This window comes from Pogona vitticeps, chromosome 1 (genome assembly GCF_051106095.1).
Source record: "Pogona vitticeps strain Pit_001003342236 chromosome 1, PviZW2.1, whole genome shotgun sequence".
In the NCBI taxonomy this organism is placed as follows: domain Eukaryota; kingdom Metazoa; phylum Chordata; class Lepidosauria; order Squamata; family Agamidae; genus Pogona; species Pogona vitticeps.
The window spans coordinates 1,462,727-1,602,453 of record NC_135783.1 but is presented as its reverse complement, the minus strand read 5'-3'; the positions used below and the strand labels follow the sequence as shown (position 1 = coordinate 1,602,453).

The 139,727-nt window shown below is 50.6% G+C and overlaps 4 protein-coding genes across 5 annotated transcripts; 2 read left to right on the top strand and 2 right to left on the bottom strand.

The window, feature by feature from the left end:
- Positions 1-1,030: 1,030 nt before the first annotated feature.
- ESCO2 (establishment of sister chromatid cohesion N-acetyltransferase 2) lies at positions 1,031-16,712 on the bottom strand. Its single transcript, XM_072985853.2, has 11 exons — positions 16,581-16,712; positions 15,822-15,881; positions 14,476-15,478; positions 12,019-12,097; positions 11,835-11,895; positions 10,192-10,324; positions 9,876-10,007; positions 9,452-9,541; positions 8,617-8,760; positions 2,622-2,806; positions 1,031-1,948 (listed from the first exon to the last, which is right to left on the bottom strand). The coding sequence occupies exons 2-11, from the start codon at positions 15,863-15,865 to the stop codon at positions 1,816-1,818; spliced, it is 2,004 nt and encodes a 667-aa protein (XP_072841954.2). The 5' UTR covers positions 15,866-15,881; positions 16,581-16,712; the 3' UTR covers positions 1,031-1,815.
- A 3,748-nt stretch (positions 16,713-20,460) lies between these two features.
- On the top strand, positions 20,461-65,141 carry SELENOI (selenoprotein I). 2 transcript variants are annotated; one of them, XM_020814195.3, is made up of 10 exons: positions 20,461-20,707; positions 52,753-52,821; positions 53,128-53,236; positions 54,451-54,525; positions 55,678-55,940; positions 58,058-58,166; positions 61,027-61,075; positions 61,453-61,633; positions 62,634-62,816; positions 64,104-65,141. In XM_020814195.3, the coding sequence occupies exons 1-10, from the start codon at positions 20,651-20,653 to the stop codon at positions 64,209-64,211; spliced, it is 1,203 nt and encodes a 400-aa protein (XP_020669854.3). In that variant the 5' UTR covers positions 20,461-20,650; the 3' UTR covers positions 64,212-65,141. The 2 variants fall into 2 exon arrangements, with proteins under 2 accessions (XP_020669854.3, XP_020669855.3); XM_020814196.3 differs by having other exon boundaries at positions 20,512-20,707; positions 64,104-64,169.
- A 6,497-nt stretch (positions 65,142-71,638) lies between these two features.
- On the bottom strand, positions 71,639-88,227 carry HADHB (hydroxyacyl-CoA dehydrogenase trifunctional multienzyme complex subunit beta). The gene is made up of 16 exons (XM_020814198.3): positions 88,078-88,227; positions 85,558-85,635; positions 84,734-84,775; positions 84,098-84,194; positions 83,430-83,474; positions 82,385-82,484; positions 80,007-80,094; positions 78,696-78,883; positions 77,881-78,061; positions 77,255-77,376; positions 74,700-74,779; positions 74,538-74,585; positions 73,445-73,532; positions 73,022-73,096; positions 72,410-72,574; positions 71,639-72,217 (listed from the first exon to the last, which is right to left on the bottom strand). The coding sequence occupies exons 2-16, from the start codon at positions 85,625-85,627 to the stop codon at positions 72,182-72,184; spliced, it is 1,425 nt and encodes a 474-aa protein (XP_020669857.3). The 5' UTR covers positions 85,628-85,635; positions 88,078-88,227; the 3' UTR covers positions 71,639-72,181.
- Positions 88,228-88,468: 241 nt separating this feature from the next.
- LOC110090547 (hydroxyacyl-CoA dehydrogenase trifunctional multienzyme complex subunit alpha) lies at positions 88,469-115,497 on the top strand. Its single transcript, XM_020814197.3, has 20 exons — positions 88,469-88,658; positions 92,979-93,020; positions 94,650-94,720; positions 95,260-95,393; positions 97,982-98,120; positions 98,490-98,609; positions 98,734-98,836; positions 99,229-99,351; positions 99,470-99,588; positions 101,589-101,645; positions 103,822-103,931; positions 105,634-105,768; positions 106,668-106,839; positions 107,477-107,563; positions 109,241-109,381; positions 111,392-111,460; positions 112,058-112,253; positions 113,705-113,819; positions 114,166-114,311; positions 114,986-115,497. Exons 1-20 carry the CDS (start codon positions 88,574-88,576, stop codon positions 115,129-115,131), a joined length of 2,310 nt encoding a protein of 769 aa, XP_020669856.3. The 5' UTR covers positions 88,469-88,573; the 3' UTR covers positions 115,132-115,497.
- The last annotated feature ends 24,230 nt before the right edge of the window (positions 115,498-139,727 follow it).

The window sequence follows — 139,727 nt, the reverse complement described above, 5'->3', positions numbered from 1 at the left end:
GCATCTTCCTCCAGAATAAGATCATAAATTAGCTGGGTTTTGTTAGATACAGACCTGGCGTTCAACAACACCAGGTGTAGAGTAGAGGGTTGGCTGGTCTGACTACTTCGGCACTGGAGGTTGGTCTCCATCTCAGAACAAGGAACAGCCTTTAAACATCTGTCCCTTGTTCTTCTAACACGAGTAGGGAAGGAGCCAACGCCATATCGCCCTCTACCCGTGATGACAGAGATGTTTTGTGGCCCCCCGCTGGGAAGGCGGGCCCTCCAATCCATGACGAGAAGGAAAAATAGAAAGAAGAATAAAAAAAAGAACTAATAACTTAATATAATTAAAGAGAAAAAAGAATTATACAATACAACAATAAACTCAATACATCAATGAAACATGTAAACAACAGTATCAAACTTAATAATAATTAAGATAAGTTATCAAAAATAATAAACAATAAAGACAAAAATAATAATAACAAAACAAAATAAAATAATAAAAATATTAATCACAAACTAAATAATTAACCCCCACAAATAATAATTGGGAAAAACATTAATAACAATGGAACAATTACAATAGGCATCAATTATAATTATATCCAAATTAGAGAAATTCAATAAAATTCAAATTATACAGTTTAAATAAATAATATTGAAATTTAAAATATGCATTTACTTCAAATGGATTAAACAAAAGATAGAATGGGGCAAGCTAATAACCATAAACGAAGTAAAACAAAATAAGACAAAAAGCAACAAAATTAATATAGTGAAAAAGCAGAGAAAATAATATAAGCCCTACCCCCAAAATAAGCCTCAGTTAAGTAAAACCCCACCCACCACCATTGTGCTGGAACCAGAAGATGACATGACTGTATTTGAATAAATGTGGATTGTTGTACATGAATAAAATAAAATATCCCCTGAAAATAAGCCCTAATGTGTTTTTGGAGCAAAAATTAATACAAGACCGTCTTATTTTCGGGGAAACACGGTACTCAATACATGGACTCATACATGAATGGACACAACACAGGTTAAAACACACAAATATTTATTTTAACAGACTCTTAACAGTGTTTAGTGCAAAAATTGTAATGGTTCATAGACACAGACTACCTAGCTTCTGGATTCACATCCAACACTTCAGAGTTCTAAAACTAGCCTCAGTGCTGTCCATCCCATTAACAAGTGCAAAAAAACTTAACTCGTCCATAGCAGCATTTTAAAAACCCATACTCTGCCCTCTCCCACTCTGCAAAGCAGGCTTCACCCAATTTCTCAGCACACAGCCAATGCACTTTAGCTAAGTAGTTAACCTTTGAGCCCAAATCCAACTGGCTTAACATCTCTCTGAGGAAACTTAACAGGCTGCAAGGTGCACAGATAGGAACACTCAAGACAATGTATATGAAAAGCTGAAGTAGGTATTAGCTGTAGCTAGAGGGACTAAACAGGTCCCCTTTTTTACAATCTAAAGCTTACAATCAATGCCAGAAGTTTTCACTTCCAAAATTAAACATTTTAGAATACCACAAATATAGTTTGGTGCCTTTCCTAATGTATAAAATGCAGAACGGAATACAAGAAGAATGGCAACACACTGACTGACATCCGATTGTAAACTGCAACTAGAGTAGACCCTTTTAATCAGTAGGAATTTGCTGTATCAGCTCCTCCCGAAGTTCCATTGATTCACAATGGGCCTGTTCTAGTTGAGACTCACTACTAGATTTCAGCCATAGTCTTTAAAAAACAACAACAAACAAAAAAAAAAAAACAGCAGGAGAAAAAGACTAGCTCTGGATGCACAGAAATGGCCTTAATTAATGAAATTATAAACAAGGAAGTTGGGTGTTTGGCAGTACTTAGCTGCAAATACTTTGCCATCTGGTGTGGGATCTGAAAAGGCGATTTCATCAGTGCTTAGGTAGGAACCAAATAAGAATGTCCGCCTGGAACAAAAAAATTACATTAATAGCATAACAAAAAGTCCACTCCTCTCTTCATGTTTATTTCAGTTTGTGACTAATTGTAAAATTCAAAATTCAGCAGAATTAAAAGACAGAAGAGCATGTGAAGAGTATGTGTTCTTTCATCACTGAGTATCAGCAATCACCAAACATGTTCCCAAGATTCTTAGGGGCCAAGAGTTTATTTTTAAACATATCTATACCATTAAGACTTCCGCCAAATTTGAATATGTTGTACATGATCTGTCCACCCTCTCTTGCAGGGGTAGCAGGCTTGGTTGGAGACTTCTGTGCAACAGTATACACACAGCATCCTAATTCATACCAAGCGTTGTATGCATGGTAGGACAGGGAGATGCATGATCTTCCTCTTGGACTGGCCACAGAGGAGAGCAAGAGGGAGAATTAGGCATTGTATGGAACGCAGATGTGACACCATTACTGACAAGAAGTCTGTTAAATGGGGTGTCAGGTTCACCATGTCAGGTTCACCAGGTCTGCATGTGAGAAGCATCTCCATGCACTTTTGTAAGCTCACCTCCCTCAAACCAAGACAGAAATAGAAATGAGCTGTTCCTCAAAACAGGTGTATCTGAAGACCAAAGTCTACTACTGTATCTGGAGGCTCATGAGCTTTTTAAACTGAAAAATGTACCTGACCACATCCACCAGACGACTGGCAATGTGCTTTCTCCGCATCAGACTGAAGACCCAGATCCGGCTTATCCCACAGAACACCTTCTCTGGCTTGGTTGAACAACGCCATGCACGCTGAGGATCCAGGCTGTTTTTAGTAGGCGATTCCAATGTTCTTGAGGGCTCTGAAAGCACTCGAAAAGCCTGAGAGACATAAAACAGTCTCATTCAAGACAAAGGGGAATGAGTAAACAGGAACAATACTAACACAAAGGCTGCCTGATAGGAACTCATGGGACACACTATGATACCTAAAATTTGCAGAACACAGGCAGCTCGAGATTCCTAAATACAGTGGTGCCTCGCTTAACGATTGCTTCGTACAATGAAAAATTCACTTAACGATGGCTTTTTCGGAGTGATCTTGTGCTTCACTTAACGATTTTCCCTATGGGCGATTTTCGCTTAACGATTTTGGGACCATGCTTCACTTAACGATGACAGTTTTAGGTCCCCTTGTTTCGCTTAACGTTTTTGTTACAGCCCCGTTTTTGCTATTTTTAAAATATTCTAAAATGTTTAAAAATGTTTAAAATGCTTGGAATCGTTAGTGCACCTAATAAAACCTTCGTTAACTTAATTTGGCTTTGTTCTGAGTCTTTTTGAATTTTTTGTGAATTTTTCCCCCCCATTGAAATAGACTTCTATGCATTTCAATGGGTTTCGCTTAATGTTTTTTCCTATGGGGATTTTCGCTTAAGGATGGTAATCCATTCCAATTGGAACGGATTATTTGGTTTTCAATGCATCTCTATGGGAAATGGTGTTTCGCTTAACGATGTTTTCACATAGCGATGTTTTTTTGGGAACCAATTAAAATCGTTAAGCGAGGCACCACTATATTCAAAGACTTTTGGGAAGTTATCTTCATAATGATTTATTGAAATATCAAATACCTTTGATGAAATAAGCATCTGTCAACAGACCTTTTAAACAAATCTGCGTTTTAAATAAACCTCACACTCTTACCATTTTAGTAGTTTCAAACTGAGTTACTACTTGCTTTGGTCTGTCTAAGGTAGAGGAAAAGTTTTATAGTGTGATTTTATTTTTAATATTTACATATGATTTGTTTTTGTTCTTTATTTGTTTATGGGTTGCAACATAAAATGAATTTCTAGAAGCTTTTCTATATATGCTTGTTAGTCTTTAAGAAGCATGCAATTGTCTGCCATTTTTGCAGCAGACTTTCAAAGCTCTTCTTTAAAAATGTTTTATTTATTGGAAAAGATACACAAATTGGAGCAACTAAACAAACAATGTCAGGCATAATTGGGAGGTTTTCCACAACAACCTTAGCCGACTACCTTCCCCGCTCCTTTCCCCCCTCCACTGTGGTTCTATACAATTAGTCTGTGCCATCTGTTCTTAGGGTTATTGTTGCTTTTAATGTTTTTATCTTTATTTCTGTACCCTATTATAAGCACTGTAATCACGCAAATTACTGCTTTGGTACTAATGGAAGTGGGATACAAACTGAATAAATAAAATAAATAAACAGTTGGGCAGTAATTATGTTAAGCAAAACCACCCGTTCTCACTGAAAATGTAGCCAGCTTGATGCCTGAAGAGCAAATCAAGTCTTTAGTTTTCAGAATGGGACCTCCCCAAAAAAGCTGGTTAGAGGGCTAAGACTTGTTCTGTCTGTACTCACACACTGAATAAATGAAAGGTAAACATCTTTGAATTTATCTTTTTGAATTGTAGCTGTTAATATTCTTATTTTATTTGTTAGTTTGTCAGTGAGGGCTAACTGCCAGATCCTTTTAATCCAAGAGGTGACATCAAAACCACTTAACAGTTTCTGTTTTAAAGCAATTTCTCACTTAGGCCTCACCTATAGTGAGCCTGCAGAAGCAGACTTATTGTCTGGTGTGTGTTGCCAGCACAGATAAAAGACTAAGAGGAAGGTGCCAGCGCACCAAGCAATCTCATTTAGAAGGCTTGTGTATTACAGTGAAGTACCATCTGAAAAAAACCCCAAAATACATTAATTCCAACAAGTGGGTCAGCCAAGAAAGACAGAATCTGAGTGTGTTTACTTTTCTTTCAACTGCCCCTGCTCTTTTTTCATTCATCTAAACAGAGAGGTCAATGCGCTGGAAAAGAGCCCTGTGTTAACAGAGCCCTGTAAACAAGCAGAATTTCACTCAATCTCTGAAAAGAACTAGCACAACAGAATTTGCAGAGTCCTATCTCCTTCATGCATTGCTGCATTGTTGTGGCGAAGGGGCTTAAGTAATTCAGAGAAGCTATGGGCTATGTCGTGCAGGGACACCCAAGACAGATAGGTCATAATGGAGAGTTCAGACTAAACACAAGCCACCTGGAGCAGGAACTGGCAAGCCACTCCAATATCTTTGTCAAAACAAAAAACAAAAACAACGCCATGGACAGAAACAAAAGGCTAAAAGATATGATGCTGGAAGATGGGACCCTAAGGTCAGAAGGCATCCAACATGTTACTGAGAAAGAGCGGAGGACAAGTACAAGTAGCCCCAGAGCTAATGAAGTGGTTGGGCCAAAGCCGAAAGGACACTCAGCTGTGGACGTGCCTGAAAGTGAAAAGAAAGTCCGATGCTGCAAAGAAGAATACTGCATAGGAACCTGGAATGTAAGATTTATGAACCTTGGGAAGCTGGATGTGATCAAACAGGAGAAGGCAAGAATAAACATTGACATCCTGGGCGTCAGTGAACTAAAATGAATGGGAAATGGGCCAACTCAATTCAGACGATTACCATATCCACTATTGTGGGCAAGAATCCCGTAGAAGAAATGGAGTAGCCCTCATAGTCACCAAAAGAGTGGGAAAAGCTGTACTGGGATACAATCTCAAAAATGATAGAATGATGTCAATACGAATCCAAGGCAGACCTTTCAACATCACAATAATCCAAGTTTATGCACCAACCAGCATTGCTGAGGAGACTGAAATTGAACAATTCTATGAAGATTTACAACACCTTCTAGAACTAACACCAAAGAAAGATGTTCTTCTCATTCTAGGGGATTGAAATGCTAAAGTGGGGAGTCAAGAGATAAAAGGAACAACAGGGAAGTTTGGCCTTGAAGTTCAAAACAAAGCAGGGCAAAGGCTAATAGAGTTTTGTCAAGAGAACAAGCTGGTCATCACAAATACTCTTTTCCAACAAAACAAGAGGCGACTCTATACATGGACATCACCAGATGGGCAATACCATAATCAGATTGATTATAATCTCTGCAGCCAAAGATGGAGAAGCTGGAGCTGATTGTGGCTATGATCATCAGCTTCTTATAGCAAAATTCAAGCTTAAACTGAAGAAAGTAGGAAAAACCACTGGGCTAATCAGGTATAATCCGAACCAGTGGAAGTGAAGAACAGATTTAATGAACTAGATGGTGGACAGAGTGCCTGAAGAACTATGGATAAAGGCTCGTAACATTGTACCACAGGCAGCAATAAAACCATCCTAAAGAAAAGGAAAAGTAAGAAGGCAAAGTGGCTGTCCAACGAGGCCTTACAAATAGCAGAGAAGAGAAGGGAAACAAAATGCAATGGAGCCAGGGAAAGTTACAGACAACTGAATGCTAACTTCCAAAGAATAGCAAGGAGAAACAAGAGGGCCTTTTTAAATGAACAGTGCAAAGAAATAGAGGAAACTAGAAAGGGAAAAACCAGAGATCAAGAAAATTGGAGCTATTAAAGGAACATTTTGTGCAAAGATGGACATGATAAAGAACAAAAATGAGAGGGACCTCACAGAAGCAGAAGACATCAAGAAGAGGTGGCAAGAATACACAGAGGAATTATACCAGGAAGATTTGGATATGCTGGACAACCCAGACAGTGTGGTTTGCTGACCTTGAGCCAGACATCCTGGAGAGCGAAGTCAAGTGGGCCTTAGAAAGCCTGGCTAACAACAAGGCCAGTGGAGGTGATGGCATTCCAGTTGAACTATTTAAAATCTTGAAAGATGATGCTGTTAAGGTGCTACATTCAATATGCCAGCAAGTTTGGAAAACTCAACAGTGGCCAGAGGATTGGAAAAGATCAGTCTACATCCCAATCCCAAAGAAAGGCAGTGCCAAAGAATGCTCCAACTACCGTACAATTGCACTCATTTCACACGCTAGCAATGTTATGCTCAAAATCCTACAAGGTAGGCTTCAGCAGTATGTGGACCGAGAACTCCCAGAAGTACAAGCTGGATTCCGAAGAGGCAGAGGAACCCGAGACCAAATTGCTAACATGCACTGGATTATGGAGAAAGCCAGAAAAACATCTACTTCTGCTTCATTAACTATGTAAAATCCTTTGATTGTGTGGACCACAACAAACTATGGCAAGTTCTTAAAAAAATGGGGAGGGCCTGACCACCTTATCTATCTCCTGAGAAATCTATATGTGGGACAGAAAGCAACAGTTAGAACTGGATATGGAACAAATGATTGGTTCAAAATTGGGAAAGGAGTATGACAAGGCTGTATATTGTCTCCCTGCTTATTTAACTTATATGCAGAATACATCATGCGAAAGGCAGGACTGGATGAATCCCAAACCGGAATTAAGATTGCAGGAAGAAATATCAATAACCTCAGTTATGCAGATGATACCACTCTGATGGCAGAAAGTGAGGAGGAATTAAAGAACCTCGTAATGAGGGTGAAAGAGGAGAGTGCCAAAATGGTCTGAAGCTCAACATAAAAAAACCCCTAAGACCATGGCCACTGGTCCCATCACCTCCTGGCAAATAGAAGGGGAAGATATGGAGGCAGTGACAGATTTTACTTTCTTGGGCTCCATGATCACTGCAGATGGTGACATCAGCCATGAAATTAGAAGACTCCTGCTTCTTGGGAGGAAAGTGATGACAAACCGCGACAGCATCTTAAAAAGCAGAGACATTACCTTGCTGACAAAGGTCCACATAGTCAAAGCTATGGTTTTTCCAGCAGCGATGTATGGAAGTGAGAGCTGGACCATAAAGAAAGCTGACCGCCGAAGAATTGATGCCTTTGAACTGTGGTGCTGGAGGAGGCTCTGGAGAGTCCCCTGGACTGCAAGGAGAACAAACCTATCCATTTGGAAGGAAATCAACCCTGAGTGCTCACTGGAAAGACAGATGCTGAAGCTAAGGCTCCAGTACTTTGGCCATCTCATGAGAAGAGAAGACTCCCTGGAAAAGACCCTGATGTTGGGAAAGTGTGAGGGCAAGAGGAGTAGGGGACGACAGAGGATGAGATGGTTGGACAGTGTCATGGAAGCTACCAACACGAATTTTTACCAAACTCCGGGAGGCAGTGAAAGACAGGAGGGCCTGGCATGCTCTGGTCCATGGGGTCACAAAGAGTCAGACACGACTTAATGACTAAACAAAAAATAAAAAAAAAATAAAAAATAAAAAAAAGTAAAAATCCAGCAAGGATCTAGAAGCATGGGCAGGAAAAGCTGCCAAACTGAGTGCAGAGCCAGAACTGCAGTCACAACCCTGGTGCACATCAATCAGATTTCAAGAATATCTGTCTGGTGGGCCTTCAAGAGAAAATTGGACCACCATCTGTCCGATCTGCTTTGATTTGTATTCCTGCCTCAAGCAGGGAGTTAGACTCGATGGCCTTGTAGGCCCCTTCCAACTCTATTATTCTGAGTGTCATAAGTTCACATTTCCTCACCCCTTGAACAACCCACAGCACACTCTCTCATCTCTTAATTGGTTTCTGTTTTGGGAAATAGACATGCCCGTAGTGTTAATATCCTGCTTTCCATGCTTACTTTGGATTGTGCTTTCAATATAAATGTGTCTTCGCAGCAGATCCAAAATATTTTATTCCAGTGATGACTCATAAGACTGAAAGATCTAATTGCTCACCCTCTTTTGCAGAGTTACAAGCATGAGTTCAAAGGTACAATCCTGAATCACAATTTCAGGACATATCTTTGGATTCAGTCCACGCTGTAAGTTACTCACCTGTCTAACAGGCTCAGCAATTAGGCACCCAATTATCTTCTTTTCATTATACACAAATAGATACGTCTGTGTCCGAGTTGGATAAGTCAGCACCACTTGTTTAAATCCAAGTTCTCTATCTACCAGTTCCCGTACATCTTCAGCCTATATAAAGATACAGCACAGAACACACAGCATTTCTGGATACTTGAATTTACTATGTTTTGAAAGAGCAGTAGAAGAAAAAGAGGTGTTTTTTTTGGTTTTGTTTTTTGCTTAAGCCTTAAGTATTGGACATGATCAGGGGCAAGCACTGCCTAAATTCTTGATAATGCTACAAAATGAATATATTGTAAATCTATAATAAGCATATAAATCTATATAAGCATGTTGCTTATATACCACCCAAAGCGTTTAAAGTACTCTCTGGGAAGTTTACAATTTAATTATACAAGCTACACGCTGCCCCTGACCCCAGCAAGCAGGGTACTCAGTTTACTGACCTGGGACGGCTGGAAGGCTGAGTTAACCACAAGCTAGCTATCTGGGAGTGAACCTGGGTCACGTGTAGAGTTTTGGCTGCACCACAGCAGATTAACCACTGCGCCATGAGGCTCCTAAATGCTATCAAATGTTATTTGATGTAATTTAACAATGATAAAATCAAACGATTAGACAGAAAAAGTAAAGGGACACTAAACTGGCAAGCCTGACAGACATTTAAACAATCTGAAGAAGGAAAATTATTCCCTCAAAATGCAAGAATATATTATTAGTCTTCAAAGTGACAGGCAGCTGCTTTGGGAAAAACAAGAGTGTTCAGAATAAGCAAAGCTAGGAGAAAATTGCACTACACCTTTTTGCTGGCGTATTTTGAATCACCCTGCTGGATCATGACGATTTTCCCATCCCAGAATTGTGCGACCACATGCTCATTCGACCAGCTCTACCAAGAAGAGAAAGAAAAAGCAGAGGAAAAGCTGTATAGATTGCCACACGTTAAAGTGTTGAGCTTGAAACGATCTGCTCAATACCCCCAGGATTTTCAATTTTACCCCATTAGGGGTAATTTACCCCTGTTCCCCGACCACTGCTCTAGAGACACTGTAGTAAGCGATTTTCAGAATGTTCAGCTCCATCTTAGACAGCATTTATGTTGTTTTTTTTAGCAATTCCCAAATTCTACAGCATTTAGTAAAACATGTTCTTGAGATTTACATTATCCAAGAAAAAAATCAAGTTAATTCACCAAAGGTACAATGGTCCATTTATCTTCTTACCACATATTTTATTCCATCAAGGAACCTCTGGTGATACTGGATATGGTGGGCTTCATCCTCTGGGTTTGCACAAGAATAGACCATGCCACATGATTTGCAAACAGTAGCACCAAAATGTTTTTGACCAGCATCCTGTTGAGGTAAAGAGTATCTGATCTTGATTTACAGCAGCAGGAAACAGGCCCAAGAACATTCATAAAGGAAAGAAAAGTATGGCCACTAAGAGATGTGCAAGAAGATGTGCTTTCCACTCTAAAGTGAAGTTCCATTACATTTGCTCTTAAAGGATTAACAGCACACACAGAGATTTACTTACTATGACCATCTGATCTCTTAAGCCTTTGCTTAGACTTTTTATATTCTTGCCAGTTTTCAGTTTGGTAGGAATGTTCGTCACTATTGGACTGACTTCCAGAAGTGAAGGCTGCTCACCTTGGAAAGACTGTGGCCTGAAATGTATTTAAGATATTTGTATTTCACCAACATGACTCCACAGTTTATAAGAATATTCCACAGTTGTCTTTCAGATGGCTATTCCATATAAAAAAAATCTGACGTAACATGAAGACCTAGCACCTCAAGACAGAAAATACTGTGCATCCTGTCCCAACAGAAAGTTACTACTGTCATACTTGAGCATTCTTATGGGAGCAAATATCAAGGTCTCCAGCAAGGCCCAAATATTCTAGAGATACTTCTAATCTTGTTTTTCTCCTTCACTGTGATTGATAAATTGGGTATGGGGGTTATTTAATACAGTAACTGTAGCATTCATCCTACCAAATGATGAATTTTTACTGGCCCTGAGCCATTTTTGCTGGGCAGTTCAAATCACTGCACATTGTATCAGTGAAAAAGTGCCCTCCCGAATTCAAAGGAAGGACAACAGAATTGGTATGTGAGAGAAATTGCCCCCTTTTAAACAATGCTTCACAATGCAAAACTCTTTTGTAGAGCATGAAAAGGTAGTGGGAATCATTCATAAGTATATTACTCCAGAATTACAAACAAGGGAGAAGCCCGAGCAAACAAGTGCATCTTCAGGAGGTGTCCAAAAGACATAACAGGATGAGGACTCCCCTATAACAACAGGGAGAGCAACCCAAAGCACCTGTGCTAGGATAGGAAACAGTTCTTCGACACTGCTAGATAATGGTCCATCAGCTACAGTACCACGAGTAAGATCTCAGATGACATCGGTGCCCTTGCAGGCCAATAAAGTGGAAGCCAGACTTTGAGCAAATCTGTTCTGCAGGCATTTAGGTCTTTATTTGCAAACAAGACCTTGAGAATAACTCAGTACCAAAGAGGCAGCCAGTGCTGTTCACACATTTTCCCTTTTCCTGGAATAAATAACCTGCCTGTTTTCTTTAAGTTACAAAGCCTCAAATGTTGACACCATTCATAATCAAATCACCTCCCACATGGAAACTGCCTTTTTCACAGAGGCTACCTACTGGACCAAAGTCTTAAATTAATTCTCTGAATTCACATACAAGTAGAACCTCGCCTTGTTTATACGGCACACACCTGGGGACTTGGATAACACTATGGGAAAAGAAACAACACTTGTTTGATATAAGAATCTCCAGCACAGAACCCCAGATACAATCTTCATAGTACCATTGCCTAAGGATTCTGATGTACTGGATGGGATGTGCATCTCTTTGTAAGCTTAGACAAGTTGTACTTATGCTAGGCTAATGAGGCAGGGAAGTTTCTGGGATCAGTAAGGAGACTAGAGAAGCAAGGACTTAATACAGCAACAGATGTAACATGAAGTCTTTGCACAACTCTGTACAATATTTAGGCTTTAATCCAGAAGAAAATGAGATTCACAAAGAAAAGTAAATGCAAACAGAGTGACTGTGTCCTACCCACTAAGGCAAAGTAAACCCCAGAAAATCTTTTTCCTGTGTTACATCACCACTTGTAAACATTAGAACAAAATCCACACACCTTTGTTTGTTGCCAGAAGAAGTGTTGAACAATGGATGGATGTTGTCTGCCAGACTGGACCCTAGGAGGAAAAGAATACGTACCTTGAGATTTCTAGTATCCATGCCAACTCATCAAACTTTTAATGGCAACATCACAGATACCACCAGAATTTCAGGACCACCTCAACATCATTTACTCTTACCCCTGATAATCTCACTTGAAGATGCATTATCCTTCTTGTCTATATTCCTGGAATATCTCTGTGTGATATTTTTGACGTCCTGTGAACAAAACAAACATTTTCTGTACAATGCACATTTTCAAATAACTCTACACATTCAATTAAGAAGCTTCCTGAAATAGATTAAAAACAGCTCGTTCCTTTTCATTTTTACCAACCCTTTCCTCCATGAAACATAAAACACTGTAGGTAAGGTTCCTACAAGATCATCCAACCAAGCACTAACCAGAAGTACTCTTAGACCTAACTTTTGTTTAGGAAAGCTACAGCACTACGTATCTCCCACCACTCAAATTCAGAGCATCAAATAAAATCATTTCAATTAGGATTGCTGGCCAGCATATTCAGTTTTACTGTTTCTGCCTGTACAGGTACTTCTGGCACTTGCATTAATTTCAGACGGAAGCCATTTGGACCCATTCAGTGCCTGAAATTCTGTTTGTGTAACTTGTGCTATGTAAGATGGATGTCAGCAGCAATTTTTAAGAAATTAACATTTCTGACTTCTGTCCCAAACATCCTGAGACTCCTGTGTAAATCCATTTCAGAATCAGAAAGCCCTGGGAACCACAGAATAGAGAGTGACATCTTTATGACCAAAACTGCCACTGCCAAGATGACTTCACATTTATGCTGGTAAAAGGTGAAGGAAAGGGGGGGAGGGGAGAGACAGAGTAAGTAAGAGACTGATTGACTCAATAAAGGAAGCCATGTCCTTGAGTTTGCAAGAGCGGGGCAGGGCTGCTAAGGACAGGCCATTTTTAGGTCAATCATTCACAGGCTCACCATAAATCCTGCTCTGTCATTCTACCTGCTATACCTGTAACTGGCTTCCACCTCATTTACAAGGGGGAAATGCTGTTTCCTTCTGGAGAGCTCTCAGAATCAGCCTCAAAGGTTTCTTTAATTCAATTAATTCTTTAATTCAATTTGATTTATACCCCACCCATCTGGACCGATGGACCACTCTAGGCAGCTTCCAATATAAAATTAAACAATAAAATACATAGCTAATACAAAACAACTAGAATAAACTAAAAAATGGGAAAATAAGAAGAGAATCAAGAATTGGCTGGAGGGAAGGCCTGAATAAATAACCATGTTTTTAATTGGGTTTTGAAGATGCCCAGTGTAGGGGCCGCGTGAATTCTCGGAGGGAGATTGTTCCAAAGGCAAGGAGCCACCGCCGAGAAGGCCCGGTTTCGTGTCTTCTCCTTCCGGGCCTCTCTCGGCGTCAGGCTCCTCAGCCTCACCTCCTGACTCATGCAGGTGATCCGGGTAGACCTTGGTGGAAGTAGGCACTCCGCCAAGTATCGAGGTTCTAAACCGTTTAGGGCCTTATAAGTAAGCATTAAAACTTTGAAGTTGACGCGGAAACAGATGGGCAGCCAATGCAATGCGGCCAGCATAGGAGAAATATGATGGTGTTTTCTCACTCCAGTAAGGAGTCTGGCTGCAGCATTCTGCACCACCTGAAGTTTCCGCATCAGCCTCAAAGGCAGCCCCACGTAGAGCGCGTTACAGTGGTCTAATCTTGAGATTACGAGCGCATGTACCAAGGTGGTGAGCGCCCCCGTGTCAAGGTAGGGTCGCAGCCGGGCAATCCGCCAGAGATGGAAGAAGGCAGTGCAGACTACCGACGCCACCTGGGATTCCATGGTGAGAATGGCCAGGAAAGGCCATTCCAATCTTAATTCCAGGACCCTGGAAGGCACTCTCTGACCCTTTGGAGGTTTCCCCCACCCTCACCCCTGCTGGCCCAGCAGGCCGAAATTCCCAGATTATTTTTTTCCTGTTTTCTTCTCCTAAAAATTTGGTGCGTCTTATGGAGAGTTGCATCTTATGGAGCGAAACATACGGTAAATAAGCTAGATATCTTTCTGGCCTAGGCCTTCAACATGTTTTCTGAAGTTTCAAAAGCTATGGCTTTATAAGGTTTCACACTTTTTATATCTTATTCTTTGTAGTTTTAAAACAGAGTTTTTATTTTATTACCTCCCGTTTGTAAGCTGGCTAAGGTTTTGTTCTTTTTCAAACTAAAGTACTTTTAAATAAGTTTGGGACCAAGCAGAGCTACAGTATTCTGTCAGGGTACCAGCAACAACTTGTGAATGCAACATATAAGAACCTCCATCAGATGCTAATTACGCAGCCAAGATATTAAGCTGATCATACAAGTGACATTCAGTGACCTTCAAAGGGCAACATATTCCCAAAAATAAATGTCACTGCTACAGAAAAAAAATAACCAAATTATCATTCAAATACACCTTCAAGATAATCCTGCCCTAACAGAGGGCCAATGCTTACATTTATTTATTTATTTTATATCCCGCCTATCTGGTCGTGTCAGTACCACTCTAGGCGGCGAAATGCAAAACTGTATAGTAAATATCAGCTTTCCCAGATTCTACACACCTGGCTCCCAGAACCAGTTTCCTTTTGAGCCAAGGTCTTCAAACTGGTAGACTGAGAGTTCTTGAGCCCCATATTCTGCAACTGTTTCAATTTGCAGAGAGTCTCCAAATTTTGGCTTGACATTGTCTCATCACCTCCCATTTCCTTATGTTCCTCCTCTTTTTTGGACCCAGCCATGCTGCTTCCTTTCTTGCCAGTTCCGGCTGTCTTGATTTCAGCGGACAAGACAAGCTCGGTACAGGTCAGATTTTTTTCTTGCTTCTCTTGTGCGGCTAGCCTGTTGACGGACTGGAGGGATGATGGGGATTGGATTCCCCTTTTAGAACCAGAGTGTCCTTTCTTTCCAGTGGCAAAGAACGCTGCCCCTGTCTGCAATTTCAGCGCTGGTTTGAACCTCCTGCTTAGCACTCTGAAAGGAGCCTCCATTTTCTTCTCCACAGAAAAATTAACATTTTCTTTCCTCTCCACAGGCTTTGGAGGGGTAATTTCCATTTTGGCCTTTTTTGTGTTTTTTGGCAAAAAACTGGCTTGCTTAAAACTGGCTGGGCGCTTTGATGTTTTGGAGCATCTGTTTCCAGCGGTCTTCATTTTCACCTGTAGTGTCTCCGTCTTGTTGGTAAGAGGGAGGCTTCCTTCATCCTTTCTTGTACTTAATCTTTCATTTGCCAGCCTCCTTTCCAGTATGTTTAGAAAGGGCTTCTTGTTGCTATAAAAAGAGGTGGTAGGCACAATGGAAGTGTAAGTGGCCCCTGCCTCTGGGGACATTCTTGCTGAGGAGATTCTCTGTATTCCCTTTGGCACGCTGGCTGTTTGTAGAGGAGACACATCAAGTTTCTGCAATTTGGTTAACCTTTGGGGTGAGTAGTGGTTTTCCTTATCTTCCTCCTGGAAACCAAACCTTTGCTTTACTGGAGATCCACAGCGGGGCTCTGCAGACACAGGCAGCTCTTCAGTGAAATCCATCATCAGTTTTTTCACTGGATTCCCATGGATAAACTGCAAGCTACAAAAAGCAAAGTCAGTATGTCACCCTTAAGGCATTTCCAAGCGAACTGAGCTGTATCAGTTCCACTTGGAGTGAAACCCTGAATAGGCAAGAGACAAGGCATCATTCCCTGACATATTTTCCCAACAGAGTGAAGACACACCGCAGCATCACCACATATTGCAAAATATCTCAGCGGTGCCCATCTAAACCAGTGTGACATCCAACGCTAGGCCTAAGGGAGCTGTTCCTGGGGCAGACAGGAATAGAAAGAGGAGGAGGAGGAAGGGCCCAAGGCAGTGCAACCTAGCCGGCTCTCGGGGCTGATAACATTCTAGCAGTTAATCCTTAAAAACCTCACCCGTCCAGGCTCCGCTTCCTTTTTCTTGGGGTGACTCCGGCCATCTCCTCCGCGAAGCACCTACGAATCAAAAGCATTTGGGCCCATCAGTGGTTGTTCCCCCTCCTGCCCACCCCCGGATCTGTAGATAGGCATCCCCCTTAGGGCTGGCCACGGACCTTCCCCTTCCTCGGCCAAGATTTATGGGGGGATGGGTCTTTTCGCCCTTGGAAGACCAGAAGCCCTTAGTTTGGGGGGGGGGGCTTGTCGTCGGTGGGGGGGTTCACCCTTCCTAGCACGTTCCTATATGCTGGGACGTGACGTGACGGGAGCGCCCCTGGGCGGAGAGAGGCAGCCCGCTTTCCAGGCGGAGGGCAGGGAAGGAGGGCCCCCTCCGGAGAGGCTGCCGGCCGAGGGACCCAAACACGAGCCCCCCCGAAAACAGGAGTGGCTCTGTCTAGGGGGAGGAGGAGAAACAGTCCCTATAGAACCCCCCCTCTGGAAGCTCTCCTGAGGAGGGGCGGCCCCCGAAACACGCCGCCAGAGGAGGACTCCCCGGACCCGCGGGTCAGCCCCAGCGCCGGCTGATGGGCGTTGTAGTCCCACGAAAGGCCTCGCCCCGCCCCTTCCCGGCTCCTTTCCCGCCTGAGGCGGCGAGGGCGCGGAAATCACCTCGCCCGCCTCAACCTCCCCAGCTTGGGAAGGCTTCCCTTCCGGCGGCCATCGGGGGTTGGTGGGGGTCCTCCGGAGGCGCGGCCATCGAGCCCAGCGACTTCTCACCGGTCGGTCGGTGGATCGAGGCGACTCGCCAAGGAACCCTCCTGGGCCCGATCCCCTCGGTGGAGAAAAAGCCCCTTTCCGTCCCGCGGTTCCCTCAGGAGGAGAAGAAGGTCGCCTTTCGCCTCCGCCTCGGCGCGCGCGTCTCCCTCAGCGGAGAACGGCTCTGTTCGAAACGCGCGCCTTCGCCCGCCCGGCTCCTACTGGTCAGCCGAGCTGCCCTTCCACGTCCCTCCACGTTCACTGGCTCGCTCGTCGCACGCTCCAGCCAATGCCTGGGCCGGCTCCCTCAGAGGCTAGGCAGGCACAAGCCCGCCTTCCCTCAGTTCCCATCCAATCGGAGGAGCGGGCCGGCCGGCCTGTCAGCACCGTCTCCCGCCCAAAGAGAGGCGGGGTTATGAAGAGGAGGGAAAAAGGAGCGCACGTCCGGATCCCAAGCTTAAATCCAGGGGCTCTGGGATGACGTGCTTTGTAGTACTTGGCTCGACCAAGGGGGAATGGCTAGTAGGGAGATGCTGGGAGCTGTAGCCCCACCACGTGACTTCCCCAACCTCTGGGCCTCTTCCACACAGGGGATAAACATGGATCCCATGTTCCACCTCACCTAGACTGTCTCCTGAGAGGCGGGCTGCCTGATGGGACTTCCTATCTAGGAATCATCAGCTGCCACTGCAGACTTAAGTGGTCACTCTGGAGAGAATCCTTTTGCAAGTTATCCCTGTCTCCAAGCCAGAGGGCTGGAGGTTGGTTGGATGGTTTTTAAAGAGCAATCAAGAGCCATTAGCTTTTCAAAATACCTGCTCCTCCCTTGTAGATAGAGAGGAATCCTGCAGCCTGCATTTTGGGGCTCTTATGGTGATGGGCAGGTGACAACCCCCAGTGGAGCACCCATATGCCCAAATTTACCACTACATCGCTCAATTCATTAAGACCACACTAGGGGCTCAAAGGGCAGATTTATTGTACATTCAGCTTACTTCCTTGTCGCTTTTTATTTTTGCAAGAATGACATGGCCTAGCATTTCTATACTCATTGCAGTCAGCTTTAAATATTGTCTTATAATGATGTAAGCTGCCGGCTTAAGGAGACAAGGGAGGTAGAAATATTTTAAATAAAAATAAATATCTCGAATGGGTCCCTCGACTGATCAAGGAGAAGACAAGGACGACAAGCAGGCGACTCTGTTTAGGACTAATGCTGAACTGCTCCCGGGCGTTTTTGGTCTCCCAGACGTCCAGGCAAGAAAAAGAAAAAAAAAAAACAACCAAATCTGAGTGGCCTCGCCCACAGGCAGACTTTCCTGTTTGGGGACTCCTTGGCTGGGGTATTCCAGTCTTTTATGGCCTTTTGATGGGTGGTTTGGAGCTACATTCCTGTCGTTTCCTCTCCAGGGCTTGACCCGGGGCCCTTTTTTAAACACCACTGCTTTTACTCTCTACTTGTCCTTGGCTTGGTAAGCTTTCCAGTTAAACCAGCCTGTGGTGTGCACATACAGTATACAGTATGTCCAGGCAAAAATGAGACTTTGCAGTGGTGTTGTGCAAACGTGGCCAGTTGAGTAACACAAAGTTGTGGCTATGTAGGTTTCTTGCCACGGAGACACAGGCATGTCCTGTGACACCTTAAAGATTTATGTTAACTTTGACCATATAAAAAGCACGGCTGGTTACCCAAACACCTGTGGGACTATTCATTGCCTCTGGTGAAAGATCGTCCTGTGTTAAGGAACTTAAACTTAACAGCCTCTGCCGGGGGGGGGGGGGGACACACCCCAATCCAATTTCACATGTAGGGTGTGGGAGGAGAGTGAGTGACTGACAGAAGAAAGGATCTTGCAGTTAGTTGTTTGGGGAATTACTAAAAGTGTTGAACTGGAACAAATTCAGAGGAGGGCAACCAGGAGGATCAGGGGGCTGGAGATCAAGCCCTGTGAAAAGAAAGACTGAAAGAATTGGGCTTGTTTAGCGTTGAGAAAATAAGCCTTGAGGGGAGAGAGGAGAGCCCTTTTCAAATCCTTGAAAGGCTGTCCTCCAGAGGAGGGGCAGGATTTGTTCTCCATCCTCCCGGAGTGCAAGACAGGTGACCATGGACTCAAGTTAAAGGAAGCCAAATTTAGGCTGAATATCAGGAAACACTTCTTAACTGTTAGAGCAGTATGACAAGGGAACCTCTAACCTTGGGAGGCGTTGAGCACTCAAGATGCTGGAGGCCTTCGAGAGGACACTGGACTACCCTCCGACTGATCTGCTTTGATTTGGATTCCTGAATTGTTTCGATGGCCTTAGAGGCCATCCTTCCAATTCCATCCGTCTGTGACTCTATGAGCTCCTGGAGAAAAACCAAATTCTATGTTAGGCAAAATCTGAAAACTGACTGAAAATAACAGTGCAAACATCACATTGTCCTTGACAGAGCCCGATACTGTTTGGCGTGGATTGATCCTGTCCATTCCTGAGCCTGCTGCCGTCCTGCCTTTTACTCCCCAGTCCTTGCCTTTCCCATACAATGTTTTGTTCTTATGAATGACGTTGGCTAAAAGCCCCTGGTAGGAACGGTCACTGCAGCGGCTCTGCATGGATCGAAGGGGGGGCCAAACCCAGCTGTTAAGCAGAAAATACCGGACATGGATTTGCAAGAGGCTCCAAGGGGCTGCGAGGGGAATCATGTGGCCTTCGGTCCTGGGGGCAGATCTGCCTGCCTTTGGGGTGGTTGCTGTTGTTCGGGGTTCCAACTACGGAGGGCCTAAAAGTGTTTTTTCAGGGCTTGCCAGATGTTCAGTCATGGAGTTTCTCCAGGGCCAAGAAGAGATGCAAATCCAGGTCTCTTCCCTTCTGCTCTGACATCTGAACTGCTGTACACGCACACGGTCTCTCCTTCCCGAATATGGGGAGGTTTTTTTTTCCTCAGCAAGGTTCAGTGTCTCTTCCCTTCTGATTTATTGCAGGGCAGGTACCATAAAATGTGCCGCACTGGCTCTGCGCTGTCTCTTCCTAGCAGAATCTATTCTGCCTGTTCTTTTCCAGTTCCCTCTTCTCCAAGGGTCTTCTCCCCCCCCCCCCCCGGCTGTCTTCGCAGGGTCAGAACCTCTTGAATATGGCATTTCCACAAGTTCGCTTGAATTTGATTATATGCCTTTTCAGGACTTTTTATCACCTTGTATTTTAGTGCATGAGTATATTTTATTCCACAAGGTTCCCTTGGCTGTCAAGGAAGGTGATTCTGGGGAGAAATCTATAGCCCGCCAAGAGCACAGCCTGGCACACACGACAGAACGTCGATTGGCCCTTCTCTGCTCCTGGAAACGTTGATCCTCCTGCCGAGAAAGCAGGAGAAAAAGGCTGAGCAGAAAGCAAGCTCGCTCCACGGCCGAAGCAAGGGAGAGCGAACGGTAGGGAGGCCTGGGGCCGTCCAGCTAGGCTGAGGAAGGCGAGACACGAAGGGGGAGGGGGTTCCCTTCCCCCTCCCGGGAGAAAGGGGGCTAACAGGTGGCACAACAAAAATAATTGATTGATTTTTTAAAAAGGAGAGGAGGGCAAGGTTGCACCTTTGGACTACAACTCCCAGCCAGCGCAGCCCACGGCCAGGGGATGCTAGAGGCTGGAGTCCCCCCAGGCGGGCCACCTGCCCACCCTGATGCCCCCACGTGGGCAGCGCCCCCTCCCCTCCCCTCCCCTCCCTTTCCTAGGGCTGGACTCCCTGCCGCTCCCAAGATGGCGGCGGAAGGAGGCGGGCGCAGAGGGCGGCGGGGGGGTGACGTCACGGGTGGGCTGATCTCTGCCGGCGAGCGGCGAAGAGGGAGAGGGGCGTGGCCAGGCGCGAGCTACGGGAGCCGGCGAGGGACAGTCGGGAGGGGGGCCCGTCTTCCTCCTCCGTCATTCAGGAAGGCGGGCGAGGAGCGGCGGGCGTGCTCGCTCCGTCCCTCACTCTCTCATTCCCTCTTTCTCCCGGCGGCGGCGGACGAGGAAGGAGGAGGACGAAGGAGGACGAGCGAGCTCCCTTCTCCAGGAAGGGAGGAAAGCAAGCAGACTGACCGACTGACCGGCTCGCCCGCCCGCCCACCTGCCCGCCCGCCATGGCCGGCTACGAGTACGTGAGCGCCGAGCAGCTGGCCGGCTTCGACAAGTACAAGGTAGGCAGGCGAGGGAGGCCCCCTGCGCCCGGCGGTGGGGTGGGGTGGGGTTGGGGGTCTTCCCTGGCGGGATGGGGGGGGCGCGCCGGCGGGCCCCGCAGCCCCTGCCTCGCTCGCCGCAGGGGGAGCCTCTTTGCACCACCGCTCCCATCATCCCCTGTCCGGGGGGGGTTCTGAGGCTGCCCCGCCCTGGGCCCCCTGGCGCTGCGCGTGCGATTGTGGGCGAGGTCGGTGCCGCCCGCCCTTCGCCCTCCTGCCCCCCCCGGGCCTCCCCCCCCGCGATCGTATTGTAATACAACTCCCATCATCCCGCCCCACCCCATCCCCGGGCGGGGGGGGCTCCTCCCACTGCTCCCATCCTCCCGCGCCCTCTTCCCCCCCTTCCACGTGTCTGTCTACTCCGAGCCCCATCGTCGTCATCTTCCCCCCCCCCCATTGCAGCCCTTTTTCCGCCCGAGGTGGGTGACCGCAGGGGGGGCGCGGGGGGGGAGTCGGCCCAGCTGGAGGGCTCTCCCGGTGCGGCCGGAGGAGGGAGGCGCCGGCCCTGATCCTGCTGCAGCAGAAGCAAGCGGGCCAGGGCCGCCGCTTCTCCCCTTCTGCCCCTTCCCCTCCGGGCGCCATACCTTTGGGCCTGGGGAGGGGAGGGGAGGGGGGCACCCAGGTTTTTACCTGCGAAGTCAGAAGGCGGCGAGGGCGGGGGGGGGGGGAGAGGCCATGCCAGCCTAATGGCCCAAGGCATTCCCAACCCCACCCGGGAGGTACCAGGGGAGTGCTTGTGCCCCCACCCTCACTACTACCACGAAGGAGGTGCGTGGGTGGGGGACTCTAGTGGGACACCGCTGGGGAGGATGGGGAATTTGCAGTGCAACACAGCTGGAGGGGGAGCCTTTCTTCCCAGGGGGTAAGGGGAGGTGGGGAGGGACACAAGCAGAGGCAGCCTGGTTGAAAAAAAAGGGAGCTGGGAGGGGAGGGGAGGGGGGCTAGCCCTGCAGGTCAGCAAGGGCACAGGGTGGGGGTAGTGGAATCCATTCAGAGGACAACAGGCTGTCGGAGGTCAAGGACACCAAGGGACCTCCTGGCGCGAGGTTTCAGTGGATGTAAAACAGTGTCGCTGCCTTTTCTCCTCTTTCGTTAACCACCGTGTAAAAGCATGTGTAAGGATTATGAATTGTGGCCTGAATAGCATGCACTTCACACGCGCACAGACACCCCACACGCTCAAGGAGGGATCTGGAGTCCTGTCCTGCAGCACCAAAGAACAGAGATGTTGTGGCTTGTGTACAGGGGCTTCTGTCGCAGCTTGCGCTGCAATAATACGCAGAGTTATCTGATTGAAGACACACACGCTCTTCTTCTGTAACAAGACACGTGTCAGACGTGTAAAAGGTTGCCCTCCGTTGGCAGTAGATCGACACACAGGTGCAAAGGGCAAAGGGGGGGAGTGAAGGGAGGGGTCCCGTGGCTAAAATGGTAAAAGTACAGCCTGTGACTTTTGCAGACTTTGAAATGTTTGCAAAATGTTCTTCACAAAAAACAGCATTCTGTGGGCACTTACTGTAGCATTGTTGAGCTAATAAGCCCTTGGAGTGGGAATAGAAAAGCCTACATCCCAGAGGCAGGGTTTGAGAGCAGTTGCAGGGCAGGGAGAGAGCCGGCTTTCTGTGCTTTGTGCCTACCTCCTCTTTGCACTACCGGGTGACTTCCCCAGCCTCCTGTTGCCCACCCGCTCAGCTGGGAAGCAGCAACAGCATCTGCACCAGTCAAAGGGGAAGCACTTGGGCAGAAGGAGGGAACAGGTGATGTGCCTGAGTAGGAAAGCGTCTTTTGCTTGGTGGGAACACTCTTCCAACCTTCTTTTCCTAGTGAGAGCCAAGGGGCGACAGGTTGGCCTCCTCCTTGAATGTATTTAAACCTTCTGTGCTCCAGAGGGGAAGGTTTCCATTCATGGCACGGGGGCCGCTGCTCGGATTTGTTTTCCCCCGTGAGACAAACAGAGCAGGATGGGGCTGTGGGCTCAGGTGCTTGGCCACGGCAGGCAGTGGGGAAGCAGTCTCTGCAACAGCTTCTTGAATTCGCCTTTCCTTGCACCCTGTCCCCAGTGAGATGCATGAGGAGCTCTGGCACGGATGGAAAAAACCCACTGTGTGGTCTGTCGGGGTTCTTAACAAGCTTGCATAAAGGTGCAGGTTCTGCTCTTCAGCCAGGTCAGATCTGGATGGGATGAGTTCCTTGGCAATGCATGGCAGAGGGATGAAACGGTGTGGTCCTCCCTTCTCCGCTTGGAGGCACGCCAGAGGTTGCATTTGCTGAGCAGAGGGACTCAGGGTAGCAGCTTTCTGCTGCCGGCTTCTCAGCACTGACGTGGTTTCCCTTTCGCATCACGAGCTGCTCCCCCTGATGTCTGTCAGACGTTGTACGCCTGTAGTCCAGGCTTAAGAGGGGAATGAGGGGCTTCCACATTTTTGCTTGCTATGGTGAACCATCCACCATCATCCAGAGAGTTAACTCCTGAAGTCACCTTGGGGGTTTACAGGTTCTGGATCCCCCCCCCCCCCGAATTGGCCCAGGAGCTGCAGGGAGACCCGTACACCTCCCTCAGTTCCCAGATTAGAAGGAAGGGGTGGAAGCGTTTCGGCTGCTGCCTTGCTAAGGCAGTGGGAGTCCTTCCTTCCACTAGGGAGCCCCCCCCCCAAGTGTCTGCAAGCAGTTTCACGAACTCACCCTTTGCCCAAGTGGATGCATGGGCAGCTCTCTGTTTGTGGATGGCGGCCCCCACCCCAGGTTTCATTTGAGTAGGCTGGGATGAGTAGGCCCCCTTACCTGCAAACTTGTGAGGCCTCCCTGCCCGGATTTGGCACTGGAGGGAGTGATTTAGGCAGCTTTGGTGTAGCCAGACTAGTCCTTCCTTCGGCATCTTTCCCTCCTATGAACTCTGAGGTTGCTCCTCCTTCTTGCTCAGTCCGGATAAGCTGAGTCCCGGCACCTCTGCTCGGGTGCAGAGGAACCCCTTTCTCCTCAGGGATCAATGGTGCATTTCAGAATAGCATTGCCTTTCCCCTGTTTTTTGCAACCTGACACACTCACGCAAAGGGAGGCTTAACAGCTCGTATTACCTAGGGTGCATTTTCTCTCCCTTTAAGTCTTGCTTCCCGGATGTAGTCGTCATTAGTTGCTATCAAGTCAGTTCTAATTTATGGCAACCCTTGTACAGGTAGAGAACAGACAGAAATTGCTCACTGTGCCCTTCTTCTGGCTGCGCCCTAGGATTGTGCAGCTTTCCCAAGGCCACAAAGCCTGACTGTACTTGCAGGAGGCACCAAGTTTTCACTTCCTCTCTGTCTGTAGACAACCTTTATCTGTAGGGTTTGCATGTTCTAAGGTCCTGAACGTCCAGCAAAAAAATTGTAAATCTAAAATTCTGTTGTACCTGCAGCCTTTGTGACTCTGGGCACCTGCAAATTCCTATTTGGATAACCACAATCATTTTTGGCTTGAATACAGTACTGTACTGTATTGTTTTTTTACTATTAATGTTGCAAGCTTCTAGAACTCCAAAAATCCGTTCTAAGCCTCTAGATTTACAAAGGCTTATTGTATCAAGATTCCAGGAGTCTAGACAATTGCAAGATTATACTATTATGATCACCAGCAACTTATACTGTTGGACGCACAAAGGTCATTTGCATATGAAAAACAGCTGTTTTTGTCATTTCAACTTAAGCAGCAGCCCATAGTGCTAAAACACACCCTGGGTGGTTTACAAGGTCATTATACAAACAACGCTTTGTTCCCCCAGTAGTCTGGCTACTCACTGACCACTCTCAGGATGGATGGCTGAATCACTTTTGAGCCAGCGACCTGGATCCGTTGTGATTAAGCTCAGGTTGTGAGCAGAGTATGACTGCAGTACTGCTGTTTAGCCACTGAAGAATTCCATTCAACTCATTGCATCATCACAACCTTTTGTTTACTTCCACGCTAAACTGGTAGCCATGAATGAAATTCTTCAAAGCAGCGTTATCATATCATTGGCTTGGCTCTCTGAGATTAGCTGGAAAACAGTGGATTAGTTTTGGCAAGCGGCTGATTGTTTAGTAATGTCATGTAAACTGTTTTTGCAAGCCATCGTTTTAAACGTCGTTTCATTTTCAAAGCAACTTTTTCTACACCCCCTTGAGTCTTTTTATTTTTTTTTTTTTGACACCTTATAAAGACAAAATTCCATAGGTTCACACGGACTTGATATATGCAACTTTGTGAAAATAGGTGGTTTTCCTTTTTCCTGGCCAGGTCTCCTCTTGCTTCCCAGAAGTAGTCCAGGCCATCTTGTCCTTTTCAGGCCCTTCTTGTGCTTGACAGTCTGGGATGTGAATGTAGGCGGAAGGATGCAGGAAGACAGGAGGCACCTGCGGAACAGGGGGTCTTTAAAGGCACGTTTTCCTCCGTCTAATCTCTTGGTTGGAGAATTCCAGGAGACAGAGGTTCCGCTCCTCTCTATTAAGATTAGCTAAAAGCAAAGCAAGAGTGGCCTCCTCTGGGAGTGAACTAGAGACCTCACCTGTCTGCGGAATGAGGAGTTTTCCCTGCCCCCTTGTGTGTGGGGCAGGAGAGGGGGGGCAGCATTACCAGGAACTGCTGTGTGGCTTCTTACAGTTCAGAGTCCAGCTCTGTGGACCTCCCGTCACCCTTCTTTCTTTCACAAGAAGGCAAAGTCCTCCTGTAGTTTCAATCTAATCCTTGCCTCTGAGTAGAGAGCTTAAGGAGCAACCGGGTAATCTCTGCTCACCAGATTTTTTTTTGGGGGGTGCGAAAACAGTCACTTGATTGACCATTGAGGGGAAGGAGGGTCCCACAAAACTGAACTTCCCTGCCCACGTCATTGACATGCTTCTAGTATTTTCTCATTTCTCAAAGGCTGGGAATTGTGCAGCCTCCATAAAGCCAGAGGTAATCTTTTTGTGGGAAGAAGCACCTAAGCTTAGAATCATAGAATAGTGAAGTTGGAAGGGGCCTCGAAGGCCATCTAGTCCAACCCGCCCTGCCCAAGGCAGGAATCCAAATCAAAGCAGATCTGAGCGAGGCTTGTCTGAGTTTCTCTTCCATGGCTCCAGTTTTGGAGTGCTCTACACCTCTCGAGGCCATAGGCTCCATTGCTGTACTACTCTAACAGTTAGAAAGTCTTTTTTCCCTGTTATTCAGCCGAAATGTGCCTTCTTGTAGCTTGATCCCATTATTGTGTGTCCTGCACTCTGGGATGAGGGAAAACGGATCCTGCCCCTCCTTTCTATGACAGCCTTTCAAATCCTTGAAAAGTAGTCTCCTATCTCTTTCCCCCCCCTTCTTTTCTCAAGGCCAAACATGGCCAGTTCTTTGAGTCTCTCCTCGTAAAGCTTGGCTTCCAGCCGCCGATCATCCTGGTTGTCCTCCTCTGAACTTGTTCCAATTTTGTTATTTGGAGATTTTGCACTGCATTTAACCTGTGCCAAAAAAATAAAAAAAACCCCACAAAAACACATGTTCAGATGACCTATTTCTGTGATGTATAAGCAAAGCAAAACTCCCAACTCTTGTGAGACAGGTTTATTGTCATGTGAACTTTTGTTCATTAGGGTTAATTAGAAAAATCACTGCAATGGGGCTCCTTCGCTATGAGAAGTTATTTTAGTCAAGCACTGGTTCCAGCTACCTCCAGCTGTTTTGATATGATAAGTTGTATCTAATAGTTATTTTAAAAAAACTGCTTTCCCATTTTCTTCAGGTAACAAAAATAGTTGCTACTTGTTGTTTAAAAGCCTGAATAATGTAAGCTGCAGTGTGTGGCCTGCATAATTAAATTGAGAGTACAGCAGTGCCTCGACTCAAGACCATTTCGAGTTACGACCAGCTCCGGCTGAAAAATGTTGCTTCGACTTGCGGCCGGAGCTTCCAGTTCCGAACAGAAAAAGGCAGGAAATTCAAATGTACTCACCGTTGGTCAGCGAAGAGGCTGCTTCTTTGTAGCTCTTTCACCCCAACGGTTAGAACGGGGTCAGGGAACTTTTTTTATTTTTTACAGTAACTCCCCGCCCCCAAATCTATGGAACTTTGGAAGGGGAGCCGCTACTCAGCCTTTCCCAAAGAACCCCCCCATCCAAGATCCCCTTTTCTCCTTCGTGTACCCTGGGGGGGAGGGGGGCTTTTGGGTCTGCCCTCCCCCTCTTGCCCGCAGACCCCCCTAAAAGAGAGGAGACCCCTCCTGCCAACCTCCCCTCCCCGAAGGCCAAGCCCTGGTTTCGACCGAGGGGGCCTCATCCAGCTAGAGGGTGGCCCGTGGGAGTGATCTGCTTACCTGGAAGGGTGGCCCCCGGGGGGGGGGTTGTCAGCAGCCCCGACCTGGTGACTTGTAAGTACAGTAAGGGCCGCTGTACTTTAAGGGCTATGGGACCAGTAGATAAGCAGTATGCTTTTTGTGGCATAAAACAAGCCTTCCACCTGCCCTCAGTACCTGCAGTGAAGCATGAACCGGCGCTGGAACCATGTGATATTCCTCCTCTAACATTTAATGAGTCTCTCCCATTTAATGGTTCTCTCCCCTGCCAGTAGCAGGAGTAACTAAAAGGGTACAGTTCACCTCCAACAGGAGGTGAGGTGTCCTTCACTAATCATCACCTAAATGAATTGTATTTGCCTTTTTAGAGGGAGCGATAGAATGCAGAAAAAAGGCATGCCATCTCTTCATGGGGTGGGTGAATGAGGGTGTGCGTCTCCACGTCTTTGAATGGGTGGGGTGCTCGTGGGCAAGAGAGAGGGGAAAAGAGAGCTTTGTGGGGAACTCAAAATTGAAAGAGGATCCCGATACAGAATGGAAGGTTCTTGTGGGATTGCCTCTGTGAGGGCTATGTCTGTGTGTGTGTGTGCGTGTGCGTGCGTGCGTGTGTGCTGGTTTTATTATTTATTTTTATTTTATTTATTTGATTTATACCCCGCCCATCTGGCCTAAAAGGCCACTCTAGGCGGCTATCCAAAGGAGTAATTTATTCTGCAAAAGGTACCGTTAGAGATAATATTCAGAAATACTTGGCCTGCGTTTCTGTGCAGTCGGACCTGTTGGATGAAAATGGTAGATTCAGAGATGGGGTTTCCTTTCTGTCCCTGGCTTTCAACCTTGCCGTCACGGACTTCTTGAGCAAGGGGTCACTTTGGCTCAGCAGCCTGCCCATCTAAAAAATGAGTGTCTGGAGGCCAGCCGCAGCCCTTTTGGGAACTGGCCGTTTCCGCTGGAGACAATATACAAATACAGTTTAATTGTCTAGTCAAAGAACATTTTTAAAAATGACAATATTAAGGGTGCTGTCCATTGGGTATGTTGTGAGAAGATAAGACTCAACAGGAAAGACCATAATGCTAGGAAAAGTGAAGGGCCGCAGGAAAAGAGGAAGGCCAGATGTGAGATGGATCGATTCTCTAAAGGAAGCCACAGGCGTGAGTTTGCAAGAGCCGAGGAGGGCTGTTGGGGACGGGGACCTTTTGGAGAACCCTCATTCATGGCCTCACCATACGTTGGAGGCAATGTGACAGCTCCGTAACAAGAACAACAACAAATCATTAAGGAACAAACACTATACACCTTAAAAGGGTGGGATGATTTGACAAGGAAGAGGAATAATGTTACCTTGCCTCCGTCTGCTCCTTTGTCCGTAATGATTAACGAAGAAGGAGGCAGAATTGTAATATTTTCCTTTTGAACTCCTTGAAAATGGCCGGGTGGGCCCTTGGCGTTGGCTGGCATGAAGTGAACGACGGCAATGTTTATGCTGTGCTCCACAACAGAGTGCATTCCAATAAAACCAGTAACGTACAAACGTGCAGTAGCATTTAGCCAGAACCTTCATATTACAGTATGTACGGATGAACCTGCCCATGGAGTATGTCTTCTGGGTTGATTTGGGATGCCAGCCTTGCACGGTCTGTCCAGCCACAGGAAATGCCAAAGGCTGCTCCGTTTCATGCTCCACTTTGATCTATGACACTCTTAAAATCCCCTTTGGATTTGCAGAGTAAAAATAGTGTCCCCCCTCCCATAGCATGCTGTGCAGCCTCGAAGGCTAGCAAACCAATTAGCAGGAGACATCACCCATAACCCATCCACCCCCGTAGTAGGATTTCATCCTCGTTTTGCAGTTCAGAGGCAGTCCTGGACGCCTGTTCGCTGAAGGAGCTGTAACGGCTTCCATGTGGATCAGTGCCCTTTGGGGGCCAAGTCAATTAACCCCCGCCGTCTTCGGTTGCATCCATTTGGTGGGAGGGGGATAGAGACGGCCATGCATGAAGGCCTTGAAGAAGCCATGGTGCCTCTTCTCCCCCCCCCCCAAAAAAGGCTAAATTTTTATGCCACTGTTTTCATATGTCCTGTGATTTCTAACAATAAAGAGAAATAGACAACATGTACCATTAAAAAAATAATCTGCTATTCCTTTTTTTGCGGGAGGTAGGGTGCAAATAATTAGGAAGAAGAGAGGCTTTTAATTGTTTGACCATCTCTTTGCTAACTCTTGGGCCACCGTGGAGCTGCTTGAAAATCCAGTCACATCTGCTGGAAAACAAAAGGGCTCAGGAGGCTGAATGGCTGTTGGTGATGGCGGTGGTGAGTTTTGTGGGTGTGAGCAGAGGAGGGAGGCCAAGAGCGACCAGGCGGGCTCTCCGTGGCAGAGACCCTTCGTGGAAGCCTGGTCTCTCCTTGGTGGAGGGAGCCGACGACCTCCCCACAGTGATCGGACACACATTCTAGTAACTTTATATGAGGAGGCAGAAACACAGAGACCGGCAGGGGAGAATCGAGGACAGGGAGAGGGCGGTAGAGAGAAGAGTGTTAACACGGCGCCAGGTCCAGTAACGCCTCTGTTCGGGGGCACTCGGTTTGCTCAAACCAACCAGACTTCCTCGTTTGCCAGAACTCTGCGGCAGACTGGATGGGACCTGGTTTATTTATTTACTATTTTATTTTAAATGTTTTTACCGTACCTTAAAAAGGACTCAAGGTGGCTTACATCACTAAAAGACCATATTTAACAGCTAAAAACAATATGTGTCCAAATATTTCGAAAGAATCAAATCCATGTGTTGACAAGTCAGAACTGACTTATCGCAACCCTAATTCGGCTTTCGAGGTAAGTGTGACGTTTCAGGAACGGCTTGAATGGTTCCGCTTCCCTAGTGAGTTTCCCTGGCTGGGCAGGGGATTCGAACCCTGCTCTCCAGAGTCCTGGTCTATCTGTCCACGACACCACCCTGAAAATCTCTTTCCCCCCTCCCCCCCCCCGGATGATGAACCGAGGCAGAATGAGAGATGCCCTCCCCTGCACGCACCCTGAGAGCTTCCCGACTGGGGAGCACAGCTGTCTTTATGAACAGCAATCTCGAACTTCAATTCAGGGGTAGGACTCGGTGAGAAAGCCAGCTGTAGCCAAACGGGTACCATCAGGGCAGGGTCCGAGTGGAGAGGGTGCCTTCATCTAACACCTTGCCAACTGTGGTAGAAAACCTCCTTCCTCTAAGCTGCGGTTCGTGTCCTGAGGCTGTGAAATTTAAGGAAGAAGATGCACCCGAAAGAGGGGGGCAGGAAGTGGACTGTCTCTTTGGCATGGCTTGGAGCCGTTGGTAGACCCTGGAATATTTGGATTTCTTGACTTGGGATTTCCGTCCTTATCACTTCCCTTGATCCCTTAGCTGCTGAGCAGACAGAAGCTCGGGTGTCTCTCGCTCAAGACGGGTTCTTAATTAAGAGACAACTCTTCTCAGTTCCGAGGTGTTTAATCTTGAACTCTGTGCCCCCCGGCAGGACAAGTTCCCAGAAACATTCCAGCCTGGCTTTGCATAGGAAAACTGTATAAAAGTGGCCAGTTTGAGAGATTCAAAACTAACAGAAGAAATGTAGCGGTTAGTCCTTCTCTGGGGCATTTTAAGAGGAAAAAATGGGTGGTGTAAACAGAAAAACATCTGCTCAAGAGGGGGGAATCTAAGAGGCCTGTGTCATGGATGTTCTCCTTCATATAATATGAGGGCTTGAATGTGTCAGAAGAGCTGAGAGCAATGCCATCAGGAGGCCGGGATACAGACAGGGTTCCTCAAAGGAGAATGGCTGAAGCTGAAACGCCAGACCAGGAGACAATTGCCCACTTCAGGAGTAATGGTCACATCAGCAGAAGAGAATGGTGATTGGAATGGAGAAACTCCTGAGGAGCAGAAGAAAGCAATGTTAAACCATTTCTGAATAGGTTATATGTTAAAAATCATTCAGAATAGAACAAAAGATAGTGCTGGAAGATGAGACTCCCAGGTCAGAAGAGATTCAGTTAGTGACTGGGAAAGAGCAAAGGGTAAGTATGTATAAGTGCTGTCTTTAATGAAGCAACTAAGGTTAAAGCAGGCCAAAAAGATGTCTCGTTGTTGATGATCGAGGAGACAAGTGAAAGTCTGAAGCTACATAATGTATGTGATTGGAACGTGGAATGTGAGCAGCATGAATCAGTGAGCTTGAAGTAGTCAAACAAGAGATTGAATTTTAAAAGATTGCCTTGCTTGACGTAAGCAAACTAAAGTGGATTAGAATAGGACCTTTTCAACTGGATAATTACAAAGTACGTTACTCTGAAAAGGGCAACTTCAGAAGAAAGTGCATGACTTAATAGTGAGGCAAGATGTAGCACAAGTAGTCAGGGGCTATTAAGTAAAGTCTAATGAAATAATATTAGTTTCTTGAAACATCTAACCATAATCCAAATCTGTACTCTTGCTACAGATACTGAGGAAGATGAAATGAAAACTTGCATAGCAGTGTTGAGGAGAATATGGATCACACATCAAAGAACTCTTAATTCTGTGTAGCTCTGGCCGTGTATCCCTTTAGTTTTGCTATCGCTGTTGCCCGCTCCTTGTGACTGGGAACCTGTTGTCTGACATCACCTTGAGAGTGCCAAATTTCAGTGGTGATGGAGCTAAGGTTTCTCCTGTCGGAAACCCAAAATTCTTGCACCTGCTTTAATTTTTTTTTTTTTTTTTGAGAGAGAGAGGATGCATAAAGTATTAAGATGCAAGCTGCGACCCACTACAGAATTACCTGAGCAGGGGTATAATCCCATCTGCTCCATAGGAACAGAGAGAGAGAGTTGTCTTGATATGTGCAAAAAGCAAGGCTCTTGTCACTCTCTCCTACGTCTGAGTTAGATGAGGAACGCCAGGCAGCTGCGGCAAAGTTTATGGACAGTTTCTTGCAGTTCCCGCATCCCACGGCTTCTCGGAAACGGCAGTGAGGAGGTCATTCCCTCGGCCCCTGCTTGCACCTGGTGTTAGGTGTAACCGGGCGGCTTCTTCGTGCACATAGGTGAGGCTTGGGGGGGGGGAATCTATTCCACATGTTGGAGATGGAAATATGACAGTCACGTAGGCGATGCTGTAACCGTCTTAAATCTGACTTTTGCATTTGGGGGGCTCTACTTGTGCATAAGCCCCCGAAAGAGACAAAGGCCGTTTGGGGCTCTTGGCAAGACTTCTTGTTAGTTGGTGGCCTTCCCCCGGAGGGTCAGACTTAGGAGACCGAGGCTAAGAATAACGTTGGGCATTTATGCAGCATGCTGCAGATGCTCCGTGCACTTTGTGGCATTTCTGCAATGCTTACGGCAGCCTAGGAAGCTAGGTCAGCATCATATTGAGGGGTTGCATGTGGAGTACGGGCACTTTCTCGGACTTGCAGACCTGAGGAATTTGGCAAGCCAAGGGCAGAGACCGCGGAAGCTCTGGTTCATGATGCCTCATAGAAGGTCTTGTTTCTTTCAGAGTCAGGGGCGCACGTTTTACGTGCTGGCCGCAGGGAGTTTGCATTGCTGATCAAGACAGCCTCTCCCCTGCCCTTGTTTTGACCATGCCCTCTGTTTGACTTGATCCTCGGTATGTGACGTCCAGGGAAAAGAAGCCGCTTGAATTGAGTTTGCCCTCCTACTGGAGTTGGGGGTGGGGGGGCGTGCTCTCCACCTTGGACCTGGTCTTAGCAGCGCACTCCTTTGCCATCACTTTCTTTTTTTTGAACCAATGGTGGGCTTTGGTTTATAGATGCGTCCCACAGACTCTTGAAAGAGCAACGTGCGAATGCTGAGGAGATAGCTGGTTGGTCTCTGGTGCTTAAAAAGGCATGTGGAGAAGCTACGGTGGTGCCTCGACTTACGACCATAATCTGTTCCAGAAGATGGACTTAACTTGAATGCATTGAAATGCAATTACTGTAATCCGTTCTGGCCGAAGAAAAAAAAATCACAAAAAAATAAATAAAATTAAACGCGATTAATCCCTTCGTCTGGGGGTGGGGGGAGAAGAAAAGCGATCAAGCATGCAAGACCCATTGGAAATGTACAGAAAACAAACGGAGCAGATCGGAAATGCACAGAGAACAAAGGGGGCAGGTCGGAAATGCAAAGAAAACAAAGGAAAAAGCAAGGGGAGCATGCAGGACCCATCAGAAATGGGGGAAAAAAAACAAAAAACAAACAAACCCCCAAGACCCATCACAGCACAGAAACAACTGCCCCAGCTCAAACCCGTGCTGCAAAAACAACCGGAACAGTTTTTTAAAAAGCAGAAAACAGCACCTTACCTTACCAGGCAGCCCGAAGCCTCCCTGCAAACACACACACACACTCGCTTGGAAGCAGAAGTGAGGCAGTCCCAAGCCTCCTCTGACACACACTAACTTCTGGGCGAAAGAACTACAAAGAAGCAGCCCCTTCACCACCTACACTTAGCAATTTGAATTACCCGCCCTTTTCCTCCTGCCTTTTTGTGTTCCTAAGTCAACGCTCCACTCGCAAGTCAAAGCAAGATTTCGCAGCCGCAGCTCGTCGTAACTCGAGACGTTCATAAGTTGAGGCACCACTGTACTTTTTAATAAGTAAGCTTAATTGGTGGGCAGTTATGACTCTTGAAAAGGCATGGAAAGGAGGGTCCTGGCCACCTCTCCCGTCGGGAACCCTGGGGGGGGGGAGAGCAGAAGCTCTTCCTTGCGTGGGTTTGAGCTACATCACAGGGGTTCCCCATCTTGGCACCTGGGAGGGAAGTCAAGGTGCAGGCGGCCTCCCGAAGCCTCCTGGTCTGTGCCACAATCTCCCACCCTTGAGCTGAACAGAGGTGCACCTCTGTAGGAATCTGCTCGGTAGCGTTGGCCATCTGGCGCTTGAGCCCGTGTTCTGCTCTGCTTCAACAAGGCTACCTTGTGGTTTCACCCGGGGTAGCCCACAGACAAACGGGGCGCTGGAGAGTAAGGGGGAGCATGGTCCCCCATCTTAAACAGGAGCCCATATTGAAGCCAAAGGCCACTGTTCCCATGTTCCCCTCTACCTTGCCCACTGCCTTTCTTTTAACCTGAGCTGATGCAAGAGACAAACGATCCCTCGGCCCGTATCGCGCGGCTTTGGTTCTCCGCTCGGGGTAGATCTTCAGGTGTGCCTTTGGCTTGGTGATGCCCTTCCGTGACGCATGTTTGGTCTTGCTCCTTCAAAAGAAAGAGGTGGTGCTTTCGGGAGCTGCCCCCTTTTGAGTTCTCACCGCCCTTCTTTGGGGAGGGGCTCAGTTGGGGAGGCATGCCAGTCTGAATTTGCCCACCATGCGCTGGATAGTTTGGTAGGGCTCCGAACAGGGAAGGAATGGCAGCCAACGCCATCGGGGCTGGCAAGGACCTGACTCTTAATTAAGGCCGTTTTTCACGAGTGTCTTGGAAGAAGCGGCTTTGGAACAGGGGAGGGCGGGGGCTGCGCTGGTCCAGAAACCATTTTTAGACTCCATATTGATTTCCCACATGCATCAGAATTGCTCGGGTTGCTCGTCCTCCTCAGAGTTCTCTGTAGGGATGATGAAAGCCTGGCTGGACGGAGTCCTTTTGCAAGAAATGCCAGCCAGCAGGCTGAGAAGCGAGCAGTGGCTGCCTCCCTCCGGAGCTTGGTAGAAGATGGTAGACGGTCAGCAGAAGGAAAGGACTGCGAAGTCGTTGGCATCCCTAAACCTTCCACGTGTTCAGATAGCTGAGCTGTCTGAGGAGCCCCTATATCCCAAGTGGGTTTAGGATTTGCTGCCTCGTGCGTGGTCGCTTCCTGCTTCGGTGGCCTGGAAGAGGCTTCGCTGGCTTTCCTTCTGTGCTTCAATTTATCAGAAGCTTTTAAACCAGCTGGAATCTCTGCAGACAAATTTGGTGGATCCTGTGGGAATGGTTTGGGTTGTCTCGGGAAGGGGGTGTGGGCTGGCTTGCGGCGGTTTGAGGTGAGCCTGGGTAGGGAGGCAATGGGGGAAAGCAAAGAGTCAAGGCGTAGAGTCATAGAGTTGGAAGGGACCCCTGAGGCCATTCAGTCCACCCTCCCTGCCATGCGGGAACATCCGTCCAAGCACTCCCGACCGATGGCCATCCAGCCTCTGCTGGGAAACCTCCAAAGGAGGAGGAGACCCCACCACCCGTTCGAGGCAGCCTCTTCCACGGCCGGACATCTCTGACCGTCGGGAGGTTCTTCCTCAGGTTCAGCTGGAATCTCTTTTCCTGTCTTTCTCAAGCTCGGCAGCAAACAGCTCTGTCTTCCTTCCGGTCCTTAGTCCAGGGGATTTGCTTTTTCTTCCCTGGAGAGATGCACCAAAGGAGGCTGAGATGGAGGTCCTGTCCAGAGGCCTGGCGGCCCGGCTGGCTGAGGGGACCTGGAGGCCACTGGAATATAGCAGTTAGTCCTTAAGGTGCCACAACGTAATGGTCTTTAAAAAAAAAAATTGTTAGTTTTTAATGTAATATGCCATCCTGGTTGGGCATTGAATACAAATGGGTTTTTGTTTAACTAGGGCATTCTGGAAACTAATTGAAGCTTGGACCCCAACCCGTAAATTTGACTTTCTAGGCCTGGAGACAGCTGGAGTCTGTTTATCTCCTTCCATTTTGCATCTGCTTCACACCCAGGTCCACAGGCTTGCTTCTGCTGGCATGATGGTCCTGGCTTTCTCGCATCAGGAATGGCTGAGGACCTGCTAAATGGCCTCAGGAGTCCCTTCAAACTCAACCATTTTTAAAAAATTATTATTGTTTCAAGGGTAAGGGGAAATAAATCGGGATAACAGGGAATATATCATGTCATACATTACCACATATTATCTGTACTTAAACATATCATTACATTAATGTGTAATCATTACATTTTGCGTCCGTTAGTTGCCTATATACTTCTAACGAGAGTTATTTGACTATTATAAGTTACCACATTTGGCTTTCAGGTTATAGGACGGATCCAGTTATATCCCGTTTTTCAGTTGCTTCTTGGATTGAATTGTCTTTCAAAGCTTCTATTACTATGACTATCTCCGCCACTTCCATGATCTTTTCCATAAATTCTTCACAGTTTGGTATTTCAGTTTTCTTCCATTTCTTCTTCTCATGCATATAGTATTCTGACTACAGTTATTGTATGTATTACCAAATGGCTCTCTCTCTCTCCTATTCAAAGTCTCTGGCAACATATTTAATAAGAATAACTCTAGTTTAAATGGTATATTACATAGGAGAATTTTCTGCAAACATTCATGTATTAGTATCCAATATTTTTTTGCTTCTCTACATGTCCACCACATATGATAGAAGTTTCCCTCTTGTAATTAACATTTCCGACATACATTTGATGTACCTTCATATATTTTTGACAACTTATCTGGTGTCATGTACCATCTGTATATATATATTATCTTTAAAGCTTACTGATTTTGTAAATTTTATATTAATTTTCCACATTTTTCCCAGTCACCAGTGTCAATGTTATGTGGTCATACATCAACTCAACCGTTTTCTACAGCAGTCGTCTGGCAAGAGGAGGACTTCCTTATTATTTATTTATGACTTTACTTTATATACCACCCCATTAGTGCCCAAACACTGTTCTGGGCAGTTGACAAAAGGATTATGTGAAGGTTCAGTTTCGGGCTCCTGTTTTTTCCAAACAAATCACCAGTCTTACGAGGCTTTGAAATGGGTGTAACATTTTTTGCAGTATTTAACAAGAAACCAGTGTCTGCAAAAGCATTCCAACATTTGTCTCCCAATGACTGGTCAGCAAGGGGCTTCCATTTGTCATCTTTGAAAGGGTTTCCTCCCCCCCCCCGTGTTCCAGGGCCCAGGCCGGTCCATTGACAGGTTGGGATTCAATATTGGTCCGGTCTCCCCCTCCAATAAGGGGATTGTGTCCTCGTCCCGGTGGTCCAACTAGGTGGGTTCCCGGGTGGGGGGTGTATGTCTGCCAGGGTCCTCCAGGTATCCCCTCATCTGGTATTCCTTCACCCTCCATTCTATTCTTTCTCCTCTCTCTCTCTCTCTCAGCCTTCTCCTTTTCTTCTCTTAACTTTCTCCTCCACTCCCTTGTCCCGTTTTCACCCCAATAAGATGGCTTGGGGGGTGAGCTCTCTCCTCCTTTGGCAATCTGCTTCTTCTTTGGGTATCCGGAGTCTTTCCCACTTCCCCGTCCATGGATCTTGCATCCCGATCCATCCCCAACCCTCCTGGTAACTCCCCTTCTCCCCTTTTTATCTCTGACAACAGCCCTGCCTCTGCTTCCACCTCCAGCGTCCGTCCCTTTCCCTCCAAGTCTTTTCAAATCTTCCTCTACTCTCAGCCGGGGTCCGATTGAAAAGATGTGTTTTCAAATGTCTCCTAAAATAACGCAGGGAGATGGGGCCAGGCGTTGCTCCTCCAGAAGCTGGTTCCGTCGTCTTGGTGCCAGCCCCAAGAAGGCCCGGCCTCTCATAGATGACCTTCAGGCCTCTCTCTGAGCAGCTCCCCAAAGGACCTGGCCTGAGATGATCTGGGGTGTCATCAGGCAGATGCCCTTGGGGGGAGACACCCCTTCACCGTGGCTTTGGCCATTTCTGAGGTGCTGCTCAGCAGTCTTCCCTAATGGGGTTGGGCGTAGCCTCTGAATGCCGCAAGGTAGAAGTTGAAGCTCCTTGAGAAAGCTTTGTCCTTGTGGTCTCTTGGCCCGGGGTGGCCAGCTGACCTTCACCCCCTCGGTCATCTGCTTCGGTTGATGCCTTTGTAGCTCTGAGATGAGAGTGGAGTTGGGTTCTTCTGGCCCAAGGGGAAAGCAATTTAAGAACACACTTGACTTTTTGCTGGAGTGATTCCACCCTCTTGCTTCATGGCACTGTAACACACACACACACCCTGACTGCCACCCCAGCAGTATCTCTGAATGGAATTCATTGTTCATCTTGTTTAGAAATAAACGGACAAAAATGGAACAGAGATATTATGGCTGCAGAATTTTTAAAAACATCTCCATAAACAAGATAAATTTATAGACAGAAGGCTAGAGCTCTGGTCCATGGGGTCACAAAGAGTCGGACACGACTAAACGACTACATAACAACGATAGAGGACAGGTGTCTGCTAAAAGAGGCAGACACCTTTATTTTATCTATTGCCCAGAGTAGATTTTGGTCTAGATGGGCTGGGTATAAACTTAATATATAAATAAGAAGCTGCAGTAATAAAGCTGAGGAGGATTCTTAGCCCTGAAAGAGGCTTGAGCAAATACATGTTCCCCAAATTATTTATGGCTGTGTTGCTGCTGCAGAGGGCAGCTGACGTTCTCTCCCTGGAGGTGTGCAGGTTGGTGTTTCCCAGCGAAATAGGTGTGGTTCTTCTCTACTGCTCGATTCCGGGGTTCTGCATCTTTCAGTCTTGGAATTTTGGGGATTTCCTAATTTGTCCTCGACTTCATTTCAATGGGGGCAGGAGGCTGACCTTTTTTTTGCTGCTTTATGGGATGATTCTAGTATAATATGTCTAACAAATTACACCCCATCTTTTCATTGTTTAGGTCCTTAACCATTCCATATGTAAAGCGAGCCACTTACTTCAAGTTTATTGTATTCGCGAAGGCTTTCACGGCGGGGATCTAATGGTTGTTGTGGGTTTTTTGGGCTCTTTGGCCGTGTTCTGAAGGTTGTTCTTCCTAACGTTTCGCCAGTCTCTGTGGCCGGCATCTTCAAAGGACAGCACTCTGTGCTCTGGTGTAGTTGGCTTGGGAGTGCCAGTATTTATGGCTGTGAGATAGGCTTTTGTCTTTTTCTGTAGATGGGCGATTAGTGAGTCTTGTTGTGGGTGTATTGTTGTGATAAGAAGGAGAGATGATCTGTCACTGTGGTTGATGGGTGTCATTAGCTGGTCTTTTGTGTGAAGTGATCTCCGGTCCTTGTGGCTGGGTAGAATTTGTTGACCTTTTGCAGGCTGTATTTTTGAGAGCTGGGAGCCAAGTTTTGTTGAGTTTCAAACTTTCCTGTTTTTTTGTTGAAGTTCTGCTGGTGCTTGTGGATTTCAATGGCTTCCCTGTGCAGTCTGACGTAATGATTGCTGGTGTTGTCCAGTATTTCAGTATTTTGAAATAAAATTTCATGTCTAGTTTGTTTTAGGGCGTGTTCAGCTAGTGCAGATTTTTCTGGTTGTTTTAGTCTGCAGTGTCTCTCATGTTCTTTGATTCTGGTGTGGATGCTTCGTTTTGTGGTTCCAATATATACCTGGCCACAACTGCAGGGTATCTGGTATACTCTTGCAGTGGTGAGGGGGTCCCTTCTGTCCTTTGCTGACCGTAACATTTGTTGTACTTTTGTGGTGGGTCTGAATATTGTTTGTAGGTTGTGTTTTTTCAAAAGTATCCCAATGCGTTCTGTGACCCCTTTGATGTATGGCAGAAATACTTTATTTGTAGATGGCTGTTTTTCGTCTTCAGTTCGGTGTTGTTTTCTTGGTTTGATGGCTCTTGTGATTACATTTTTGGAGTAGCCATTTGCCTGTAGGGCCCAGTTCAGATGTTTAAGTTCAGTGCTGAGAAACTGAGCTTCACAGTTCCGATTTGCACGGTCTGCCAGTGTTTTGATTATGCCTCTTTTTTGCTGTGGGTGGTGGTTGGAGTTTTTGTGTAGGTACCTGTCTGTGTGGGTGGGTTTTCTGTAGACCTTGTGTCCCAGTTGAATACTTTAAGTTTGCTTGAGATTATTTTTCCAAAATCCTTCTGTACTTTTTCCGCTTGCTCTCTCTCTCTCTCTCTCAGGGCATTTGGAGCTCTGTGCCAAAGATGGTGCGGGCTCAGGTCTGCTTCCAGATTGCAACTTCAAAGAGAGCTCAGTTCAGGCCACCTCCCTTCTCAGGCATCCAGACCCCTCTTAATGAGTTCTTCAAGCCAAAAGTTCTGCTGTTGACGCTTCTTTATCACACAGATTCTACCTGGGATTCTCCTCTGCTACAGTCTGTCATTGTCATTTCTCAAAAACGTCATTTGTTCAAGCAAAACTGTGAATATCTTTGAACTAAAGAGAGAAGTGCAAGCCCAGTGCTATCTCAGGCCCTGTCTATCGTTTTTTATTAGCAGGGAGAAAGCCAACTGCAGGCAACTGCATTTCTCCAATGCATCCCAGGCACTCTTGACCAGTGTCCTCCAAATTCAAAGACAAACAGCAATTTACAGGCAGTAAACTCCCCCTCCTGCTGAAAAAGCAGTCACGAAAACCCAATCATCCTCAAGATGTTTAAAAGATCATCTCTACCTCCTAGGTGCACAAATATTATTGTTCCTGAGTTCTTTGGATTATCTTGTGCACACATTTTCCTGCAGTGTGGTCCCTTGCATAGGGAGTGAATAAAATCTTGTTTTAAAAAGCATTTTGCTTATTCCCAAAGAGAGAATGGTTTGTCAGAGCTTTTCCCACATCCCCCCCAAATTTCCGGTGGAAATATTACAGATTTGTCCTAAACTGGAGGGAAAGTGTTTTTCCTGGGGAAACTGTCATATTTTCTTCTGTGTTTCCACTTCTCTGCACCCAGCCTTCCTCCTCAGTACAGGTAAATCAATATTTGCTGTTATGATAGACTATGGACACTAGCTCTTGTGGTGACCCATGGCAGGGAGGGGGTTACAGCTTCAGGAAAGTGGAAGTTATTTCATCCATGTTTGAATCTGATCTTTGCTTAACACATATTATCAGAATTGGCCATGGTATGTATCTCTGCTGATAAGATTAGCCTAAAACTCCAGCAAAGACGTGTCCTGTTACTGCCTTTACAACATATTTGTTAAAAGCCGGTATTTCCTCTGGTATGGAGATAACTGCCGGAATGCTGCTCTGAAGAACAGGCCAAGCAAAAAAAAAAACAATGGCAGAGCTACAGGGGTCTGGACCTCTTGATAAAGAAGTGGTTGGTCCTCCTGGCTGTGCCAGAAGTGTGAAAGAGGAAAGAGCACTTCTCTTCATATGTGGTGGCCACCACCTCCACAAGCAAGGAATTTTTTTTAAAAAAATGTTTTGGTAAAAATTGAAAAGGTAACGTAGGCTACAATTACTTAAAAATTTTATGCCACTGACTTAATTTGGGATCCATCCTTTTGCATCCCTGATACAATGCAGACTCAAAGGTGCAGATTAGGCATCCTAATTTCTGGGAGTAGTGGTGGTGGACTAGAAACTATAATTTTTAACACATAAGAATTAGCCATTTTGGAAGGTCTGTTGACCTTGTTGTTTAGTCATTAAGTCATGTCCGACTCTTCGTGACCCCCATGGACCAGAGAGCACGCCAGGCCCTCCTCTCTTCGACTGCCCTCCAGAGTTTGGTCAAAGTCATGTTGGTCGCTTCGATGACGCTCTCCAACCATCTCGTCCTCTGTCCTCCCCTTTCTCCTCTTGCCTTCACACTTTCCCAACATCAGGGTCTTTTCCAGGGAGTCTTCTCTTCTCATGAGATGACCAAAGCACAGTGTACCCTCAACTTACAGACAGCTCAACTTACAGACTTTTCGAGTTACAGACTTCTTTGGCCACAAAATTTAGGTTCGACTTGCAGCCGGAGAATCGACCTACAGACCAGAAAAAACCCAAAATGGAACAAAAACAGAATAAAAACAGCCGATTACGGATTAATCGGTTTTCAATGCATTGTAGGTCAATGGAGCCTCGACCTGCAGCCACCGGTCTAATACGGATTAATTCCGTAAGTAGAGGGTCCACTGTATTGGACCAAGTGTTACAGTGAAATGTTTTCATTGCTTGTGTCTGAAGAAGTGGCTTTTGGTCCATGAAAGCTCACGCTGAGAGAGGTCTCTTAATCTTTAAAATGTCCCTGTCTTTTGCTTTTCCTCTCTCATCCCGCCCATGCTGAGATGGACGAACATGGCTGCTACTTCAGAAATGTTAAACTTGGTTTATTCGGTCGTTCATTAAATTTCTGTGCCACCCATCTGGCCAAAGGTCTCTGGGCAGTTCACGACAAGTTTTGGTATTTAGACCCAGCCCAGTTCAGTTTAGATGGAAACCCCCTACCTGCGCAGCTTACCCAGATTTCCTCCCCTCCTGCTTCATTCCCTGTAGGAGTTGCTTCCTGGCTTGGCCTTCCTCCCTTTAGGACAGTGTTTCCAAACTTGGCGGTCACACAGTGCTTTTCAGAATGTCCGCAGGGTCACCATATGTATTTTGTAGCCCTCGTCAAATCATTTCTTCCTTGACTTTTGTTGTGTATGTATGAGAAACTGGCCCTTTGGGGGAGAAAGAAGCCTCTGCTTTCTGAGAAGGGATGACTTGACCCCGTGAACAATGCCTTTTTATGCAAACGTGGCAGAAAGGGAGGGGAGGGTTGCAGCTTTCTTGGGGCTCAAGAAACGGGTAGGGACTCAAAACGGGTGGGCACCACTGCTGGAGGTGAATGTGAAGAGTGTTGCTGTCCATGTTTTCTCTCTCGGCTCTGGAAACCGGAGCCTGTGCTTCCGCAGCGGGGTCAGAGGAGAATGGATCGGTGTCTGAACAAAGATTAGGCCAGTGAGCTCAGTTGCAAAAGGCCCTTGTTCCTGCCAGGTGAACTTCATATGGTGCCATCCCATCTGCCCATCATCTGCTGGACCCCCCTGTTCGTTCTCAAAGACACACCAGTGTTGGCACATCTGTTTCTCTGGAAACATCAGGGTCTCCTGCTCCCTTTTCTGAAGGGAGAGCAGAGACATTTCCCTGCCTCCCAGGGGTTCCCCCCCCAAAAAAAGAAAAAACGACCTGGTGGGGCTAGCTAGTCAAAGTGCCTTACACTGGTTCCTTCCTGAGTGTTTTAGGGTTGCGTTTTTTGGAGGCAAGAGGCATCTTGGACAGGCCCATGCAATGGACAGATGTGGGTTGGGAGGGGCAGGCAAGCTTCCGCTGGTTTTCACAACCTGCCCCAAACCCGAGATTTTTGCTCCGACAGGCTGGGGGGTGGGGAGATGGGAGGCAGAACTGGAGCTTCCATCCTCGCTTTCTCTCTGTCAGGCGTTTTATTTTGCAATACATTTTTGTGCCCTTGATGTTCTTAGCAGTTCCGACCCATCATACTGGCATCGTGTGTTTTGTCCATTCACTTTGGAGGAAAGCCACCTGTCCACACAAAATGGCAAAATGTCGCAAACATTCATAAAAGCCGTGAAACACTGAATACGTTGCCTTAAAAAGAGCGGTGACGGCGTTTAGGTGTCCTAAAAGCTAATGGTCAAGTAATACAGGAAATATTGAGGCGAGTTTTGGCACCCAATCAAAGCATATATTTGCTGTGCCATCAAGTTGGAACTCACTTATAGCGACCTTGATAAAGCTTTCAAGGTAAGAGAGATATTTAAGGGGTGGTTTTTTCAATTCCAATCCCCCAGTGAGTTTCCGTGGCTGAGTGGGGATTCGAACCCTGTTCTCCAGAATCCTAGTTCATCACTCTAGCCACTACACCACACTGGAATCAAAGTACAGTGGTGCCCTGCATAGCGACGATAATACGTGCATCAAAAATCGTCGCTATACGGATTCATAGTTATGCGGAACAAAGAAGCCCATAGGAATGCGTTAAAACATGTTTAATGTGTTCCTATGGGCAAAAAACTCACCATTCTGCGAAAATCCTCCATGCGGCTGCCATTTTCGCTGCCCGGTAAGCGAGGAATCCGGGCAAAAACACAGTGGGCGGCCATTTTATTTACCCGACGGCCATTTTGGAACCGCCTATCAGCTGTTAAAAAAACATCGCTATGCGAAAATCGGTAAGCGAAATGCTTACCGATAATCACAAAGCGATGTTTTACCATTAGAAACCTTGTAATGCAATCGCTTTTGCGATTGCAAAAAACACATCGCTATGCGGATTATGCGGGGCACCACTGTATAATAGATGGAATTCGAATAATGGAATTATCAATGTGGTTGATTGCCTTCTCCAAGACAGCTAATGTGAGCTTTCTAAATCCCCAGACATATAAAAGAAGAATGTGTCTACCACTCCAACAGAGAGTTCGAGATTCTTCCCTTTAGTAAGATGTCAAAAAGTTGTAGCTTTCCATTCCAGGATGTGGAATCCCTTAAGGAATGGATTACAGTGGTGCCTCGCACAACGAGTGCCTCACACAACAATGAATTCACACAACGATGCCTTTTTCTGTTAAATTTGCTGCCTCACACAGCGATGTTTCCTATGGGGGATTTTCACACAACGATCTCCCTTTTCGCTCCTGTAAAAGTGTCTTACAATGTTTGGACGCTGTTTTAAATGATTGCAATGGTTAGTCCACCTCCTGAAACCTATGCAAACTGATTTTGGTGTTGTTCTGACACTTCGTTAATTTATGATGATTTTTTGTTTTTTCCATTGGAAACCATTAGACAGACCATCCAATGGTTTCCAATGGAGAAAATTCAAAAAAGCATCATAAATTAACGAAGTGTCAGAACAACACCAAAATCAGTTTGCATAGGTTTCAGGAGGTGGACTAACCATTGCAATCATTTAAAACAGCGTCCAAACATTGTAAGACACTTTTACAGGAGCGAAAAAGGACTTCGCAAAGGCATTGAAATGTATTGAGTCGGCTTCAATACATTCCAATGAAGGAAACATTGTTTCACACAGCGATGTTTCCTATGGGGATTTTCACTGAACGATGGCAATCCGTTCCAATTGGAACAGATTAACCGGTTTTCAATGCATTCCTATGAGAAATGATGTTTCACAGAACAATGTTTCACACAACGTTGATTTTTTTGGAACCAATTAACATCGTTGTGTGAGGCACCACTGTACTTTGGAGAATGAGAGACTGCTTAGATTGGAAAGACATGACCTTCCCCTGGGGTGGCATGGTTTTCTATGGTACCCAAAAGCTAAAGACCATAAAGTTTTCAATAATCATATGATATGAAAGTTTTTGCTATGGATTTGGAATAAGATACAAAAGCAAACATATAGTAAATTTTCAGGATGTGTGTCACCATTAGAAGCCTTTATGCAGCCAACCTTAATGGGCTCAACAAAACCTCTGAGGTATAGAGATTTACTAAAGAAAAACGGGGTGTTAAAAACTAGAGAGGAGCAGAAAGTCTTTCTAGATTGGTGGACAAGACTACCACTAGACTCGAGGTATGTGAAAGATAAAACAATGGGCTTTTATGAAGAACGAACGGCATTTGATAAACTACTGCTCGGGACAAGTGATAAAATAATTAAAAGAATGTGTGAATATGTCTTCAACATGAAAATGGAAGCTGAAGTGGTGAAAGATTGTATGATAAAATGGGCACCAACTGGCAGAGACTTTAACAGGCAGCGTTGTCTGCACTCGGTGTTATTTCACAACAAGGGCAGGTCAGATCTTGTTTTAGCCTTTTTCACTTGGGAGGTTTCCCAAGGAAATGCAGTGCCAGCACTTTATCCTCCGTCATCCTTAATTCCATGGCACGCCTCTTATTGTACCTTGCTGTGAGGCTGCTCAAGGGCATATTTCCAATTTTCTCGTGCCTTTGTGAGGAGCAGAAGTCCACTCGTCTCGTACAGTAAGTTGCCCACTCAGGTTTTGCTGCGCGGAAGGTCTGGGCCATGGCACACAAAATCTGGGTTGGGCTCATATCTTGTTTGTGAGCATCTTGCCGTGTGAAGAGAAAGCTGGACCAACAAGACCATTCATTGGTCTGACATAGCACAGCCCTCGCTAGTTCCGTATAGAAGTTCCTAGCTCTTAACACACTTCATAGCTGTGTATCATTTCCATCCACCGAACCCAAGAGTGTCAAAGCAACAGTTTCCCCTTTAGTATGAAGTCTGGGAAATACCACACTCTTTGTTGTTGTTTAGTCGTTCAGTTGTGTCCGACTCTTTGTGACCCCCTGGACCAGAGCACACCAGGCCCTCCTGTCTTCCACGGCATCCTGGAGTTTGGTAAAAATTCATGTTAATAGCTTCCATGACACTGTCCAACCATCTCATCCTCTGTCGTCCCCTACTCCTCTTGCCCTCACTCTTTCCTAACATCAGGGTCTTTTCCAAGGAGTCTTCTCATGAGATGGCCAAAATATTGGAGCCTCAGCTTCAGGATCTGTCCTTCCAGGGAGCACTCAGGGCTGATTTCCTTCAGAACGGATAGGTTTGTTCTCCTTGCAGTCCAGGGGACTCTCAAGAGCCTCCTCCATCACCACACTTTTAATATCACGCTATTGCCAACTGAGTTGATGTGCCTCTGCAGTGGAACAACCCAGACCCTGTAAAGTCTTTCCTCATCATTAGGTTGCTTCTTGGTACAGTGGTGCCTCGCATAACGATTTTAATTGGTTCAAAAAAAAACGTTATGTGAAACATCGTTATGCGAAACACCATTTTCCATAGGAATGCATTGGAAACCGGTTAATCCGTTCCAATAGGCACGGATTGCCGTCCTTAAGCGAAAAAACCCATAGGAAACATCGTTAAACGATACAATGCTTACTCTATTGGAATGTATTGAAGCTGACTCAATACATTTCAGTGGCTTTGCGAAGTCAATTTTTGCAAATTTAAGTGTGTCATAAAAGGGTCAAAAATGGTTTTAAATGCTTGGATTAGTTTCTGCACCCTCTAAAACGGATGCAAAAGTTAATTTGGCTTTGATCTGACTTTTCGTTAATTAATGGTGAATTTTTTCCCCCCAACTTTTGACAGCTGTCAAAATCTGACAGCTCCATTATTTCCTATGGGGGAAGAAAAAATTCACAAAAAATTAATGAAGACTCAGCAACTGTTCTAAATGCTTGGATTCGTTAGAGCAGTGGTTCTTAACCTTTTTGAAAGAAACGCCCCCTTGAGCTATTGAGGAAGTTATCATCGCCCCCCTCTTATTTCTTATTATATCTTATTTGTTTGTTTGTTTGTTTGTTTGTTTAAGACACTTAAATCCAATGACGCCTGAAAACAAAATTCAATTCCAAGAAAATGAAATGCCCCCAAAAAGTAACATTTAATGATTTAGTTGCAAGCGAATTTTAAGACTCAAAAAGAAATTTAAAAAGGGAATAAAATGCAGGAACTAAAAATTTCAAGACAAAAACTTTGAAACTAAATTAAGATAGGAGGAAAATATATATTCATGCACATTGTAAAAAGGCTGCAGCCATCTTCACAGGTTTGGCTTGCTCCAGCGCCCCCTACCGCCCCCCTTCTGCTCCAGCGCCCCCACACCACCCCTTTTCGTTCTACCGCCCCCCTAAAAAATGAAATCGCCCCCTGGGGGGCATTATCGCCCAGGTTAAGAACCACTGCGTTAGAGGACCCCCTAAGTCGTGTGCAAACCTGATTTGGCTTTGATCTGAACTTTCGTTAATTTATGGCGAATTGTTTTCTCCCCCATAGGAAAGCATGGAGCTGTCAGATTTTGACAGGTCCATTGGTTCCTATGGGCCGAAAAAAAAAATTAACCATAAATTAACGAAAAGTCAGATCAAAGCCAAATCAGGTTTGCACATGACTTAGGGGGTCCTCTAACGAATCCAAGCATTTAGAACCGTTTTTGACCCTTCTAAGACACATTTTTAATTGAAAAAAGAAACATCGTTAAGTGAAGCAGGGGACCTAAAATCGCATTCGTTATGCGAAGCATGGTCCCAAACTTCGCTAAGCGAAAATCGCCCATAGGAAACATCGTTATACGGTGCATATTATTTTCTAAAAAAACATTGTTATGCGAATTCATCGCTAAACGAGGCAATCGTTAAGCGAGGCACCACTGTATCTTGAAATTATTTCTAGACGAAATAATGGTGGTGCCAACAGTTTGTCGGCTTTTTCTCAAAGGCTCTGATCCAGTCCAGGGATCCACATCAATGTTCTAAATAGGGTTTGTTTCCAGTACATCGTTTGTTATCTGGAACCCTGAAAAGTCTGTGTGTGCTAGAAATGTATACAGTACATAATAGAGAACATGCTGATCTACATGTTACTTGATTTGTATGTCAACTCAAGATTCACGCAGTTACGCTGTAAAACACATCCCTTTCATACAGCGTTCCTCTTCTGAGAATTAGAAAAAAGCAAGATTATGTCAGTCGGGTTTTCTGTATCCTCCAAAATAGTCGTAATTAATGCTAAACCGTGCACACGGAGCCAAAGCTTTAGTCATGGCCTTGTTCCAAGAATATTTTTGTCTCCTGGGATTCTCCGAAAGACTTTATGTAACAGATCGATTTTGAAGCAGCCTACGTGGAGCGCGCACGAGAGAGATGCCCTCCCATTCGTCTCTATTAATAACTCGTATCTGCACCATTTTTAAAAATCGATGCATTTATTTGGAAAAGGAACCCCCAAAAATCTTTTTAGAAGATGGTTTTTAAAAAAACAAAACAAGAAGCAATAGAAACATCATACATAATTGTCAGACTTGAGACACAAACAAGATGGAACAAACACAATGAACTGGAACAAACACAATGAACTGCATAGGACTGAATCCATGTGTTGATCATAACTTGTTTATTACCTGAAATTCTCCTGCTTTTCTTCAAAGAGAAAAGAAAGCCTACCATGTTTTTTTAACAGAGCTTAAAAAATGATGTTGTTTCAATTTATAAACTGCCCCTTATTGTTAACATTATCAGATTAAATAAAGGACCATTTATAGCACATAGCTGAGTAATACCATCATGCATACTTAAATCAGTATCGTTGAGAAAATTAGGCATGCTCATCAGAATCAAGTTTCAGAAGGTTTTTATTTACTCTCCGTCCCCCACTCCAGAGTCCAATAGTGTTCTTCTTGTGTAGGGTTCTCTCTATAAAATCAAACTTAAAACTAACTTTAATCCTAACGTTGTGTAAAGTAGTGGATGTGAAATGCTGAATCCTTCTAAAGGCATGATTTCAGATGCACAAGAGTTGGGCGTTTAGAATAACGGTGGACATTTAGGATTTCCTGCATCCTGTGCTGGTGGCAATCCTTGGGTGATGGCAGGACATGGATTTTCTTCCAGCCTTCCATGGCGGGTGAAACCTGTACCATACAGAGAGGAAACCCCAAACATCTTTGACATGAGGTTGCTCAGGGAGGCCTAATGGCGGGACTGGATTCCAGCGCCTCGCGGCTGAGCTTCCATGCACCTGGTCTGTGGCAGGCCTTTGACAGCGCTCAGACATTTAGAAAGGGGCTTGAGCGGGGGGGGGGGGCACAGTGGCCAGCGGTTCAACTCTGTTTCCAGCTGAGCCTGTTCTGCAGCTCTGCTTCCTTTACTGGTGGCTGTTCTGCTGTCTTAAGATGGGAACATCACTCTGGTCAACTAGCAAAAGTCTCAGCTGCTCAAAACGTGTGATGTCAACAGAGAACTGCTTTTGCAGACTTTGGAAGAGTTGTAAAAGTTTGAGAGAGATTTTCAGTGGGAGGATGCTGCAAGGGTCCTAAGCTGGCCCAGCTCCCTGTCCTCTGGTGCCCAAACATTGACTAGATCATCAAGTGTAAGGATTGGGTCCCTGGAGATCAAGGCCATCCACACAGTCATGTTTCTGATCACTGTGTATGGGTGTGAAAGCTGGACAGTTAAGAAATCTGAGGGGGTGAGAATGATTCATTTGCAATGTGATGGTTGAGCAGAGCTTTGCACATAACTCTGGACTGCCAGGCAGACAAACAAGTGGGTCGTAGATCAAATCAAATCTGAAGTTTCTCTGGAAGTAAAAACGTTGAAACTGAGGCACGTCCTGAGAAAGCAGGATTCCCTTGAAAAAGACCATCATCCTGGGAAAGGTGGAAGGCAGCAGGAGAAGAGGAAGACCCCATGTCAGATGGACTTTCCTAAAAGAAGCCACCGGCGACTTGATAGCACATAACATAACAATGATCAAAGGCAAAATGACCACCCTTGGATGGCATTATAATGCCAGGTGTGTTCCTGGGACATGAAGACCATCAGCCTGTCCAGAGAACGTCAACCACAGAAACCGCAGCAGCAGTCCAAACCGCCTGCTGGCGGATCTCTGGGTAAAGGTGCCTCTTTTTCCTCAAGGACTGCAGTGCGAACCCAGTTTGGGCCCTGTGTTAGCCTGCGGGAGTGCAGGATCTCGACCACTCGTGGCCGACTTGGCGAGAACCTGCAAGCGTTTGGACCGGTCCCCAGTTGCAGACGGGAGCCCCTGCCTCAGCCCACCTCTCCCCCCCCCCCCGGGGCAGGTAGATTGGATTCCTTTTAGGCTCGGTGAAGGAAATGCCCAGTGTCGGAGTGTCTGAATATTGATGGCTGTTCCGTCGGCCTCAAAGGACCTCTTGGTGACCCTACTGCCCTGAGCTTCGTTAGCTAAGACGAGGATTATTCCACTAGGGATGTGTCCAAGTGATTAAATTAAAACTTGATCTTGATTACTTGTGTGGCAGGAAGATTACCTGGCCAGGCTAGCCTCCCAGGGAACAGCCCTGGTATCTCTCCCTGTGGCAGTGCCAAGGAGGATGATGGAAGGATGATGATGCTTCTGGGGGTGCCCACTTTGCTTCCTCCCATCACTGCCAAGCTTCCCATAAGATCCTGAGCCTTCCCTTAGGGCTGGAAAGCTAAGCCATTTCTTTTCTTTTTTTAAAAAAGGACAGCTTGCAATGTTTACTGGCGCTACATCTCAGCCGCAAGCGCCAGAGGCGTCAAGGAAAGCCGCCTGGCCACCCTTTAGGGAGCTCTTGAACACGTGTCTCCATCCGGGCTGTTCAGGCTTGACTTCCGTGCCCTTAAACACCACACCTGCTGGTAACGCTGGACTGTCTTCTATGGGAATACTGCCGCTTTAACAACATGTAAATATCCTGATTATTTCTTCACTTATAGCAAGGATTAGGCAATCCGTGGAACCCTGTTGCCTGCTTTATCAGCTGAAAACCTAGTTAGGCATGAAAAAAGAACTTAGCTGACGGTTGGACAACCTTTATCTTCCAGACGCCTCAGATGTGAGTTTTGCAACGTGTTCTGTTTTCCTCTTCTGGGGCATCACACCGTTGCCTTTCAGAGCCGAAGGGGGCTCATTCTCATCCTCCCTCCCATGTCTATCACACAGCTCAGGCAGGATGATGGCTGTAGTGGGCCATGATGAGCCAGTGGCACTCCTGGCCCTCATGAGAAGCCCAGCGGGTGATGGTCGTTTCCATTTGAGGTCGTCTGGGTCTCTGGAGTCTCTGTGGCCGAACCATGTCTGGTGAACTCTGGCTTTTCTCCCTTCATGCGCGAGGCTGCAGGGCAGGGGATCTGGCCCCTCTGCCAACCTCTTCAGATCAGCTGCTGGCGGTGGTTTGAATTGCAACCAGGGAACCCTTCCTTCGGGCGGAAACATGGGCAGGACTTGAGAAAGTTGCTTTTTCAATGTCATCTCCCCAAAATGGCTTAGCAAGCAGTGTTCGCAGACATGCTGCCTGCCAGATGCCGGAAGGGCAAAAAAAAGGTAACTTCCCCCCGGCGTTCTGTGGTCTCTGGACCCTCACAGAGGAGCCAGGGTTTGATGCAGCTTCCTCTGGGTCATTTCTCCCTGGTCAGCCCAGTCCTTCCCTCCGAGTCCTGAAGAAGAAGAAGAGGAAGAAGAAGAAGAAGAAGAAGAAGGGCAGAGATAATGGGATTTAAGCGACCTGCCAAAGATCCTCCTGCACGAAAGGAAATCTCATTAGCTCCTAAATCACTTCGGAGGTTCTGTCTTTGGAAAGAGGCAAGGGTAGCAGAACCGAAAACAGAGCCAGCACTTGAGACTGGAATGGGGCTCTGAAACGAATCCATGCCGGATTTCCTGAGCGTTGGAATGGCTCGCTGGACCCCCGTCTCAAAATGGGGCAGAGGAGAGCAAGCACACGGATCACCCACCCATCGATCGGTGTCTCCGAGTTACCCAGACCCAGAAGGAGGGGATCCAAGAGCAGGCAGAAGAGTAATTGCCCTTGAGGAGGAGTGGGTCGTGGGGCGGAGAGGAGGGGGTCAGTCCCGAACCCAGGGTCTTGTGTTCAAGAGTCTTCCAGGACACGACTGAGCTGGAAACAGGGTAGAACACGCGTCGGTTTCACCCTCCCGGGTGACTTGGAACAGAGCAGGGGAAAGAGGAGGCAAATTTTAGCCAAGTGTCCTGTGCTCCAGGCCTCTTACACCTGAGTAGTTCCCTCTTCAGAGATGCTCTGAGCTGGTTCAGATGCCTGCATGCCTTTGTTCCTTGCGCTGTGTGCATTTCTGTGCCCTCCATTGGCCCAGCAGAGATCCTCAGAGTGGCAAACCATGGAGGGAATGGGCACTGGGTGAGCCCAGTTTCTTCCCTGCCTTTTTTCCAGGTCCTGCAGAAAATGCTCCTAATTTTCATAGGGCAGACCCTAGCGGGAGAAACAGACAGGAAGGAAGGAAGGATAGGGAGGAAAGGAAGGAAAGGAAGGGAGGGATAGGGAAGGAAGGAAGCGAGAGGAAGGAAAGAAAGGAGAAAGAAAGAAAGACAGTGTGCCTGAAGGGGAGGAGAAGTGAGAGAAGAGAGCACAAGGGTGCTGCCAAGCATCAGGATTGTGAGTAGCCATCCTCTGTGTGTGTGTGTGTGTGTGAGAGAGAGAGAGAGAGTTGCAGTGTGTCTGTTTGTAGGGCAGTGTTCTTTTGATCCGTTGCAAGGCTGGAGGGGGGGAGAACAGATGGCCTGTTGGGCGTTTTGGGTCTCCGGGGGGGGGGGGGGCCTCCTCGGAAGGACTTGCTGGGCCTTCGTCTCCAACCCTCTTCTCCCCTCTCGGCTTCCTTTCCAGTACAGTGCTGTGGACAACAACCCGCTCTCCCTCTACGTGATGCACCCCTTCTGGAACACGGTGGTGAAGGTGAGTGTGTCCCTCTGCTCGCTCTGGGTTCCTGTGCTTGCCGCTGGTGGAGCTCCGTCTGGGCTTGGGGTGGGCCGCTTCCCGCTCCTGTCCCTGGAAAAGCCAGCCCCCCCCCGCCGTCCGAGCCCTTTCTGGCCGACGTGAGGAAACAACCCGCCAGCCTCTGGTCTCTGGAAGGACTTCAAGGCCTGCCATCCTTGCGCTCCGGACCGGTGGCAAATGAGAGATTTTGGTCTTGTCCGGGAAGGGCCGCTCGTGCTAATTAACGTCTCTTTTCTGCGTGTGTTTTTACTGCTTCCCCCATAGATTTTCCCTATGTGGCTGGCCCCAAATTTGATAACGTTTTGCGGCTTCCTGCTGCTTGTCTTCAACTTCTTCCTCATGGCGTACTTTGACCGCGACTTTTATGCCTCTGGTAAGACTTCTTTTAAAGCGCATCCAAATGTTTCTCAGTATTTAGAATGGTGAAAATTGTGAGGTGGTTGCTTATACCTCTGAGTCAGTCAGTTAGTGTCCAGTGGGGTCTCCTTTTTTTAACGTGTGTTGTGTGTTGCTGTCAGAGTCCAGTCCCTGCTTGCAAGAGCAGATGCGTGAGAAACCCATCACCAGTGGGGCCTGGAGTATTGGGTGCTTTGCCGCAGGGCTGCTCTGGAAAATAGGAAGGGACGTGCCGGGTGGGTGCACGAACCCTTCCTTAGATCCATTTCCTCTCCCCCCTGCTTCTCTTGTTTTAGCTGGCAGCAGGGGAGAAGGGGACGACAGAGGATGATGAGATGGTTGGACAGGGTCACCGAAGCAACCAACATGAATTTGACCCAACTCTAGGAGGCCATGAAAGACAGGGGGGCCTGGCGTGCTCTGGTCCATGGGGGTCACGAAGAGTCGGACATGACTAAACGTCTAAACAACAACAACAAGGGGAGAAGGGACAAGCAGGAGAGCAGGATGGAAGCAGGGTTGGGGGGGGTGCCATCTTCTTTTTCATCGTGCACCTCTTTTAGAAGCCCCGGTCAAGGTTCAGGGCAGCTTTGGAGGGCCAGTTTTTTCACACATTGGATCCACCATCAGCCTCGCCGCTGTCAAAGAATCCAGACCAGAAGTGGTTTCAGAGAATTTTTTGGAAGGACAGACGAGGGTACAAGAGTGTCAGCATTTCATTTGAAAAAGAATTTTTATTCCTAGAGATTGCAGGGGTGGCGTCTCCGTCCTTCCCTCCGTTAAGTGTGTGATAGAACCCCCTCCCCCCGAAAAAATAGCAGTATGGTGGGGTCAGGTCTGCTCTTGAGGGCTTCAGAAACAGGCAGGTCGCTGCCCGAGGTCTGCAGGGAGTATGTTGCCCATGCTGGCTGTCAGCCATCGGAGAGTGAAGAGTGGCAGATGTCTCGTCTCTGGCTTCCCCACTTGGCCAGTCATGCCATCTTCCGGAAGGCTCCGTTCCATTCTGCCACCCCCATCCCTCTGAAGGAATATTCAGTGGCCACGGATCCAGCTCAGCTCCCTCCTTGGACCGTACGCAGCCCTGCCGGTGAATGCCAGCCCCGGGTCTTAATTGGGCCAGATGTGTTTTCCTAGAGGATGTGTTAAATCCCCTCTCTCTTCCGCCCCCCCCCCATGGTTTTCTTTTTGCAGCGCCGGATCAGGAGCATGTCCCGAGCGGAGTGTGGGTCGTCGTGGGTCTCCTCAATTTCATGGCTTACACGTTAGGTAAGAAAGGCTGATTTCATGCCTAACGGGCAAAATAGGTAGTTAAAGAGGGTCGCCGTAGAGTTGATGAGGGTGGGAGCAGGACTGCCGCCAGTCCCCGGCCAGCTCCTGTCACCGAGCCGGAGAAGGCATGAGGCGTACAAACCTCACCGCCATCCTTTCATGTCCTTGAACTGGGCTTGGTTTTTTCATCCCAGACCTCTTGGAAAGGTCTTGAAATCCTGCAGCCCTTTACTGTGAAGCGGGGGGGGTGCCTTTTCTTCTGGAAAAGCTGTTATTTTGGTAGATTCATTGAGGGGGGAAAAGTGGTATTTGTTCAAGAGGTTCTAGGTGGCCCCTAAGTCACCACTGTTGGCTGAACAACGGGCAGACTCAAAGGCTAGGCCCTCAGATTTCAAGATAGGAGGTTTTTCACCTAAACCTTAGGAAAACCTTCTGGAACCTAGGAATTGTTTGCCTGTGGAACGGACGGCCTCCAAGACTCTCGGAAACAAAGAGTTTTGGAGGGCTGCTTGTCAGGAATACTCGGCCTGTGGATGTCCATCTTAGGAAAGGGGTTGGATTCTGTGGCCCAGGAAGCCCCTTCCCTCTCCAGACGGTTGCAGTTCTGTGATTCAGATTCTTCCGGTAAAGGTGGATCTGCAGAAGACGCCAACTGTTCTGGGACGGGATGTTGGTTGCGGTGAGATTTCCTTCGGAGGGGTGGCCGGCTTCCTCCATTTCAGCCGCGATAACCACAGAGCAGAAGGACGGTGCCACCCTGAATGACTCACCCACCAGCCTGCTTCGTCGTGGGGACCTTTCATGGGTGAAATTTCCTTCTTCAGAGAGAGAGGGAGTGCCTAAAATAAAGGTGATCCTCTCACCGGTGCCACCGTACTTCTCCCATCTGTGTCATTTTTTTCTCAAAGCGAAGTTCTTAGAGGGGAGAGGAGATAGCCCACCCTCTCCCTTCCGAAGCTCTCCCGTCTCGCGTGTCGCCTCAGGTTTTCCCAGTTGCCTTCTTCCTCCAAACCCTCAGGTCCAGGAGGGCAAGCATGGGTCGGTGAGGGAGGCTGGCCAGCCTCAGTGAGTTATCCTGTGCCCTTTTTTTTCTTTCTGTCTGTCTTTCTCCCCCCCCCCCAATTTCTTTTTCTGGGGGCCCCTTTCTAGATGGCGTGGACGGGAAGCAGGCGCGTCGCACCCAGTCCAGCACGCCGCTGGGGGAGCTCTTTGACCACGGCCTGGACAGCTGGGCCTGCATGTTCTTCGTGGTGACCGTCTACTCCACCTTCGGCCGGGGGACCAACGGCGTCAGCGTCTTCGTCCTCTACCTCCTCCTGTGGGTGGTCTTGTTCTCCTTCATCCTCTCCCACTGGGAGAAGTACAACACGGGGATCCTCTTCCTACCCTGGGGGTACGACATCAGCCAGGTGGTAAGTGGGACCTCCCTCGCCCCTCGCGGGCTGCCCAGGCTGGCCGGCACGGAGGCCTTTATCCCTCGGGCCGTGCGGACGGACCTTCCTGTTGACCTCTAGTATTCGGCTTTGCTTGGCTGGCTGTTTCTTTAAAGACGTGGCGCTTTTCCATGCTGGGGGGTTCTCCCAAGGGCTGAAAGGAGAGACGGAAAGGATGCAGAACGTGAGGAGCTCCAGAGCAGCTCCTGTTTAGTGGGTACATGAGTGGAGGGTCAATGGATCCACAGGATGGTCCTCTGTTGCCCTTCCCTCCTTGCCCGGAAAGGCGGCTGGCAGTTAGGCTTCCCTCTTGAGCTTCCCAGGGCACCTCCCCACCGCCAGCCCTCGGAGCCCTTTTGGAGGGGAGCAGAACCGCCGCTGGAGCCCTGGCAGAGCCTTTTGCCTTGCAGCTGCCACCCCCTCACCCCACCCCCAGTCCACGGGTAGCCTTGTCCAAACGGGAAGGTGGACTGAGATGGACTTGGAACACTTCTGCGGCCCAGCAAAGAGTTGAGCCTGATCATTGCTCCACCCAGGAGCCCCCCCCCACCTTGCCTCTCCCTCCCTTTGCGCAGCATGGGCCATAAATTCCATTTTGGGGGAGAGAGCCCAGGCGGCAAGCCCACGAGGACTCCTCGTGCAGATTCCACTTCTGGGTGAGAACAAGCATGAAGAGCGGAAACTGGGTGGTCATGAAGCCGACCCCAGAAGCCATCCCTGGGCAGCCACAATGCCCGCCTCCCAAGGCCGTTCTCTCTCCCAAGATCTGCCGTGAGATTACAGGAGGCAGGGAGGGAGGGAGGGCTCCCTCTGAACACCCACGTTGTTGTTGTGCGTGTTCTTTTGGGAGGCAATGAAGGAGGGAGGCTGCGGGGAATGAAAGGAGCTTCCTCAAACCGCAGGCAAAACCGTTTTAGATTTCATCCCAGGTCGCCTCTTGACTTAGTGAGAGCTAGAAAGTGACAAACATTGGGTCTTCCCTCTCAGGCAAAGGAGGGCCTTTTAGCTGGTGAGGAACACAGAGCAGTCTGGAGAGAGTTTGCAGTGAGGACTTACGTGGTGGGAGACAGGCCATGAAGGGTTAGCCTTTAAGGCACCACCAGACCCCCTTGGAGCCTTTTCTCTTCCCTCGGGGGTTCTGTCAAGTCCAGCCTGAAGAAAGGTCCTGCAGGACTCCAAAGCTTACCTCTCTATGATACGTTTTGTGTGGTCCAATAAAGGTGCCAGACAGTCCTGTTCTGGGAGTTTATGTAGGAGTTTTGCTTCTTTGATTTTTGCAAGAATAGGACATAGCATAGGCATCCTTCAGTCTCAAGAGACTATGGTAACATGCTCTGAATCGAGGAGTGTCCTCTCCAGAGCATGAAGCCCGGGTAAGGTAATATGGAGGATAGGCTGTTACCCAAGCAGCAGATCCCCCCTCTCCACATTGCTGAAATGGTCCAATGGAAAAACAAGAGCCAATACAACTGGTTCCAGCAACGTCACAGGAGTTGGCAGAACGACACAAGCTGCCTTCGGGACTCCAGCTCCGGATTTTGCCTCGAGGTTAACTCCTGAAGCCTTTTCCATCAGTGGATATAGCCACAAGGCAGTGGAGGTTTGAAATCGGAGTTTTCCTTCTCCTAGATGGGCTGCCTTCCATGGCTGACGAGCCCCACAAGGTAGACGGGATCCCCAGAGTGGCTACTCTGAGGTCCCCTAGTGAGTTTGTGGTCGGGAGACGACTCGGGGGCCCTTCGCAGCTGGTACACTAATTACAGTGGCATTTTTTGGAAGTGCCTGGATGCTGGGGAGCGCTCGGTGCACCTCCTGTCCGCCTCCAGTGTCCTCCTGCTTTTGGAAGATTTAGTTGCCCAGACTATTTGTTGGACAGGAGAGTGGGAAGATGGAGCTCTTAAGAACCATTTCTCCCCAGCAGGAATCCTTGGCACAGACTCTCTGGCATCGTCTCCTGTAATGCTTCCTCTCTCTCTCTCTCTCTCTCTCTCTCTCTCTCTCTCTCTCTCTGGACGTTTTGCCCCTCGCAGGAAGAGCGGGTAGGAGGGGACTCTCCATCCGCTCACGTTCTGCCACTCTCTCCGATTCCCTTTCAGACCATTTCTGTCGTGTATATTGTGACGTCCATCGTTGGGGTGGAAGTCTGGTACAGCCCTTTCCTCTTCAATTTCTTATACCGGGACCTGTTCGTTGCGATGATCATCGGTAAGGCCCTTCCCGTGGGAAGTCCTTCTCTTTCCAACCCCTGCTTGCTGCCCAAGTCCTGTATTTCCTCTTTCCTCTTCAGTTTTCATAATAGGGTGGGAATTGGGTGGCAGTGGAGAAGCCACTGGCTTCGGAGTAGCCCTGTTGAAGAGGAACACGGCCCCTGCCTGAGCCAGATGTCTCCTGGATCGTGGCCCATTTTCAGGCGGACTGCTCTGGAGTAAATAGAGTTGTATGCTGCATGATGAGTATCACGTCTATCTAGATGTGTCTTAAGAGACGATGACTGAAGTGATACCTCCGGCAACAGCAGAGTTTGAACTCTGAATGGCAGATTTCAGAGGATCTATATGCCTTCCCCGATCTAGTGTCGTGCTTCCCAACCATGGGTCACCCTGGTGTTCTTGGACTACAATTCCCAGAAGCCTTTACCACCAGAGTTGCAGCCCTGTGAGGTCAAGGCAGCAGACAGGGCTATCTTTTTCCCTGGCTGATTTTCACAACCACCCTATAAAGTAGGTCAGACCGAGGGAGGGACTGGCTGGCCAGCAGTCGCACTGTGATTTTTCATAGCTAAGCCCCGTCCTTGTCTGGTGGGGGCTGGTTTATCCTTCCTTGTTCTTTCAGCTTGCCCCTAAAAGTGGTTGTCCCTCAAATTGACACAGATGCAAAATCTAAAACTGGGCACCAAACTCTGGAATCTTCCCAGCGCCTTTTATTTCCAGCGTCTGCAGAGTTGAGCTTTCGCCCGCTTCGATCTCTCTCTGCAGTGGCGGAAGAGCAACCGGGGCCGTTTGTATTTGCCACCCTGTGCTTTGGATTCCTCTACTCAGTTCAGCATTGCAAGCAATAGAGGTGATGAATGCACGGCATGAACCCACTAAACCCAAATTAAAAGGATAAGAGTGAGGCCAATTGAACAGTGGATGGGAGTGAGAAACATAAAGTAAATCTGTTGTAAGCTGGTTTTGATTTTTGCTTTAAAGCCTTTTAAAACTCCTGCAGGGTCCCTCTCGAAGGGAGGAGACCTGGCCTAGGCGCAGCGGTTAAACCGCTGTACTGCAGCCAAAACTGTGCTCACAACCTGGAGGTTCAATCCCAGGTAGCGCCTCAAGGTTGACTCAGCCTTCTGTCCTTCCGAGGTCGGTAAAATGAGTACCCAGCTTGCTGGGGGGGGGGGGACAATGTGTAGCCTGCATCATTAACTTGTAAACTGCCCAGAGAGTGCTTGAAGCGTTATGGGGCGGTATATAATCAGCACGCTTTGCTTTTTGGCTTTGATGGAATTTTAGATTCCATCTGTGCCTTGAGAGCTTCAGTCATGGAGGAGAGACAACCCTCTGAGACCCCAGGCGGTGATGCCTCCCATCCCAACAGTGGGGCCACAATCCTTGGCCACCGTCGTAAAGCCCAAGCCCTCCTTGGCTGGGTTCATGGTTTCAGAGCGCATTTTTCCCTTCAAAAGCGAGCCTTTGGCCCCAATCATCTCTCGGTGTCGTCCAGGGCCCCCAATGTTCCTAATTAACCACCATAAAACACTTTTGCCCTGCAGCATCCCACTAAGTAGCCAAGAGGCGAAGTCCCTTATCCAGAAGGTTCCCCTTCTTAAATTCCTGTATGGTTGATTGAAATGCGGACAAAGCATGAGAGGCTTTGATCTCCATTAGCTTCCTTTTGGAACAAGACTATTTGGAGTGTCGGCATCTTCAGGAGAACCCCAAGTTTCCCAGGCCTCAAAACAAGGGGATGATGGTGGCCTGTGGGCCATCTCTGCCTTTCTTGTTCTGTGTGCTGCCTTGGCTACCAAGCCTACCAAGCCTTACCTGGGGTCTCCTGCAGGTCACCTGGGCGGCCTTGGGATGTGGTTCAGCGTTTGCTTGCTCTGCCATCTGAGCTGGTGGGTTAAGCTGGGAAGGAACTAGGAACTTTTTTTCCTGCTAGCCAGTTCGTAGTGTTGAGAGAGGAGGGGGTGTGCCCTTCGGGGGGGGGTGTTGGGTGCTGGACTTTAATCCCCAGAATTCTGCAAGAATTCCCACGCTGAATTCCGGAGGCTCCAGTCCACAAACCCCTGCCTGTAAACGCCTTCCTTTCGCTCACCTGAAAGGCTTCCTTCCTGACCTTCATTTCCTGCTCTAGCACTTCCTGGGAGGAAGTTGCCTCAGTGCTTCCTGAGAGTGGTAGCCTTGGTGCTCTTTATGTACTCTCTATAGAGGGTACCTCCAGGAGAGCCACCACTCCCAGAGATCCCATTTCCCAGCAGGAAATGAAGACCTAGAAAGAAGCCTCAGAGTTGTCCAGGTGAGTGAAATGAACGATGGTTTCTGCCCATAGGTGTTTGTGGACTGAACACACACACACACACCCCCGAATTCTGCTTGAGGAGGGGGTTCCTGTAGAATTTTGGGATTTGGGAGTCCTGAAATGGCACGTCCCTGCTTGGCAGCGGCCTTGGGGACATGCCTGCGTAGGGAGGCAGCTTCCACCAGAACTCGGGTTTCCCGTTTGCAAATATTTGAGTCTCAGGGGATCCTCACGGCTCCCAAGGCTTCCGTAGGGACAGCATGGAGGTGAGGGGGGGGGCTGCTCTGTCTCCCACCAGTTGGAAGGCTCCCGATCCCCTAATTCCGTGGTGGGTGGGGAGAGGGGCCCACACCAAACGATGGTCCATGAATTCAGAAAATCCCATGCCTAGAAAAAAAACACGTTTAGGTCGTTCAAGAAGTGGGGGGAGAAGCTGCCTGTTGCCCTACGAGGGTGGGCCGTCACGGGATGGGATCTGCCGTGGCTTGCCTTTGGGTTGGTGGGAGGAGGGTGGTGGCCCTTTGGGCAGAGGAGTGACGGGATCCCTTTTCCCCCTCAGGTTGTGCCGTCCTGGTCACCGTTCCTATGAGCCTGCTGAATTACTACAAGTAAGTGCTTTCCTGGGGGAAGCCTCGGCACTGCCCTTTCCCAGACCCAAAAGAAGAAGGGGGGGCTGAGTTCGGGTCTCTGTTTCCCCGGCTTTCTTGGCCGGCAGGTGGGCCCCAAGCCACAGGGGTGGAGCCCCCCCCTCCCGTCCGTTTTCTCTCTCTCAGGGACCGCCTTGCAGACGAGGTGGCCTCTTGGGAGGAAGAGCGAAAAGGTCGGCTTCGCTGGCCTCGATGATGCCTGTCAGGTGTCTTTGGGAAGGGTTGCCCCCTCGCAGGGGCTAAAGGAGGCCTTGCTTTACACTACCCCCCCCCTCTCACACACACACACACACACACACTCCCCCACTCACACTGGCGGCTGCCCTCCTGCTTTTCAGAGCCTACAAAACGCGAACCCTGAAGCACCGGTCCTTCTACGAGGCCATGTTGCCCTTCCTGTCCCCGGTGCTGCTCTTCATCCTGTGCACTGCCTGGATCTTCTGGTCGCCGTCCGATATCCTGGAGGCCCACCCCCGCCTTTTCTACTTCTTGGTGGGGACGGCCTTTGCTAACATCTCTGTAAGTCCCTTCCCTCCCCCCCCCTTTTGCTTTGGAAAACCACACTCACACACACACACACTCCCCGGGGCTGGCATAAAGGAAACCCCAAAGCCAACTTGGTGCCCAGGCTGATACACCTGGACCATCTGCTGTCCCCCAGCAAGGGGGAGTGTCCCCCTCTGGCCGTGGGGGGGGGGGTACCCCTCCCAATCTCCCCAGCTGGGATGATTGCCAGTCTCCCTACAGGGTAGGAATGATGGGGGCTTTAGTCCAGCCTAGCTGGAGGGTGCTGGAGGGGGGGGGGGCACGGACAAGCCCAGTTTGCTCAGGGGGCAGGAAAAGTGGTTTCCCACCCAACTGGCCTTCACTTCCAGGGCAGTGGCTAGAATAGGCAGGTCACCCTAAGGAACAAGAGGGGGGCAGGGAACGTTTTCCTCCTTACCTTTTCAAACGGACTTTTAAATGGATTTTTTTTCAATTTGTGTATGTGTTAGTACGTAATGAGTTTAACTGGCCTTCTTTGTGCAGTACATTATTTTGTCTTTTAAACACAGACACTTAAAAGTTTTTAAATGGCTTAAGTTCATTAAGTCGAATTGCTTTTTAATAAGTCATCTGTTGTCTTTGTAACGTTTGACCTGTTTTAACTATGGGGTCCCTTCTTCGAGAGAAAGGCAAAGCCCTACAAAGGAGGCAAAATAAGAATATATAAATGAAAGAACAAGGCACAATTTTAGCAAAACCCGGGGTTTCAAACAAGAAATCATTTTCTGAGATAAAGGCTGGTCGAGATGCGTTGGGAGCGCCGTGGCAAGATCCACCAACTGCCAGCCGGCAAATCGGTGCCCACCAGAGCAGCTAGTCCTCAAGGGACACCCAGAAGGCTGTCTGAGGTTTTTGGGAGGGTGGGGGGCCGGTCCTACGTTGGGTGGGCGAGGGCCCCTTTCCTCGTTCTTTCCTTCCTTCTGCCTGGACCGTCCTCCTCATCCGCTCTCTGTTCCCTCACGGATCCTTCCAGTGCCGCCTGATCGTCTGCCAGATGAGCAACACGCGATGCCAGCCGCTCAACTGGCTGCTCCTCCCGCTCGCCCTCGTCGTCTTGTTGGTGACCTCCAACGCCCTGCCGGAGCACGAGACCTTCCTCCTCTACTTGGTCACCACCTTCATTACCCTGGCCCACATCCATTATGGAGTCTGTGTGGTGAGTGAGTTCCCCTCCCTCCCTCCCCCCCCCCCCCCGGGGCTCCCCACCTTCCTTGTTTCACTTACAGACGTTGAAAAATAACGTTTTCTTACTGGGTGAAGGAAAGGACCCGTGCTTCTTCTGTTCCTTTTTGGGGAGGAGGGTGGACAGATCCCCGGGTTGGTCACTTTAAAAATTCCTTTCAAAAAACACCTCTGAAAAACACGGGGCAGAAGGAATTTTTTTTTAAAATTAAATAGGGAATCTTACTTATGGCACCAGTGCCGTCATTTTGCTTCCAGTCATTACACTTCCATGGACAGGGACTCTCATTAAACCACCCGGAAAGGAATTAGCTATGGATGGAGATGGGCGCGAACTGAATCACGAAGCAGAAAAGGCATGAATTGGGCTGGTTGGTGGTTCAATTCAGGAATGCCGTTTTGTCGAAATGAAACTTTTGGGACGTCTCCCCCACCTCGCCTTGCACCCAATGCTGCACCCCAATCTCAAAGAAGCAAACTGCAAACTTGTTTATTTTCGGGGAATTTGTGACAGTTTGTGATTCATGGTTTGTGAGCAACCTTGAACTATCAAGAGCCACCCGTTTTTCCGACTTGTGCCCGTCTCTAGTGACAGAGGAGGGAATTGCTTTCCCCTTGCTTGCAGCCTGTGCGTGTATCCTCCCCTCCCCTTAGATGGCAACCTTGTTTTAACCTCAGAGCCCAGCCTACATTGGCTTTTTCATAAACAGTGCCCTCAGCAGAGGCAGAGAGGTGAGGACCCGGCTGTCTCGCTGGCGGACTTTCCTTTTCAGAGAGACATGGGCAAAGCGAGGGGGCCCCCCTCCTGCCTTGGGAACCTCACTTCCTCCTGCCCACCCCCCACAATTTTCTCTGTTATGCATTTCCACAGAAGCCCCCGTGGTGGAGGGCCCTTTCCCTGGAGGCCCACCGAGCAACAGCACTTGCCTTCCTTTCAATATTCAGATGAAAACCTGGCCCTGCCTCCACTTTGTATGCCTTTGGGCTCAGGAGGAACAATGGCTCGGTTTTTTTCAACCTGTTGGTTCTCCCGGTTTTCCTTTGCTACTTGGGCAAGATGCTGCTTGATGATGGTTCTTTTCTTGATCTGCTCCGGTCAAGGGTGTTAGAAACACTTTAATAAATGGAACAGAGGAAGCAAACTCGGCAGCTGCCCTCGAGCAGCCTTTCCCGGGCACCTCACTAGCTCTCAGAGCTGTTTCTGGGTTTAGACAACCTCTCTTCTCCTCCTGCCCCGCTCTCTCCCCCCCCCCACCTCCAGGTGAGCCAGCTGAGTAAGCATTTCAACATCTGCACCTTTTCGCTGCGAAAGCCCAGCTCCGATTGACTAGACGTGGAGGTGGCAGCGGAGGAGAAGGTGGGCCTGTGATTGGCAGACGCTCTGTAAATTCAGCCGCCCCTGTAAATATCCTTCAGCCATCACCATGGAACTAAAACTGACCCCCCCCCCTTGGACACGATCGCGTGGCGGGGCACAGGCGAGGCCTTATGGGTGGCGGGGGACCCCTTTCTCTGGTTCCCCCTCCCTCACGGCCACGGTGCCAAGTCTCTCCCGGATGTGTGGGCTATCGCCCTGCGCTTGCCTGCACGGGACCAGCCGTGTGCCAACGTTTTAAACTTCCAGGCCAGGCCTCGGACAACATGGCTCTGAACCTTCCAGAGACAGCAAAGCGAGCAACCGTGGAAGCACCAGCCGTGGCTCTGAAGCAGCCACGGAACTGCGACAAAACACTTCGCGTCGGCACAGCATCTGGAGAGGTGAAGAAGCAAAAGGCAGAGGGCTCCGTGCGTCCGAGTGACACTACGAGGGGCTTTCAATGGAAAGATGGCCCAGGCTGTCACCAGATGCTTGGTGTAAGCCGTGAGAAAGCGGAACGTGGTCTCGCCCGTCACCGCCTTTGGTGCGCTCCGTTCCATCTCCTGCTTCGGACTCAGCCTCTGAGGCTCTCCCCATGAGCTGAGCCCCCCCCCACCCCCCCACCCCGGGCCAGTGTTTGCTTTTCTGAGACCAGCCTTGGAGAACAGAGCACCTTTCTACCCCAAGATCACGTCGTGGCACGTTTACCCTTTCCTGTGATGTGGCGCACACTCGCTTCACCCTCGTGGAAGCCGAGGGAGGACGTTGCCAGGGGTCGGGCGTGACAGCCGAGGGCCCCCCTTCCTCACATTCGGAGCCGCATCGTTTGGGAGTCAACCCCCATGATCTGTTGCAAACCCCAAAGTGATGTGCCCTTGATTTGCACACCCAGTTTTCCGTGACTGACCTCTTGTGACGTGGCTTGTTTCTGTTTCCCTGCCGGAAATCTCATTTCCCATGAACTTTAATCCTGTTTCATTTGAGTGGTGCTGGTGGTGGTGGTGGTGATGATGATGGAGACAGAGAGCTGATTTTTCTTTTCCTTTCTCGCTTTATTTAATGAAGACCTTTTTTTTTCGTTGTGTGTATCTGTGTCCTTGAATGAAGAGTGCAGCCTAAACCCAAGCTTCTTGGAAAGGCTGCACCCGGAAAAAACGGAGCGCAGCGAAGGGGGTTCCGAAGATGGAATTCATAGCCAGGGTAACGGGTGCTTTCCCCCCCCCCCCAGCCTTTCGAAATGAGAGGACGTTTTCCTCTTGTGGGTGATACATTCCATTCTGTAGAAGGATTTGCAGTTGTGGAATTTCTATTTAATTTTTATTTTGTAAACTTGGGTTATTATGTCCAGAAACCAGACACGAGCAATGTAAAATCCCAGAACTGGGGCTTGGCTCTGCTTTTCTCCTCATTCCTTTGTTCTGTAAATAGGTCTATTTTTATTATTATTAATAATAATAATAATAATATTCTTACATTTTTCTGCCAATGCCATTTCTGGTATGTTGATGAACAGCGGAGTTGGTACTGATTGCTCGTAATCTGTCTTTTAAAAAGCAGCACGAAAGCAAAGTGGTATCTAAGCCTGGAGGTTGAAGCAAAGGGGGTTTGCCCCTTTGTTCAGTATTTGTAGAACTGGACCAGAAATAAGGATGATAATTCCTTTTTCTTTCTTTCTTTCTTTCTTTCTTTCTTTCTTTCTTTCTTTCTTTCTTTCTTTCTTTCTTTCTTTCAATGACTTTGCACAAGGAAATCTTGGGTGTACAGAGGAATGGAGAGATGCTTGAATACTTGATGCTGTAATATTTGGAATGCACTTCCACTAATCATTTGTAAAATTGTACAAGAGACATTAAGAGATGGGGCCCTGCATCTGACTTGCTTGAAGTCCTTTTCTGGGTTCGGTGCCGGCACACTCAGGGTGGGTCGGTGAGCATGTTTTGTGTGTGTGTGTGTGTGAGAGAGAGAGAGAGAGAGAGAGAAAGAAAGAAAGAAAGAAAGAAAGAAATGAATCGCTGTGAGACTACTTGGTCCTCTTTCTTTCTTGGGAGGAATAACAGCTTCTGCTTTGGCAGTGCCACTGCTGTCCGGCCGTCGCACCCGCTGCCATGGGATGAGAAGGATCGGCAGGCGGGGGCCCGCCTGCCTGCACAAGAGCCTCCCCTTTTGGCAAGCAGAGCGCCTCCCAGTGTAAACCTAAGGACGTGGCCAGCTAACCTTTCCCTGTAAATTAGGGATCTTGGGTTTAGGAGGGCTGCCCAGCTAAAGGCCCACCCTTGCCTCCTCCCACCTGATTCTTCTTGTTTTGAAGGGACGTTGGCAGTTCTGGTTGCCGGAAGGGAGACTGAGGCCCCGTCTGGGCTCTTGTTTCAGCCCCACAGAAGATCAAGGGAGGGTGGCAAAGGGGAAGCCATTGGGCTTTCCATGCAGGGGGAAGGGTAGGTGGGACCAGGAGGTGGAAAGGGTGGTGGGTTCTCCCACCGCCACCACCGTCGTAGTACAGCTTCAGCAAGAAGAAATCTAGTGCCTGATTCACCAGTGGGAGAGGGGAGGAGAGGGGAGACCCCCAGCCGCCATGCCCCCCACCCACCCCGTCCATGTAGTTGTAGGAGACTCTGTTGTCGTCTCCGCAGCCTTGTTGCTCCTTTCCTGCCTTCCAAGGCTTCTTGGTAACGGATTTGGTGCCTTAAGTGACTCTCCTCAAGGGAAGGGGGGGGGGAGGGAGAAAATCTGCTGTCTTAAAAAGAAAGCATGTTCTAAGCCTCGTCCAAGAGGAGCCGCTTGAGAATGGAGGATGGGAGAGACGGGATGTCGTCGTTTTGCGCTCTTTTGTCTGAAGGTGGGATTTCAGTGGGAATCAAAGGCACCCTTTAAAATAATAATAATCTTTCCGTCTTTTGGGGTGTGAACCCCCTAGTGGCAGGGGTTCTTCTAAAGGACCCCACAAATTAAAAGCCTGTCTCTGTGTGTGTGTGTGTGTGTGTGTGTGTGTGTGTGTAAGGTGAATGGGTGCAGTTCTGCCCTTTGCTCTTGCCTTTCATTCAGGAAGTGTTTGTGAACGGTGAGTTGAGCCTCTGTCTACATCAGCCGTTCCCAAACTCTTTTTTATTTTATTGGGGGGGGGGGCTATGGCCCTTTTAGGAGCTCATCTCAGAGTCCAGGTCAAACATGGACAGATGAAGAGAAAAAGAGAATAGGAAATTTTTCATTCTGTGCCTGCCCCCCCCTTTCCAACGGGCCATTCCTACGACACCCCCTCCCCTTGAGAATGACTGGTGTAGGTCATGCCCTGTTTTTGTCTCCATGGGTCATTCCCAGGGATCCGTCTGGGACGGGCAAAACAAACTTTTAAATCCCCCCTCCCACCACTGGCTCTGTTGCCCTTCGAGCTGACCACTCCGTGGCGAGGCTCAGACCTCGTTGGCCTTCCTTCCTCTTGCTGTTTGCTGGTGAACGTGCCGTTGCTTCGGGCCCGTTACGGTACTGGGGCCTTGTGTGGTCCGTGACGGGCAGGGCGCGGAGGCCCCAGCCGCCCTCTGCACGGCCGAGCCTTTCCCAAAAAAAAGTATGCGGTGCACAAAGTGGCTCTTCCGAACCACACAAAAGTCCAGCCCGGAATTCCCTGCTTTGCGTTGCAGAAGCCCTTTCTGCCTGGTGGATTAGAAGAGCGCAACTCATCGGGAGACCATGTGAAAGCAGCCAGAAAGTTCGGGTTGGGCCAGAGTCTAGCGGGCTTCTGTGGGATACAGCCAGTTCGTGATTCATTTGGGCTGTGCTCGTTCTGGAGGAAGTCCAGGATCCATCGGCATAACGTAAATCTCCTTTGAACCCTTCAGAGTGCAGGTTGCTGGGTTCGAGGCTCCGTGGAGCCTTTGCGGGGCTGGGGGCGGGGGGGGGCAAAGTGATTTGCATGGGTGTCCTCAACACAATGCCATGGCTGTTTTAAGAGTGATTTCAGGGTGCAGGGTGTTGTGGCGATCGCTTGGATGACTGCCAAATTTGATCTCGTCTGCCTTCATGCCTGTCAACTCCCCCCCCCCCCCAAAAAAAAAACCGTGGCTAATCTAACAGATTTTTCCACTCTTGATCCGAAGGTGGTGGGGATGCTTCTTTGATGGCCGGTCTCTCGATTCTAGGCCAGGGGTTCCCCAACCTTGAGTCCCTAGATGTTCTTGGATTACAACTTCCAGAAGCCTTCACCGCTCGCTGGGCTGGGCTCAGGTCTCGGGGAGCTGTCACCCAAGATCCCCAGTGGTCTCGATTGCAGGCCAGTTGGGTGCACTTTTTTCAAAGTCGGCCCTGGGTGGAAGCAGGGATTGGGCCGTGCATGCACGACTTTTGGACCAGTTGGGGCGTCTTTGCCTTCCAGTTTGGGGGAGCCTGTCTGTGGGATCTCAGCATTCTTGAGAAGCGGTGTTTTACACGGCCAAGTGAAAAAGATGGAGGCTGAGCCCGTTGGGACGGGCCTGAGGAACGGGGGCAGCATCGAGGCGCCTTGTGTGGTTTGTCGCTGCTTGGTTGATGCTGCTTTTCTTCCGGAGGAAGAACAGCAACGACCTTGCTATAAAATTTGGGGGGGTGAATAGGTGGGTGGGAGAGAGAGAGAAGGTGCCTTGGTCTCCACTGCTATTCTTGGCCCCTGGAAGGACCGGCCTGCTTTTTCTGGGCAAGGTGCGTTTTTGCTCGTGTGACCCACCCCGGTCTCTCTGTGTGTCGGGGCAGACGGATTGGACAGGGTTATGATTAGGAAAAGGAGGCTGTAATAGGACACGGCCCACTGGTGCCGCAGGTTTCTGTGCAACCCGTCACACACACATTTCATCAGGACTCTGTCTTCCACGTTGTTGGAGGCTGACGGTCCTGCAATGGATGTGAACTCTGATCCGTAAAATGCTATTATTTCTGGTAAATATTTATTGTATTTAAAAACTACAACAACAACAACAAAAAACCTATTATGAAATAAAACTTCAATAAAAGAATTTTTCCAAGCTTTTTAACATCTCTCTGTGAGTGTTTATTAAATAAGGACCGGGTGTGGAAAGGACTGCTGGCATTTACCAAAGCAAAGTTAGCAGCGGTTGACCCGCACCTCTGACCGGAGGCTGCCACACACAGAGATGCTTTCGTGCCTTCGGCCCTAGTTGGAGTGGGGTTGGACAAGTTTTGACTTGCTGGAATTTGGAAAAGAGACTTGAGTAGTACCCAAAGATGAGGATGGGGAGCAGTGGCCTGAGCCTTACAAAACGTAGACGGAGGTAAGCAGAGAAGATGGAAAAAAATAAATCGGAAATTCATTCCAGCTAGAGGGCACAGCCAATGTGAGCTGCGGTCCTAAAATTGAGACTGCCTGTTAGGAGGGGCAGTAGGCTCAAGATCCGACACTACCTGCTTTCATCTTTGCAGCCCTTAAATGTATTCATTTTTAAAATGCCTTTTATGAATTCAGTGAAGGCATTTCTGTTCTGCCTTCCAAGGTTGTGTTCCAAACATTCTGGAAGTCAGAGGCTAAAGATTTGTTTATTTGTTTAGTCGTTAAGTCCTGTCGCGGACTCTTCGTGACCCCACGGACCACACAGCACGCCAGGCCCTCCTGTCTTCTACTGCCTCCTGGAGTTGTGTCAGATTCATGTTGGTCGCTTCGGAGGGGAGAGGACATGATGGGCCTTAGGTGTCCCCCTGTGCCTGGGGGCAGCCACCCATCCTCACTGACTATGGGACACCTGTCCTCTGGCGTCCTTTCTGTGGGGGCCTTCTGAGCAAACAGGTGAACTGTTGTGGGGCCAGAAGGTGCCTGGAAATGTGTTAGACCCTGGCCAGTGTGTCTGTTGCACATGCAAAAGAGCTTTACTTGTGCTGCAACGTCTGTGCTGGAAATGGGACTCCTTGTGAGGACAGAACACAATGGCCCATGGCCCTGATCCACCAATGGGTAAAGCTGCCAGGCAGGGTGTCTTGTTAGGGGGTGGCCGCAGAGGACATGCGGTGCATTGAAGAAGAGGGGTCATACACTCCCGCGTCCGCTCAGAAGGAGGGAGCAAGGCAGTCACGCTTGAGGGAAAGAGCCATGGGGGCTGACCCTCCAGGGCATGGCACCAGGGGCAGATTCTTCTAAAGCCCACCCACCCCTAGCTCGAGGGGAATCCGTTTCCCCAATACTCGCTAATTTGGCCACTTGCCCCACCTCCCATTTAGAACAAATCCTGTAAATTTAGCAGAGTGGGATTGGACAGGATGGGGCCCCGAAATCCTCACTGAGCCCTAGGAGAGCAAAGCTGCAATCTCTGCCAGCATGTGAACCGGCCCTGGGTTCTCCCAAACAGTAGAATTAGAATCCTAGAATCGTGGAGTTGGAAGGGGCCTCTAAGGCCATCCAGTCCAACCCCATGCTCAGTGCAGGAATCCACCTCCTGAGGTCATGAGTTCCACGGTCGTACTACTCTAACAGGAAGTTTCCCCCTGATATTCTACCCAAATCCGGCTTCCTGTAACTTGAGCCCATGGTTGCCCATCCTGCACTCTGGGATGCCCGAGAGCAGATCCTGCCCCCTTCTCTGCAGGACCACCCTTCGAGTCTTTGAAAAGCGCTACCCCTCCCTCTTGCCACCATCTCTGGTTCGAATGCTTTGGTCTTCTAAACCAGTGGTTCTTAACCTTTGTTACTCGGATGTTTTTGAACTGCAACTCCCAGAAACCCCAGCCAGCACAGTTGGCGGTGAAGGCTTCTGGGAGTTGCAGTCCAAAACCCCTGAGTAACCCAAGGTTAAGAAACAGTGTTCTAAACCAAGCACTCTGCCAATCTGAAGTCACTTTTAATTGATATCCACCTGGAGAGAAACTCTCTCCAAAGCCCAGAGAGGCTCTGAGCAAAGCCACCACCACCTCCTCCCCTCTGCAAGATCTTGGGGTAAGGAGGTGGGGCTTGGCTTGGCTGTGGCCGCAGGGTGGCTGGCTCTGCCGGGAAGGCCGTGGCAGGACGGATGTCCCGTGGGCAAGACTCTCCGGTTCTTTTCTCATTCCAGTGGAAAACGGCTCTGAGCACCAACGGCCGAGAGGGGCTTCTCAGAAGAGGAAGGTGGGCAATGGCTGCTTCCTCTCCCCCTCCAGATCAGAGTTCATCAGGACCACAGCGTCAGTTACAAAAGGGGAGATGCAAAACCTCAGCAGCAGCAGCAATAAATGTGTCCGATTGTAAGCGCAGATTAAAACACCTCGGAACAGGATGATGAACAGCTTGAGAGGGGATGGGCTTTGGTGGGATGGTTAGAAAAGAACTCACTCAGCCCGTGTTTTGTCTTGTTCAGTTTTTGAGGGAAAGGATTCCCCCCCCCCCCATTTACACCCAAAGCACAATGAAATCCCCCTCGAGGGCTGGGCCCATCGGTGCTTTTGCCGCTTTGAGGCCCATGAAAGCAACCCAAGGACAGGGACGGACACCCCTCTAATCAGATTTTGCTCGTTTATTAAGGCTGGTAGGTATGGCAGGACACCCTACCCAACTCTGTTCATGGCCTGCTTCCTTTCCTATGGGTCTTCAGGTGCGAAAGGGAAGGGGAAAACCTCGGCATAGCTGCGGCCCTCTTTTAAAAAGCGACACTCCTCCATACGACCGGCTCTGCTTTAAAAAACTGGGCTGACCGTCGCTGGAGAGACACCGGCTTTCAGAACAGGAACAGTCCAAATCTTATGCTCTTCACACGAGGAGAAAGGGCTCACCGTGGCACATGCTGGGTCAAGACTATTACACACACACACAAACATCCTTCTTGACATGAATATTGAAATGGAAGCTGGGGAATGTCCATCCAGCAACTTTTCAATCAGGTGCTGTAAGAGACTAGAAGATATTTACAAAGGCCACTTGTGGTGGGGGGTGGGGGTCTCCTTCCCGGGAGGACCAGAGACGGATTTCAGGATTCGTGCGCTAGTGCAGGACATTGGGCTCACAGCAGAGTTAGCGCCTTGGTGGCAGCACTTTTCTGCCATTACTGCGGGTAGAGCTCCACCAGCATCGCATGGCCCTGCAGAGAGAGAGAGAGAGAAGACAAGGCTCATTGTTACAGAAGGAACAGGGCCCTCCTTTCCATCCTCAGGAAAGGGGGTTACAAAGACTCGCCTCTTTGCAGCTGCTGAGTCACAGAGAGAGAGAGAGACCCCAAAACCCAAGGCCGGCAGCCCCCAGAATAAGGAGGCCCTTCAGGAGGAGTCCTCACCTGTCCTCCAGCAGCACAAGCAGCCACTAGGCCATACTGCCCTCCTTCCTTCTTCAGCCTGTGAGCCGCCGTCATCACCAAGCGGCAGCCGGTGGCGCCAAAGGGATGCCCCAGCGAGAGGGACCCGCCCCAGTTGTTGAATTTGTCCAGTGCGGGAGCTCCAACCTGCAAGCGAAGGGGAAGACGGGGGGTTAGGCCCTCGCGGGGCACTGGACGAAGCAGCCCAGCCCTCCATCAGCCTTTGTGGGAAGGCGCAAACCACCACACAACACCTTAGAAAATCAGGGCACCCCGTCCATCAAGATGAGAACACCAAAGTTAAAACACCAGCAGCAATTCGAGGGCAGGGTGGGAAGACGCGCAGGGTCCCGAGCTGCCAGAACTCTCCAAATACAAAGTGTTATTTTTTTTTTTAAAAAAAAATACAACATTTATAAATCTTGCCTCAAAAGGCAGCCATTTTCTTTTAAAGAGGGACATGGCTCTCCAGGGTAGTCAAGGGAAGAGCAGGGGTGAAACTCCCCAAACGTCAGGGAAACCCTGGGCAGCAGGGAGAGGCTGCCTTGAGGGAGCAAAAATCCCGTGGGCACCTCTCGCCCACCACAGCCTTACCTTAGATGTTCTGCCCATGTAGTTTTGGGCAAACCAGTCTGAATCCATCGCTTTCAAATTTGCTAAAATTTGCCCCTAAAAGGGAAAGGAAGAAGGAAAATAAGCCACCGTAGAGACAATCAAAGTCCAAGCCTGTCAAGAACTAGCGAGAACAAGCTGGTTAATCATGGAGCAAGGGGTCATGGATGATTCTCTGACATCTCTCTGGGAAAGCCATATTTTACGTGGAAGTAATGACCACGTGCCATCCATCTGAACTGGGACTTCCCAGGGTTTTCTCAACATCAAAGTGCTCCGATGTGGTTTCCCCTTTCCGATGGTGCTCTGGGAGACACACTCCGCTCATGGAAGGCCCAGGAGGGACCGGACGGGAGCAGCCAGCCCTGGGGCTGCACAGCCGGGCCCTCTGACCCTCACGCTTACTGCAAAGGCTTCGTGGAACTCAAAGACGTCGATGTCTGCCATGGTGAGGCCAGCCCTCGCCAGCACTTTCGGAGTTGCGTATGTTGGCCTGTGGGGAGAAGGAAGGGCCATCATCAGGGCTGGGCAGGGAGAAGGAGGTGGTGAGGGCATGCAGAGGATGCCCTGGGTTGCTTTACATCACTTGCCCCTGTGCCCCCTGCCTCGCACCCCGATGGCGGAAGGTACAGACCATCAGCCTCCCTCCGGAACTCTTAAAAGACGGATCTCCAGTGGCATGCCAGGAGGTGGACAGAGGGCGGAAAAGGCACAGGGGCCCCATTAACCCTCTCACCTGCATCCCAGTTAAAGAAGAGACCCCAAAGCCAAAGCAAACGGCTTTCTCAAACGGCAGAGAAAGCCTCCTTTCGTTTCACATCGGCCTTCCTGGGCCGCCGCCTTCTGCCAGACTCTGTTCCAAAATCCAGGCACCCAAAGCTGGAATGCCGGTGTTGGCAAACAGGTATTTCTCGCCACCCTAGAACAGCTCCGTGCTTGCCTGCATCCTCACTCTTTGACGAGTGATGGAGATAAGAGCGTGGGGCTTCACCCACGGGGCATTTCTCCCTCCCCCCTTGTAAAGGGAGAAGGCGTGAGGTGGGCCAGGTTGCCCTCACCCAGCCCTGCCTCCTACAGATGCCCTCCAGCAGGCGGTGCCTCAGCCGGGACGATGCCTCTAAGTAGGGCAAAGCCCCTCCCAGTGAAACAAAGCCAAGAACCTGACATGACGGTTGCTGTGGCTCCGTCTCTGTCATGTCGTCTGACCCGCAGTTGACGCAAGGTGGGCTTTTTTGGGGGGGGGAGAGGGGAGCGTCCTCCAGGCCCTTCCGTGACAAGCTCCCCAGCCTGCCCTGGAGGCTATGAGCCGAGGGCCCTGTCACTGGCAACGGCCCTGCCTGGAGGCCCCTTGAACCCCCATCCCTCGGGGGCCGCCCAGAGCGAAGAAGGTGCCTGCTTGGAGGCTGAGCTCCGGAAGAGAGCCGAGAGGGCTTCTTGAAGGAGAGAGGAGAGGCAAGCACCCCGTTGTTTCAAAAGACCCCCTTGGCGTGCCACGTACCCGAGCAGGAGCTGATCCTTGGGGTCCTGGGAGACGTAGACGAAATCCCTGAGCGACAGAGAAGGGAAAGAGGCAACTGTGAGACTGGGGGGGGGGGGCGGGGGGGGGACGTGGGCAGGACCCGCCGCCCCGTCAGAGGACCTCAGAGCCACCCCTGCTCACCGGAGGTAGGCCTTCGGCTTGTACCCCAGCGCCAGCGCCTTCTCTTCGGACATCAAGAGGACCGCCGAGGCCCCATCCGACTGGAAAGGAGAGCCGGAGAGCTCGGGTCAGTTGAGGGAGCAGAACGGGGACCCCCTCCCACCCACCCCTGAGAACAGAAGGCGACGACAAGAACCCAGGCCTTTGTTTACACTACAACTCCCAGAAGCCTTCACCCCAAGCGGTGCTGGCCAGGATTCCTGGGAGTGGCAGTCCGAAACCCACCCGGGGGACCCAAGGCTGGAAAGCACTGCTCACGACTGAAGGAACCCCGAGGAAAAGTTTCAAACTCCCCCCCCCCGGCTGCCGAGGAGGTGGCTGGTCTGAGAGCGGGCTTCTCGCCGGGGAGCCGAGCTGCGCCGGCCTCGACACCAAAGCGGAGACCCCTCCTGCGCCAGCGAAGGGCCGAGGACCCTTCGGGAGGACAGCGGCTCTTTTGCTTGAGGACCGAGGAGCCCAAGCACTCTCACGTACATATCCCTGCGGCCCTTTGAGGGAGCAAGGGGGTCTGAGGAAGGGCAGGCCCTCAGATCAAGCGCCTGGGAGGGAAGAGATGAAGTGGGGAGCAGCCAACGAGAGGCAGAGGGAAGGCTCAGGGGAAGGGGGAGAGCTGCGAGGCTGAAGGGGGGTGCAAGGGATAAGCGGAAGGGGAAGTGGGTGAAAAGAGGCAGAAGGCAAAGCCCTCCCGAGTGGGGCAGGAGGGCAGCCAGGGGTCAGGGAAACGCAAAGCTGCTAAGAGATCGCAACGACGCACCGGGTTACAGCTGCAGCCAGAGCGCCATGAATGGCAAGGGAAACCCTCTGGAGCCCCCTGACTTTTGCCCATCTCCCGGTGGGCCAGCTGCAGAACTGGACTGTCCCTGGCCAAGTGTAGGGAGGAATCGCATGGTCCAAGCCTTCCAAGCTTTTCTCATCCCGTCTCCTGCCGGGACTGGATAATTGATGGTGGACAACAGCACGAGAGGAAGGCTCCATCAAGCATGCATGAGCAATGGTGAGTGGACCATCAAGCCCCATGGGGCCGGGTTGTCGTTATTTCATAGTGTGTGGGGGATATTCATATACAGTGGTGCCTCGCTTAGCGATTGCCTCGTTTAACGATGTATTCGCTTAGCGATGAGGTTTTTGGAGCGATTTTGCGCTCCGTTTAGCCATGTTCCCTATGGGGAAATTTCGCATAGCAATGTTCGGGACCTTGCCTCGCTTAGCGATGACAGTCTAGGTCCCCCTGTTTCGCTTAACAATGTCCATTTTCGCTATTTTTAAAGTGTCTTAAAATGTTCAAAAACTGTTTTAAATGCTTGGGATCATTAGTGCACCTTGTAAAACCTTTGCAAACTTAATTTGGCTTTGTTCTGACTCTTCGTTAATTTTTGGTGAATTTTTTTCTCTCCCATTGGAATGCATTGAATAGGCTTCAATGCATTCCAATGGGGGAAACATTGTTTCGCTTAGCGATGTTTCCTATGGCGATTTTCGCTTAAGGATGGTAACCGGTTTTCAATGCATTCCTATGGGAAATGGTGTTTCGCTTAGCGATGTTTTCCCATAGCGATGTTTTTTTGGGAACCAATTAACATCGTTAAGTGAGGCACCATTGTACAAAAACCCCCATCTCTATTTTCTACAATTCTCTGTCCCAAAGAAGCTGCTGCCCTCCACCAAGGTTTTTTGTGCTGGTGGACTCCTTGCGGGGGAGGGAGTGAGACCCTCCCCACTCCTTGTTCAGTAACAACAAGCTGCCCCCTTGCCTGTGGCAGCAGTGTGGAAAAGGAGCCAAGACCCTTCGCAAATGCAGAGGGGCTCTGAAAGAGGGGCCAGGATACGTCCAGTTGAGGGGGAAACGACACCGCTCATCTCCTCGCCCAGACGAAGGAAGGCACATGGCAGCCGGGCGCTCCCGCCACCCAAACCTTCGCCTGGGGGTGGAAGCCATTTCCCCTTCTCTTTCTGTGAGATTCAGAAGTCTCTCCAGAAGCTCCCCCCCCCAGCCACCCTGCCAGGTTCCTCAGCAGTTTTTGAAAGGGGAGATTTCCTCCCCTCGGATGGGCCCCCTTCCCTCCTAGCCCCACTCACCCCAGCTTCCTCGCTGGTGGCAAAGCCAAGCCCACCAGTGCCCCCCCCCCCCTGAGGGCGCCAACCCACACTGGTCCTGAGGCACTGAGAGCTCCAGGCAGGGGGTAGCCAGCCGGGCTTGGAAGCTCTGCAGGGAGAGGCAGGAAGCGCCCCACCCAAAAAAAGCGAGCAGGGGCCCGGGCCTCGCTCCCAGAAAAGCAAACCACCGGTTGAGGCATCGCAGTTTCTCCTGGGTCAAGGCCTGACATTTTTGAAGGAAAACATGTCTCAAGGGTCAGACCCGGATTCAAAGCGGTAAGCAACATCTCAGCCCACGGCGGGCCGTCTCCTCTGTGTTTCCTGGGAGGCTAACTCTGAGGCCCGTAAAAAAGCGGAGAGGTTTCCCTTTTTCCCCATTTCCTTGCTTTTGTTTACATGGGAGAATGGTCCACGCCCCTTACCAAGAAAGAGGAGTTGGCAGCAGTGACCGTCCCGTAGGGCTTGATGAAGGCGGGCTTCAGCTGACCCATCTTCTCCAGCGAAGACGGACGGACTCCGTTATCCTGCAGGACGGTGTCCTTGCCTGCAAGAATGTAAAGAGGCTGCAGCTCAAGAGCAGGCTGGGATGTTTTGAATCGGGCAAGAAGCTTCAGCCTGTCTCCATGCCATATCAAAGCATCATGGAGTCAGAAGGGGCCCAGAAGACCATCAAGTCCAACCCTCTGCAAAACGAATCTCTTGGCCATTTCCCCTTCTGCCCATGGGACCCCCACCTCCCCTGGCTTTCTCTCCACTTCCTCCTTAGGGGGCAGCCCCTTCCACCTCTCCTCAGAGTTTCCACCTGCTCTGCTTGCAGGAACTGGGAAGGGGGGGAAGGCCTTCAAATGTGTATGCAGAGGAGAACAAGCCTTCTCCTTCCTCTCCCTCTCCACTCCTTCAAGAGCTGCTGTTCCTCCCTTTCATTGGTCATTTCACAGAGAGCTGCTCCCGGCAGAGCTTCTTCCCCCCCCCCCGGCCCAGGGCTCCGAGGTGGGAGCTGGAGGGAAACGGATGAACGTCCCCCCGGTTCCTCCATCCGGCACCTTACCTGGGACCTTGAAGGGCACCACGTCCGTCAGGAGCCCTTCGTCCTGGGCTTTCTTGGCCAGGCTGTGGGACCGCAAAGCATACTCATCCTGCTCCAAGCGGGAGATGGCGAAGGCGGCCGCCAGACGGTCCGCCGAGTGGCCCATGGTCTCGTTGGTGGAGAACTCGGCCACGGCCGGGAGCTGCAAGAAGCCAGAAAAAGTGCTCGGAAAAAGCTGCTCCTTGGGAGTAAACGCTCGACTCCTCGGTGGAATAGCCAGAATTCAGCGGCAGCATTTAAGGTTTCCAGCGGGTTCCGAGAAGACCTGCTCCCCGCCTTCAGGTGTCTTTCCTCTCCGCTGCCTGCCTTCCACCTCCTTTATTCTCTCGGGTCCCCTAAAAAGCTCGCTCTTCGTCAGGCATGGCTGCACCAAACGAACAGCCCTGGGCTCTCGTCCCCCCCACCCCCTGACTTGCTTGGGGCAGCCTCTGGAGCCACTCCTTCCCTGAGCCAAGCCCTTCCCGGGCCACCCCCGGACGCTTCCATCGCCTCCTCTCCTTTCAGAGGAAAGTGCCAGCTGCCACTCTGGGTCAGCAGCCTCCATCTCAAGACTAACAGTCGCTGCGGGGACTTGTCTACGCCACCGTCGTCTGGGCCTCTGAGGAGATTTCAGCACTCCAAGACTCAACAGGCCTGCTCGGCCACGGCCGGACCGTTTGGCCCTTCCTCCTTTCCTTAACCGATTAACAAAACAAGCACCCTGAGAAAACGGGGTGTGGGGGGGGGGCAAGGGGGAGAGAGCTCTCTCTGCTGTTGATCCGTCTTGCTTTGTTTACCTCAGGAGTAAAGTAATTAGGGCGGATCCTGGAGATGAGCGACAGCCTTTGGCCCAAGGTTTTTGCCCGTGAGAGTCCCAGCATGGTCTTCCTCATCTTCCGACTGTGCCGGATGGGGACGTCCGACATCAGCTCCACACCACCAGCGATCACCACGTCCATCTGCCCGGAGGCAATGAGGCCGACGCCTGCAAGGGACAAAGCCAAGATGGCACCTGGCCGGGCACAAGGGAGGCCCCGACCCCCCTCCTCCAACATGGGGGGGGGAGGCAGGAGGCTGGGATGGAGGAAGGCAGGAAGGCAGCCGTTCCTGCAACTTTCCCCCTTAACCTTTCACTACCGGAAGAACGGGACCTCTTTTTCAGCTGCCACTGCTCCAGTGAGAAATCCGGGCTGAACTTAGGGAGGGTTTGTGCAGAAACTGCCAAACAGAAGGGTGAGAACCGCAGCCCAAAAGAACAGAAGAGCAGCCCGGGGGGCAAACGGGAACTCCCTCCGAGGGAGGGGGACTCTCTCCACCTCCTACTTTAACACATTCCCCCCCCCCAGTTCCCATTTTTGCCCCAGCTCAAAGCCAACCCACTGGGCTGGTCTCCCCACCATGCCACCCCTTGGGCTCAGCTGATCTCTTGTTTTGCCACCTCTCCTCTTAAATGGGGGGGGGGGCAGAAACCTGTCTCGGGGCAGTGAATAATTCCCGCATCAGGTTCTCTGAGGCAGCATCACTTCCTGCAGAAACTTAGCAAGGACTTAGGGCGGATCCCTCCCCTGACTTCAGCGTGGCTGCAATATTTAACGGGGACCTGCTGATGGAAGGAAAGCAGCCACTGGCAAACAGTCACCATGGCTGGGCAACCCTGGGGGGGGGGGGTGTCCAGGAGCCACACGCCTAAACCCGGGACCTCCCTGGGGACCTGCAGAAACCGAAAGTCAACAAAGAAGCCACCAGCAAAAAAACCCCTCCACGCCAAGCAAAACAGCATGGTTGGGGGGAGGTGTTATGTTTTTGCTAAAACAAAATGTGGAATTTGTTTTCGAGAAGAACCATTCTACAATTTAAAAAAAAGAAACCAGTGCTGCTGCTGCTGCTTTCCCAACTTGGGTGGGGTCATGGGCTCAAAACACGGCCTGGGGGGGCTGCATGGCTGCTGTCGCGAGCGGAGGCCAGGGGCCACCTGACCAGCACCCCGAGGAGCCCATTTGCCAGCTGGAAAAAAACACCCACCTTGTTATTTACACACACCGCTCAATGCGATAAGAACTCTCTCGACCTCTGCCCCCTCACAGCAGCCTCCCTTCAGGGAAACGTACCTGTCGTGATGGCTTGGTTGGAGGAGATGCACGCCATGCTGACCGTGTGGGCAGGGGTCTTGTCCGAGAAGCCGGCCCCCAAGGCAGCCTGCAGCGAGCACAAAAGAAAAGACGCGGGCGCTCAGGAAGGGCTTGCCTCTCTCGACCCTTCCCGGCCACGCCAGCCCCTTCGGGTTGCGCCTCTTGGCGGGGTCCGCAGGCCCCCTTCCCTCTAGGCCGGGACGCGGAGACGGCGCCCGGCCCTCATCTCCCTTCTCCAGGTCCCCACAGAGGAGGGACCTGCCGTGGCAGAGCCTTGTCCCATGTGTGGCCTCGAGCCCAACGAGCAAGCAAGCAAGCAAGCGCGCGCCCAGGTCACACGCACCCCACCCCCCTCTGAGCCATTCCTCGGAAGCAGGTCTGGGACAACAGCCAGCCTTCATTTTGGGGGACACAGAATCCTTACCAAAACACAGCCCCTGTCCGTCACCGGGAGCCAGAGTGGCACCTGGCGCAGGAAATCCTGGCCCAAGAAACCTGAGCTTAAACCCCGGCGGCCAGAGATTCCTTCCGGGCCGCCTCCTGCCCGCACGACAGCCGGGGCTTCGGGAGCCGTTTCTGAGGCCGTCACGGAAGGATCCCAGCACCCCTGCCTGTGCGGCCTCGTCCAGCGGCTATGAGGGGTTGTTGCGGCAACATCTCTGGCCGCTGCCCACCGCAGGGGGAGGCCTTCCCTCGTGCTGACCAGCCTAAGAGCAGCCACAGGGCCACTGGGCATGGGCTGGTCAGGGAACCTCTGGGGGCCCCCAATTCTTCCAGGGAGGCAGGCCTGTAAGGCAGCTTGCCCCCCCCTTCCCTCCCCGGGTCCCCCAGGCAGGACTTTTCCCCTCCACTCCAGTGTCTCACATGAACAGTGGAAGGAATCGTGAACGATCCTCCCTGCGGGAGAGAAGGGCAAAGGCCCTCGGAAAGTGGAAAGTGAACAGGGGCGCCTATTTTTATATCAGACGTTCGGGTCCACTCCTAGACAGAGACACGCAAGGTATGCAGGGGAATATTCGGGTCAAGTGCTTCACAGAGGCCACCCCCTCTTTTCTGGAGGGGAAAAAACATCATCCAAGAGGTTCCCCGTCATCACCCAATGGAAACTGTGACGCCACACCAGGAGGCCCCCGCTGTGCCCTGTCCCTGGCAGGCTTCCCAAGCAGAAGGGTGACAGGCAGCGGAGGCTGGGGAAGCAGGCTGCCTGTGAAGCTGCTCCTGGAGACGGGGGGGGGGGGGCGAGCCACACCTTCACGGACACACTGCCAAGTGGGTTACAGTTCAGGATGCAGTCCGGAGCTACAATTGCGCCACAGAGGGCGATGCTGAGCAGCCAGCCGGGCACCAAAAGCTGGGGCCAGCGAGGAAGGCAGCCCGCAGGAGGAACACAAGCCGGAAGGGGGAGGAGGAGGAGGAGGCCCACTGCCCTTGCGCAAGGCCAGAGGCACCGGGCCCTCCCCCACTGGGGAGTGCCTGGAGGCTGGCAAAACTGTTGGCATTGGCCAACGAGCGTCTTGCATTTTCCACTGTTCACAGCAACCTATGTTATCATTATCTTCACGTGTTCTTTACAGAGCTGGAACAGGGCCTGTCAGCAGGTTCAAAGTCCTCTGACAGGGGGCTCTTTTAAGCCAGAGATAATAAACATGTTGACACATGCTTGGGATGTGTTTTCCTCCTTAAAAGAAGAAGAGAAAAAAGGGCCAGAACTCTTTTCTGCACAGAAAACTGACAAAAACGGGCAGCTGGGAGCTTGACCTTCTGCTGACACCCAAGAAGAGGGGGGGGGGTTCCGGGTGAACAGACCCCCCCCTCGTGGTGCCTCTTCTCCCCTCCAGCTAAAGACAGCCGGGGCTCCGGACGGATTTAGTCACCATGGGTCCAAAATGGCGGCAGCGCTCGGGGCCGCCTCCTGCCTTCCATCGGCGCTCCCGTGCCATGGGGAACTGCCTGCTGTGGGGCTGCCCCACCGCCTGGGATGCTGCATCGGCCCAAGGGCCAAGAGAGATAGCAGGAACCCTGGAGCACTTCACGAGGCAGAGGCACTTCGAGAAGGAAGTCCCAAAACTAGGCCAGCTGTAAGGACCGTGCCCAATCCACCAGGAAATGCCAGGAAGGACAAATGGGAGTTTCAGTGTCCATGTGAGGCCAGGATTCGCCTGTTCACAGAAGACAAGAGGCCTGGCCAGAATCTGACAAAGGGAGAGCCTTGCTTGAGTTTTTAATGCATAGCTGTGTGAGATGGAATTAAAGCGAGTCCTTCTCCTGCTTGCTCCTCCATTCCCTCCTCCCCAATCCCCGCATGGACAACCTCCCTGTGTCTGCAGGGGGCTTTCCTCCCCATCTTACTTACATACCTCTCTAGCAACATTGCTGGTTTTCACCTCCTGGATGACCGTGCCAAAGATGATGTACTCCACGGCTTCCTTTGGGACTTCGGTCCGATTGAGGAGGCCCCTGAGCGGAAAGCATCAGAAGGAAAAACAACGGGGACAGGAAAGCAAGAACGTGAGCAGAGATGAGCGGCGACTCCTCTCCTTCCCCCCCCCGGGTGCCCCACTCAACACACTGCCACAGGAGCTGGTACTGGACCAGAAAAAGTCAAACCCACAACCACAGGGGCGGGCAGCAATGAGAGAACTTGCTTCTCGACGTTCATGCATTTCTCCACTAATTACCGTCCAACCACCACCTCCTCCGCCTCTCTACAGGAACTCTACCCTTCAGATAAAGCTTTGTCCAATTCAGGCCTCAGAAACATTCTGGAATCATGGGCTCATTTGAGATAGGATGCTTATTTTCAGTTTTACAAAGAGTTTGCATGTCAGGCAGGAAAACTGCTTTGGCAGAATCATGCTGTTCTCTTCATAGCTATCATGGACCTTCAATTCTCAACTGAACAAAAAAAGAGCTTAGTTATGTTTCTTGGCCAAGCTTACACTTTGTCCATTTGCCTTCGGACCAGCGTTATCGCTCAGAGACGCTGCCATGTACGGACAATCCTGGTTTAGGGCAACCCTATGAACCAGGCCCCTGCCATCAACAGCCCTGATCTCAGACCCAATGGTGTGACCGAACCACTACTCTGTTTGGGGAAAGCCCCCCCCCCCCGCCCTGCCACAACCGCAGGGTGCAATCTTGAGACTCAGAGGCTTCCCCCAAGCTCTGCAGTTGTGTGCATGGCAGTAACACATCCTTCAGCTGAAAACCTTCCCCCAGGAGTGGCTAGAATTGGAATTTATATATGGCATTCTCGATGGTGCTATTGTGGGGGGGCCACCACCCCACCCTCCGTTTCCTTCCTGAGCAAAAAAGAAACCAGATTTATTTATTTTTAAAGGACAGAAGGCAAGAAAGCCCGCCGGGGCCTCTGGCTCCATTCCCTAGTCATTTGCTACTTACTTCAGTGCAGCTCTGGACAAGTCGTGTGGCATCAAGTCTGAATACCTGAGGATCAGAGGGAAAGGAAGCGCACAGACACAAACATTAACACACGGACAAAGCAACTTGGTGGTGGTGGTGGGGAGTTGTTTTGTTTGTGTTGCATTTTGAGAACCCAGTCCTCACAGACTTCCTGCCCTCAGGTTTCGACACCTTGAGAAGCCCAGAAAATGCCAACCAGAAACCAGGCCTCCTCAGCAGTGGCTGGTGTCCTCCGTCCGGAAAGCCCTCCCACAGAAGTGACGTCAGGCACCCACCCTTCCTTTGTGCCTTTAAAAAGCTCTCGAAAACAGAGCTATTTGGAGGGGCTTTGGGGGAGGCTCCCCCCCAATTAATTGGGAAAGAGGAGGAAGGAGATGAGAAATGCCCCAAAATGGTTATATAGCAATTTTATTGTTCGTTTCTTCATTTTCTTTGTGGTACACTGCAGAGAACAGCAATTCGCTAGATGGGCAGCATATAAATGGAATAAGTAAATAAGTAAACAAACAAGCTTTTTTTGGGTGCTGTTTTGGTTCTTACACAACTAACAGAGAAGAACATGAATGAACGGTGAGTGGGCGGCTCCCACTGTCAACATCACATACTTCCCAGACTTCTTAAGTGTCAAGGATGTGCTTCACACTCACGTGGTTCCTGAATGCAAGAAGGGAATGCGAACGCCATCCACCACCACGATATTCTTCACTCCATTTTTTGCTAAAGTTTTCTTACTCTTCGTCTGGGCTGTAGAAACAGGGCAGTAAACACCGGCTGTAAGGTCATGGCAGACCTAAACCAACATTTCTCTTACTAAAACTACAGGAAACACACAGGACTCCTTCATTCGAAAGAGCCCCGCCCCCCCCCCCCCACACACAGACATCTTAGTCAAAACCATATGTTTCATTTCACACCAACTTCATCGTTTGGGGTCTTGGAATGATTCACCATCCCAAAAGACCAAGATGTTACAAAGCCCAGCCTACTGACATAAAGTTTCAGAAGCTTCCTAAGCACCCGGCTCTGCCCTTCAAGCATCACGGTTATTATGCACCGTTGAGTGAACCTATGAAAGAAGGATGTCCTCAACCGCCCTGGTCAGATCTTGAAAACCCAAGGCTGTGGCTTCCTTTAGGAAGTCAGTCCATCTCAAGCTTGACGGTCTTCTCTTCCTCCTGCCTTCACCTTTTCCCAACATTATTTCTTTTTCCAGAGAATCCATCCCTTCTCATCACGTGCCCAAAGTAGACCTCGGCTCACATGGCTACCTCTTTGTTTTTTACCTGCTGCATGGAGCTGGGATGAACAACTTAGGGATCTCAGAGCTGAAATACAAAACAGAAGAGTATCAAAATTTAAAGCAAAGCAATTGACTTCCATGGATTACTAACTGCCACATCAACAACAAAAAATGTAGAAACTCAGGTTTGTGCAGGCATTCAAATGTACATTTAAAAAATCAGCACCTTTTAAAAAATGATTTCCAAGTTTAGCCACACGTTCCTTTTCCATTGAGGACTGTGCCAAAAAGAGCTCGCAATTAATAGCAATAAATACAAATATAAAGTATTAAAATTGGTCAGGGTTCCAAAAACATACAATTTCCCTGAAAAATAAGACCTAACCTGAAAATAAGCCCTAGTATAATTTTTCAGAATGCTTGTCATATAAGCCCTATCCCCAAAATAAGCCCCAGTTAAGTGAAACCCTGTCCTCCAACCTTGTGCAGCAACAACCAGAAGAAGACGTGACTCTATTTGAATAAATGTAGATTGTTGTACATGAAAAAAAAATGAGATATCCCCTGAAAATAAACCCAAATGTGTTTTTTTGGAGCAAAAATTAATATAAGACTTTGTCTTATTTTCAGGGAAACACAGTATCAACAATTCAAAAGCAACACAATCAGCTGTTCAGATGGCATGCTGCTGTTCTGAACCAATCTTGACTATTTCGATGTATGGCAACCCTATGAACGAAGGGCATCCAAAAGGTTCTCCTCCTTTATTGTCTACCCGCACAGAGCTTCACCATGGCCCTATTAGAATATAGAGAAAACTTTTTACCCCACCCGTCAGCAATTGCATGCATTTGGGATTTAACTTGCAGAATCTGGCAGCGGCCCAAGGCGAGACGGACGGAAGGGTCTTGAGGGCGCAGGTCAGCATGGAGGCCATTTTGAAATCTGGAAGAGGAAGGGCGGATTAGAAAGCCAGCCGTTCATACTCAGTTGCACATTGCTTTTGGGAGCCTGGCTGGCGGCTAGACCTTGAAAGGACAACAACAAAGGAGGGGCAGCAGCCTGACAGAGGCAGGCAAACAGCTGCTCTCAGCCAGAGCTGGTCCATCCATTATCAGCCGAGGTGGCCATTTCATCATGGACGTTTGGCTAAGCACGGTCCCCACTCCCTGTGCCCCTCCCCAAGCCCTAAAGGCCCTCCGTCTCCTGGTCTTTCCCCCTTGCTAGAGGCCTTCCTACAGCCAAGAGGATCTCACACACACACACCCCCAGCCAGACTCAGGAGCTGCATTTTTGGAAACCCAGGTGGCTCCAGAGCACGGAAGCCATCCTGAGAGGGACCTGCTCTCTTGAGCCTCTTCTGCCCCTTGGCTGATCGATCTTCCTTTGCCTGCCCCAAATCCTGCCCAACCCCAACCCTCGACCCTTCCAAACTCAAATCTCCGAATAGGGTTCTGGGGTGGAATAACAAGCCCTCCTCTCCTGTCCCGGGGTTGGATCCTGTCCCATGTCTTTTAATCCTGGGGGTGTGTGTATCTCCTTATCAAGAGAAATTGATGTATTTATGATTTATTTAAAATAGTTTTGTTGTTGTTGTTTAGTCGTGTCTGACTCTGTGACCCCATGGACCAGAGCACGCCAGGCCCTCCTGTCTTCCACTGCCTCCCGGAGTTGGGTCAGATTCATGTTGGTTGCTTCCATGACCCTGTCCAACCATATCTCATCCTCGGTCGTCCCCTTCTCCTCTTGCCTTCACACTTTCCCAACATCAGGGTCTTTTCCAAGGAGTCTTCTCATGAGATGGCTAAAGTACTGTAGTTTTACCCCCACCTTTCTCCTTGAAAAGCAGCCAAGGTGGCTGACATCATTAAAAGTCAGTATTTAAAGCCGACAACCTGAGCGCACAATCAGAGTTCATTAAAAGACAATACATAAAGCTGATAACAAAGGAGTAGATAATTAAAAGACAATAGTGCAGCCAAGCACAATAAGAGAGAGATTATGAGGGGGTGCTGTTAAGTATTGAGCCTTACTCTTGTGCATGCAAATGTGAAAAACATCCATGACATGATCATGGAGGACCTCCGAATATCAGCCAAAAGTATTGCTATATATCTGAGAATATCACATGAGAGAGTTGGTGCCATTATCCACAATGACTTGGAAATGAGAAAACAGGCAGCAAAGTGGATCCCCAAACTTTTGACGACCGAACAAAAGAGGAAACGTGTGGGGATATCAGTGGCTGTTTTGGAAAATTTTGCAAGAAATGAGTCAGATTTCCTGGGCAAACTGGTAACTGGTGATGACACTGGATCTACTGTTATGATCCTGAGACAAAGGTCGGTGCAGAAGCAAATGGGAACAGTTTTCGGGGATAAGAAGGGAGTTCTGCTGGTGGACGACCTCCAACAGGGTTCAACCATCGATGCAAAATATTACTGAGCTTTATTGACGAAGCTGAGGCAAAACATCACGGAAAAACATCGAGGAAAGCTCTCCAAAGGTGTCATCCTGTTGCATGACAACGCCTCGCCACACACTGCAGGTGAAACAATGACAAAACTGGCCTCCTTAGGCTTTCAAGGGGTGCCCCATCCACCCTATTCTCCCGACCCGACTCCTTCTGACTATTATCTGTTCCCCAAACTCAAAAATACACCTAAAGGGACAAAGATTTGGGAGTGTTCTGGAGGCAACGAATGCTGCAAACGAGTGGTTACGCCATCAGTCGGAAGAATTTCATTTGCAGGGACTTAAGAAGCTGCAGGACAGACGTCGCAAATGCCTTGACTTCCTGGGGGGGAATATGTGGAATAGTGTGGCAGTTACAGCTGCCTAGCTCAATCTTTTTTTTTTTCTGGGAAAGGCTCAAAACCTATCAGCACCCCCTTGTATATATATTGCTTGTGTCTTCCATTTTGTGGGTGTGTTTTATATAGATAAATAAATAAATAAGTCAGGAACCATCCGTCTAAAAGCCACAGACAAGGACGGAGCTCGTCTGCCGAGGGAAGGGCGGCCTCTAAATACGTGAAAGACAAAATACCGTACAGTACAAACCAACCCCAAACCGGGCCCTGCTAAGAGATCCCCTAAGCAAGGGACAGGCGGACAAAACAACCCTGCAGGGCAGACCGCCCAGGAAAGCCATCGCCTCCCCACCCCCACCCCGACGTGGCAGAGAAGTAATTTCGCCCCAAGGAACGAGGAGTTCCGTTCCTCCTCAACGGTAACGGTAACGGTAACGAACCAACGCCCCCGCCCAAGGCATGCTAAGCCACGCCCCAAGTTCCGTCCCTCGCATTCCCACGTTACCCCCCCCCCGCCAGCTTCGAGGCGCCCGGCCAGGCCAGGCCAGGCCAGGCCTTCCCTTCCCTTCCTCACCGGGCGCGGCGGCGGCGGCGGCGGCAACGGCGGTTCCTCCTGACCTTCCCGGCCGCCTGCTGGGCCCGTTGGACACCCCCGAGGCCACGCCCCTCCCCCTGACGTCGCGCGCGCCGCCTGCCCAGAAGGTCCCCTTCGGCTTCCTCAGCAGGTTCCCCCCTCCTCTTCAAGGCCTCTACAGCAGTGCCTGACCGGATGTGCCTCTTTCCCTCCCCACGCCCACCCCACGAAGGGGCGCCGGAAGTCTTTTCGTGAACAGCCGGGAAATCCTTTTCTCAGGAGGAGGCGGAGGACAGAGGAGGCGGCGGCGGCGGCGGCCGGCGTGGGAATCAGGCGGCGCCGCGGACAGCCCCGCGGACAGCCGGGCGACGGGCTGCGTCGAAGGCCCCTCCCTGCCTGCCTGCCTGCCCGCCCTTCCCTCGCTCGCTTCCCCCGCTCCCGCCCCTTCGGCCCAGGGTCTCCGTCCTCGTCGGCTCGACCTCCCTGCGGGCTAAAGATGGCGGCCGCGGTCAGAGCCATCGGGAGCTGGGCGCGCTTCGCCGCCGCCGCCAAGTACTGCCCTTCCGGGGGGCGCCTGGCAGGTGAGACCCCCGCGAGCGAGCGAGGGAGGGAAGGAGGCGGAGGCCCAGGCCGGGAAGGGGGGGGGGTCCCGACCCGGGAGGAAGCAGGGCCTCTCTGGCTCCTCCGGGGTCGCCCTCCGCTGGGCCTTGCCCGAAGGGCTCGATCCCTGCCCTCCGAACCCCCCTCCGGTCCAAATCACATGCAGAAAAAGGGAGGGGTTCAGGAAGGTCATCTAGCCCACCCCAGCCAGCCACCCACCCCTTCCCATTTCCCCTCCCTCTCTCCCTCAGGAGGACTTTCGCAGACGAGGTTCCCTGGGGAGGACGTTCCTTTTGGGGAAGGGGCCAGTCACTCTCCACCACGAAGGGGGATGGTGGGAGTTGTAGTCCAGTCGAAGGAGGGTTGCCCAGAGCCCTCAGGTCCTTGGATTGGGGACGGGGGCAGGGGGGGCCTTCCAGTGCCCCTGGATACATAGACTGCCTGTTTGCCCTGGATGGGTGGGTGAGGGGGGGGAAAGAGCCTCCCCCTCTTGCCAGAAGATCAATGAGAGGAGTAGACGACCGGGGGAGGGGATCTGGTCCCGTTTCAGCCTCTGGCTGGGGAGCCAAAGGTTGGGAGTTCGATTCCCCCGCAAGAGCCAGCCCGAGTCACCTTGGGGCAAGCTGCGCAGCCGTCCCGGGGGCCCCCCTAGAAGAAAAGAGGGGTTAACTATCTCTCTGTATTCTATGCCTAGAAAATCATGGAAGGGGTCACCCTAAGTGGGAATTGACTGGACGGCATGCAATTAGTATTAATCTCATTTCAGATTAGGAGCCGTTGCCTTTTTTGATTCATGAGTGGCATGAAGTGGGGAAAAGGGTGAATCCCCCCCCCCCGTGGTTCATCCTCTGTGTAGTATGGATTTCTGTGACTTGAAATGATGGGCGATATTGTGACTCCACTGAATGGAGCTGCCCTTTCTCGGGCTTTGTGTTTTGAACAAGGAAAGAGCCGTGCGAATTCTTGATAGGGTTAATACATTCCAGCCCTGGAGTCTTTAAAGAATTGGAGGGACCTGCTTTTGGGGTTTGCATAAGCACTCGAAGGACGCACCTCTTGTAAGACAACTTGTGTATTAGTAAAGCTTTGTAGGAATAAGAACTTAATGCAGGGTCCTGCTCTGTATTTGACTGGCCCAAACGCCACTGGGTTTCTGCTTTGGTTTTTTTAGGGTCTGGGTTTGCCTTTTGTCATTTGGGAAAAGGAGGCAGAAAAACCCCTGCTGTAGAATTATGTGGCCTGGGGGGGGGGGTCGTGCGTCTGATTGAGGTGATGGTTTTCAAGACCATCCTGTGGGCTCACTGAACTCTGAGACCCACATGAGTAGCAAAGCAGCCAGGGTGGATTTGTTATAGGTTGGATTGATTTAAATCACAATTTCAATTTTTAAAATGAGATACAGTATTTTGATGATTTAAAATTTTTAAAAGTTTTTTTAGAGCATTCTTTTTTTCCACCTGGACAGTGGTTCTGATTCATGAGTCCAGCTTGAAAGCCCGGGCAAGGAGTGAGCAGGAGACAGCCCTTTCTCAAAAAAAGAAAAAGAAAAAAGAAAAGAATAAAGGAGGATGGGCTCAGTTTTTCTTTTGGAGCCACTGTGACAGGGATCCATGGAGGCAGCGCCACTCCCCAAGGGAGGCGAGGCTGCTTTCGGATTCGGGCGGGCAGGCAGGCAAGGAACCCAATCTTGCCTCCCAAGGGTCTGTGGGTTTGGAGCCGAGCGGAATGTAGGTGAAAGGTCCTTTCTGTTCTGACACACGTATACACGCACACACGCACAGGCACGGGGAATGTAGGCCAGAGGGCAAGGCACCGCCTCCTCCTCCACCACCGGGTGCTTTCCCTTGCTGAGCCAAGAGCCGCGGCCTTGGGCCTCTGACGTGGAGCTTCTCTCTGACGGCTCACCTGGGCTTAGGGGGCAAAGGGCTTCTTTTGCTCTGGGCCCGGCTGGAGACCCTCTTGCCCAGAGTCTCCGGCCGCTTTGTGTCTTGGGAACCGAAAGGCGGCATTCTGCTCCCGGGTGTCCGGTGCCTTGCAGCGCCCAGGCTCCTCCTGCAGAGCGGTGGCGCCCTGGGACTAAGAGCCCCGACAGGAGGATGCAGGGGGACCCCTGCCTCTGTGGCCCCCAAAGGGGGGAGGTGGCCCCTTCTTCCCCTGCGTCCTGTGGCTGTGCCGCGTCAAGCTGCCCACCGGGCACAAGGTCTCCCAGGCAGTTGATGGGGTCCTGTTGGTGCAAAACTGGTGTCAAGTTAGCAGAGTCTTGTCCACTCCAGGCAGTCCAAATAGCTCACACACAGCCAGCACCAAAGCCTTATTTACATCATATACAGCAGTTCTAACGGGCAGCACGACAGGATGACGTCCAAGGAAGAGATCCGATACATCTTCAGTACAACTCCATACATACATATATACACATACATATACTTATTAGCATACGGCCAATCACTGCAGGTGTTGCATCATCCATGACTCAGCATTCTGCATGACTCAGCATCTTGCGCATCTGTGCAAACATGGCGGCTAATTAACACAACCCTTGTTCTGTCTCAGGTTTGGAAATTATCTCTTGGACCACAGTGTGATGTGTGCTGTGGATTATGGGTGTTGTAGCGATGTGCCTTGGGTAGCAATGTGCCAAGCAAGGTCCAGGGGTCGCCTCCCTCTTCTTCCTGGCCAGCCGGGTTGTCCTGTCTTGAAGCCCCCTCCCCTCCCCCCTGGGGGCTTCCATGCTCTTTCTTGAGCCAAGGCAACCGAAGGGGTCCTGCCCAAGGCCGCGTGGGGTGGGGCTTTGTTGCATGGCCTTCTTAGAGTTGGCCTCCCCGTGGAACGGATGCTGTCTCGTGGGGCTGCCTGTTCAGAGGGCTGCTCTTCACATACAGGGAGCCGTCCGTCATCCCCTGGGAGGGCTGGGCGGTTTTGGTCTCCGAGCGGCTGAAAGCCCGTCATGCACTCCAGCGCGCAGCCACCTGGCCCTGCACGTGGACACAGTTGAACGGGTGGGGATTTGACAAGTCGACTCCTCTGCAATGTCCATGGATTCAATGGGCCTACTCTCGTTGTGGCTTACTACAGGATTTCAGCCTGTATCTCTGGAGTTCCTGTGTTTCACCTGCGTGTGTGAAAGGGTGGACTCCTTTCCACTGAAGGACCCCGTGTCGGGGACAGACAGCAGGAAGCACTTCTTCCCATGGCATGATTCAAACTGTGCCATTTGCTTCCAGAGGAAGTTGGGGTTTGGAAAGGCTTCCTTGAGGCTCCCTTCTTGACCAGAATCTCTGTCATTCTCCCATGCGGCTCGTTCCAGTGATGGTTTTCGGCCTTTACTGCTAGGGACACCACGAAGCCTATGAAGAACAGGACTGGGAGGGTGGCCGTGTTCTCCTGTCCCACCCGCGTGCTTCCCTTGGGGCATCTGATCCTGGCCCCCGTGGGCACAGAACAGAGAATGGGGCAGGGAGGCCTTGGTCTCATCCAGCACCACTCTTTGTATATCCTTAGATATACAAAGCAGGAGACTCGGAGCGTGCCAGCTGAGGGCTGCGTGTAGCCTGTTGATGAAACACCTTTCGACCGCCTTCTGCTGAGAGCAATTTATTTTATGTATTTTAGCTATATTATTTATGGGCCGCCTTTCTCCCTATAGGTAACCCAAGGTGGCTAATAACTTGAAATTATAAAACAAACGGCAGTTTTAGAAATGCTATAGTATTTTTAAAAAAATCTATGTGAAGATTAAAACAAATGTAAATTTTTAGATTCTGGTGTAGAAATAACTAGCCATGCCCCCCCCCCCCGGGTTGGCCACTGAAAAGCTCTTTCACTTCACTGGGCCTGTTTGAGGCTAGTAACCCTCCAAAAGTGATTTTAATGGCCTTCTGATTTGAAAGCCTGGGCAAGTGCCGCCTTATTGAGTTCCAGGGGAGGGCAGGGGCTTCCCCCCTTCCATGAGAGGATCGTCGTTTGCCTGGGCCCCTCTGACACTCTGTGCTTTGAGTGGCCTGCGTCCCTCTTGCATGAATAAGATTCCTGGGGCCATTCTGGTGCCAACGTGATGTCCCTCACTAAAATATAAAACCGTCCATGCCTGAACTTTCTAGGAACTGTGTGTGTCCCATGAAGAGAGCCTGGCAGGTAGCAGAGGGAGGCGTTGGTTTCATGGGGGCAGCCCAGGCTGTAAACCCAGGATTGAAAGAGGCCCCGAGGTGTCTCCTGGGTGCTCAGTTTCCAAACGTTGGGTCCTTGGGATCCGAAATACTTTTTCCACCCCTGTGTTGATTTCAGCAATCTTTTGTTTTTAGGTTATGCCTGCCGAAGCCTCAGCACTACCTCTCCCCTCAAATGTAAGTGTTAATGCCTGGATGGGATGTGGGTGAACTGCTTTTCAAATTATTATTTTTTCTCCCTGGATGATTAACAAAGTGGGGGACTGTAGCATATTTGGGACACCATAAACCAGTAAAAGAGGAGAGACTATTGGCTGGCAGCAGCCGTCTCTCTTGGGTATCCCCCTTGGAAGTCTGTCCTGTTATCTAGCACATGCCCCCTTCCCCTCCAAGTACTGGAGGCTGGGTGGGGGGTTCTTTCTGGTTGGCTGGGTGGCACTTGCAGAAGGAAGGATGGCAAAGCAGAACAGCCACAAAGATAATGGGCACCTTTCCCAGTCTCCCCCCCCCCCCGTCTCAGAAAAGTGCAGGCGTGACCCTTGTCTGTGTGTGCATTGCAGAAACTGAAGTGGGGAATCCTATTGAAACCTCCCTCTAGTTTCTAGGCTTCTGCTAAGCCAGAGGTGGGCAACCTCAGCAGGACTCTAAGGGCCAGTTTCAGGAGCTATAAACAGTCGGCAGAGAGGCTAATTGGGGTGTTTAATTTTAAAATTGTTTTTTTTAAAGATGTCTGGGTCATTACAATTTTTGTGTGTGTTAGATGAAAAATGGGCTCACTTGAGAAGCCGTCTTTCTCGCACTCTTGAGAGCATTTGGCCCTAACAAAAAAACCTCAAACCAAAAAGCTGTAAAAAAATTGGTGGCATCATATGGGGACCCAGGAGTGATAGAGTATAGTATTTATTTATTTTATTTTATTTATTTATTGGATTTATATACCGCCCCATAGCGCTACAAGCACTCTCTGGGCGGTTTACAATTTTAATTATAAAGGCTACACATTGCCCCCCCAGCAAGCTGGGTACTCATTTTACCGACCTTGGAAGGATGGAAGGCTGAGTCAACCTTGAGCAGGCTACCTGGGATTTGAACCCCAGGTCGTGAGCACAGTTTTAGCTGCAGTACAGCGTTTTAACCACTGCGCCACGAGGCTCTTAATGGCCGGCAGATGGTCTTTGGCTCCTTCTGGGTGTAGGCACGATGGTCTGGTGCGGTCCCAGGGGCAGCTCCGGCATCCTTCAGTCTCGAGAGACCACTCTGATATTAAAATTGCTTACATAATGGCTGATTTAGACAATAATAGTAGGCATCCTTCAGTCTTGAGAGACCATGGGCACGTGCTCTGAATGGAGGTCTTGGAACAGCATCTAGTGTGGCTGAGGAGGCCAATTCGAGAGTGACCATCCCTTCCACACTGAGGACAAATACAATTTCTGTCCCCAGTCCAGCTTCCTGGTTTTGCTGGTTTCGGGACTGCCTCTTGGCCTCGGCCTGCTGGGCGAGGGCCTCCTCTTATTCAAATTGGGAGAGGCCGTGATGCACCGCCTACTTCCAGGCTGAATGCTCAGAGGTCAAGGTTTTCCCATCTGTTGAGGTCCACTCCTAAGAGGCTGCTTAAAAGATAAAAGAGATGCCCCACGCAAGCAGGCTTTGGGAGCAAAATGTGGGGGGGTTTGGAGAGGCTGGGACGATGGGGGCTGAGGCCCACCAGCAGCAATTTGTCCTCTGCTGCCTTAAGCCTTGTTAGGATCTGATCCATGGGAAACCATTACAAATGCATCTCCTGCTTTTTTCCCCCTCCTGCAGCTAGAACGCATGTTAACTATGACATCAAAGGAGATGTTGCTGTTGTGCGTTTTAACTCTCCAAATTCCAAGGTAAGTTTCCCGTTGGCCTGAGTGGCATAAACAGGTGCCGGTGAGAGACGGAGAAGCTGTGCTGGAGCCGAAGGAAGGAAGGAAGGGCCCGGAAGGAGATTCTCTGGCAAAAGGAGCACTTTGGAAAGGGTAGAGTCTTTTTGCAGGGCGAAGGCCGGGAAGGGGTGTCCCAGCTTGCAGTGAAAGCCCCGGTTGTCTAAAAAGAGAAACATCCCATGAAAGAAGGGCAGGGCCTTCGTTCCGCCAGGAGGAGGGGCCCACAGCCGCCACCCCCCCACATGGCAGCGCAGAGGAGTTTACTGTGCCTGCCGACGGCGGTGCTTGGTGACGACAAGCTGCTCCGCAACCGCTGTAACATTTGTGTTTCATTTCGGAAGAACGCCGCTTCCCTGAGCCATTGTCCCTCCTGGAGGCAATTCATTCTGTCTTGGAGCCGGAAAAGGCAGGCGAAGGTGGCCTTGCCAAGCGCGTTCCCCTTGCTGAGCTGGGTTTCAGCCTGCCCGCTGGCTTTATTTTATTTATTTATTTATTTTTCCCAGGTTAATACCCTGAGCAAGCCAATGCAGTCAGAGTTCACTGAAGTGATGAATGAAATCTGGGCCAACGACGCCATTGCCAGTGTTGTCCTTATCTCGGCAAAGCCCGGCTGCTTCATTGCCGGGGCCGACCTCAAGTAAGTTGTCCTGGAGGGGGAGCATAGCATGCTGCTTATAGGCTGCCCCATAGCGCTCAGAGCACTCTTGGGGTGGTTTACGGTTTTATTATCCAAGCTATACATTGCCTGCCCCCCTCCCAGCCCACCCATGGGAGCTGGGTACTCCGTTTACCAACCTCAGAAGGATAGGAGGCTGAGTCAGCCTGGCTACCTGGGATTGAACCTGAAGTCGTGAGCAGAGGTTTGGCTGCAGTGCTGCAGCTTAACCGCTGCGCCACAAGGCTCTTTCTAGGGAGAGTTAGAGGCTTCTGGCAGAAATCTTTGGATGCAGTTTTGTAGAATCTACTTGGGGACAATCTGTTTTTTAAATTACACACGTGTTCCAAATGAAAATGGAGAAACCTCCCCTCCAGCCCCACGAGATGCCCCAAAGTGGATAAATAAATGGGTGCCCCCTTGGACCTCAGATGTCAGTGCTTTAAGGGCTGGACTCTCTGAGCCCTTTGAACTGCAGCTATTCCTCAAGTTTCGTATGCTGGCCCTGAGAGGTTCTGCCTGCCCTGAACGGTCGAGCCATTTACCACAGTATCCTCCCAGGACAATATCAGGGGGTTACAGTAGAGAGATGCTGGGGAAGTGGGGGGTGGGGCTCAAGACAATGTAGAGGAGGGAGCTGGGCTTGACGTGTGGAAGGAGCCCGTAGGGAGTGTGCCGGGTGTCCTCTGCGTGCAAGCCGGAGGAGAACTGCACCAGCTGCAGCAACAGTTTCAGACCGACTGCCACCCCATTTTAATTGGCTTGTGAAGGATGCTGATTTTGCTGAGGATTAGGTAAAGGGCCAGCAAGTTTGGAAAACCCAACAGTGGCCAGAGGATTGGAAAAGATCAGTCTACATCCCAATCCCAAAGAAAGGCAGTGCCAAAGAATGCTCCAACTACCGTACAATTGCACTCATTTCACACACTAGCAAGGTTATGCTCAAAATCCTCCAAGGTAGGCTTCAGCAGTATGTGGACCGAGAACTCCCAGAAGTACAAGCTGGATTCCGAAGAGGCAGAGGCACTCAAGACCAAATTGCTAACTTGCGCTGGATTATGGAGAAAGCCAGAAAAAAGTTCCAGAAAAACATCTACTTCTGCTTCATTATGCAAAAGACTTTGACTGTGTGGACCACAGCAAACTATGGCAAGTCCTAAAAGAAATGGGCGTGCCTGACCACCTTATCCATCTCCTGAGAAACCTATATGTGGGACAGGAAGCAACAGTTAGAACTGGTTATGGAACAACTGATTGGTACAAAATTGGGAAAGGAGTACGACAAGGCTGTATATTGTCCCCCGGCTTATTTAACTTACATGCAGAATACATCATGCGGAAGGCTGGACTGGATGAAACCCAAGCCGGAATTAAGATTGCTGGAAGAAATATCAACAACCTCCAAAGTGCAGATGATACCACTCTGATGGCAGAAAGTGAGGAGGAATTAAAGTACCTTGTAATGAGAGTGAAAGAGGAGAGTGCAAAAACGGTCTAAAACTCAACATCAAAAAAACTAAGATCATGGCCACTGCTCCCATCACCTCCTGGGAAATAGAAGGGGAAGACATGGAGGCAGTGACAGATTTTATTTTCCTGGGCTCCATGATCACTGCAGATGGAGACAGCAGCCACGAAATTAAAAGACGCCTGCTTCTTGGGAGGAAAGCGATGACAAATCTTGACAGCATCTTAAAAAGCCGAGACATCACATTGCCAACAAAAGTCCAAATAGTCAAAGCTATGGTTTTTCCTGTTGTGATGTATGGAAGTGAGAGCTGGACCATAAAGAAAGCAGACCAGCGAAGAATTGATGTCTTTGAATTGTGGTGCTGGAAGAGGCTTTTGAGAATCCCCTGGACTGCAAGGAGAACAAACCTATCCGTTCTGAAGGAAATCAACCCTGAGTGCTCACTTGAAGGACAGATCCTGAAGCTGAGGCTCCAGTACTTTGGCCATCTCATGAGAAGAAAAGAGTCCTTGGAAAAAACCCTGATGTTAGGAAGGTGTGACGGCAAGAGGAGAAGGGGACGACCGAGGATGAGATGGCTGGACAGTGTCATCGAAGCAACCAACATGAATTTGACACAACTCTGGGAGGCAGTGGAAGACAGGAGGGCCTGGCGTGCTCTGGTCTATGGGGTCACGAAGAGTCGGACACAACTAAACGACTAAACACACACACACACAGGTAAAGGGCAAGAGGTCTGCAGGTGAACGCGTTGGCCCCCTGCTTTTTGTGAAAGAAAAATGCCACGCTTCCTGCTTATTCACTGATAGCAGTTGTTTTGTCTTCTGTCATCATCATCATCCTCTTAGAAAATATAGCGCTGGAAGGGACCCTTTGTATCATGTCCAGCCCCCGTCAGGGAGGCCCAGGCAGGGAATTAAACTCCCAGCCTCTGCCTCCACTGCCATATTATATACACCATTGAGCTAGCCAGCAGTTTTATAAGACGTCAGTTATATATTTTAAAATTAAATGTATTATGTTTTCCCTGATGTGTTTCCCTGGTGCTCCATTCTGCAGTCCCACCGTCCTCTCTTTTTGGCCTGTCTTCTTCTTGTAGCATGATCGAGGCCTGCAAATCCAGCCAAGAAATCACGCAGCTTTCTCAGGAAGGGCAGAAGACGATGGACACCTTGGAAAAATCCCCCAAGCCCATTGTGGCTGCCATCAGCGGCTCCTGCCTTGGAGGAGGGCTGGAGGTACGGTGGCGGAGGGAGGGAGGGCAGGAAAAGGGGCCCTCGGTTCGTGTCAGGACATGGAAAGGCCGGCCCTGAGGTCGGGGACATCCGCCCGTCAGAATGCAGGCGGGAGGGAGTGGGTGGCTCTCCGGGGGCTGCTGGGCAGACCTTGGCATCCAGGCCTGCGAGAACGGCAGCCTGGAGGCCCCCCGGTCCTAGCCCTGGGCCGTCTCGCTCAGCTCCTGAAATGGCCTCTCCTGGGGGTCTTCCCATGGTTCTGTTCTGAGTGCAATTCTGGGCTTAGAAAAAGGGGAGAAAGAAGCTCTGTGTCTCTGAATGGTGTTGGTTTCCTCCCCCCCCCTTTTCTTCTTTTTTAAAAACCTCTTGCAGCTGGCCATCGCTTGCCAGTACAGAATCGCCATCAAGGACAAAAAGACCCTCCTGGGCTCACCTGAGGTCTTACTGGGGCTGCTGCCGGGAGCAGGAGGCACTCAGAGGCTGCCCAAGATGGTGAGTTTGGGCGCCTTGGACCCCGCCAGGGTTTGGGTGGGTGGGTGGAGGTCCTGCCTCCCCCCCCGCCGCCTGCCTCTTGTCCCTGATGGGTGAAACGGCCCTTTTCTTCTGCCTCGCCCAGGTGGGCATTCCAGCTGCCTTCGACATGATGCTGACTGGGAGGAACATACGCGCCGACAGAGCCAAGCGGATGGGGCTGGTGGACCAGCTGGTGGATCCACTAGGTTAGCCTCAGAGCGTTCCTCTCCTTCCCCCCCCCCCACGTGTATCCCAGGGGTTCTTCCCTTGTGTGTAATGGCCACGGATTTTGCAATGCTGCTCTTCCTGGAGGACTTTGGTAGCTCATTGAAGGGGTGGCAGGGCGGCTGTCCCATACCCCACTAAGGTGTGCCCCCCCTCCGCCACCCGAGTCCAGAGCATTTATACAGCTAGGAGGCCTGGGAGGGGCCGGACTCTGTTCCCTGCATTTCCTCTGGGAGCTCACGGACACAGGATGGGTTGTGTTCGGGTAGAAATAAGGAGGCGGGCTGCATCCCCCCCCTTTCCTGGCGCCAGCTTCTCACGTTTCCAGGAAGCACCGGTCCTTCGGATGCCCTGACAGTCTTTCCCTTTCCAGGTCCAGGCATCAAGAGCCCGGAAGAGCGGACGCTGGAATACCTGGAGGAGGTGGCCATCACGTTTGCCAGAGGCCTAGCCACCAAGAAGATTTCCCGGAAGAAGGACAAGGGGCTCGTCCAGAGTGAGTGGCGGCCTCTCGCTTGGCTCTGCTTCGGGTCCTGGACGGCAGCAGCGAGCCTCGGACGAGGGCCTCCCGGGGGCGCCGCTCTCGTCTGCAGCCGCTTTGCCTTGTCTTGCAGGAGTGACGGATTTTGCCATGTCTGTTCCCTTCGTGCGTCAGCAAGTCTACAGAATGGTGGAGCGTCGTGTGCAGAAACAGACCAGAGGACTCTACCCGGCTCCCTTGAGCATCATCGAGGTAACGTCTGTGGCTGGGGAGAGCAAAGAAGGGGCAGTGGAGAGAAGGGAGTGGGAGGCCAGGCTACTTTGGAGCCTTGAATGTTGCCAGGATTAGCTCTTAGGCCACATTGGGTCCGAGGAGCCCAACTGGGCTTGTCCAGGATGTTCATTTGGATGCCTCTAAAAGCTGGGAATTTTTCCTAGTTCATCAGGAATCCTCCCTCCGTCTCAGCTGCCTGCCAGTCTCGCTTCCTGCCTCCTTGCTTTTGGGATGTTTCCGTCCCCATCTGGCGCTCATCCCTGCCTCTGCGGACATGAGTTTCTGGCAGGGAATCGGGGGTTCATCTGGATCCACCCCTGCTGAGCCTGAAAGTTGCTTAGAAAAAGGGTGTAGAGAGTGGATAAGAAAAGGCAAGACTAGAAAATTGACAAAATTTGAGGAGACTATCGAACAAAACGGCGTTCTGTGTCTAGTCGTGCTGCCCACATGACAACAGAAACTATCTTCGAACAAAACGCTGGCTCTCTGTGGCTTGGAGACGGGGATGAGCACTGCCGCCTAGAGTCGGACACGACTGGTATAAAAGTCAAGGGGAACCTTTACCTTATCGGACAAAAGAAAAGATCAAGATGTAAGTAAAAGAAAGGGATAAGTTACATTTGATCAAGCAATGATGAAAACCAGGGGCAGGAGGGTTTTGAGAAAGAGATTAAAGGAGAAGATTGGAATAAGATACAATCACCAAGAATAATGAAGAATATGTTTTATAAGGGTAAAAGAAAATTGTTATTAGGTAGCATGGAGATGGTGTTTAACTCCAGTAAAATTGAATATAATAAATAAAAATATACCATCTCAACACTGGAGATGCAAAAAGGAAAAAGGGACCTCTGCTGAGTATGTGGCGGATGTGTGAAATAAGAAAGGAAGAACGGGCACTGCTTTTTAAGGAAACTATAAAAATTATTGGGTACGATATTCAGATATTGCCAAGTATTGCCTTCCTGAATATAATTAAGAATGGTCATTTGTAAAAAGATCAGAAAAAGTTAGTTGCTATAATGGTTACAGTAGCAAGATTAATATTTGCAAAGCATTGGAAAAGCGACAGACAAATTAATCTTGAAGACTGGTACAAAGAAATGTGGAGTTTAGCAATTAACGATAATTTAACATATGAAATGAAAATAAGAGGAACAGTAAAGCCTAATGATTTCAAAGAGGTATGGAATCTATACTTGGAATGTATGGGCTAGCAGGAGAATCAAATGTATTTTTAGAGATGAATGGGGAGAAAAGGGGGGGGTACAGATTTGATATTACAGGAGACCTCGTCCCGAGGGTGAAGGTGGCACGGGTGGGGAAATGTTTATTATGTGTTGTGTGTAGTCACTGCTGAGTTTGTTTTTTAGTTTTGTTTCTGTTATTTGTAATTTTCTTTTTTAAAATAAACCAGTAATAAAAACAGAAAAGAAAGGGTTGCAGGAAATAAGTGGGCCGGTTGTCCTATTTCTGAGGTCGTGAGAACTGTGAGGTCAGGTGGTTGCAAGAACAAAGCTTGATGCGTTGTCACCTGAGTGGAAACTTGGAGGCGGCTTCTAGAGCTCTCCTCTGACATGTGGCCCAAGCCAAGGTCAAGGTTCCCCTCGACATTGAGTCCAGTCGTGCCCGACTCTAGGGCGTGGTGCTCATCTCTGTTTCCAAGCGGTAGAACCAGCGTTTGTCCGTAGACCGTTTCTGTGGTCACGTGGCCAGCGCGACCAGACATGGGACGCCGTTACCTTCTCACCAAGGTGGTCCCTATTTATCTACTCACGTTTTTACATGCTTTTGAATGGCTAGGTTGGCAGGAGCTGCGACAAGCGACGGGAGCTCCCTCCGTCACGTGGATTCGATCTTACAACGTGCCTTGCAGCACAGAGGCTTCTGCGGTTTAACCCGCAGCGCCACCACGTCCCTTCAGGCACAAGCCTGCCTTGATGCAAATGATTGCTTTTGTGTCCCTTGTCTTGATGCAGGTTGTGAAAACCGGCCTAGAGAAAGGCAACGAAGCCGGCTATCTTATAGAATCCCAGGTAAGGATCCTTCGGTCTCCTGCTATGGCGGGCCAGGCGCCCAAGGGGTGACTCCAGAGGTGCCGGGCGAGAAGCAAACCAGAGGTGGCCAAAGGAATTGAAAGGTTCTTTTCCTCTCTGACAAGGGCCAGCGGGATACCTGAAAAGGAATAAACATGGGAGAGAACCGAACCACACGTGCGGTGAATTTGCAAGTGAGGTTTATGGAAAGGAGATAGAAAAAAAAAAAGTCTTGCAAGACTGGAAAGCTAGAGTCTCTCCCGAGGGAATGCAAGCTTCTGAAAGACTACAGAAAGAGCATACATGCTTTGCAGGATCCCTCCCGAAACAAAGCTGGTCATGTTATGGCAGTGAGAGCAGAATGACAAGTCCCATTTTTCCGTAAGGATTCCTGGCCAAGAGTTCTGATGTTGTCACTTGGAGGCATCTGGAGTGTTACCTTGGCTTTGCCTCTGACTGTGGGTTTCCTTTATCCCGTCTTGAGACGCCTCCTGCGGCTGAACAGCAGGAACTCCAAAGACGCCCTGAGCGACTTCTCTGCCTTGCCGGGGGGGGGGGGGAGAGTGACTCTCTGATTTGGATTCCTGCCCTGAGCTGGGGTGGTGGTGGTTTGGACCGGATGGCCTTAGAGGCCCCTTCCAGCTCTGCTGTTTTGTGATTCTGTGTGGTGTGGTTTTACCCCCGGAGTTCATCATCCCTTTACAGGGATAAAGGTTGAGGTGGAAATCAAATAAAAGAAATCAATACATGTTGGTCCAGTGCTTTTCAATCAATTGGGGTTATGCTGCGTGCCCCTGAGGGGAGCTTTCCCCTGCCCTTGATGCTTAAACCCGAGGACCCCCCCCCATTCCAGCCAGAATGTTGATCGCCTCCCCCCGGAAGGCAGGCCGGGGTGCTCCCGCCACAGGTGTGCAAGGCCTAGGGAACCACACTTGATTGAGAAGCCCACACGGCATACCGCAACGGCAAGGCTGAGAGGTTCTTCCGAGGGCTTTTTCTGTGCCGTTGCCCGGAGGAGGCCTGAGGGCCGACGTGCGAAACACCTTTTTGCCAAAACCTTGGTGGTTGATGGAGTTGCTCCTTCTTGATTTAACCCAGCTCGATGCACTTTTTCTGTTTTATTTGTTGACTCATATAGGTGTAAGTTACCGTTACTTTAATTTAAAAAAAAATACCCCAAACCTAGTTCTGATCTTTGTGGCTCATTCCACAATTCCTAGAGAATCCACACATTCATCTGGCAACAAAGGCGCTTTAAAGCTGCAGAGGTTTTTGTTGGCAAAAGTGTGTTTGTGTCATAGCCCGGTTCCGCAGAAGCGTGGACTAACGTAAATAAAGTTTGCTCGCTTGTTCGGGGCCAGAATCTTACGGGTTGCATGCACTGATATAGGTGCAATAGTGCAAACCTCTGGTAGTGGAGGAACCTCTGTTTTTCCTTTGTTGTGCGTGACTGGCATGTCGTGAAGGATACAATGAGCCGCCCACTCACTAGTGGCAATTCATTGCTGAGATTTACATGGATGTAAATAGCCAGTAGGATTCTGGCTGCCCTGTCACGAGACTCTGTGATTTCAAGCGTTCTCAGCTTTAAAAACCCTTTGATCGAGAAATGTCACCGGACGTGATAGGGAGGTTTGGAGAGGCTCATATTGTTTGGTGATGGGCAGAGGTCCCCTCCTGCGAGCCAAGTGGTCTGCAGCCCAGATCTGGTCCCCCCCCCCACTGAGATGCCTCTAAGAAGCAGGTGTTGGGCTTTGGGAGTGTTGCCCAACAGAGTGGGCTTCGCAGTGGTGAGAAATTGGCTGGGACCGGGGGCATACTTTGCTTCTGCCTCTCGTTCAGGCGCCTCCTCTCCGTGAGGTGCTGGGTAGTGTCATAATGTTGAGATGGCATTGCCCCCCCCACTTCATGTTTGATGAGCAGCGGGGGAGGAAGAAGCAACAGAGGCTGGCGTGTGATGAATGAGGATGTGAGTGGCCTGGAACTGAGCAGACCTCAGACAGAAACACGCGCACGCACACACACACACCCGGCCCTGAGCTGGTGTTCTGGTCAAAGACTCTTCCAGGCCTCTCCATTTTCCTCTTGTGTTCAACGTGCACCACAATTTCGCTCCCAGGGTCAGAACTGGGGACTGTGCCTTTTCCTCCTCATCGTCATCTTTTCTCTTGTGCAGAAATTCGGAGAGCTTGGGATGACCTCCGAGTCCAAAGCCCTGATGGGGCTCTACCACGGGCAGGTCCAGTGTAAGAAGAACAAGTTTGGGCAGCCGAAGGAGCCTGTCCGGTAAGTCCCACGGCCACCTTTGTTTCCTGCAACCTGTGGCCTTCGTTGCCCTTAGCTGTTATTTTCTCCCTGTCGGCAGGCGGGCGAGATGCGTGGTCCCTTGCTGAACCCACCTACCTTCTCTTCATACGATGGGAGTTGTATTTTTGTATTCGCAAAGGCTTTCGCGGCTGGGATCTAATGGTTGTTGTGGGTTTTTCGGGCTCTTTGGCCAGGTTTTGAAGGTTGTTCTTCCTAACATTTCGCCAGTCTCTGTGGCCGGCATCTTCAGAGGACAGCACTCTGTGCTCTGGTGCTGTCCTCTGAAGATGCCGGCCACAGAGACTGGCAAAACGTTAGGAAGAACAACCTTCAGAACATGGCCAAAGAGCCCGAAAAACCCACAACAACCAGTTGTATTTTTATTTATTTTATTTATTTATTTAACTTGTATCTCACCCATCTAGACTGCGTCTACTCTGGGCGGCTCACAGCAAAATAGAATAAAAAACAATTTAAAATATCAACACCAATTTTACAGCAATAAGCATATTATTCAAGATGGGAGATAAGAGATAAATCAGGTGGTGCCCCCAGGGAAGGCCTGCCTAAATAGCCAGGTTTTGAGTATGCTTTTGAAAATGCCCAGTGCAGGGGCCAAACGGATCTCAGAAGGGAGGTTATTCCACAAATGGGGAGGCACTGCCGAGAAGGCCTGGTTTCTTGTTTTTTCTTTCCAGGCCTCTCTCAGCATTAGGCTCCTCAACCCCTCCTGGCTAAAACAAGTGATATGAGTAGATCTAGGTGGGAGAAGGCGTTCCGCCAAGTATTGAGGTCGTAAACCGTTTAGGGCTTTATATGTAATCATTAACACTTTGAAATCAACGCGGAAACGGATGGGCAGTCAATGCAAAGCAGCCAGAGTGGGAGAGATAAGCTGATATTTTCTCATTCCACCAAGGAGTCTGGCTGCCGCATTCTGCACCACTTGGAGTTTCCGCATCAACCTCAAAGGCAGCCTCACATAGAGCGCATTACAGTGGTCTAATCTCGAGATTATAAGCGCATGCACCAAGGTGGTGAGCGCCCCAACACCAAGATAGGGATGCAGGTGGGCAATCCTCCAAAGATGGAAATAGGCGGAGCGGACCACTGACGCCACCTGGGTTTCCATGGTAAGCGCTGGAACCAGATGGATCTCCAAGCTGCGAACCTCACTCTTTGCGGTGAGAGTCACCCCCCCCCCCAAAACAGAGGGAGTTTCCCAAACCGTCAGTGGTGGGGCCACCCACCCTCAGGACCTCCATCTTGCCCGGGTTCAGCCTCAGCCCATTTCCCTGGACTGTCGGTGTTTTTCTTAACCCTGGCAGTTCTCTTGCTCACCAACGTGCCGGAGCTGAGAAACAGAACAAAAGGCCTGTGGAAATACACTTTTCTGTGTGTCTGTTTTTTCCTCTTATGCTGGGACTCGGGTTCTTTGGGAGAGTGATGGGTAGGAGGTGAGATGCTGGAGGTTGAGGGGGAACTTCCTCAGATTTTTTTGCCACAAACCTTTTTAAAAAAAAAAACTTCACAGCGAGGGCCGTGGAGGGCAGGCAAGTGGAGTTTCTGCGTGAGTGCTCTCCGGGCAGTGCTTCCTGTCGGGGAGAGAGGGGAGGTGTCTGCGTCCAGGCATCTCCTTGTTTCTGTCCCGTCCCACTTTTCTCCTCTCGTCTCTGTGCAGGAATCTGGCAATTCTGGGGGCGGGCCTGATGGGCGCCGGCATTGCCCAAGTCTCTGTGGACAAGGGGCTCCAGACCATCCTGAAGGACACGACTCTCGAGGGCTTGAGCAGAGGCCAGCAGCAGGTCTACAAGGGGTAAGCGCTCCTGCCGTCTCAAAGGACGGAATTCGAATCACAATCTGAGCCTGACTTCTCTCATGCACTTGCAACACCAGCAGCTGCTTGGGTATGCTCGTGTGCCTCTGAGCATGTGCAAAAGTCCCTTTTCTCAGTGCTGGCCTCCTTTGGGAATTTTAAGGACTTTGAGGTGAACTTTAAGGACTTTGAGGTGCCGTATGGCCACCTCCTTCCAGATCTCCCTCTGAGCAAAAGAGAAAAGAAAGCTGCTGGCAGTCGGCTCCTGTTTGCATGGATGTCTCTGCCCCCCAGAGCAGTGTGGGCTTGTGGCAGTCAAAATGGGCCAAACAGAAATCTGTTGAAGCCGTAAAGCTGAGAGGGAAGTCCGCTTGAACAAAGGAGTCGTAATGTTCCACTTTGATCGGGGCCCGTAATGACCTGCGGGCATACCTCTCCCGGGTGTTTCTTTGGTTTCGCCTGGTTCCCCTGTGGCTTTCGTTCCCCGTCAGCTTTTTGGAGGGTGCCTTTGAGCCCCTGTGTTTGCCTCTGGCATGGCGTTTGGGAGCCAGCCTTGGCAAAAGCAAGTTCCGGCTCTGCGCTGCTGGTGCCCTGTGGCTTTTGTGGGGGCAGAAGGGCTTTGCAATTTGGAAACTGTTTCTCCAAGTTGGCTTCCAAACCTTTGTAATCTTTTCTCAACATGAAAACCGAACATGTAAATGCCAGGCTAAAACAGTCCTGTGTTGTGCGGGGGCCAAGATGAAGGAGAAGCCCAGAAGGTTTGGGGCTGTGGAGGGATCTGTTGCCGGTGCCAAGATGCAGGGCTGTGGGCACACCGGTTGAGCCAGCGGCCTTTCTCCGGCACTTCTCCGGAGCGAGGCCGGCGGCAGATTTCAACCCTGCTGCATCTTTGTTCTCAGCTTGAACGACAAAGTAAAAAAGAAGAACCTCACCTCGTTTGAGCGGGACACGATCCTCAGCAACCTGATGGGGCAGCTGGACTATAAGGGCTTTGAGAAGGCCGACATGGTGATCGAAGCGGTCTTCGAAGACCTCGGCGTCAAGCACAAAGTGCTGAAGGAGGTGGAAGCGGTGAGTGGGGATCGGGACCTGCCAAGTGTGGAATGTTTGGGAGCCAGTTCCCTCACCATTCGAGGAGGAGGAGCAGGAGGAGGAAGAGGAGGAGGAGGAGGAAAACGCCTCTGGTTGCTGCCCTTCCCGCAGGGAGCTTGCCACCCATCAAGCTCCCCGTCAGGTCTGCAGCCAGACGAGGTGGTTCTCCATCTCACCAGCGTGGCAGCTGCTCGTGGAGAAGGGCTGCCACGTAAGGTGGTGATGTTGGACCACCAGGGCGGGCATGCACACCGGGACAGCTGCCTCAGAGCGCGCTTGTTGCCTGCTCCAGGGTAGAGCTCGGGGCTGGGTGGCAGGTGGTGCAGGTTGAACCAGCTCAGCTGAGGGCAGACCCCTCCCTTCCAAAGAGGAAGGCCGTATTCTAAGAGGTTTCAATCTCACGTCGGCAGGTAGCGTGGACGCCCACGGAGGGACTCCCCCCCCGTCTCCTCCCACCTGCTGCAATTGCCGGGGGGGGGTACTGAGAGGCTCTTTCGAGGGGTCCTGGGGCGCTCTGCCGGAATGGAAGCCCCCTCCCTCTTAGTGTGGCAACTACCCCCTCCCCCCACGAGCTGTCCTCCAGGTACTAGTATTCACCTTGGTCTTCTCTCTCCAGGTGGTCCCTCCTCACTGCATCTTTGCCAGCAACACGTCCGCCCTGCCCATTCACCAGATTGCCGCGGTCAGCAAAAGGCCGGAAAAGGTGAGTCCTGGAGGGTGTGTGTATGTCGCCTTCTGTGCAGTTGGAGGCGGGGTGCACGTCTCCGTCCTTGCGTGCCTTGGTGTTCTCAGAAGACCTCCCTTGATCAGTTGGGACCCAGGGGAGGGAGGGAGGGCAGTCGGTCCTGTTTTTCTCTGCGCTCTCTCTTGGATTCTCTCTCTGCCAAGAACTCAGATCCCGCACACATTCCCCGTTGGCTCCCCTTGGACAGTCAGAGGCCTCCCTTTGAGTCTTCCTGCTCTGGGGAGGAAAAGAGAAGCCCCTTTCTCTCACACACAGCAGAGCACTGGCCGGGTCGGCAAGCTCAAGGGGGCCCCTCTGTGGACCTGGGGGGGACTGCCCGAGACTTGAGATCCTGGGGGGGGATGCTCTTTTTTGGGCAGGGAGTAGGCGACCTATTGTGGCCGTGGAAAAGGAGGTGGTTTTCACCCTGGCCAGCGGCTCCTGTTAAGAACTGTGAAGCCAAGGGGGGGGTGGGCAGTGGGACTCTCGAGGCCACATATCGCCCTCGAGGGACACCCCACCCCATCCATCATTGGGTTGTTCCTAGCCCTTCCAAAGGTGTGTCTTGCAGGTGCAGCAGCCCCTGGTCCCCCTCCCTTTCTGAGCCCTCTTCTCCATGTGCAGTGTTTAGAGGTCATGCGAACCCCCCACCACAGTGTGTTAAAGCCAAGGGTCTCCTTCCTCTCCTAGCCGTTTAGTCAGCTGCTGTGCCTGGCACTGATTATTGCAAGCAAAATTGCCATGAGCTTTGATGTCTCCCCCCAACCCTCAGTGTGGGGGCCCTTGGTCCAGCACCCCCCAGGAAGGGCCCTGTCCTCTCCTGCCAGCTCTTGCTACCAACCCGTAGCCATGACAGCAAAAGGTTGCAGAGGGAGCACCTTTCGCATCTGGATCCCAAGCTTAGGAAGCTCCTCTGGAAATCAGCCGAATAAATTCGACTTCAGCTCTTCCTGCTGAGCCTTTGAAACGGACAGACCGGCTGCCTGCGTCCACGTTCACCTACCCTGGTGACGTGCAAGTAGGCTGAGCTACGCCTCCCATCATCCCCTAGCAAGTCCTGGTGGGCGTGATGAGGGTTTTAGTCTTACATATTTGGAGCCGCCCCCCCCCCCGGCGGGGAATGCTGGTCAGCGGCGGTGGCTGCTATGATGATGCTGATGATGATGCCTTCCCCCCCATAGAGGGCGCAAGGCAGCTGAGAGTCGGATGAAACACAGTGCTCACCATTATATATACAAACAGAATATTGACACGCTCAGCAAGAGTAAAAACTAACGTTAAAAACCCTGGAGAAACTCTTTAGAGACCCTTGGAATCCAGAACAATGCAGTGTTATTCCTAAAACCTGCATGTGTCCAAATCAGGGAAGGAAGGAAGGGTTTTTTTTTCTGACCTGGGAAGGACAAGAGGGAGGGGCCTTGGCATCCCACCAAAAAGGTCCCCCCCCCCTCTGATTCCCGGCAGGAATGGGACTGACACACACACACGCACACACACCCCTCCCGCTCACAGTCCTGGGCAGTGGGTGCCTAGGAAGTCAGTCGTTTGGGCTCGGGTGTTGGACCGCCTGGCTTCCGGCTGCTGCTTCCTTCCCTCCTTCCCTCGCTCCCCATGGCAGAGGGGCCTCATCCTGTCCCGCTCCCCTTTGCCCTGCAGGTGATTGGAATGCACTACTTCTCCCCCGTGGACAAGATGCAGCTGCTGGAGATCATCACCACCGACAAAACCTCCCCGGACACGGCCGCGGCAGCCGTAGCGGTCGGCCTCCAGCAAGGGAAGGTCATCATTGTGGTGAAGGTGAGGCGCCCGTTCGTCCCGTTGTCCTCTGGATGGGAGCGGAGCGGGGCCCATGGGCAAAGGCTTGCCTGGAAGGAAGGCCTCCCGTCTCTGCTCCCCCCACACCTTGCGGAAGACCCAGGCCCAGGCATGGGGCAGGCCCCCTGTGTCATCGTCCTCCCCCACCGCCTGCCCTGCGCCATCTGTCCATCCATCCGGCCGCCCACAGCAATGGAGGAGGAAAAAGGCAGCCTGACGGGGCTTTCTTGGTGGTTCCATTTAGCACCACTCCTCCTCCTCCTCCTCCTCCTCCTCCTCTTCCTCTTCCCTTCCCCTTCACAGCTCCATATTCATCCAGGCTGGAAGGTTGATTTCCTCCTCCCCCCCCCCCCAGTTTGTCAGAGAGACTTGGTGGGAATGCCACCGTTAATGCCCGAAATAGCCCCATGGTGGGCGGAGGTTTCTGGACTGGGTTCAGGCCCGCTTGGAAGCCGGCGGCGTTGCTTCTCTTGCCAGGGAAGGGACGGGAGGAAACGTGTCGTCCTTGTGGCTCCTGCTAAGCCCTCGGCGGCCTCTTGTACCAGTGACCACGGGATCTCTGCGGGGTGTGTCTCTGGGGATTGGGACCTGGAGGCACCGTTTTGTGGTGACTTTGGCCCTTCCTAGCGGAGAGAACCCAGGAGGCGGTGTCAGGGCAGTTCTCTTCAGTTCAGTTCTGCCAGACAGTCATGGAATCACAGAACAATGGAGTTGGAAAGGGGGCCTCTGAGGCCATCCAGTCCAACCCTCCCCCCCACTGCTCCCTCAAGGCAGGAACCGAAGTCCAAGCAGATCTGACCGAGGGTGGTCCAGTTTTCTCTTGAAGGCCTCCAGCGCTGGAGGGCTCACCACCTCCCCTTGAGGTCATGGGCTCCGTTATCTTATTGCCCTAACAGTTAGGAAGTTTTTTTCTTGAATCTGGCCTCTTGTAGCCTGAGTCCATTATTGCATGTCCTGCACTCTGGGATGGTTGAGAATAAATCATATATGTGAAACCACCAAAGGAAGTTGCCCAAACTTGGGGGGGGGGGCAGCGGCAGCTTGTATATAGATGGCACCCAACTCTTTTCCATCTAAATAAACCAGTGGAACCGGTTTCCTTTGTAATCTTGTACCCGGTGTCCGCAGCAGACCAGACAGAGGGGCTCCTGGTCAACGGAAAGGCCAGCCAGGCAACAGGGAGTTTGCCCTCCCCCTGACAACCCAGGTGCGCAGCTTAGTTGTGCCCCTATAGATTCAGTCCTGAGGCCTGGACCGCCACATTTTCCCAGTGGCCAGGGACATGTGGGCATAGTTAAAATGAGTGCACCAGCTGCCCCCGTCCCTTGAGAAGTCTCGTCTAGGGTGATGCCTTAATGACATCGCAGTGGGATAGCTGCCCTGCCTTCTGCTGGAGGCGGCGGGGAAGGGAGGGGGCTACCTTTGGGGGAAGTGTTTAGAAGCCTGGAAGTCTTCCGGATGCTGCCTCCGGATGGGTGTCCAGAGCAGCGGGTTAAAAGGAGTGCTGAAGTCCCTTCGCTACAGCGGCTACACTGGTTGCTGATCTGTTTCAGGGCACAATTCAAAGTGCTGGCATTGACCTGCAAAAAAGCCCAAAACAGCTTTGAGGCCAGGAGACCAGCAGGCAGAGAAGACCCTTTTCTTTCCGAGCAGGCTTCTAGTGAGTCACTAAAGGAGTCAGCAAAAGGGGGGGGCTCAGCGGGATATGGGGGACCCCCTGGTCTTTTTCAATATGCTTTTTCATGGTTTCAGACTGTTTTCATCCAATAGTATAACTATGTAGTCAATTGAATTGTTTTTTTTAATATTAGGATTTGTTATGTTTTGAACTGTTTTAACGTTTGTCTTTTCAATATTTTGTCTGCTGCTTTGTGCCATTTACCTGGACGAAAAGCCGGAGAAATGAAGGCATGAATTGGGGGGTGGGGGTGGCCTTTGGCCCGGTGTCCACCTCCCATTAGCAAATTTGTCTCTGTGTTTCCTTCTGACCAGGATGGCCCCGGTTTCTACACCACCCGGTGTCTTGCGCCCATGTTGGTGGAAATCCTCCGCCTTCTCCAGGTGGGTAGCGGCAGGTGGGCACACGGTTTGGCCTGGGGCCCTTCCAGAGTTTGGTCATTGTGCCCCCGAGGAGTGGGGGGAGGGGACCCTTAACTGATGCTTCACCCCTTTGGCCCTTGAGGGCCCAGCTCTGGCGTGCGGTTGCAGCTCCTGCTGCATGGCCGGGTCCCTTTGCTTGGGGCCTCGGTCACTTCCGGCTCCGGTCTTGATTCCACAGAGGGTTGGAAGGGTGGGATCAGGCCTCGGCTCCTGGGTGCCTACCAAGGACAAAATATCTGGTGGTCAGGGTGGAAGAAGGTCCTTCCTGGCTGGCTGGGCAGCCTGTGCTCAAGGTCTCCTCCCCTCGTGGGCCCAGTTCTCTCCTCCTTCCCCCCCCCCCCCGCCGCCTTGAGCCTTTTTACTGCCTCCCAGGGAGCATCGGAGGCCGTTTGAGCTTCTGGCTGCCTCGGCTCTTCCCGCTCACCTGCTGTTCGCCCTGCTCAAGGGCTTTAGTGCTTGAAGGGGGACACGCTCCAGGAAGTGCCGGGGCTGACAGCAGGACAGCTGTCGAAGGGTCCCTCTCTCCACGTTCTCCTCACTGACTCTGTCCCTTTGCAGGAGGGCAACGATCCCAAGAAGGTGGACTCCCTTTCCACGGGTTTTGGCTTCCCTGTCGGGGCAAGCACCCTCGTCGACGAAGTAGGCGTCGATGTGGCCGCGCACGTCGCCGAGGATCTTGGGAAGGCTTTTGGAGAACGGTTTAAAGGAGGGGACGTGGAGCTTTTGAAAGCCATGGTGAACAAAGGCTTCCTGGGTGAGGAAGGGGTCGTCGGCAGCCGCCAGGCCCGGGTGGTCTCTCTCGGGAGCTGGGCCCTGCAGGGAAGCGCCAGCCGCCCACCCTGGGCCAGAGGCCTGCTTTCCTCTTGTTTCTGAAACACACTCGCGGCCAGTGGAGGGGAGGGAGAAAGGTCTGGGTGAGGAAGGGGTGCTGGGCTTTTCACGTCAGCTGACCCAGATCCCACCTTGCAAACTTTAATGTTTCTGAGCTTGCCACGGGATCCTCGGAGCAACAGAAGGGTTTCGCGATGGCCACAGGCTCGAAAAATGGCCCTGCAGAGAAGTAAAAATCTCCGTATGGGAGAAAGGGCCAGCCACCTGCTTTGCGAACCGGATTCAAAGTAAAAGTGGCCCTGGTGGGCAGGAGAGCGCCTCGACCAGAGCAGGGTGGGTGGGGTTTGCCTTTCCCCCATTGTAAGTTTTGAGGCTGCCAAGCTTTTTCCCCGCCAGTTCCCCATTCTGAGCAGATCTACAAATACCACGCCTGCTCTTGCTACGTGGCGTTTCACTGCAGATCCAGCCGTCGGTCAGAGACACTTTGACTCGGATTCTTGGCGTGAGCAAACCACTGGTGGCCTGATAGCCGCCTTCCCACTCCATGGTTCCCTATGTCTAGGAACTGTGTGGGATTTTTCTCGTGCTTTCTGCAGTGAAAGGACGGGATACCTACGGGTAACTGGTTCTATGAATGGTCGTCTGTGAATTCACACTAACCTGCTGTTCTGCGCCTGAATGGACACCCTCAGAATATTCCAGACCCCAGAATGAAAGCGGATCGCCCTGGCCGAACGCCCAGGGCTTGCTCCTTCTGCCGACCGAGGGGGGCCAATGGGCGGCTGGGTGTTGGCCTGATCCCACCTGGGGTCCCACTGTTTGCATGGCGGTGGGCCCAAGACAGCCACCCTGCAGGCAGATTTCATAAGGGATCTTTGGGGGATAGCATTTCGGCTATCCGAAATGCTGAGAGCGCTGTGGTAGGAAACCCTTTGGAAGGGCTTTTTAAAACCAAGGGTCGGGTGGGGTGGATAGGGGATGGGCGGAGAATAGGCCAGGGTTTGCTTGTGAGGAGGAGGTTATCATCCTCTGAAATCAGCTGGGAAGCCAAAGAGTATCCATCGGAGCAGTTTTCAAAGCAGGGAGGCCTCATGATCTGAACCGGTGGGGTTTCCCACTGCAAACCCAGGATGGCCTGGACCCCAGGGAGCAGGGAGGTGAACCATTGACTCGGGAGCGGAAGGAGGGTTCTTGGCCTGTTCCTGTCCCCCACCCGCCGCTCCCTGCCACCCGAGGCAGCCTGCCCTGAGGCTTTGGTCATTCCCTCCCCAGGCAACCACCCCATTTTACCTGCCACGACCCCCCCATCTCCCCCACCCCATCCTTGGTTAACTGGTGTATTTTGTTTTGTTTTTAAAACCCTTCCTTTGCCAGGCCGCAAATCCGGGAAGGGCTTCTACGTCTACCAGGAAGGGGTGAAGGACCGGAGCATCAACAACGGCATGGACGAAATCCTGCAGAAGTTCAAACTGGCGGCCAAGCCGGAGGTGTAAGTCTTGTGTAGAGGGAGGGGTTTCCTGGGCAAGATGGAGAACTCCAGGATGAGGCCCACGAGGCTGGCCTTGCCTTAGTCCCTGAATGTAATGCAGCTGCAGGGACACTTCCGATGGTCCGATCCCGACCACTGGGTCTTCTCTTAAAGGGAAGGGGCGCTTGGGGAGTGTGAATTATAATCCCATGACTCTCCCACAATTTGGGACCTCCTGGCCGCTTTGCCTTCCTGGCCGGAGAGCGTCCTGCCCAGCCAGCCTGCGCCAGCGTCCTAGCAGCTGCGGTGTGTGGTGACCCAGCCAGGGGCAGAGTGACCGCTGAGACGCTGCTTCCCATTTTTCCAGCTCTTCGGACGAGGATATCCAGATGCGGCTGGTGTCGCGGTTTGTGAACGAGGCTGTCCTGACCCTGCAAGAGGGCATCCTCAGTAACCCCGTGGAAGGGGACATCGGAGCCGTATTTGGGCTGGGCTTCCCCCCGTGCTTGGGTGGTGAGTTGTTTGTTTCGTTATGGGTTGGGGTGTGTGTGTGCGCGTTTATGCCTTATCTCCCTCTGCAGTCAGATAAGCAAGAGTTTGGCAGAACTCAAGACACCTCGTTTCTCTTGAACTGGGTGGGGGCGCGAGGCGGGCGGTTTCTCGGTGACCGGAGAGGCTGCCTTCTCCACTTTGCCTCTGATCCCCCTCCTGACGGTGTGTCAGGACGTGGTGGGGAGGGGGGTGCAGAACAATGTTCAGAGGAGCCACCGGGGCGGGGGGGGGAAGGCTCTTTTAGAACCTACACATCACAGAAGGCTCTGGGAGGACGGAAACCTTTGCAAGAGAAGGGGGCGCCTTGGCCATTTTCCAAGGCGCCCCGGCCACTCGGCTGTCTCCGCCGAAGTAAACCCAAGCGGTGCAGTGGTTTGACGCTAGGTGTGCCAGCAGATCAGGGCGGTTGTCTCTCGTCATGGGTACAATAACCTTTGATCATCCTCATCTGAGAACGGCCGAGCTGGAAGGGAGCCGCTGGGCCATGTAGTCTGGGAGGCCCCGAGGGGCGATCGGATGGCCAGGCTCCGGCTCCGCAGCCGGAGACCGAAACCCCCGAGCGCTCCCGCGGTGCGTCGTCCTCCTGCTGTGGGACCCACCGCTCTTGTTTCTTCCCCGCTTCTCTCGCCCGGCAGGCCCCTTCCGGTACGCAGACTTCTACGGGGCCCAGCGGCTGGTGGACCGCATGAGGAAGTACGAGAGTGCTTACGGAAGCCAGTTCACGCCGTGCCCGCTGCTGCTTGACCACGCCAAGAACTCCAGCAAGAAATTCCACAAGTGAACTTATCTGAACCTCCACCAACCGTCCACCGATGGAGAGGAAGAGGGAAACCGGTTCTCCGGCCTGAGGGCGACGGGTCTTGACCCTTATAGTGCCTTAACCCCTCGGCCACTACCTCTCCCAGGCCCCCTCCCCCTCGCCCGGCTGAAGGTTGGCTTCCCCATATCCAAAAAGGGAAGCAAGGGTGGGGTGGGGGGGTTCTCTGCCTCCCAACCCAAGCCTGACCCCCCCCCCGGGAGGCCCAGAGCCAACAGCAGCAGCAACACTGGCGAAAAAGCTGCTGTTTCTGGGTCCAGAGCCCACTCCGCCTTCATCACCGTAGGAAGAGAATTTCTGACAATAAATCCTCGTGCCTGGTTCTGTCAAGGGATCCCTGGTGGTTTCTTGAAGTTGCTGCCTGAAGCATACCTGGCCCGGGGGGGGGGGCGCGATTCCTCCTCTCGTGGAACAGCCTCAGTGGCAAGAGGCCCTTTTCTCTAAGGGACACCCTGGGGTGGGATGATGAAGCCCCTCCAGCGGATTCTGAGAGGGGTGGGTGGGAAACGCCCCTGGTGGGTTGGGCCATGGGGGAGGAGCTGGGTGTCCCGGTTGGGCAGCCCTGTTGTCTTCTTCTGGGGTGTGTTGGGGTGTGGGTGTCCCGTTTCCCCCTCAGCCCTCCAAATGCCTCTTTTGCCAACTCCACAGGACTTGCAGCTGGGGGGCCGAGAAGGATTCTCCACTAGCTAGGACAGCCCCCCCCCCGTCTCCTTCCCTCCTTAACCATCCGTCACCTCTCTCCCAACCTTCTGCACCTCTGCTCCTGGCTTCCCCCTCCCAGAGAAGGTGCTTCCCACCTGGTTTTCTGAGATCTGGAAGAGAGAGACTCTTCTTAACGCAAGAGCAACGGTAGGAAAGAGTTTGCCCACTTGATTGCATTTTTAAACATGTCAAGGAACCGCTGGACAGCTCCACAGTCACCCTAATAGGTGCCTTGGCAGTGCATCCGTCCCTGGGTCTCCAGTGGCTACCTAGGGCCTCAGGTGGGGATGCGCCGTGGGGCCCAGAGCGGCCCCGAATGCAAGCAAGCTTCTTCTGACACACACACACACACACACACACCAGCTGAGCTGCGCAGAAAGCCCTTCGGGACCCTCCTTCCTTCCTTCCTTCCCTCCCTCCTTTGGGTCACTCACACATCATGGATTCCAGACGAGTAGAAGGAGAGGCTGGCGCTGGGGGAGGACGTGGCCTGGAGCCTACGGAAGCGCACCGGCACCGGCGGACTGGAGGTGGCCGAGGTGTGGCCCCCCCGCGGCGGCACTGGTGGGGCGACCAGGAGGCGGCACTCCTCTCTCACCTGGAAGAGACAGCGGGGGGGGGGGCAGAAGGAAGACCCGTCACCGTCATCCTGTGCTGGGACGAACACCTTCCCCCGTCCTTGGAATCCCAAGGTCACCTGGGAGGTGGGCTGAAATGGGCCAGGAGCCAATGCGCGGGCGCACTGGAGCCCTGGGCTAAAGCTGAGCTCCCTCTGCCAGGTGTGTTTGAACAATGGCCCCCAGCATTCCCTAGGCAGGTGTGCCCAAAAATACCCATCTGTATCCCACCTTGCGCTGGAGAAGAGGCATCCCTGGGGGCATTTTTTCCAAGCGCCTTGTGCCTCAGCTGCCAGTAACCATGCAGCAAGACATCTCAGGAGTTGAGAAGCTGGTGCTCCACTCCCTACACTGCTCTAAAGAAGCCCTGTGGCCCCAACGGCATCCTGCCTGTAGCACTCTCGCCAGCCCCCCTCCTGCATCTTGGCTTCCTCAGGCACCAGCACGGCACCAGTGCAACACGACTCCCCCCCCTTGTCCTCAGCTAAGGAGCCCAGGGCCTGCTTGGAAACAGGCGTAATGGATTTAACCAAGGAGTATAAAAGTCGGTATTCGAACCTGGCCCGTGCAATGACCCTCTCCCTCTTGAAGGGGGAGAATGGGGGTGGCTTCCTTGCCCCCCCCTTGAGCGTCCGGCGCCCCCCTGCTGCAACCCCGCTTACCTTGATGCTGAAGGTGATGGCCTCCATGACGAAGACCCGGTCCGGGAAGATGCTGGCCACCTCCTCCACGCTGTTGAAATACTGCACGGGCTCCCGGTGGTCCCTGTTGTGGTCCAGCAGCTTGAACTTCCCTGCAGGATTGGAACCCAAAACATACCCCTTGAGTGAGTGGAGGTCCTTGCTGACCCAACAGCTTCCTTGCCTCCTTCTCCAGCCATCCAGGCGACTGATCTGAGGGGCCGGCAGGGAACAGAACAGGGAGGAGAAGCCGCTCTTTGGCCGGGCTTGACCCAGAGACCCTCCGGCCCAGTTGGCTGCCTCTGGCCGTGGTCCGCCCGTGGTCTGGAGGAAGCTCTGATGGGGGCCGGGACATGGTGGGCAACACGGTCTGTTTTCAGCACCTTGTGATGCCAGATGTTCTGCCCTGAATATCTGGAGGCTTTTTCGGGGGGAAATGATCCAGGCTCAATAGTCAAGGGGGGAGCCGCCCTCAACCTCTTTGGCCAACTTGGCCAAAAGTGCTTTTTTTCAGAATGCAAGAGAACAGCAAAGACCCAGCGAACTCCATCCTGGTACCTTGATTTTCTGGCTGCACGTTTCACACAGAGGTTGTTACACAGGGTTTATCTCTCCTCGGTCTGAAATCTACCGCCCTTTCATTTCATAGGGGTGACGATGGACCCCTCCGGCTCCATCGACCAGAGAGCCCCACTAATATTCAGAGAGTGAGTGGAACACTCTTCTCTCTCTCTCTCTCTCTCTCTCTCTCTCTGTTTCTGCCACATAGGCAGTGCCTATGGGTGGCTGGTAAGTGGCGACCCGCACGCCTGTCTTAGCAAAACGGTGTGGATTTTGGTCGGAAGAGGCTTCCTTGCGGTCAGTTCCAAGACGACCAGAGAGGTGGTAGCAGAGCGTGGGTAGCAGTTTTGTCTCCCCGTTCAGGAAAGGACGTGATGTGCGTGGTCGCGCGTTGTAGATTTTATCTTGTCGAGAAAAGCCGCCCTGACCATTTCCTGAGCTTGCTTGCTCCCTTCCAATCCCGCCTGTGTTTCAGTTAGCTTGCCGTTTGAGTGGAGGGGAAAATAAAGCAGAACCCGGACTTGAGAGAGGTGGAGAAGGGCCAGGATCCTGGGGAATAAACCATTGGGGGGAGAGAGAGAGAGAGAGAGAGAACCCGTTCTTTGCCATAGCCTCTCTCTCTGGCTTCTGAGCAGCTTCCGGCTGGCCTCTCTCTGAAGCAGGAAACGGGGTTGTTCACAACCGCTGATGCAGGAAGATAGAGGTGGGTTGTTTTGGGGTACATTCTTCAATCACACCTTCCTCTCCCCCCCCCCACTGCCAAAGGAAAAAGTTGGGCAAACTTGACTTCATAAAAATCGAATCAAAGCAGCAGGTCTCTAAGCATCTTAAGCTGATTGGGGGGTGGGGGTGGGAGAGAAATACAGATCCCATAATCCCCTAGCAGCCTCGCCTCCTGATTTTACGGCGTATTCATTCTATACAAGACGATCATTAAAGGATCTGGAGAGACTTGCATGCTTTTAAAAGCCTGTTTTCAATGACATGTTTTTATTTTGGAGGAGGGGCTTATGATGATGATGATGATGTCCGATCATGGTTATGTCCTGAGATTGCTTCATGTACTCCTTTCTCTTCCCACTCGCTCTCTCTTTTTTTAAAAAAAAGCCATATTTTTTTTCCTAAAGAGGGACGAGAAGTATACGTAGCTTTTGAGGTGTTGTTCCACTTCATCCCTCATCCTCCCTTTAATTTGGCTGATGGAGTTTGTAGTCCCACAAGATCTGAAGGGCCACAGACTCCCTACCCCTTCCTAGATAAAACGTTCCCTCTTGTTTCCTGAAAGAAAAGGAGCAGTTGTTTTTTCAAAGGAAAATATGGAATATTTAGTGGAGATTTCCCCTAACTTTTGGGAACCTTGTTAATTTTTTTTAAAATCCTAATTCCGACATCTAGAGTTGCACCTGGGAGATCCTGGGAACTGTGGACCCCGGAAGGAATGGTTGCCGGCCTTGTGCAAGGGCGCCGTGCCCCAAACGCCGCGCCGCCTTGCCTCCTGCAGGGTGCGGAAGGCCTTCCCCAGGCCAGGAAACTGGGCTTCCCTCTTGCTTCCGGGAATGCTCTCCGCTTCGGCCCCGTGCAACGCTCGCTGGCAGTGGGGCCCGTGGGGTTGGGTGGGGCCCTCCAGTTTAGGGCAGAGACCGGCGTTTCTGGAGGGAAACACATCCGGTTTGACTTCAACCAGATGATGGGCTTAGCCACGGAGGAGATTGTCCACTGGAACTGAGTTCAGCCGCCACAGACATGACGAGAGACGAACTCCGATTGATTGATTGGTTGATTGATTGATTGGTTGATTGATTGATTGATTGATTGATTGTATTTTTACCACACCTCTCTGGCCAGACGACCACTCTAGGTGGCTCCTGATGGTCTATATCCCGCGGCCTTCAAACATTGGCCCTCCTCCTGAATTGCAATCAGACTGACCAGTCAGTGGGGTTGTATTAAACCTCAGGAAAACAGGAAGGTGGGCATGAGATGGACAGACTCCCCTGGGGGGGGAGGAGGCACCGCCATGCGGGGGGGGGCTTGCTGGAAACCCCTCTCCGGCTCAGGGACGGATCCAGGCTGCGCCCTGAGGTTTCCAAGGGGAGGGCGACCCCCTCCAGCCCTGACCCCTGGGCTGACCCAGGGCACGCCCCCCTCTCCCCCTCCCTCTGGTCTGGACAGCTCCCGGGCGGGGGGGAAGGGGGGAGGGACAATGGAATGGGCGGAGTTACCTCCAGCAGGTTCCTCCTGAGCCCCCCCCCCCCAAAAATAAACTCCTTTGGTTTCCATGCCAGTTCTGGGGGTCAGGACCGATGGAAATCAAAGAAATATATATATTTTTAACTTGGCCACAGATTTCCTATGATTAAGAAACATTTTGTCTTCTCGTTCCTTTCATGAAGATGATTATTTCCCTGTGAGTTCCCTTTGTTTTTTATTTCTTTTTAAATTACGGTTTTATTTTTATTGTGTTGATGCCTTATTTGGTGGTTGATTTAAAGCATCAGGTCCATTTCTGGAATCAGTGGAAATCAGTCCCATGTGGAGACTCCCGGCCTTTCTCTCACTCCCCCCCGGGGTGCGTCTGCAGAGTCCGAGCAAGACCCGGGGTCTCCTTCCGCCTGACCCATCTCGATGGAAAACACGAGGGTTGCAAGGGTGGCCACAGCCAAGGAGCCTTGACTCGAGACCTGCCGGTTCTGAACCTCTGGACTCCGGTGGACTCTGAGGTTTGCACTCTGTACATGCTCCAGAAAAGAGAGACCCCCCCCAAGGCCACACAGATCTGCATCTTCATAAACATAGATCACAAGAAAGATTTTTATTGAAATACATCAGTGGATAATGTATGATTACTGTGGGAAAGTAATCAAGTAATAATAATAATAATAATAATAATAATAATAATAATAATAATAATAATAATAATAATAATAATAATAATAATAATAATAATAATAATAATAATAATAATAATAATAATAATAATACGATATGGATTTGGTCCAATCTTTGGTGTCATTTTTGTCGCCCCCTGCAAGGGAAGCTCACCCAGTGTGCAGGCAGGGGAAGGGGTCGTCTCCAGCAGGGACTGAATAGGCACCAGGAGCCCCTCCTTGAGGTGCAGCCCTGATGGAGACTCTGGCACATCCACAGACGAGCAGCAGAGACAGCAGGCGATGGATCTCCTTTTCTTTTCCACCCGCACTCCCTGGGAAAGCAGTGCAGAGACTCGAGGCTGCTCCGTGAGCTTGGGCTCTTTAGTGTGTTCCTGGTGCCGAGGGAGGATGCTAGCAGAAGGCAGAAGATGAAAACCTGCACGTGGTCTTCTCCCTCCAGGGCCACTGGTGGGGCCAAGGCACAGGTCTCCGTTGAGGCTGGTTGAGGGAATGTCTGTCTCTGAAGGGCGCTGTGTCCCCCTCTCGCCCTCGAGCAGGACACGCTCGGTGCTTCTTTTGCAGGTCTCTGGCCTTCCTCGATGCTTGAAAGCCGCCTGCCTTGACTCGAACATGTCCAAGAACCAGAGGGCGGCTGCTCTAGAGAAGGTGAGCCAGCTGACGGAGAGACCGAAGTTGTCTTCCTGCCGTAGGACGAAGGCCGTTCTGTCTTCAGTGCTCTGTCTAGGCTCCAGCTTGGAGCTGAGCGAGAGAGCAAGAGAGCAGCTTTGAGTTCCCGGTGCAGAGGTGAGAGGCGATGGAGAGATTTCCTGATTCCTCTCTCAGTCTCTGAATGCCGACCGCACAGCAGCATCTCTTGTCATATTCTGTGCATGGATTACAGGGGATTGACTGTCCGAATCGGTGGTTCAGAGATGGATATAATAAGCAACAAAGGTGGGAGGGACCTTACAGAAGCAGAAGACATCAAGAAGAGGCGGCAAGAATATGCAGAGGAATTATATCAGAAAGATCTGGATATCCTGTACAACCCAGACAATGTAGTTGCTGACCTGGAGCCAGACATCCTGGACAGTGAAGTCAAGTGGGCCTTAGAAAGCCTGGCTAACAACAAGGCCAGTGGAGGTGATGGCATTCCAGCTGAACTATTTAAAATTTTAAAAGATGATGCTGTTCAGATGCTACCCTCAATATGCCAGCAAGTTTGGAAAACTCAGCAGTGACCAGAGGATTGGAAAAGATCAGTCTACATCCCAGTCTAAAAGAAGGGCAGTGCCAAAGAATGCTCCAACTACTGTACATTGCACTCATTTCACACGCCAGCAAGGATATGCTCAAAATCCTCCAAGGTAGGCTTCAACAGTATGTGGACCGAGAACTCCCAGAAGTGCAAGCTGGATTTCGAAGGGACAGAGGAGCTAGAGACCAAATTGCTAACATGCGCTGGATTATGGAGAGAGCCAGAAAAAAGTTCCAGAAAAACATCTACTTCTGCTTCATTGACTAAGCAAAAGCCTTTAACTGTGTGGACTACAGCAAACTATGGCAAGTTCTTAAAGAAATGGGAGTGCCTGACCACTTTATCCATCTCTTGAGAAATCTATATGTGGGACAGGAAGCAACAGTTAGAACTGGATATGGAACAACTGATTGGTTCAAAATTGGGAAAAGAGTACAACAAGGCTGTATATTGTCCCCCTGCTCCTTTAACTTATACGCAGAATACATCATGCGAAAGGCCGAACTGGAGGAATCCCAAGCCGGAATTAAGACTACCGGAAGAAATATCAACAACCTCCAATATGCAGATGATACCACTCTGATGGCAGAAAGGGAGGAGGAATTAAATGAGGGTGAAAGAGGAGAGTGCAAAAAACTGTCTGAAGCTTAACATTAAAAAAAAAACCAAGATCATGGCCACTGGCCCCATCACCTCCTCACAAATAGAAGGGGAAGATATGGAGGCAGTGAGAGATTTTACAGTAGTACCTTGACTTACGAAATTAACCTGTATTGGAATGGTGGCCATAAGTCAAAATTTTGGCAAGTCGAAGCACCATTTCCCATAGGAATGCATTGAAAACCGATTAATCCATTCTGGCCAAAGAAAAAAATACCCCCCACCAAATAAAAATAAAACACTGCAGGCCCCTGGGCCGGCAAAAAGCCAAAACAAATCCAAAAATAAACACTGGAGCAAGTCCCACGCTAGTACTGCGGAAAAAAAAATCATCAAAAAACAAAACAACACAGAAACATACACCCCAGCCCAAACCTACCTGCCAAAATCCACCCAGAACAACTTTTTAAAAAGAAAAAAAAGCAGCAACGTACCGGTCCGAAGCCTCCTGGGGGTCTCCTGCTGCGGCGATCGCGGCAGCGGGGGACCCCCAGGAAGCTGAGCTCAGATGGGATGGTCCAGCGGCTCGCCTCCCGGCGATGGCGGTGGAAGCCAGGGAGGCTGAGCCTCCCTTTTCCTAACCGTTGGGGCAAAAGAGCTCCTAAGAAGCAGCCTCTTCGCCACCAATGGTTTGAATTTCCTGCCCTCGACCTACGAATGTCCCTACTTACAGACATTTTGACCTACGGACTGCTTCAGTAGGAAAAATTTACATCTACTTGCAGCCGGAGCTGTCTGTAGGTCAATATGTCTGTAAGTAGGGACGTTCGTAGGTTGAAGTACCACTGTACTTTCTTGGGCTCCATGATCACTGCAGATGGTGACAAAATTAAAAGACGCTTGCTTCTTGGGAGGAAAGTAATGACGAACCTTGACAGCATCTTAAAAAGCAGAGACATCACCTTGCCAACAAAGGTCCGAATAGTCAATGCTATGGTTTTTCCTGTAGTGATGCATGGAATTGAGAGCTGGACCATAAAGAAAGCTGACCACTGAAGAATTGATGGTTTTTGACATATGATGCTGGAGGAGACTCTTGAGAGTCCCCTGGATTGCAAGGAGAACAAACCTATCCATTTGGAAGGAAATCAACCCTGGGTGCTCACTGGAAAGACAGATGCTGAAGCTAAGGCTCCAGTACTTTGGCCATCTCATGAGAAGAGAAGACACCCTGGAAAAGACCCTGGTGTTGAGAAAGTATTGTAGCCTCAGCTTCAGGATCTGTCCTTCCAGTGAGCACTCAGGGTTGATTTCCTTCAGAATTGATAAGTTTGTTCTCTTTCCAATCCAGGGGATTCTCAAGAGCCTCCTCCAGCACCACAATTCAAAAGCATCAATTCTTTGATGGTCAGCCTTCTTTATGGTCCAGCTCTCACTTCCATACATCACTACTGGGAAAACGATAGCTTTGACTATGTGGACCTTTGTCGGCAACGTGATGTATCTGCTTTTTAAGATGCTGTCGAGGTTTGTCGTCTTTTAACAAAATTAAAAGACGCCCCTAGCAGGCGTCTTTTAATTTCGTGGCTGCTGCCCCCATCTGCAGTGATCATGGAGCCCAAGAAAGTAAAATCTGTCACTGCCTCCATATCTTCCCCTTCTATTTGCCAGGAGGTGATGGGGCCAGTGGCCATGATCTCAGTTTTTTTTATGTTGAGCTTCAGACCGTTTTTTGCACTCTCCTCTTTCACCTCATTTAATTCTTCCTCCCTTTCTGCCATCAGAGTGGTATCATCTGCATATCGGAGGTTGTTGATATTTCTTCCGGCAATCTTAATTCCATCTTGGGATTCCTCCAGTCCAGCCTTCCGCATGATGTAGTCTGCATATAGGTTAAATAAGCCGGGGAACAATATACAGCCTTGTCGTATTCCTTTCCCAATTTTGAACCAATCAGTTGTTCCATATCCAGTTCTAACTGTTGCTTCCTGTCCCACATATAGATTTCCCAGGAGGTAGATAAGGTGGTCAGGCACTCCCATTTCTTTAAGAACTTGCCATAGTTTGCTTTGGTCCACAAAGTCAAAGGCTTTTGCTAATCAATGAAGCAGAAGTAGATGTTTTTCTGGAACTTTTTTCTGGCTTTCTCCATAATGCTGTGCATGTTAGAAATTTGGTCTCTAGTTCCTCTGCCCCTTCAAAATCCAGTTTGTACTTCTGGCGGTTCACAGTCCACATACTGCTGAAGCCTGCTTTGGAGGATTTTGAGCACAACCTTGCTAGCGTGTGAAATGAGCGCAATTATACGATAGTTGGAGCATTCCTTGGCACTGCCCTTCTTCGGGATTGGGATGTAAACTGATCTTTTCCAATCCTCTGGCCACTGTTGGGTTTTCCAAACTTGCTGGCATATTGAATGTAGCACTTTAACAGCATCATCTTTTAATATTTTAAATAATTCATCTGGAATGCCATCACCTCCACTGGCCTTGTTGTTAGCCAGGCTTTCTATCTGGGTTGTCCGAGACATCCAGATCTTTCTGATATAATTCCTCTGCGTATTCTTGCCGCCTCTTCTTGATGTCTCCTGCTTCTGTAAGGTCCCTCCCATTTTTGGCCCAATCTTCTGGCTAATATTTGTCACCCTGGGAAGGGAACCTCGCCGGATGTGCACACAGGGATCCTCTCCAACATGAACCGAATGGGCAACAAGAGGGCCTCCTGGTATGCCGCCGTGATGATGTTCGGGCACACATACAGATGCTGCAGGTACTTTTGGGGGAGGCCCTGCCGTTGGTCTCCATGGGGGTGTCCCTGCCGTCAATGTCCATGTGGGTGTCCCTGCCGTAGATGTCCATGGGGGTGTCCCTGCCATCGATGTCCATGGGGGTGTCCCCGCTGTCAATGTCCATGGGGGTGTCCCTGCCGTAGATGTCCATGGGGGTGTCCCCGCCGTCAATGTCCATGGGGGTGTCCCTGCCGTAGATGTCCATGGGGCTGTCCCCGCTGTCAATGTCCATCGGGGTGTCCCCGCCGTCAATGTCCATGGGGGTGTCCCCGCTATCAATGTCCATGTTGGTGTCCCTGCCGTAGATGTCCATGGGGGTGTCCCCGCTGTCAATGTCCATGGGGGTGTCCCTGCCGTAGATGTCCATGGGGGTGTCCCCGCCGTAGATGTCCATGGGGGTGTCCCCACTGTCAATGTCCATGGGGGAGTCCCCGCTGTCAATGTCCATGGGGGTGTCCCTGCCGTAGATGTCCATGGGGGTGTCCCCACTGTCAATGTCCATGGGGATGTCCCCGCTGTCAATGTCCATGGGGGTGTCCCTGCCGTAGATGTCCATGGGGTTGTCCCCGCTGTCAGTGTCCATCGGGGTGTCCCCGCTGTCAATGTCCATGGGGGTGTCCCTGCCGTAGATGTCCATGGGGGTGTCCCCGCCGTCAATGTCCATGGGGGTGTCCCTGCCGTAGATGTCTATGGGGGTGTCCCCGCCGTCAATGTCCATGGGGGTGTCCCTGCCGTAGATGTCCATGAGGGTGTCCCCGCTGTCAATGTCCATGGGGGTGTCCCTGCCGTAGATGTCCATGGGGGTGTCCCCGCTGTCAATGTCCATGGGGGTGTCCCCGTCGTCAATGTCCATGGGGGTGTCCCTGCCGTAGATGTCCATGGGGGTGTCCCTGCCATCGATGTCCATGGTGGTGTCCCCGCCGTAGATGTCCATGGGGGTGTCCCTGCCGTAGATGTCCATGGGGGTGTCCCCGCTGTCAATGTCCATGGGGGTGTCCCTGCCGTAGATGTCCATGGGGGTGTCCCCGCCGTCAATGTCCATGGGGGTCTCCCTGCCGTAGATGTCCATGGGGGTGTCCCCACTGTCAATGTCCATGGGGGTGTCCCTGCCGTAGATGTCCATGGGGGTGTCCCTGCCGTAGATGTCCATGGGGTTGTCCCCGCTGTCAATGTCCATCGGGGTGTCCCCGCTGTCAATGTCCATGGGGGTGTCCCTGCCGTAGATGTCCATGGGGGTGTCCCCGCCGTCAATGTCCATGGGGGTGTCCCTGCCGTAGATGTCTATGGGGGTGTCCCCGCCGTCAATGTCCATGGGGGTGTCCCTGCCGTAGATGTCCATGAGGGTGTCCCCGCTGTCAATGTCCATGGGGGTGTCCCTGCCGTAGATGTCCATGGGGGTGTCCCCGCTGTCAATGTCCATGGGGGTGTCCCTGCCGTAGATGTCCATGGGGGTGTCCCCGCCGTCAATGTCCATGGGGGTGTCCCTGCCGTAGATGTCCATGGGGGTGTCCCTGCCATCGATGTCCATGGTGGTGTCCCCGCCGTAGATGTCCATGGGGGTGTCCCTGCCGTAGATGTCCATGGGGGTGTCCCCGCTGTCAATGTCCATGGGGGTGTCCCTGCCGTAGATGTCCATGGGGGTGTCCCCGCCGTCAATGTCCATGGGGGTCTCCCTGCCGTAGATGTCCATGGGGGTGTCCCCACTGTCAATGTCCATGGGGGTGTCCCTGCCGTAGATGTCCATGGGGGTGTCCCCGCCGTCAATGTCCATGGGGGTCTCCCTGCCGTAGATGTCCATGGGGATGTCCCTGCCATAGATGTCCATGGGGGTGTCCCCGCTGTCAATGTCCATGGGGGTGTCCCTGCCGTAGATGTCCATGGGGGAGTCCCTGCCGTAGATGTCCATGGGGGTGTCCCTGCCATCGATGTCCATGGGGGTGTCCCCGCCGTCAATGTCCATGGGGGTGTCCCTGCCGTAGATGTCCATGGGGGTGTCCCCGCTGTCAATGTCCATGGGGGTGTCCCTGCCGTAGATGTCCATGGGGGTGTCCCCGCCGTCAATGTCCATGGGGGTCTCCCTGCCGTAGATGTCCATGGGGGTGTCCCCGCTGTCAATGTCCATGGGGGTGTCCCTGCCGTAGATGTCCATGGGGGTGTCCCCGCCGTCAATGTCCATGGGGGTCTCCCTGCCGTAGATGTCCATGGGGGTGTCCCTGCCATAGATGTCCATGGGGGTGTCCCTGCCGTAGATGTCCATGGGGGTGTCCCTGCCGTAGATGTCCATGGGGGTGTCCCTGCCGTAGATGTCCATGGGGGTGTCCCCGCCGTCAATGTCCATGGGGGTGTCCCTGCCGTAGATGTCCATGGGGGTGTCCCCGCCATCGATGTCCATGGGGGTGTCCCCGCTGTCAATGTCCATGGGGGTGTCCCTGCCGTAGATGTCCATGGGGGTGTCCCTGCCGTAGATGTCCATGGGGGTGTCCCCGCTGTCAATGTCCATGGGGGTGTCCCCGCCGTCAATGTCCATGGGGGTGTCCCTGCCGTAGATGTCCATGGGGGTGTCCCCGCCATCGATGTCCATGGGGGTGTCCCCGCTGTCAATGTCCATGGGGGTGTCCCTGCCGTAGATGTCCATGGGGGTGTCCCTGCCGTAGATGTCCATGGGGGTGTCCCCGCCGTCAATGTCCATGGGGGTGTCCCTGCCGTAGATGTCCATGGGGGTGTCCCCGCCGTCAATGTCCATGGGGGTGTCCCCGCTGTCAATGTCCATGGGGGTGTCCCCGCCGTCAATGTCCATGGGGGTGTCCCTGCCGTAGATGTCCATGGGGGTGTCCCCGCCATCAATGTCCATGGGGGTGTCCCCGCCGTAGATGTCCATGGGGGTGTCCCCGGTGTCAATGTCCATGGGGGTGTCCCCGCTGTCAATGTCCATGGGGGTGTCCCTGCCGTAGATGTCCATGGGGGTGTCCCCGCCGTCAATGTCCATGGGGGTTTCCCCGCTGTCAATATCCATGGGGGTGTCCCCGCCGTCAATGTCCATGGGGGAGGCCTCGCCATCGATGTCCATGGGGGTGTCCCCGCTGTCAATGTCCATGGGGGTGTCCCTGCTGTCACTGTCCATGGGGGAGGCCTCGCCATCGATCTCCATGGGGGTGTCCCCGCTGTCAATGTCCATGGGGGTGTCCCCGCTGTCAATGTCCATGGGGATGTCCCTGCCGTCGATGTCCATGGGGGTGTTCCTGCTGTCAATGTCCATGGGGGTGTCCCTGCCATCGATGTCCATGGGGGTGTCCCCGCCGTCAATCTCCATGGGGGAGGCCACGCCATCAATCTCCATGGGGGTGTCCCTGCCATCGATGTCCATGGGGGTGTCCCCGCCGTCAATGTCCATGGGGGTGTCCCTGCCGTTGATCTCCATGGGGGCGGCCTCCTCTTCCTCCTCTTCCTTTTCCCACTTCTCTTTCTCATCCTGAGCAGTCAGGACCTGCGGGGACCTCTGAAGCCTTATTTCGGGTTCCAGATCTTCTCTGGGAGTCGCTCCAAGAGGCAGAAGGCCCCCCAAGGGTTGAGAAACCCATCTGGGAAGCCCCCGCCTGGGCTGGGCTGTCCTTCTCCTCCCGTGAGCTTCAAGGTCTCCTTTTCTGGGGAGGTTCAGGAATGGGAGACGCCATTCCTGGATGGGGCTGGAGAGACGTGCCCTCTGTTCTTTCCCCCCAGTCCTTGTTCCCTCAGGCCCTTGCCCCTTTGCTGGTCTTTGCTCGTACACCTGGGACCAGAAAGAGAAAATGAAGAGAAAGGTCCAGCATGAATGAGAGTAAAGAGTAACTAGTTTTGCTTCGTGGCCTCTGTGAATTCACACATACGGGTTTAGTCTGCTCCTGCGCTCACGTTCTCGGAGAATTCTAGAGCTAAAAGTAACCATTTTATGGGATGATTCCCCCATGAGGCGCCCATGCTCTTCCCACCCAAGATTCCCCTCAGTTCTTTTTTTCCGCCATGCTGTAAAGTTCTACAGAGAACCAGAGCGATTTCTACATAGTTTTTCCCTTAACTTATTGATCACCTCCCTCTAAATCGGATACTTTCCCTTTCTCAGATATCTAATCTACGATCCCCCGTGACTTGTTTTCGTTTTCCTTTGCCAGCCGTTTGGCTTGCGCCCCCCCACACACACACACACGTGTCAACTCATTTACTTCTTTCTCCTTTCCCGCCTTTTTTTCGGCCTCCTCTTTTTGACTCTCGGGCACCTTAATGATTTTCTGCCTGAGTAAGCTACATCTTACCCAGATAGGCGCAGCCAGTTCGTTAGCCCTGCACACACACCTCCCTTTCTTTCGGATCCTGTAATAGCTTAAGTTTTATTCTTGGTTTCTTAGTCTTCCATACAAATTTTGTTGTCAGGTGGTCCAATTCTTTGAAATATTTGAAATTTAGTAATATTGGTAGATTTTGAAAGAGGAATAAAAGTTTAGGCAAAATCATCATTTTTATCGTTGCAATTCTTCCCATCAATGACAGTTGTAGCTTCTTTCTTTCTTCCAGGTGTTTCTGAGTTTCCTTCTGTATTCTAAGATAGTTCTCTTTCATTAAGTTGCTGGGTTTTTTGGTGATGATGACTCCTAAATCATCCTAAATGATTTTTTGTACTTCTTCAAAATTATTTTCCTTCACCAGATTTCCTTCTTCTTTCTTTATGTTTTTAATCATAGCTTTTGTTTTTTGGTAATCGTTTTTGAGACCTGCCACTTGTCCATAATCTTCTATGATTCTCAATACTTCATCTAGGTCTTCATGAGGATTTTCAAGTATTATCACCAGATCGTCTGCATAAGCTTGTAACATGAATTCTTCACCTCTAATTTTTAGTCCTTTAACTCTCTAATTAGCTCTTATCTGCCTATTTAGGATTTCCAAAGTTGGTATAAATAAAAGAGGGAATAGCGGACAACCCTGTCTTGTGCCTTGTTCAATCGATATGCTCTCTGTTAAATTCCTGTTGACCTTAATCATGGCTTCCTGCTTAGAGTATATTGCTTTGATTATTTGTAGAAATTTCCCTTCCACTCCCATTTTCTTTAGTTGTAGCATCATAAATTCTCAATTGACATTATCAAAGGCTTTTTCTGCATTTAAAAAGATTAGCATCATCTGCTTTTCTGGATGTAATTCATAATATTCTCAAAGGTCTATTATGGTCCTCATGTTTGATGACAATTTCCTTCTAGGGAGGAAACCTGTTTGGTCTGTATGTATTATTTCTCTCAATATTTCCTTTAATCTTGATGCCCAGATGGTTGTAAAGATCTTATAATCAACATTTAGAAGAGAGATTGGTCTGTAGTTCTTGATTTTATTCTTTTCGGTCCCCTCATTATGTATTAACGTGATATGTGCCTCTTTCCATGAATTTGGTATCACCCCCTTAGACTCGATATCTTCAGTTAACTCCTTAAATTGAGGACTTAAGATTTCTTCAAACGCCTTATAATATTCAGCTGGAAGTCCATCTGGTCCAGGGGATTTCCCACTTTTCTGTTTTTTTCCAAGCCCGTTGAATCTCCTCCAATGTAATTGATTTGTTTAATTTCTCCAGTTGTTGGGGGTTAAGCCTCCATTTTGGAGTTTTGTTCAAGTATTCGATTTGCTTCTCCTGCTCAACATCTCTTTCTTTTTCAATCTCTTTTTGTATGTAGATTTCCTTCTCTTGCTTATTCAGTATTCCCGTCATTCTTGTTTTTTCTCTTTTTATATTCTATATGCTAACCATCTTCCTGGCTTATTTGCATTTTCGAAGAAGTTCTGTCTCGCCAATTTTATTTTTTTTTCTCCGTCCCTTCTTGTTCTAACAGATTAATTTTATGCTGTAAGATAGCTATTTTGTTCAATAAATTCTTGTTAGTTGGGGACTTCTTTAGTTCCGTTTCCTCCTTTTTTAAGGACATTATTAAGGTATGGTATTGTTTATTCCTCTCCTTCTTCCTTTGTATATTATATTCTATTGCCCAAGCACGAAAAAATGCTTTCACAGTGTCCCATATCACTGTCATCTCTGTGTCCTGGGGTTTGTTCGTTTGGAAGAAGAAATTTAATTCCTTTCTAATTTTATCCAATAATGGTTTTTCTCTCAGTAGGTAACTGTTCAGCTTCCACGAGCCTCTTCTTGCTATCTGTCCTAAGTTCAGCCATATTGGATTGTGGTCTGCATATGCGTTTGGTAGTATTTCAATTTTATTCACTTGGTAGATGAATTCCGCTGAGATCCAGCAGTTATCTATTCTTGACCAGGAGTCGTGTCTATTTGAATAGAATGTGTAGTCTTTTCTTTTTCGATATCTGGTTCTCCTTATGTCTATTAGACTTGATCCTTCTGCCATTTCCAGAAATACTTTGGGTATCACATTCCTTCTCCTTTTCCTCTCATTTCCATTTCCCATGAATGTATCCTTTTCTTTATTCACTATTGCATTAAAATCACCCATGATGCATATTTTCTGTTCTGCCTTCGGAATTGATTCCTCAGCTGAAGATAAAATTTATACTAGGAATTACCCCTACACCCAAAAATGGCAGGGCCTGTTGCCCCTGCACCCGAAAAATGACATAAATAAATAAATAAATAAATAGATAGATAGATAGATAGATAGATAGATAGATAGATAGATAGATAGATAGATAGATAAATAAATAAATAAATAAATAAATAAATAAATAAATAAATAAATAAAGACCAGAAGTTTATTAAGGTGATGAATTGCATCACAAAGATGTTGCCCCTACACCCAATAATGGCAGGGCCTGTTGCCCCTGCACCCCAAAAATGGCATCAATCAATCAATCAATCAATCAATCAATTTATTTATTTATTTATTTGATTTTTACCCCACCCCTCTAGACCATGTCTACTCGGGGCGGCTTACAAAATAAAACAAAACAATATAAAAATATATAAAATCATAAAATTACAAATTTCAATTTCAATAAAGACCAGAAGTTTATTAAGGTGATGAATTGCATCACAAAAATGTTACCCCTACACCCAAAAATGGCAGGGCCTGTTGCCCCTGCACCCCAAAAATGGCATGCATAAATAAACTAATAAACAAACAAACAAACAAACAAACAAATAAATAAATACCTTTCTATTTATACTTTAAAATGTGATATATCTGCTACTGTTGCCCATTAACCAGATGATTCTGGTCCAGTATAACTTTTGTCTCACTCTGTGGTCCCACATCTTCTCAGAGGACTCAGTGCCACCTGTCCTCCATGTCAACGCTTTGTTCCTCTATGGTCGATGGCTAATTCTAAAGTCACTCAAGTGCCCGCCATTCGAGCCCATTTTCTCTTCAAATGCAAAATTACTTACTTCAAACAGCCTTCCTAGTGGCTGTCATAACACACGAAATAGCCAGATTGTGATCCGATCCACCTGTTATTCAATTTTCCTGATAAAGTAACTTCCTACTTTAATGTCTCGTTCCTAACCTATTCATGTTCATCTAGGCTTCATCTTACCATCATTCTTCAGATCACCATCATCTCCCCTAGAGCACATGCTCCACCATATTGATGTAAGACCCTCACCAGGGGAATCTTGGGTGGGAGGAGCATGGGTCCCTCATGGGGGAATCATCCTATAAAATTGTTACTTTTAGCTCTAGAATACTCCGGGAACGTCAGCGCAGGCGCAGACTAAACCCTTACGTGTACATTCACAGAGGTCCCCTCGAAGAACCATGGTTACAGGTAAGCAACCTGCCTTTTTCCCATTCTCTTTTTCTGGAGAACGGACACCAGACCCGCTTCCTGTCTCTATGCATTTTGCTTACTTATGGAAAGCAAACCCATAACAGTAAAGCCACAGCCTACCTTCGCCTGGGCGCTGGAAAGCTGGGGTGGCGTTTGACGGACCGCAAAGGGGCGCCTGGAGCATCTCTTGGTTGAGTTGCAGAGGTTTCGAATGAAAGTGAAACTCTGGAGGATCTTCAAGAGGAAAACAATCTGGTAACAGAATGTTACGACCAAGAGGAGAAGAGTTAAGAGGAGGTATCTGATGAAGGTTGCAAGGAGAGTAACCAGAAGCCTGCGCTGGGTCTGCTCCATCCTTGGATCAACACCGATCCCAGAGAGCAGGTGACCCACCAAATAGATGGTTGTAACCAACATCATCATGGATTCCAAGGTGTTTCGAAAGAAGGTAAAAGTCTGCAGGAGTTCCCAAACGAGAACAAACTGAACACATAATGCCATTAAAGTGATAAGAAGAAAAACAACGAGATAGCTGACTGCGGCTGCCAAGATTCTCCCGGGAGCAACCGGGACCTTGCGCCGGGTCTTCGCCATCACTGGATCACGACAGTTGACTGAGCGCCTGTCACTCACCAGATGGGTGGCTGCTGTCCTGGACCAGAGGTTTTATTAGGGTGATGAGCTGCATCACAACCTGACCTCACAAAGAGGGGTCAGGGTCCTGTTGCCCCTGCATCCCAAAAATGGCAGGGCCTGTTGCCCCTGCACCCCAAAAAGGGCATAAATAAATAAATAAAGACCAGAAGTTTATTAAGGTGATGACTTGCATCACAAAGATGTTGCCCCTACACCCAAAAATGGCAGGGCCTGTTGCCCCTGCACTAATAAATAAAGAAAGAAAGAAAGAAAGAAAGAAAGTTGGAAACAAGGACACAAGGCGACAGAAAGCCCTTGTCTCTGCTTTGGAACACTCGTTTCTCAAAATTCTTTGGACTCTTGCAGTGGAATCCTGCCTGGGTCAGGCCAGGTTGTGAGAGACCCTGGTCGGGTGGTCTCTGAAAGGGGAGTCCAGGAAATGTTTGTAACCAAAATCATAGTAGAGACATATCTTTATTTTTTTTAAAAAAAGTTATTTTAAATATTGCTAGTTGGCCTTCCTTTTGAAAAGGGCCGTTGGTGGCTTTCAAAAGTAAATGACCGTATGCTTGTGTGTGTGTGTGTGTGTGTGTGTGTGTGTTTGTGTGTTTTTGTGTTTGTGTGTTTGTGTTTGTGTGCATGTGGTCCCACTGGAGTTCACATAGTTTTGTCGGAAGTTCTTTTGCTATCAATAAAAATGGATACCATAAACCAGCATCCATATTATGGGATACTTACCAAGCTTTTTGACCGTGCAGGGATCTCAACCCGTATCCTCCTCTTCCAAATGTAATATTCAAACAATTATACTCGACGCTGGCTCGGTCAGAATGTACATAGCCAGAACATCTTGGCACGTATCCTATTGCAAAGCTATATGGAGAACGCGGGGAAAACATTGACCGCGCCGGGAGAGTGCCACTGAAAAGAAGTCCCTACTTCTGTTTCGAGGTCCATTCAGCTTCATCTCATTGCACACCCTCTGTGCCCATCCCAAAACCCCAAGGAGCGACTCTTTCATTCATCGCAAGTTAGTCAGACGTTGGGAGTTTGACTCTCCACTGGGCAGGGGCTGATAGGAGACGTTTCCCCCCCCCCCCGGCTATTTCAGACCCATCCCAAGGATCTCTGGAAGTCACTTCTCTAGAAGCGAGCCCTTTGCCTTGCACCGGAGATAGGCGTTTGGATTCTCCCGGAGAGGACCATCAAAGAGTCAGGCTGGCGGGGTATCCCCCAGGCCCAAGTGTTGGAGGCAACTGTTGGCCCCTTACGGGCAGGAGGGCCGGACCACACAAAAAGAGACCCCTTCAGCATTCTCAGGAACCCAAGCCGGGCTTTTCTGGACCGTACTTCTGAAGGGCAGATTTGCACAACGGACGCCGCTCCGCCAAGGGAGAAGTGTCTTCTGGAAGGAATGGCAACGAGGCTGAGGACGAGAGGGGCCTCCTGCGAAGCAGAGAAGGAGCGGTGCGGTCCTCCTGCCAAGAAAAGGGAAGCCTCTTGCCAAAGGAGGGCACCCGAGGCTGAAAGCCAGGAGGATCAAGGTGTGGACAGTTCCAGAGGAAGCACCCCTGGGGACAGGCAGCTGAAAAAGCCACAGGCCGTCAGTCAGAAGGCTGGACTCGCTGAAGAGATTTTTTTTTAATTTTTATTTTTATTTGGATAACTTGGGTTGGGGTATGGGATACAGAAGGTAAAAGGAAAGGGAAGAGGATTTGGGTTAGGGGGAGAGGAGAAACAAAAATATACTAACACCCATTCTATTCATATTGCAATATCAAGATTCACGCTCAACTGTTGCACTATTTTTTGCCTTCCATATTTTAGTTCACATTTAGATCCCCACCTCTCCCACGAAAGTCAACAGCCTCTGCACCCATGGGTGTGTTTTTCTGCTTAGTGTTGACTCCGGGGGCAGGGGAAAAAAGAGATAATTGGTTGGAGCAATGATTAGGGCCGGGCTCCAGAGCAACGAAACAGCCGCCGCACCCTCTGGGTATTATATAGGGATGGTGTGTTTTTCTCAAGCGTGGGCCAGGTGGCTGAGAAGCAGCTCTCCGCAGGCGGATCCTTCCCTTAGCCAAGCCATAAGCCAGTCAGCAAGGCTGTAGCTGCCCCCCCCCCGTGGTTCACCCTTAAGATCTTCAGCTCTTCCCCTTGCCACACGGTCCACACCGTGGCCCTGTGGGCTAGCTGGACCGGTTGAAAGGGAAGGAAAAAGGAGATGCCACCCAAGTTCCCCTTTTGCTCTGTTGGCAATGACACTGGTGCAGCTGGGGCCAAGGAGGTGGCAGAGATTACCAGAACTCCCTTTGGGGAGCAGGCAGAAATTCAAAGGGTAGAGTAGTCTCGGTCATCTCCACCTCCTGCCTGCCCAAAGGATGCCGTGGATCCCTTTTGATCACAAGGTGGTGCTGGGGGGCTCTCCAAAAAACAGGTGCTGGGATGGGGCGCTCAGAGGGATCCTAAAATTGGCAAGGTGTTTCTCTCTCTCTGTGTCCCTTTCATTCTCTCCGCAAATGCTGAGGGTTTTGAGAAGGCCTGGCACAAAACAGGGGGGAGAGGAAAGGAGCCTTCCTTGATGATGGCGCTTGTTTTTCTTCTCCATCAGCTGTCTGTCTTCAGCCCGGGATGTTCTTCCCCGCTTGAAAAAAAATCTTCCTTTGCTCTTCTTACAACCAATGCAGGAAGGGACGGGGTTGTGAAAGCAGGCCGGCCAGCCTCTGAGCATGCACAGAGGGATTTTTGCTGCACCGTCCCCAGCATCCTTGAGATCATGCACTGCTATATCGCTTTTGGCAAAACAAGGTTCTAGTCCTCATGAACCCAAAGATAACTCTGTCACTGCAGGGTTTTATGTGGGGAAGGGTCTTCTCCCATTCCCTCTTCCCCAGTCCCTTTCTAATCGGAGGTAAAACCTAGGGCTTTGTCTGTCCAACACCAGTATTCTAGAATTTTGCAGAGAAAGATTCTAGTCCTCATGTTTTGGAACAAATCTTTGATTTTAAAGGTGTGGTTCCACATGTGGCTGTCTCTCCTCTGAGAGCTATTGTATGGAAAACCAGAAATCACCTCCCAAGAACTTCCAGCATTTGTATTTCTTTCTTTATCTTGTCTGTTCTGGATGGATGTTTCGCTTATTTCCCCCCCCCCACTTATTCCTCGCACCCTCTGTTATTCAGAATTTGAACTCAGGCCATTCTGCACCCAAAATGTGGGCCGGGAGCTATTCAAACAAAACAAAAAGCTTACCGCCCATCACCAGTCAATGGCTTTATAATGGGCGCTAAACTGAAATCAGAAATTGTTATAGCAGAATAAGCTATTTATTCCTGGGTTCTGAAAGGGCCTCCTTGCATTTTGTCAGATCCTGAGATTTGGAGCTTCTTAACAGACCACAAAATTGTGGTGACACCCCTCGCTTGTCCCATATGGATTTATCCAGCCGTGTACTTTTCCATGCAGTGGTCAAGTCTTGCTGAGTTCCACAGGCCTTACTCCAGAGCAGGGTTTGGAAATGACGTGTCAGAAATAAAAAACTCCCTTGTAATTACTTTCTTTATGCAGCAGATGTAACCAAGTTACATGATGATTGCAGCTGAAGATGGGACACCATTTTTGGGTGTAACTCTTAATTAACTCATCCATCACCGTTACAAGAAGTGTGTAGCCTTGTTTCTCAAATCCCATGTTGTACTACACACTAGTGGCTTGTTGCATTTATGGGCGTAGGGGAAGAATTACAGTAACTAAATATAACAGAATACGTTTTGAATCAGCAAGAAGAGACAGAGTTACTTTGTCAGCTGTCAAAGTAATTATAACCGTCTGCATTTGTGGGGCCTTGTGTGTGTTTTATAAAGGCAGTTAATGACTTTTAAAAAGTAATTTTCCAAGCTCTGTTGGAAATCATCTCGGCTTCAGTGGGCGAACAGCCTGTCTGGACCAGCTGGTAACTGACAGTTTGGGAGCAAATGGCAAGTTTTTTTTAAAGTTACATTTTGGGGGGACTAAAACCCACAGAATCCGTCGGTGACAGAGGCCACCTTGGCTGTTGTAATCCCCAGAAGTTCATTGGGGGCGGAGAGAGGAGGAGGGAGAGCCTTTTTTGCTCCGGATAGGCTTTGGGACTACATTTCCCATTATCCCTTGCCCTTGGCTTGTCCGGAGGCGGCTGGTCCATGGAGTTGGCTGGGTGGGGGCTTCTGTAGCAGGGAGGCTGACAGATGACCTCGTGTTCACCGTGTGGGGTCCTCCCTTCCGTGTGCAGAGGGGGGGGCTTCCCCACTGGGCTCCAGGCAAGCCATGATTCTAGTCCTCAGGAGGGACCCTAGCAAAAGTCAGAGAGCTCGCGGGGGGGGGGGGCGCTTTTTGAGGCCTGGGAGCACCTGGGGACTTCTCGGGGTGCAGGAGGGGAGCGATCATGGCTTTCCTTGCCCCCCCAACCCCCGCTCGTCCTCAGACATCCGCTGCAGGGCACGGGAGACTCATCATCTCTCTTCCCCTCCATGCCATTCATGGGGGGGGGGGAAGAGGGGGGTCCCCTCTTCACTGTGGCATCATCATCATCCCCCCCCCTTCTGTCAGCCAAAAGAGGAGGAGGTGGCGGAGGAGGAGGCGGGACAGAAGGTGTCTTCTTCGCCATTGGTGGGCAGCTCCTCCTCGCCTTCTCATCCCCCCCCCAGACAAGCACGCTTTAGAAGTAAGCTCCCCCCCCCCGACTCTGCCAGCCCCAGACATCCCTCCGGGCAGGGCTGGCGTGTACTCCTCTCTCCCGGTGCCGCCCGCCTGTCCATCGCAACCCAGTCTCCTTTTGGGTGGGTGGGTGGGTAGGTGGGGGGCTTCTCCCATCCTTGCCCTACTCTCTTTCTCTCCCTCCCCCGCCCCGGCCAGGCTGACCTTGGAGGATCCAGACTCCAAATTGGCCTCCTGATTTCTGACCCCCCCCCCAAAAAAAGCCCCTTCCTTCCCCATCCTCTCTTTGTTTTGAAATGCTGGGCGGCTGGGAGATCTGATGGCTTCTTCTTCCCTTCTCCTCCCGATGGAGCCCCTGAGCCAGCCGGGTCTGCCTCGCCTCTCCTGGATCGACACCCTCTACACGGCAGTAGGTCTTCCCTGCCGGGACCTTCCCTTTGTATTGATTTCTTTATCTGTGTGCGTATGTGGAGATGGGATTAGGGTTTGATTCTCTGCTCGATCTTTTGGGGGGGGGGAGAATGCTCGAGATGCCCGCCTTCCTGGCTGTTTTTTCTCTTCTGTTTTCTTTTTGGCGACGTGGGGTTAGGTGGACTTGGCATGCTGGGTTGGGGGGGGTTGCAAAGGCACAGCACCCCACCATCTCCTTCCCCTTCCCCCCCCATCATTTAATGCTTATTCCTTGCTTTTCCCAAAAAACGTCTAGGGAAGGGGAGGAGGGAGGGGAATGAATCGTGGAAGCCTCCCTCCCCCCCCCCCGATTTGGGCTCTGGGTGTCTGTGACGGATTACATAAAGGCAGGAAAGCTGATGATGAAGCAGAGAGGCTGGTGGGGAAATGGGGAGCAAAGGAGAAGGTATTGCGGGGAGATCATCCCCCCAAACCTCCAAAAAACCCCTCCAAAAACCTAGTTAAAGTCCTTGAAGCATTGCTGTGTGTGCCCCCCCCCTTAAATCTAGCGTTGCTGTTAATTACCTCTAGCATCGTGTAGACAGGTGTGAGTCACTTACACAACCAGGCTGAGTTTCTTCCCCCCCCCACACACACAGACCCTTCGCTCACCAACCTCCAGCCCTGTCTACCTGATGCTTCCTTTTTTCATCTCTGTCCCTCCATCTCCAGCCCTATCCGTTCAATCTGGGACCCCCCCCTTTCATCCCCCAAAAATGCAGGCAAGGCTTTCAGTTTGATTGCCATGAGGAATTTTTGTGGAGAGATACCATGATTGACGGTGACAGCCAGCCAAGAAGAGGTTGGGCTGGACTGAAGAGGGGAACAACTTGGGGGGAGGACCCTAGCCCTAACCCACCCCCCACCCCTCTGGCCCTCTACTTATTCTCAACCTTTGAACTAAAAGTCCTCATAACAATAATTGTGACGATGGCGATCAGAATCCCA

Excerpts from the sequence above, each read along its gene's own strand:
- HADHB (XM_020814198.3), bottom strand. The coding sequence starts at position 85,627 with ATGGCCTCCATGCTGACCTGCGCCCTCAAGACCCTTCCGTCCGTCTCG. Across the intron at positions 78,884-80,006 it reads CAACCAAGCCATCACGACAG|GCGTCGGCCTCATTGCCTCC; the intron begins GTACGTTTCCCT and ends TGTCCCTTGCAG. Across the intron at positions 72,218-72,409 it reads CTTGTGCTGCTGGAGGACAG|GGCCATGCGATGCTGGTGGA; the intron begins GTGAGGACTCCT and ends CTCTCTCTGCAG.
- SELENOI (XM_020814196.3), top strand. The coding sequence starts at position 20,651 with ATGGCCGGCTACGAGTACGTGAGCGCCGAGCAGCTGGCCGGCTTCGAC. Across the intron at positions 20,708-52,752 it reads CCGGCTTCGACAAGTACAAG|TACAGTGCTGTGGACAACAA; the intron begins GTAGGCAGGCGA and ends CTTCCTTTCCAG. Across the intron at positions 61,634-62,633 it reads CGGCCTTTGCTAACATCTCT|TGCCGCCTGATCGTCTGCCA; the intron begins GTAAGTCCCTTC and ends GGATCCTTCCAG.
- LOC110090547 (XM_020814197.3), top strand. The coding sequence starts at position 88,574 with ATGGCGGCCGCGGTCAGAGCCATCGGGAGCTGGGCGCGCTTCGCCGCC. Across the intron at positions 95,394-97,981 it reads ATTGCCGGGGCCGACCTCAA|CATGATCGAGGCCTGCAAAT; the intron begins GTAAGTTGTCCT and ends TTCTTCTTGTAG. Across the intron at positions 113,820-114,165 it reads CTGGCGGCCAAGCCGGAGGT|CTCTTCGGACGAGGATATCC; the intron begins GTAAGTCTTGTG and ends CCATTTTTCCAG.
- ESCO2 (XM_072985853.2), bottom strand. The coding sequence starts at position 15,865 with ATGGCCGGAGTCACCCCAAGAAAAAGGAAGCGGAGCCTGGACGG. Across the intron at positions 15,479-15,821 it reads AGGAAGCGGAGCCTGGACGG|CTTGCAGTTTATCCATGGGA; the intron begins GTGAGGTTTTTA and ends TGCTTTTTGTAG. Across the intron at positions 8,761-9,451 it reads CAAAATACGCCAGCAAAAAG|GCTGAAGATGTACGGGAACT; the intron begins GTGTAGTGCAAT and ends ATCTTTATATAG.